General features: G+C 46.4%; 3 protein-coding genes and 1 long non-coding RNA gene across 6 annotated transcripts; 3 read left to right on the forward strand and 1 right to left on the reverse strand.

The window, feature by feature from the left end:
• The first annotated feature begins 887 nt into the window (after window positions 1–887).
• LOC129473223 (uncharacterized) lies at window positions 888–977 on the forward strand. Its single transcript, XM_055263498.1, has one exon. It carries the CDS (start codon window positions 888–890, stop codon window positions 975–977), a length of 90 nt encoding a protein of 29 aa, XP_055119473.1.
• A 31-nt stretch (window positions 978–1008) lies between these two features.
• On the forward strand, window positions 1009–30594 carry ATXN1 (ataxin 1). The gene is made up of 2 exons (XM_055263496.2): window positions 1009–2883; window positions 22838–30594. The coding sequence occupies exons 1-2, from the start codon at window positions 1009–1011 to the stop codon at window positions 23366–23368; spliced, it is 2406 nt and encodes an 801-aa protein (XP_055119471.1). The 3' UTR covers window positions 23369–30594.
• A 15628-nt stretch (window positions 30595–46222) lies between these two features.
• On the reverse strand, window positions 46223–101291 carry GMPR (guanosine monophosphate reductase). 3 transcript variants are annotated; one of them, XM_055263753.2, is made up of 9 exons: window positions 101165–101291; window positions 90743–90862; window positions 87348–87431; window positions 82995–83168; window positions 67788–67869; window positions 63233–63339; window positions 56287–56329; window positions 51143–51302; window positions 46223–46766 (listed from the first exon to the last, which is right to left on the reverse strand). In XM_055263753.2, exons 1-9 carry the CDS (start codon window positions 101174–101176, stop codon window positions 46586–46588), a joined length of 963 nt encoding a protein of 320 aa, XP_055119728.2. In that variant the 5' UTR covers window positions 101177–101291; the 3' UTR covers window positions 46223–46585. The 3 variants fall into 3 exon arrangements, with proteins under 3 accessions (XP_055119728.2, XP_055119727.2, XP_055119730.1); XM_055263752.2 differs by lacking the exon at window positions 101165–101291 and adding an exon at window positions 98973–99183; XM_055263755.2 differs by lacking the exons at window positions 87348–87431; window positions 101165–101291 and adding an exon at window positions 98973–99151.
• LOC129473345 (uncharacterized) lies at window positions 77553–90749 on the forward strand. Its single transcript, XR_008654244.2, has 3 exons — window positions 77553–78163; window positions 89251–89339; window positions 90526–90749. It is a non-coding gene; the product is annotated as an uncharacterized lncRNA (long non-coding RNA).
• Window positions 101292–143885: the final 42594 nt, after the last annotated feature.

Here is a 143885-nt window from a genome sequence, read left to right on the forward strand (position 1 = left end):
GCAGATGAGGATTCAGAAATCGAGTACAGGGACTGTTCTGGACTTTCACTGCTAACCTGCTTTTTCTCAGTGCCTGGCTCTGAGGGCAGGGTCCAGCTGGTGTCATGCTCTCCAAGGGTTTCATTTTATTTTCCAGCCAGGCAAAGGAGAGGTGAGAAATGGAACCAACATTTCTGAAAAGGAAATTTAAGAACTGCATCATCTACCCTCTAAGAAGAAAAGGAGAAAAAAAACAGGAGAGAGGGTATTGAGAACATCTTAGGGGAGTTGTTAACTGCATTAAAAAATATATGTGTTAGAGTGTTCACCTGCCCAGTGTCTTCATAATCTTCCTTTATGATGTGCAGCCGCCATGGCTAGTGTTTTTTGTTGTTGTTGTTGTTTTGTTTTGTTTTTGGAGACAGAGTCTCGCTCTGTCGCCCAGGCTGGAGTACAATGGTGCAATCTCGGCTCACTGCAACCTCCGCCTCCCGGGTTCAAGCAATTCTCCTGCCTTAGCCTCTCAACTAGCTGGGACTACAGGCGTGTGCCAGCTACTGTTACACCCAGCTAAATTTTTTTTTTGTATTTTTGGTAGAGATGGGGTTTCACCATGTTAGCCAGGATGGTCTCAATCTCCTAACCTCATGATCTGCCTGCCTCGGCCTCCCAAAGTGCTGGCTAGTGTTTTATCTGCTTTAGTGCTTGGGGTATGATTGGGTTTGGGGAGTTCACACTGAGTCCAGGGCCTAGTCTTAATCTTGCCAAAGATGTTCTTTCCCCGGTGCTCATGTTCTGATGTCCTTTCCCTCCTTCCCTTTCTCCTCCCTTTCCTTTTCCCTTTGTCACTGCCCTCTTCCCTTTCCCAGCATCCAGAGCTGCTGTTGGTGGATTGTACCCACGGGGAGATGATTCCTCATGAAGAGCCTGGATCCCCTACAGAAATCAAATGTGACTTTCCGTTTATCAGACTAAAATCAGAGCCAGCCAGACAGTGAAACAGTCACCGTGGAGGGGGGACGGCGAAAAATGAAATCCAACCAAGAGCGGAGCAACGAATGCCTGCCTCCCAAGAAGCGCGAGATCCCCGCCACCAGCCGGTCCTCCGAGGAGAAGGCTCCTGCCCTGCCCAGTGACAACCACCGGGTGGAGGGCACAGCATGGCTCCCGGGCAACCCTGGTGGCCGGGGCCACGGGGGCGGGAGGCATGGGCCGGCAGGGACCTCGGTGGAGCTTGGTTTACAACAGGGAATAGGTTTACACAAAGCATTGTCCACAGGGCTGGACTACTCCCCGCCCAGCGCTCCCAGGTCTGTCCCTGTGGCCACCACGCTGCCCGCCGCGTATGCCACCCCGCAGCCAGGGACCCCGGTGTCCCCCGTGCAGTACGCTCACCTGCCGCACACCTTCCAGTTCATCGGGTCCTCCCAATACAGCGGGACCTATGCCAGCTTCATCCCATCACAGCTGATCCCCCCAACCGCCAACCCCGTCACCAGTGCGGTGGCCTCGGCTGCAGGGGCCACCACTCCATCCCAGCGCTCCCAGCTGGAGGCCTATTCCACTCTGCTGGCCAACATGGGCAGTCTGAGCCAGACGCCGGGACACAAGGCTGAGCAGCAGCAGCAGCAGCAGCAGCAGCAACAGCAGCAGCAGCAGCAGCACCTCAGCAGGGCTCCGGGGCTCATCACCCCGGGGTCCCCCCCACCCGCCCAGCAGAACCAGTACGTCCACATTTCCAGTTCTCCGCAGAACACCGGCCGCGCCGCCTCTCCTCCGGCCATCCCCGTCCACCTCCACCCCCACCAGACGATGCTCCCACACACGCTCACCCTGGGGCCCCCCTCCCAGGTCGTCATGCAATACGCCGACTCCGGCAGCCACTTTGTCCCTCGGGAGGCCACCAAGAAAGCCGAGAGCAGCCGGCTGCAGCAGGCCATCCAGGCCAAGGAGGTCCTGAACGGTGAGATGGAGAAGAGCCGGCGGTACGGGGCCCCGTCCTCGGCCGACCTGGGCCTGGGCAAGGCAGGCGGCAAGTCGGTTCCTCACCCGTACGAGTCCAGGCACGTGGTGGTCCACCCGAGCCCCTCAGACTACAGCAGTCGTGATCCTTCAGGGGTCCGGGCCTCTGTGATGGTCCTGCCCAACAGCAACACGCCCGCAGCTGACCTGGAGGTGCAACAGGCCACTCATCGTGAGGCCTCCCCCTCCACCCTCAACGACAAAAGTGGCCTGCATTTAGGGAAGCCTGGCCACCGGTCCTACGCGCTCTCACCCCACACGGTCATTCAGACCACACACAGTGCTTCAGAGCCACTCCCGGTGGGACTGCCAGCCACAGCCTTCTACGCAGGGACTCAACCCCCTGTCATTGGCTACCTGAGCGGCCAGCAGCAAGCAATCACCTACGCCGGCAGCCTGCCCCAGCACCTGGTGATCCCCGGCACACAGCCCCTGCTCATCCCGGTCGGCAGCACTGACATGGAAGCATCGGGGGCAGCCCCGGCCATAGTCACGTCATCCCCCCAGTTTGCTGCAGTGCCTCACACGTTCGTCACCACCGCCCTTCCCAAGAGCGAGAACTTCAACCCCGAGGCCCTGGTCACCCAGGCCGCCTACCCAGCCATGGTGCAGGCCCAGATCCACCTGCCTGTGGTGCAGTCCGTGGCCTCCCCGGCGGCGGCTCCCCCTACGCTGCCTCCCTACTTCATGAAAGGCTCCATCATCCAGTTGGCCAACGGAGAGCTAAAGAAGGTGGAAGACTTAAAAACAGAAGATTTCATCCAGAGTGCAGAGATAAGCAATGACCTGAAGATCGACTCCAGCACCGTAGAGAGGATTGAAGACAGCCATAGCCCGGGCGTGGCCGTGATACAGTTCGCCGTCGGGGAGCACCGAGCCCAGGTAACGTTAGCCCGGGTGGCATAGGGATGGGACACCACACCGTGACGCCGTCATCATCTCCTGGCAAGACGAATTGCTTCTATGAGGCAGGATTAAGGGTTCTCAGGTACACCTAGACCTTAGACTCAGCCGTCCCCAACTGTGTTCTCTAGAAAAAATAAGCCCCATTTCCCCATGACCTCTGCTGTGTGTAATGAATTAACCTCCATGCATGGAGAGTGGGGCTAGTTATGGAGTCCTCGAGACAATCCAGAAACTCACCACTCTAGTTATTTTTTGAATTCTGTGGTTAAGATGAGGAACCCCGATTAGGAAAGGCTGCTGGACTTCAGGTCCTTCTAGTGGCCATTCGGCACTTTTTCCTACCAGGAAAAGACAGAGGATGCCGCTGGAGTGAGGGGATTAGATGCTGAAGCAATCACATCCCATTGCAACATCCATGTTTTAAAATATGTCTTCTTAGCTGGGTACAGCGGTATATGCCTTTGGTCCCAGCTACTCCAGAGGCTGAGGCAGGAGGATCACTTGAGCCCAGGAGTTCGAGGCTGTAGTGAGCTATGGCTGAACCTGTGACTATCACTGCACTCAAGCCTGGGCAACATAGCAAGACCCCGTCTCTAACATGTATATAATGTGTTACTATCATTTAGGTATGATAAGGCCAACAGATAGATCAGCAGACAACTCTCTTTGACGAGATAATTTGTTATACTCTCTGATCCCAAGAGGAAGGGGACACTCTACACCAAGAGGTGTAGAACACCATAAAGTGGGGGGCACCTGGGGAAGCCCCAGGTGGGTCAGGAGGTGGAGGGAGTGAGGGGAAATGTGGCAAACAACAGCCTTTATTGTGGTTTCATGGGAGGCAGGGTAAGCCATTTTAGGATTGGTTAGAGTGGATAATTCCAGTGTGTTCTGGGGCGTAGGGGCTCTCCCTAGTTGTCTGGCGGCTGGTGCTGGGGTGATCAATACAGGTGGAAGGGCCGGGCACTGTGGCTCACACCTATAATCCCAGCACTTTGGGAGGCTGAGGTAGGTGGATCACCAGAGGTCAGGAGTTCGAGACCAGCCTGGCCAACATGGTAAGACCCTGTCTCTACTAAAAATACAAAAATTAGCCGGGCGTGGTGGTGTGTGCCTATAATCCCAGCTACTCCAGAGGCTGAGGCAGGAGAATTGCATGAACCCGGGAGGCGGAGATTGCAGTGAGCCAACATCAGGCCACTGCACTCTAGCCTTGGCCACACAGCAAGACTCCGTCTCAGACAAAAAAAAAAAAAAAAAAAAAAAAACAGATGGAAGGCAGCCCTAAGTGTGATGGACCAAGATAGGAGGCTGCTGGGGAGTGGGCTCTGGGCTGGTTAGTTTGCATATGAAAGTCAGGCTCCTAGGAATTAGCTCTGGACTGGTTGGTTTGCATGTAAAAGTCAGGCCTCTAGGAATTAGCTAATCCTAGGAGAGACTATACCTCTGGTATCCACAAGACCCTAAAATATCAAAGCATCAGAAAATAAAAGCATGGTTAATACAATCTGAGAAGTCAGGGCTGTCCCAGGTGACCTGCTGGGCTTGGGGTAAAGTCAGCTGTAGCCAAGATGAGTCACTGGAAGTATGGTTAACGCTCTTAATTTCCACAGGCTCCTTCAATCCACCCTTTTCCAGGTTCTTAGATCGATTCCATGCATTTATTCCACAGCCCATTTCTTTCACTGCCCAAGTTGCTGGGAGTCCAGCAGGTTCAGCCTGCAGCTGAGAGCTTTCCTGGCTATCGAGCGCACTTTCTACAAGTGTTTCCATCTACTATTTGAAAACACTCAAATGGGACAGAGCCTCCTTCCAGCTTGAGTTGAAAATAGTCATGAAATAGCTGCTATTTGGGACATTCAGATAAAATAAAACAAGAAAAAAAAGATAAACTAATTAATGGTTTGAATTGTTTGGGGCATTTTTTTTTTTTTTTTTTTTTTTCATTTTTTGAGACAGTGTTTCTTGTCTCCTAGGCTGGAATGCAGTGGTGCAATCATAGCTGATTGTGGCCTTGACCTCGTAGGCTCCAGCGATCCTCCCACCCCAACCTCCCTAGTAGCTGGGACCACAGGTGCATACCACCATGCCCAGCTAATTTAAAAATAAAAAAACAATTTAGTAGAGATGGGGTCTTGCTGTGTTGCCTAGGCTGGTCTCAAACTCCTGGGCTCCAGGCAATCCTTCTACCTCCGCCTCTCAAAGCCCTGAGATTACACACACAAGTCCCCATGTCTGGCTTTTTTGAGCATTTCTTAAAAGCCCAAGTGAGGAAAGGACCAAATCAGTTTTCCAGAACCACTCGTGAATGACTGGATATGGGGGCTTGCACAAAGCCGGGGCCCTGTATTGCCAAGAGCTTTTAGCCCTGAATACTTTTCTTTGTATTATGAGATGTCACTGTAGGTTTACAGTCTTTGGAAGTGCCCAAGAAAGATTTCCCCAAAGATCTGATTAAAAAAAAAAATCAGGATTTTTTTAAATAAATGGCATAATAATACAGCTCACTACCCCTCTGTAGTGGCTGTTCACTTCCTGCATGAATTAGGGGTGGGTACTAGGAGAAAGAAAATGAACTGCCTTGAGCAAAGTTGAGTCTTCACAGACCCCAGGTGAAACATGCAAAATAAACATGAGGAAGAGTCATTGCTTTTCATGGTACTTAGAATCCTTAAAACATTTTTATGAACAGAGGCAGGTGTGAAAAGAGGTTTTGTTTAGAAATGCGACTGGTTCCTTGCCGGCCAGCATCTCCTTCAGCTTGAGAATGAAGGCAGTCACTTCAGTTGTGGGCCACACTTCCCAGGCCTGGCAGCCTCCGCAGAGCCCAGACTCTTCTATTTTTTTTTTTTTTTTTTGAAGACAGAGTCTTGCTCTGTCACCCAGGCTGGAGTGCAGTGGGGTGATCTTGGCTCACTGCAACCTCTGCCTCTTGGTTCAAGTGATTCTTCTGCCTCAGCCTCCCAAGTAGCTGAGACTACAGGCACACGCCATCACCCCCTGCTAATTTTTGTATTTTTAGTAGAGACAGGGTTTCACCATGTTGGCCAGGCTGGTCTCGAACTCCTGACCTCAGGTGATTCACCCACCTCAGTCTCCTAAAGTGCTGGGATTGCAGGCGTGAGCCACTGCACCCAGCCCCTTACAGCCCTTTTCTGTTCTTGGGGAGGAAGAATCTAGGTGTGTTTTTCCCTACTCCAAACTTTGCAAAATTAATGATTAAATGAAAGAGAAATTGGCTTCCCTGTGAAGTCAGAGCCCTGTTCTCATGTTTATTTTCCCATAGTGAGATCACTAAATCTCTCTACTGACAGCCAGGGTGCAGACAAGCAGGTAGAAGTGTTGTCAGGGCCTGTTTGCAGGTCTGTGAGGTTGGCCCCCGCGTGGCTGTGCTGCATGCAGGGAAGGGCTTCCGCAAAGAAAGGCAAGTGTGCTGAGACCTGCTGAAAAGGCAGCTAGGGCTTCTCGCTGTAAAAACAAAAGTGCAAGGCCTGACGCAACCAATGATTTGTCACTTTACCGAGGAGCCTATCAGAAATCGGCTGACATCATCACAGCTAAAATACTCCACCAGCTGTGTTTGCCACAAGTGACAGGTTCAGAGTCAGCGGAGACTCAGACAGAGAGCATGAGAGGGGGAGATGGGAGGGAGAGAGAGAACTCATATCTGGACTTAATTGAGGTTCCAAAGGCTACATCCTTCTCTGCCTCTGCAGTGCCTTCCTGAGGGGTTTTCTCCCCTCTCCTGAAGAATCTTCCTGGTCTTCTCAACTGGTTAGGCACTGCTGACACTGCACCCACAGAGAAATTCAGAAATGTGCAAATTGTTGAGCTTAATAAGCAAAATCACAAATTTGATTGGGGAAGTTGTGAAAGAAGAGATGGTTTTCTCCAAAACAGATGGCATTGTGACTCTAGGCAGAAATCCTGCATGAACAGACTCTTGAGGATGCCTGAACTCATAAGACCCCCCGCCAACATCACACCCCCAGGGAAAGCAGTGTGATATGGTATGGTGGTGACAGACCCAGGGGTGCGGCTTTGGGTCTCTGGCAAGACAACTTACTTCACCTCTCTGAGCTGCAGCTCTCTCCTCTCTAAACCAGGCAAATGAGTTTTGTTTTTCTGTGGGTTTTTGTGTTCGTTTGTTTGCTTGTTTTGAGACAGGGTCTTGCCCTGTCACCCAGGCTGAAGTGCAGTGATGGGATCATTGGCTCACTGCAGCCTCAACCTCACGGACTCAATTGATCCTCCCACCTCAGCCTCCCCAGTAGCTGGGACTATGGGTGCGTGCCACTACACCCAGCTAATTTTCTGTATATTTTTGTAGAGACAGGGTTTTGCTGTCTTGCCCATGCTGGTCTGGAACTCCTGGGCTCAAGCAATCCACCCACCTTGGTCTCCCAAAGTGCTGGGATTACAGGCGTGAGCCACGGTGCCCAGCCACATATGATTCTTCATAGGAGATAATCTCTTGAGAGGGCTCCGTTTTTTAATGCTTCACTTTTATACTTTCCAGAACAGCACAGCCCTTGTAAAAATTTATTAGCGTCAGTTAACCAAAAACCAAGAAGGGCATTAAGGTGAACATGTACTGACCTCATGCTAAGCGGCACACAGACCTCATGGGAACTAAAGCCATGGCATATAAAACTGAGGGGTGTTTAGTTTGAGGATGATTTTTTTTTTTTTTTTTTTTTTTTTTTTTGAGACAGAGTCTCGCTCTGTCGCCCAGGCTGGAGTGCAGTGGCGCAATCTCGGCTCACTGCAAGCTCCGCCTCGCGGGTTCACGCCATTCTCCTGCCTCAGCCTCTCCGAGTAGCTGGGACTACAGGTGCCCGCCACCACGCCCGGCTAATTTTTTTGTATTTTTAGTAGAGACGGGGTTTCACCGTGGTCTCGATCTCCTGACCTCGTGATCCGCCCGCCTCAGCCTCCCAAAGTGCTGGGATTACAAACGTGAGCCACCGCGCCTGGCCAGTTTGAGGATGATTTTTAAGGGGCTGAATTCCTCATTAAGACTGTGGAAAGATGCCCCCAGCGTTGTCCCAGCTGACGCTCCAGATGAGGCAATGGAGGAGAAAAATGCTTTTCCGTGTTTGTCACTATCCCTGTGGCATTGCCCTGCCCGGTACAGCATTTCTCAGCTCGAGCAAAGGGTCTATGCATCCCCCCAGGCTCCCACCTAGGTGCTGTGGGAGGAAAGGGGAATGCCAGGTGTTGTCCATTGTTAGTGCCTGCACCAAAGGAAGCCTCCTTCCTCTTCAGTGGAGGGTGATAGCACGTTCCCCACCCTGGAAGAGAGTTGCTGCTTTGCCATGCCTTGATTCTGGTTGAGAGTCCCAAAGGATGACAGAATCACTTCCCTTGGGCCTCACTGCCAAATATAATCCACTTAATATTCTCCAAGTTTGAGGCCATAAGTCTGTGGTGCATCCCAGATGGGACCCCCCAGGCGATAGCATCAACGTGGGAGCCAATGCGACTCAAAAGAAGGATGGGGCTTCTCACCTCCTCGTTGGGTAGGAAGTAGGTTAGCTGCTTGGAAAATGCAGGAACTGGCACTGAAGAGATCTGAGTCTGAACATATCCCTCACCCGTCAGTAGCACTGGGACCTTGTGCAATGTTAGTTTTCCCTTCCCTGCTTCAACTTAGATGGCTCGGGCCCTGAGAAAGTGATTCACAGCTAAAAAATAAATCAAAGTCCTCGTGTTCTAAAAAGGGTTTATGGAAGGAGAGGCAGCTGATGAAAGTCTAGAAAGAAGGCTGAACTTTTCCAAGGAGCACAATAAGCCATTTTTACCCTGCCTGTAATCCTCGGGGTAGAATCCCGCGAGTGGCTGAGGAGAGCACCCTTCCCGCCGTTCCTGTTTGTAAAGGCTAAATGATGTCATGCCAGCCTGCGTGAGCATATCAATCTGTATTTCTGAGTATGAACTGGACATGAGGGATGCATTGGTGCTCCAGCCCTCCAGATCAGTAAGACAACCAATGCAGAAACAAGCTCTCGGGCTCTCTCTTCTGCAAGAGGCTGTTAGCGACGTGCCCTCTGGGACAGCCTTGCCCAGGATGGCCCCAGCTGGGGAGCCTTTGGCTTCCATCTGGCGGCGTTCTATATTATCCCATCCTTCTGTCTCACCCTTCCTAGGTTCAGCTTTTCCGAAGAGTACACAGCATTTGCTTAGTGGAGTTGTAAAATGTATTGGTAAAGTGCTCTGGGCTGACACGTTCCTTTGCTTCTTTCCTAAATGCCAGGCTCTGCGTGTTATTAGGGCCGTCTGTCGCTTCCCAGCGCCTCCTGAGGTGACTGCTTCCCTGACTTGGTGGCTGCTTAATATTCAGTGCCATTTCCTCCTCCCGACTGTCCTGGCGTGGGTGTGAGTGTGCCTGTGTGTGTGCTTGTACAGCAGTTGTTATCATGATGTACTTACTGGGTGTCTACTGATGGCTTTCCTTTCATTCTACTATTTTTTGGTTGACTTCTGTGAGCTGTGAGTCATCGGTGGTAACATTATGCATTGAATGGATTGGCTGGTATCTAAAAATAGCCAAGGCCCTCATGCAGGCGGCACATGAGCCTGTAGAGTCAGTCCCTTTGCAGCCAAGGCAGACCCACTTGCCAACATTGAACATGCCGAGCTTGGTGGCAATGAATCCTAATGTATCAAAAAATAGATAGTTGGTGACTGCCCTGTGTGCAGAGCCCAGCCCTGGATTTGTGCCACAGTTGTTGGTAATACACACTTCCTGTCTGTTCTGACGCTGGAGGGCTCCAACAGAGAAACTATGTCAAACTACATTTTTGTCTGTGGGTCTTTGTATCTCTCTAAAAAAAAAAAAAAAGGAGAAAAATGCTCTCCTCTAAACTTTATGTGCTATACGTGCCCCCAACTGGGTCATGTTACATGTTTTGATTCTCTCAGACTGTTGTTGTTTATAGCATTTAAAAAAAAATTAAAGACTATTGTTTAAAGCAGTTTTAGGTGTACAGCAAGTAGAGAGAGTTCCCACACACATAACAGTTTTCCCTGTTATTAAATCTTGCCTTGGTATGATAGATTGGTTACAACTGATGAGCCAGTACTGATACCTTATTTTTAACTAAAGTCCATAGTTTATACTACAATTCACTCTGTGTTGTATATGCTGTTTTTGATGAATTTATGATGTCATGTATCCAGCATTACAGTATGATACAGAACAGCTGTACCACCCTAAAAATCCCTTATGCATCAACTGTTTGTCCCCCACACCCCACCTTAAACCTCTGGCATCCACTGATCATTTTACTTTCTCCATAGTTTTGCCTGTTCCAGAATGCCATGCAGTTGGAATCATCCAGTATGTCGCCTTTTCACATTGGCGTCTCTCACTTAGTGATATGCATTTCAGGTTCTTCCATGTCTTCTTGTTGCTCTGATAGCTCATTTCATTTTAGCACTGAATATTATGTTGTTCTTTAAGGCACACTTTTTTTTTTGAGATAGGGTCTTGCTCTGTTGCCCAGGCTGGAGTGCAGTGACACCATAATACCTCACTGCAGCCTCGACCTCCTAGGCTCAAGCAATCCTCCCACCTCAGCCTCCCTAGTAACTGCAACCACAGGCACACACCACCACCATGCCCAGCTAATTTTTGTATTTTTTCTAGAGACGAGGTCTTGCCATGTTGCCCAGGCTGCTCTTGAACTCCTGAGCTCATATGATCCTCCCACCTCAGGCCCCCAAAGTGCTGGGATTACAGGGATAAGCCACCCTGCCCTGCCTAAGGCACACACTTTAAGGCCCCAGAAAAGGAAGGCAAGTGAGCTAGAACCTGTGTGCCTAAGGGCTTCCATGTCACTACTGCTGTGGTCACTTACTGGACAGGGCTGAGCCTCCCCACAGGGCCTTCCCACAAGGGAGCTCTGTGAGCCACGCTACCAAGTGTAAGAAAACCCCAGCTTTTAATTTGGGATTTGTGTTAGGAGGCGTCCCGGTGCTAGGGTGTGGGTTTACTGAACAACCCTGAAACACTTCCACCAAGGACTGAGTCAGGCTTTGCGTGAACATGATTCAGTGTTTTAAATAGAACACTCACAGAGATTCTTACACTCAGCCAAAGAGTTTTGACTGTTTTCATTAATGATTTTTAAACATTGCAGTAAATGGGTCTCTCGCTTACCCCCTTCATCTTTGAGACGGGGTTTTCTGATTTTTTTCACGCTGAGAACGTAACCATGCAGATTAGCCTTCCAGGACAGCAGACCGGTCTTTCTCTACAGGTAAAAACAAGACCGAGAATTTCACTTGCAGACAAAGTTAAGAATGCCCAATTTAATAATTTCACCAAAAAACAAGACATACTTACTGAAACCTAGCTTATGAGAGATTTCATTGCTCCCAGCAACAGGCGAAATTTGTGTGTCTGGGATAGTGTCACGAAGAAAATGTTTTGTAAAACAGATGCCCTTCGCAATTTGTGAAAACAGGGACTCTTGTGAAGGAAAAGGGAGACATATTTAAACAACAGACGTTTTGTTTTCTTTCTATCTTGTTTTTGGTGATATGTACATATGTGTGTATATAGACATAGCACCAATCTAAGATTGAAATATACAATCAAACAGCTTAAATATGCGTGTATGTGCATAGTGTTTAGATACAGTAGTTATTGACTAAGTGGTGAAAGGAATTTTATGGAATTTTCATATAGAGGAGCTAAAATTTTTCTTAAAAGCCAGTCATTAGTCAGATTAGGAAGGTGACATTGAAAAAATCATTATGAGCCCAGAAGTGAGTCTGTGTTGTCTCCCTGTCTTGGTTCCTCCATCCAAAATGGGAGTTGGAGGTGACGGTTTTAGAGGAGTCGGTTTAGGGGGTTGGACGGAGGAAGGGGTAGGCAGACCCCTTATAACCACACTGATGAGCAAACGGGCTTGCTGGCAGCAGTGGGAGGAGGGAGGAAAAGAGTGGAGGAGGGTGGGAGGCGGTCCACCCCCAAAAGCAAGAGGTGCTAGCGACAGGGCATCCAGAGATGAAAGACAGAGGACCCTCAAGCTGACAAAAGTATAAAGGCCATCCCTGGGCGTGGTGGCTCACCCCTGTAATCCCAGCACTTTGGGAGGCCGAGGCCAGTGGATCATCTGAGGTCAAGAGTTCAAGACCAGCCTGACCAAAATGGTGAAAACCCGTCTCTACTAAATACAAAAAATTAGCCTGGTGTGGTGGCAGGTGCCTATAATCCCGGCTACTTGGGAGGCTGAGGCAGGAGAATTGCTTGAACCTGGGAGGCAGAGGTTGCCATGAGCCAAGATTGCACCATTGCACTCTAGCCTTGGTGACAGAGTGAGACTCCGTCTCAAAAAGAAAGAAAGAAAGAAAGAAAGAAAAGTTATAAAGGCTATCCTACTTACTGCTTAGGGTGTTTGAAACAGGATATATTTACTGGATGAAAAAATGGGCTACACTGAGCTGTCTGGCGTTATGTAACGTGCTTTGGTTATCTGTGGTACTGCTCCCATGAGTTTATTTTCATTGGGATTTCATCAGAAACCATTCTGGAAAATGTGCGGAACCCCAGCAAAATCATAAAATGACTTAATGATTACTAACACAGCTGCAGGAACAAGAGTGGAGAGAAAATAACTGAAGTATGATTCAATAAAATCATGACGACCTCAGCATCTGACAAGGTGAGGTGGCTATGGCTCTGCTGAGAAAGCTGCCTGTTAGGGGGTAAGCCACACCCTGGAGAAAGCACTGCTCCTCTCCCTGGGGGAGGTCATAGCCCACTTTAGTTCTGGCTGGTAAAAAAACAAAACAAAACAAAACACAGGCAGTCTCTCTATTGCCCCCTGTTGTCCAGTTTTACCATTGCAATGTTTTTCCATACAGAAGGCAAACAGAACTATTCTTTCAGATTTTTTTTTTTTTTTTTAAGACGGAGTCTTGCACTGTCGCCCGGGCTGGGGTGCAATGGCGTGATCTTGGCTCACTGCAACCTCCGCCTCCCAGGTTCAAGCAATTCTCCTGCCTCAGCCTCCAGAGTAGCTGAGATTACAGGCACCTGCTCCCATGCCTGGCTAATTTTTTTGTATTTTTAGTAGAGACAGGGTTTCACCATGTTGGTCAGGCTGGTCTCGAACTCCTGACCTCATGATCAGCCCACCTCCACCTCCCAAAGTGGTGGGATTACAGGTGTGAGCCACCGTGCCCGGCCTCTTCTTTCAGATTTTAGCTGAGCACCTATTACTTGCCAGGAAGTCTTTTAGACTCTGGAGATAGAATACTGAGTTTGGGGAAAGAGGCAAAACAGACAAATATACAAGTAAATAAAAAAGAATGCATAAGAAGATAACCAGTCCCTTTTGGCACCAGGGACTGGTTTCACGGAAGAAGATTTTTTGGCAGGATGGGAAGAGGGAGGGGGATTGTTTTGGGATGAAACTATTCCATCTCAGATCATCAGGCATTGGTTAGATTCTCATAAGGAGCGCAGAACCTGGATTTCTTGCATGCGCAGTTTACAATAGGGTTCATGCTCCTCTGAGAATCTGATGCTAGTGACTGATCTGACAGGAGGCGGAGCTCAGTTGGGAATGATCGCTCACCTCCAGCTCTGTGGCCCAGTACCTAACAGGCCAAGCCTGTGTGCCAGTCTTGCTCTGGCACACAGGCTGAAGTGGTGCAGTAGCTCGAGTGACCCTCCCACCTCTGTAACCGAACCTAGGTTTGGCTGCTCACTACTCAAAAGCCAAATATGAGAGATGAGGTTGGTGAGAGGAAAAGCAGGTTTATTGGGAAAGGCAGCGAAATTGAGAAGATGATGAGCAAGCTTTCTAAACGGTCTGTTGCCTGGGGGTTGGGGATCCCTGGCATAAAGAGGAGAAGGGGCCAGGCTAGGTGGCTCATGCTTGTAATCTCAGCACTTTGGGAGGCCGAGGCAAGAGGGCACTTGAGGCCAGGAGTTTTGAAACCAGCCAGGCCAACATAGCAAGGCTCCATCTCTACATAATAATCATTATCATCATCAACAAAACATTAGCTGGACATGGTGGTGCATGCATGTGGTCCCAATTACTCAGGCGGCTGAGTCAGGAGGATCTCTTGAGCCCGGGAGGTCAAGGTTGCAGTGAACCTTGATCATGCTACTGCACTCCAGCCTGGGCAACAGAACAAGACCCTATCTGAAAATAAAAAAAGAAGCTATGGAAACTAGAGGGTTGCTATTTTAAATAGAGCTGTCAGGAGAGTTCTCTCTGAAAAGGAGAGTGGGTGGCAACAGTACGTGAGGCAAAAAAGATTCCAAATGAATGGAGAGAGTAGCAGGTGCCCAGACAGAAGGCACAAGAGGGGTTAAAGGACCAGCAAGGAGACCACTGTTGCTACAGTGTAGGGAGTAAGGGGCACATGCAGACCACATCAGGCTTGCACGTGGTGACTGAGTGAGTGAGACGCAGTTTGGCCAGGACAAAGGTGGTGGAGGTAGTAAAAAATAGTCTCATTCTAGGTGTATTTGGAAAAGGAACCCATACAGTTTGCTTATAATTGGGATGTATGTGAGGTAAGAGAAAGAGCGGAAGAAAGTGTGATTCCCAGGTCCTTGATTGAACAGCCGGAAGAATGGGATACCATTTATGGAGATGAGGAAGAACATGGAATGGCCACCGGGCAGGGGCACATCGGGAGGTCTGGTGTGTTTTAGGTCACTTTGAGTTGCCCATTCGACATCTGAGTGGACATCATCGGATAGCGTGGTCACTGGTGTCCAAATGTACTCTTGTTTTGCATGTATGCTCTCTCTCCTCATGGGAGGCAAGAAATTAGGTCTTAACCAATAGGTACTCTTCTAAGGTTCCTAACACTTAGCAGGTGCTTGATGTGTATTTGTTGAACTTTTATTAAAACTGCAAAGCCTGAAATGTATCATTAGGAACACTCAATAATATTTTGAGGCCGGGCACAGTGGCTCACGCCTGTAATCCCAGCACTTTAGGAGGCCAAGGCAGGCGGATCACTTGAGGTCAGGAGTTCAAGACTAGCCTGGCCAACATGGTAGAACCCCCGTCTCTACTAAACATACAAAAATTAGCCAGGTGTGGTGGCTTATGCCTCCCAGCTACTCGGGAGGCTGAGGCAGGAGAATCGCTTGAACCCAGGAGGTGGAGGTTGCAGTGAGTCGAGATAGTGCCATTACATTCCAGCCTGGGCAACAGAGCAAGACTCCATCTCAAATAATAATAATACCAATATTTTGAAGCTCTCAGCATCATAGGGAACACCCACATGGGTCTTAAATTCAAGGAATTCACAGACTCATTCCAGTTGAAGATGACATCATCCTACAAAATCACACCATCTCTGTTTCACATCCAAACCAGTCCCCGCTGGCATTGACAGCATGTTTTGAGATGGAGAAGGCTCCTCTCCAAGGGAATTTCAAGCAACAGATTGATTATATATATTCTCACTGAAAAACCCCTCAGTGAAATTTCTTCATTAACTGTTGATGATCAGTTAACCTTTAAGAATGTTTATATCCTTATGGCAAACCTAATTATAAAATAAAAATAGATTTGCTATGAATACTTGAGTATTCATATTTGAGATGTGTGCAACAAGATTTAAACTTTCACCAAAGAAAGGGAAAAAAAACTTATTTTACTTCACATACATTCAGACCCCAAGGGGGGAAAAGTGCATTGTCTAGATAGTTCACACTAATTAGTGAGGAGAAAACCAGCATTGGGCTGGCAGGCTGTCCAATCTGTGCCTACAATGATCAAATTATCTGAATAATCTTCCGCTCCCGCCTCAGCTTTCATGGACCCAGCTGATACCTGGTTGTGGCATCTTTTCGCAGGGTGACACAGCTCCTTTGGTAGGAAGTAAAGGCAGAATTTAGGCAAAAAGAAACAAAGAGAAGCCTTTGAAGTGACTAAAGAGGAATCTCCCAAGCCTATCTAGGTTAACATAAATTCCATTAACAGGCCAGGTGGGCGTGGTGGCTCACGTCTGTAATCCTAGCATTTTGGGAGGCTGAGGCGCACGGATTGCCTGAGGTCAGGAGTTCAAGACCAGCCTGGCCAACATGGTGAATGAAACCCCGTGTCTACTAAAAATATAAAAAATTAGCCAGGGGTGGTGGTGGGCGCCTGTAATCCCTGCTACTCGGGAGGCTGAGGCAGGAGAATTGCTCGAATCCAGGAGGCAGAGATTGCAGTGAGCTGAGATGGTGCCACTGCACTCCAACCTGGGTGACAGAGCAAGACTCTGTCTCAAAAGAAAAAAAAAAAAAAATTCCATTAACATCATCTTATTTTAGTGTGCATCTCAAATATTCTCTCTCTCCACCGCTTTTCTCTCATGAATTTTTCGGCAGGCTATTCTAGCTATGGTTCACACCACAGCATTTAATTCTAAGGCCTGTCTTTGGAGATTTGGAGTTTGGTTTGGTTTGGTTTGGTTTTGAGAGACAGAGTCTTGCTCTGGCTCACAGGCTGGAGTGGTGCAGTAGCTGGAGTGACCCTCCCACCTCTGTAACCGAACTTAGGTTTAGCTGCTCACCACTCAAAAGCCAAATACGAGAGATGAGGTTGGTGAGAGGAAAAGCAGGTTTATTGGAAAAGCCAGCAAAATTGAGAAGATAATGAGCTAGCCTTCTAAAGTACCATCTCCAGGCCGGGCATGGTAGCTCACACCTGTAATCCCAGCACTTTGGGAGGCCAAGGCAGGCGGATCACCTAAGGTCAGGAGTTTAAGACCAGCCTGACCAACATGGTGAAGCACCATCTCTACTAAAAAATACAAAAATTAGCCAGGTGTGGTGGCACATGCCTGTAGTCCCAGCTACTCAGGAGGCCAGGGCAGGAAAATAGCTTGAACCCAGGAGGCAGAGGTTGCAGTGAGCTGAGACTGTACCACTGCACTCCAGCCTGGGCAGCAGAGTGAGAATCCATCTCAAGAAATAATAATAATAATTTCGTAAAAATTAAGTACCATCTCCAAGTTTTTAGGCTGGTTGGAGGGTTTTTATGGGAGGGGGGTATGGGGGAGACAAGGGGGTTGGTATCGAGGAGACTGAGGACCACAGACATTTGGGCACCAGTGAGGGTTCGAGAAGATTGAGAACTTCTTTGTCCTTGGTCAGGTCACAATGCTCCTTTAGTCTTTTGTGTTTTTAGTAGAGGGTTTCACCGTGTTGGCCAGACTAGTCTCTAACTCCTGACCTCAGGTGATCCTTTCGCCTCAGCCTCCCAAAGTGCCGAGATTACAGGCGTGAGCCACCGTGCCCAGCCACTCCTATCAGTCTTTAACAATATATAGTTAGTTGTTTGTATACTTCCCCTTTAATCCCAGAATTAGTTTCTAAAAGTACATGATTGTTTGTGTATATTATCTCAGTGCTGTAAAATTATCCTAGCCTACATGCAGGAAAGGGTAAAACCCTTTTAACAAAAATGGAGTTAGTTATGTTCGTTCTTTTGCTATTTCACAGTTACACCTCAGCCTCCCAAAGTGCTGGGATTACAAGAGTGGTGTCTTTGGAGTTTTGAGATGCGGAAATAATGAAAGGCTTTCAAAATGTCCAACAACATTATGAAGTCTTCAGTGGGAAACACGTGTATCTGTATCCTGGCTTTTGCAGTAATCAATTATAGTACCTGTTATAAAGGGCTTGTAGACATGTCTTAATGAGTCTACAGATACTTGGTAATGTGGAAATCCTCAGATAGGTTTATCTGTGAGCATACGGTAGATGTTATTTTCAGAAAATTAAATATTGCCTGCCCTGCGAAGTGTGTATAATGTGGCTCACACACCAGGGGCCCCTCCATGGGTAGATGTCCGACCATCTGCCAGCAAGGAGGCAGGGAATTATCCGGGAACATGCAGAACCAGAAAAGAGGCTGACATGTTTGGAAATAAGGCTTCTGGGCTTCTGAATGTCACATTACCTCTGCCTGGTGTTGGGCAAGAATAAGCAAACCGCAACTCTGGTAGAGAGTCTTACGAGACAGATATTAACACCTGAGAGTTTTATCATTATGACTTGGATTTGCAGCAAAACAATCTCCACTTGATGTGGGATTGGTTTCCTTCTGTTCAGTTTATGTTGTTAATGGCTCTAAGAGGTTTGCAAGAGGATCTATGGAGCCAGTTCCAGATTGGTCCTCCTACTTAGAATACAGTGGGTATTCCCATCTGATATGCTAACTTGTAAGTGTATTATTTGTCTATGTATATATGCACATATATGTTTGTGTGTGTGTGATGTAAATGTAGCTTTGAAACCAAATAGTGTCACACACTTGTACAGGGTAACTAGAATTGTAGGAGTGGCTATAAGGCAGACACTACATCACAATTATCTGTACCATGGAACAAGCCCATGAGCTCATGCCTTTGGATCCTACTTATTTCAGTCAACATTCACCACAGTTGGGGGGTAGCGGGAATGCTTAGTTCATCTCTTTTGGTGGCACTGTAATGTCTTTGCTCACAAGGATAGAGGTCAGGAGTCATAGAAAAAAGAAAATGGGTTTGGGGGCCAATGACTGGGATAAAATCCTAAACCCATTAGCTAATAGCTATGACATTAGGCAAGTGACTTAATCTCTCTGTGACTATTCGCAAAATTTATAAAATTGGAAGAGCAATACTATTCCATACTAATACTATTGTGAACTTTAAACAGAATACTTTTTGTAAAGTTTGTACCTGAGAGCTTGACAGAGAGTAGGCACTCAAAAACTTTTAGCTTGCTTCACATTATAAAAATAGCCCAGAACAATGAAACTTTCCTCCCAGTAATACACACAGGTGTATCGGTTCATGCTTACAGGCTGCCATATGAATGTATTCAAGTTGTCTCTTCTAAAAATATGCCTTGTATGGATCCAGTAAAGTCTGTCATTCTAGAAATGTATCAGAACTAGATCAATCAGAGTTAACAAAGGAAACGAAGACGAAGTAGAAAAGCCACAATCTGTGGAAATCTACTACTTTTAAAGTTTTTTTGGTACTTCAATTATGCATGTGTATTTTTGTGTGTGTGAATGTGTATAAAATCCAATGGAGGCCGGGCACGGTGGCTCACGCCTGTAATCCCAGCACTTTGGGAGGCAGAGGCGGGTGGATCATGAGGTCAGGATATCGAGACCATCCTGGCCAACATGGTGAAACCCCGTCTCCACTAAAAATACAAAAATTAGCCGGGCGTGATGGTGGTGGTGCATGCCTGTAGTCCCAGCTACTTGGGAGTCTGAGGCAGGAGACTCGCTTGAACCCGGGAGGTGGAGATTGCAGTGAGCTAAGATCGCGCCACTGCACTCCAGCATGGGCGACAGAGCAAGACTCCCTCTCACAAAAAGAAAAAAAAAAATCCAACAGAATATTTTAAATATTGTTACATATAGCCAATATTCATTTAGATTCACCACATACCAACCATTTTCATTCCTCTTCATTCCTCCCTGTACAAACTTCAATCTAGATTTGTTTTTTCTCTACCTAAAGAATACCTTTTAGTATTTTCGATAATGCAGATCTGTTGGTGGTGGATTCTTTTAATTACTGTTTGTCTGAACATGTCTCTATTTTGCCTTCATTCTGAAAGGATCTTTTTGCTCATATAGAATTGTCGATTGGCAATTCTTTTTCTTTAGCACTGTAAAGATATTCCATTATCTCCATTGTCTGCTGGCTTCCATTATTTCTGTTGAGATGTAAACTGTGAGTTCAATTGTTGCTTATTTGGAGGTAATATGTATTTTGTTCTAGAGGCTTTTTTTTTTTTTTAATGGAGTTTCTCTGTTGTTGTCCAGGCTGGAGTGTGATGGAATGATCTTGGCTTACTGCAACCTCCGCCTCCCGGGTTCAAGTGATTCTCCTGCCTCAGCCCCCCGAGTAGCTGGGATTACAGGCTCCTGCCACCATGCCCAGCTAATTTTTGTATTTTTAGTAGAGACGGGGTTTCACCATGTTGGCCAGGCTGGTCTCAAACTCCTGACCTCAGGTGATCCACCCACCTCGGCCTCCCAAAGTGCTGGGATTACAGGCAGGAGCCACCACGCCCAGCTGTTCTAGAGGCTTTTAATAATGTTTTTTTCCTGTTTAGTTTACAAGATGTCTTTGATTTATAGCAGTTTAATTCTCATCTGCCTCAGTGAGGATTTCTTTTTATTTTTCCTGTTTGGGGCTAGGCCTTCTTGAAACTGTCTTATTATCCGTCTTCAGTTTGGGAAAATTCTTCGCCATTACCTCCTCAAGTATTAACTTCTGCCCTATTACCTCCCTCTCTTCCTCCTCCTAGGATTCATATTATGTGTCTGTTAGCCCCTCTCAACGTATCCTGTCTGTCTGCTACCCTCTCCTCCATATTAACCATCCTTTTGTCTCTATGTTCACTCTGTGGAGTCTCTTCTAAAGCTCTAATTAGAGAATCTGGCTCCTGAATTATTTCTTAATCCGTGTCTATTCAACTGGAAAACTCATTGCATTCTTGATTTCAATGGGAGTATATTTTAATTCTACAATTCTCATAGATCTTTTTTTAATTAATTAATTATTTTTTTTTTTTGGAGACAGGGTCTCACTCTGTTGCCCATGCTGCAGTGCAGTCTCGTGATCATAGCTCACTGCAGCCTCTCATTCCTGGGGTCAAGATCCTCCTGCCTCAGCCTCCTGAGTAGTTGGGACTACAGGCGCGCATCACCACACTAGGCTATTCTTTAAAAAATTTCTGTAGAAATGGGGTCTCACTTTGTTGCCCGGACTGGTCTGAAACTCCTGGCCTCAAGTGATCTTCCCTGTCTCAGCCTCCCAAAGTGTTGGGATTACAGGCGTAAGCCACCATGCCTGGCTTCATGGATCTTTTAAAAACAGATTCTAGTTTCCTATCAAAATTCTCAAGCTGTCTTTAATCTTCTTAATTATTGTAAGCATAGTCATTGTAAAGTCTGTATGTATGACTCTATATGAGAAGCCCTGGTGCATCTGTTTTTAAGATCTGATATTTTACTAGTGCTTATACATGATATCTGGTCTCCTCATGACCACCACCCCCCTTTTTAAATTGAATGCTTTTATTTGCAAAATTGTGAAAATAATTCACAACCTTAATCCAGTTTTAGGAACTCAGATGAGTCAAATCTGAGCTTCAGACCTTGTAAGGCCTGTTGGCTTGTGGTTCACCGTCACCTCTAAGGGACAGTGCTTTGGGATCACAACGCAAAAGAATGGGGTTCACCAGAGAGCACCCTCCCTTGGTGTATCCCGAACTCCATTACCTGTTCCCTATGCTCTTAACACTATCAAAAGCCCACTTGGTTTCCAAACTGTTCCACTTTGGAACGTTCAAGTGTCTTCAGCAGAAAACAGGCCCCCAACACCAGCTTCACCTCTCTGGGCCATCATCTTTTCCTGATCCAACCCAGGAACTGTGTGTGTGTGTGTGTGTGTGTGTGTGTGTGTGTGTGTGTGTGACGGAGTTTCACTCTGTCGCCCAGGCTGGAGCGAAGTGGCGTGATCTCGGCTCACTGCAGCCTCTGCCTCCCGGGTTCAAGTGATTCTCCTGCCTCAGCCTCCTGAGTAGCTGGGATTATAGGCGCCTGCCACCACACCTAGCTAATTTTTGTATTTTTAGTAGAGACGGGGTTTCACCATGCTGGCCAGGCTGGTCTCAGAGTAAAGTGGCACGATCTTGGCTCACTGCAACCTCCGTCCCCAGATTCGAGTGATTCCCCTGCCTCAGCCTCCTGAGTAGCTGGGATTATAGGGGCCCACCACCACACCTGGCTAAGTTTTGTATTTTAAGTAGAGATGGGGTTTCGCCATGGTAGCCAGGCTGGTCTCAAACTCCTGACCTCAGGCGATCCACATGCCTTGGCCTCCCAAAGTGCTGGGATTACAGGCATCAGCCACCGCGCCTGGCCTTTTTAACTATCTTATTTGCTGTCCAGTACTATAAGAAAAAAATTTAAACATTTTGTCCAGAGTTTTTAAATTTGTTTGCTTATATTTTTGTTCAGCGTTTTTAGTTGTCCTCAGAAGGAGGGTTGGTTCAAATTACCTAGTCTACTACATCTAGAAAAGACATTGAAAATTGACTTTTTTTTTTTTTTTTTTTGAGACGGGGTCTCACTCTGTGGCCCAGGCTGGATCGCCCAGTGTCACGATCTCGGCTCGCTGCAACATCTGCCTCCTGGGTTCAAGCGATTCTCGTGTCTCAGCCTCCCAAGTAGCTGGGATTACAGGTGCCCGCCACCACATATGGCTAATTTTGTTTTTATTTTTAGTGGAGACGGGGTTTCGCCATGTTGGCCAGGCTGGTCTTGAACTCCTGACCTCAAATGATCCACCCACCTTGGCCTCCCAAAGTGCTGGGATTACAGGCATGAGCCACTGTGTCCAGCCACCCAGCATCCTTTTAGGGGCTGGGGACTCAGTGATAAACACACCGTGCCTGCTTCTTGGAACTCACTTACAGTCTCACTCTGATCCGTGTTTGGTCCTGTCCTGTATGATAATAGCAGTTGTCCATTGAGCTCATAAAATCTAAGACCGCACTGGGCTTCTAAGCCACCCGCAGAGCCTAGCTTGGCGCTGAAAGCTAAGTGGGTGCTCTGTCATTGCTGGGGTTAGATTGACTGGTTCTAACAGAGACCAGCTATAGAGCTAACACTTGATGGAATATTTTGAATATTGATGGCCTTTTCACTGGCTTCTGCCTATGGTAAGTACAGGTACAACCCAAAGCGAAGAGCCTCATTTATAGTGTGTGGCTGGGGGAGAGGGAGGTTTGCGAACTGAGTCATTTTTCCCCCATTCAGCCTGTGTGTGTCTGTGTGAGTTCATACCTGTATGTGTGCATAAAATCAAACAAGAATAAAATGTTTTCCTTTGTTCCCTTCCTTCTTCCTCTCTCTGTCTCTCCCTGTTTCCACAGGTCAGCGTTGAAGTTTTGGTAGAGTATCCTTTTTTTGTGTTTGGACAGGGCTGGTCATCCTGCTGTCCGGAGAGAACCAGCCAGCTCTTTGATTTGCCGTGTTCCAAACTCTCAGTTGGGGATGTCTGCATCTCGCTTACCCTCAAAAACCTGAAGAATGGCTCTGTTAAAAAGGGCCAGCCGGTGGATCCCGCCAGCGTCCTGCTGAAGCACTCAAAGGCCGACGGCCTGGCGGGCAGCAGACACAGGTATGCCGAGCAGGAAAACGGAATCAACCAGGGGAGTGCCCAGATGCTCTCTGAGAATGGCGAACTGAAGTTTCCAGAGAAAATGGGATTGCCTGCAGCGCCCTTCCTCACCAAAATAGAACCCAGCAAGCCTGCGGCAACGAGGAAGAGGAGGTGGTCGGCGCCGGAGAGCCGCAAACTGGAGAAGTCAGAAGACGAACCACCTTTGACTCTTCCTAAGCCTTCTCTAATTCCTCAGGAGGTTAAGATTTGCATTGAAGGCCGGTCTAATGTAGGCAAGTAGAGGCAGCGTGGGGGAAAGGAAACGTGGCTCTCCCTTATCATTTGTATCCAGATTACTGTACTGTAGGCTAAAATAACACAGTATTTACATGTTATCCTCTTAATTTTAGGTTTCTGTTCTAACCTTGTCATTAGAGTTACAGCAGGTGTGTCACAGGAGACTGGTGCATATGCTTTTTCCACGAGTGTCTGTCAGTGAGCGGACGGGAGGAAGGGCACAGCAGGAGCGGTCAGGGCTCCAGGCATCCCCGGGGAAGAAAGGAACGGGGCTTCACAGCGCCTGCCTTCTCTAGCGGCACAGAAGCAGCCAGGGGCGCTGACTCCCGCTAGTGTCAGGAGAAAAGTCCCGTGGGAAGGGTCCTGCAGGGGTGCAGGGGTGCACGCATGTGCGGGTGCACAGGCGCTGTGGCGGCGAGTGAGGGTCTCTTTTTCTCTGCCTCCCTCTGCCTCACTCTCTTGCTATCGGCATGGGCCGGGGGGATTCAGAGCAGTGTCCTCCTGGGGTTCCCACGTGCAAAATCAACATCAGGAACCCAGCTTCAGGGCATCGCGGAGACGCGTCAGATGGCAGATTTGGAAAGTTAACCATTTAAGAGAACATTTTTCTCTCCAACATATTTTACAATAAAAGCAACTTTTAATCGTATAGATATATATTTCCCCCTATGGGGCCTGACTGCACTGATATATTTTTTTTTTAAAGAGCAACTGCCACATGCGGGATTTCATTTCTGCTTTTTACTAGTGCAGCGATGTCACCAGGGTGTTGCGGTGGACAGGGAAGCCCCTGCTGTCATGGCCCCACATAGGGTAAGGGGGGGTTGGGGGTAGGGGCGAGGGAGAGAGCGAACACCCACGCTGGTTTCTGTGCAGTGTTAGGAAAACCAATCAGGTTATTGCATTGACTTCACTCCCAAGAGGTAGATGCAAACTGCCCTTCAGTGAGAGCAACAGAAGCTCTTCATGTTGAGTTTGCAAAATCTTTTTGTCTTTGAACTCTAGTACTGTTTATAGTTCATGACTATGGACAACTCGGGTGCCACTTTTTTTTTCAGTTTCCAGTGTGACATGAGGAATTAGATTTTGAAGATGAGCATATATTACTATCTTTAAGCATTTAAAAATACTGTTCACACTTTATTACCAAGCATCTTGGTCTTTCATTCAACAAGTACTGTATCTCACTTTAAACTCTTTGGGAAAAAAAAAAAAAAACAAAAGTAAGTTGCTTTCTTTTTTTCAACACTGTAACTACATTTCAGCTCTGCAGAATTGCTGAAGAGCAAGATATTGAAAGTTTCAATGTGGTTTAAAGGGATGAATGTGAATTATGAACTAGTATGTGACAATAAATGACCACCAAGTACTACCTGACGGGAGGCACTTTTCACTTTGATGTCTGAGAATCAGTTCAAGGCATATGCAGAGTTGGCAGAGAAACTGAGAGAAAAGGGATGGAGAAGAGAATACTCATTTTTGTCCAGTGTTTTTCTTTTTAAGATGAACTTTTAAAGAACCTTGCGATTTGCACATATTGAGTTTATAATTTGTGTGATATTCCTGCAGTTTTTATCCAATAACATTGTGGGAAAGGTTTGGGGGACTGAACGAGCATAAATAAATGTAGCAAAATTTCTTTCTAACCTGCCTAAACTCTAGGCCATTTTATAAGGTTATGTTCCTTTGAAAATTCATTTTGGTCTTTTTACCACATCTGTCACAAAAAGCCAGGTCTTAGCGGGCTCTTAGAAACTCTGAGAATTTTCTTCAGATTCATTGAGAGAGTTTTCCATAAAGACATTTATATATGTGAGCAAGATTTTTTTTAAACAATTATTACTTTATTATTGTTGTTATTAATGTTATTTTCAGAATGGCTTTTTTTTTCTATTCAAAATCAAATCGAGATTTAATGTTTGGTACAAACCCAGAAAGGGTATTTCATAGTTTTTAAACCTTTCATTCCCAGAGATCTGAAATATCATTTGTGGGTTTTGAATGCATCTTTAAAGTGCTTTAAAAAAAAGTTTTATAAGTAGGGAGAAATTTTTAAATATTCTTACTTGGATGGCTGCAACTAACCTGAACAAATACCTGATTTTTCTTTTACCCATTGAAAATAGTACTTCCTTCATTTCACAAATTAAAAAAAAAAAAATCTGATATCAACCCACATTTTGGCTGTCTAGTATTCATTTATATTTAGGGCTCACCAGGACTAATGATTTTTATAAACCGTTTTCTGGGGTGTACCAAAAACATTTGAATAGGTTTAGAATAGCTAGAATAGTTCCTTGACTTTCCTCGAATTTCATTACCCTCTCAGCATGCTTGCAGAGAGCTGGGTGGGCTCATTCTTGCAGTCATACTGCTTATTTAGTGCTGTATTTTTTAAATGTTTCTGTTCAGAGAACTTGCTTAATCTTCCATATATTCTGCTCAGGGCACTTGCAATGATTAGGTTTTGTTTTTCTTTTTGTTTTTTAACCTTTGATGGTGAGAGGAACACGGGCTGCCACATAGACTTTGTTCTCATTAGTATCACTATTTACAACTCATGTGGACTCAGAAAAACACACACCACCTTTTGGCTTACTTCGAGTATTGAACTGACTGGATCCACTAAACCAACACTAAGATGGGAAAACACACATGGTTTGGAGCAATAGGAACATCATCATCATTTTTGTGGTTCTATTTCAGGTATAGGAATTATAAAATAATTGGTTCTTTCTAAACACTTGTCCCATTTCATTCTCTTGCTTTTTTAGCATGTGCAATACTTTCTGTGCCAATAGAGTCTGACCAGTGTGCTATATAGTTAAAGCTCATTCCCTTTTGGCTTTTTCCTTGTTTGGTTGATTTTCCCCATTCTGGCCAGAGCAGGGCTGGAGGGAAGGAGCCAGGAGGGAGAGAGCCTCCCACCTTTCCCCTGCTGCGGATGCTGAGTGCTGGGGCGGGGAGCCTTCAGGAGCCCCGCGCGTCTGCCGCCACGTTGCAGAAAGAGCCAGCCAAGGAGACCTGGGGGAGGAGCCGCAGTGTCCCCTGTCACCACACGGAATAGTGAATGTGGAGTGTGGAGAGGAAGGAGGCAGATTCATTTCTAAGACATACTCTGGAGCCATGTAGCCTGGAGTCAACCCATTTTCCACGGTCTTTTCTGCAAGTGGGCAGGCCCCTCCTCGGGGTCTGTGTCCTTGAGACTTGGAGCCCTGCCTCTGAGCCTGGACGGGAAGTGCGGCCTGTTGTGTGTGTGCGTTCTGAGCGTGCTGGCCAGTGGCTGTGGAGGGGACCACCTGCCACCCACGGTCACCACTTCCTTGTGGCAGCTTTCTCTTCAAATAGGAAGAACGCACAGAGGGCAGGAGCCTCCTGTTTGCAGACGTTGGCGGGCCCCGAGGTTCCCAGAGCAGCCTCTGTCACCGCTTCTGTGTAGCAAACATTAACGATGACAGGGGTAGAAATTCTTCGGTGCCGTTCAGCTTACAAGGATCAGCCATGTGCCTCTGTACTATGTCCACTTTGCAATATTTACCGACAGCCGTCTTTTGTTCTTTCTTGTTTTCCATTTTTAAACTAACAACAGCAGGCCTTTTGCGTTTACAATGGAACACAATCACCAAGAAATTAGTCAGGGCGAAAAGAAAAAAATATAATATTAATAAGAAACCAACAAACAAGAACCTCTCTAGGGATTTCTAAATATATAAAATGACTGTTCCTTAGAATGTTTAACTTAAGAATTATTTCGGTTTGCCTGGGCCACACTGGGGCAGAGGGGGGAGGGAGGGATACAGAGATGGATGCCACTTACCTCAGATCTTTTAAAGTGGAAATCCAAATTGCATTTTCATTTGGACTTTCAGGATAATTTTCTATGTCGGTCAATTTTTCATTTTCCCTAACTCACCCAGTTTAGTTTGAGATGATTTGATTTCTGTTGTTGTTGATCCCATTTCTAACTCGGAATTGTGAGCCTCTATGTTTTCTGTTAGGTGAGTGTGTTGGGTTTTTTCCCCCCACCAGGAAGTGGCAGCATCCCTCCTTCTCCCCTAAAGGGACTCTGCGGAACCTTTCACACCTCTTTCTCAGGGACGGGGCTGGTGTGTGTGGTACACTGATGTGTCCAGAAGCAGCACTTTGACTGCTCTGGAGTAGGGTTGTACAATTTCAAGGAATGTTTGGATTTCCTGCATCTTGTGGATTACTCCTTAGATACCGCATAGATTGCAATATAATGCTGCATGTTCAAGATGAACAGTAGCTCCTAGTAATCATAAAATCCACTCTTTGCACATAGTTTGATCTTTACTGAAATATGTTGCCAAAATTTATTTTTGTTGTAGCTCTGGATTTTGTTTTGTTTTGTTTTTTTAAGGAAACGATTGACAATACCCTTTAACATCTGTGACTACTAAGGAAACCTATTTCTTTCATAGAGAGAAAAATCTCCAATGCTTTTGAAGACACTAATGCCATGCTATTTCAGATATGGGTGAGGAAGCAGAGCTCTCGGGACCGAAGGCCAGGCTTCTTGAGCTGTGTTGGTTGTCATGGCTACTGTTTCATGAACCACAAGCTGCTCAACAGACTGGTCTGTTGCCTTCTGAAACCCTTTGCACTTCAATTTGCACCAGGTGAAAACAGGGCCGGCAGACTCCGTGGCCCAATTCGGTTTCTTCAGTGGTGATATGAAAGGAAAGAGAATTACACTTTTTTTTTTTTTTTAAAGTGGCGTGGAGGCCTTTGCTTCCACATTTGTTTTTAACCCAGAATTTCTGAAATAGAGAATTTAAGAACACATCAAGTAATAAATATACAGAGAATATACTTTTTTATAAAGCACATGCATCTGCTATTGTGTTGGGTTGGTTTCCTCTCTTTTCCACGGACAGTGTTGTGTTTCTGGCATAGGGAAACTCCAAACAACTTGCACACCTCTACTCCGGAGCTGAGATTTCTTTTACATAGATGACCTCGCTTCAAATATGTTACCTTACTGATTGATAGGATCTTTTCTTGTAGCACTATACCTTGTGGGAATCTTTTTTTTTAATGTACACCTAATTTGAGAAGCTGAAGAAAACAAAATTTTGAAGCACTCACTTTGAGGAGTACAGGTAATGTTTTAAAAAATTGCACAAAAGAAAAATGAATGTCGAAATGATTCATTCAGTGTTTGAAAGATATGGATCTGTTGAAACAACGAGTTTCATACTTTGTTTGTAAAAAAAAAAATAAAGCAGAGAAGGGTTGAAAGTTACATGTTTTTTTGTATATAGAAATTTGTCATGTCTAAATGATCAGATTTGTATGGTTATGGCCTGGAAGAATTACTACGTAAAAGGCTCTTAAACTATACCTATGCTTATTGTTCTTTTTGTTACACATAGCCCTCGTCTGAGGGAGGGGAACTCGGTATTCTGCGATTTGAGAATACTGTTCATTCCTATGCTGAAAGTACTTCTCTGAGCTCCCTTCTTAGTCTAAACTCTTAAGCCATTGCAACTTCTTTTTCTTCAGAGATGATATTTGACATTTTCAGCACTTCCTGTTCCTATAAACCCAAAGAATATAATCTTGAACATGAAGTGTTTGTAACAAGGGATCCAGGCTACCAATCAAACAGGATTCATTATGGGGACAAAAAAAAAAATTATTTCACCTTCTTTCCCCCCACACCTCATTTAAATAGGGGGGGGTGAAAACATGATTTCAATGTAAATGCCTCATTTTACTTTAGTTTTATTTTGATTTTTATTTAATATAAAGAGGCCAAAATAAATGCGGAGCAACTTCTCAGAATAGTATTCCTGTCCAAAAATCAAGCCGGACAGTGGAAACTGGACAGCTGTGGGGATATTAAGCACCCCCACTTACAATTCTTAAATTCAGAATCTCGTCCCCTCCCTTCTCGTTGAAGGCAATTGTTCTGGTAGCTAACTTTCTCCTGTGTAATGGCGGGAGGGAACACCGGCTTCAGTTTTTCATGTCCCCATGACTTGCATACAAATGGTTCAACTGTATTAAAATTAAGTGCATTTGGCCAATAGGTAGTATCTATACAGTAACAATCTCTAAGAATTTCCATAACTTTTCTTATCTGAAAGGACTCAAGTCTTCCACTGCGGATACATTGGAGGCTTCACCCACGTTTTCTTTCCCTTTAGTTTGTTTGCTGTCTGGATGGCCAATGAGCCTGTCTCCTTTTCTGTGGCCAATCTGAAGGCCTTCGTTGGAAGTGTTGTTTACAGTAATCCTTACCAAGATAACATACTGTCCTCCAGAATACCAAGTATTAGGTGACACTAGCTCAAGCTGTTGTCTTCAGAGCAGTTACCAAGAAGCTCGGTGCACAGGTTTTGTCTGGTTCTTACAGGAACCACCTACTCTTTCAGTTTTCTGGTCCAGGAGTGGGGTAAATCCTTTAGTTAGTGCATTTGAACTTGATACCTGTGCATTCAGTTCTGTGAATACTGCCCTTTTTGGCGGGGTTTCTTCATCTCCCCAGCCTGAACTGCTCAACTCTAAACCCAAATTAGTGTCAGCCGAAAGGAGGTTTCAAGATAGTCCTGTCAGTATTTGTGGTGACCTTCAGATTAGACAGTCTTCATTTCCAGCCAGTGGAGTCCTGGCTCCAGAGCCATCTCTGAGACTCGTACCACTGGATGTTTTAATATCAGATCATTACCCACCAAACTTCCAATCGTATGCCTCCCACAGGCCAAGGGAGAACAGACACCAGAACTTGGGTTGAGGGCACTACCAGACTGACATGGCCAGTACAGAGGAGAACTAGGGAAGGAATGATGTTTTGCACCTTATTGAAAAGAAAATTTTAAGTGCATACATAATAGTTAAGAGCTTTTATTGTGACAGGAGAACTTTTTTCCATATGCGTGCATACTCTCTGTAATTCCAGTGTAAAATATTGTACTTGCACTAGCTTTTTTAAAACAAATATTAAAAAATGGAAGAATTCATATTCTATTTTCTAATCGTGGTGTGTCTATTTGTAGGATACACTCGAGTCTGTTTATTGAATTTTATGGTCCCTTTCTTTGATGGTGCTTGCAGGTTTTCTAGGTAGAAATTATTTCATTATTATAATAAAACAATGTTTGATTCAAAATTTGAACAAAATTGTTTTAAATAAATTGTCTGTATACCAGTACAAGTTTATTGTTTCAGTATACTCGTACTAATAAAATAACAGTGCCAATTGCAGATGTGTGTCTTTGCCTTCTGTTGGGTCCTCAAAGAAGAGGCTAGGAAAAGAGTGCTAATTCCTCCTCCTTATTGACCCCCGCTCACGAGTTCTCCCTGGGTAGGTCAGAGGTGGGGAGGTGTGACATGACGCATTGCCTTCACTGCCAGTGTTTGGGGGGGAAGAGTATGTGTGAGATGAGGTTCTAATAAAAGGCACACAGCCACACCTGATGTCTTGGTTTCTTCAGTTCATGTTTATGCCTCCTAGCTGAACGCTGCTGTTCACAAGAGGTATATTTGTCTTTAAACGTGGTAGCTTCGTGGACTCCTGTGGCATAATCTATACACTCTTTACAGATTTGCTCTCAACTGATTAGTGGTCTGAAAGTGGAAAATTTATTTTTATTTCCTGTAATTCAAGCTCATTAGAAATTCAGGGAGCAGGCTGGGCACAGTGGCTCACACCCGTAATCCCAACAGTTGGAGAGGCCGAGGCAGGAGGCCTGCTTGAGCCCAGGAGTTCGAGACCAGCCTGGGCAACATAGTAAGACCTCATCTCTACAAAAAATGAAATTAGCCGGGTGTGGTGGCACATGCCTGTGGTCCCAGCTACTTGGGAGACTGAGGTGGGAGGATCGCGTGGGGCCAGTGTTAGGGTAACTAGAGCACCCTAATGGCGCTGGTTCCGGGTTCTTCTTCCTCAATGCAAACCCGCCAAAGGAAAAACCAATCAGAGAGAGGTGTTTTTCCCACCTCGCTCTAAGCCCCACCCCAACCAATCACAAACATCCACGCAGCCCTCCTGGGCATAAAAGAAGCAAACCCCCCACCGCTCTCTCTCTCTCTGCCTCCTGCCCAGCCCAGCCTGCTGCCTCCAATAAAGATCTCTTGGCCAAGCCGGTGTGCCGTGGTCTTAAGTCTGAGCGTCACTCTTTCATTGGTGCTGTGACTCAGATTGGGACTCCCCGCCTCCGGCGGGACCCCAGTCCCCCTCAGACTCAGACCAGGCCCCGGCCGGCCTTCGCCCAAATTCCCGTCCGCCGAACAGCGCATCCACCACTGGCTCCTGTTTGGTAAGTCCCCTTCCGTAGTCTGCCGCCTAGTCCTATACTGTGGCAACAGACTCCTGCTTCCCCTCCTCGACCCGCAGGGAACGGAGTTTTCTCCCTCTCCTCCTCGCCCCTCTGGCCTGAGCCTCCACCCCGAGCCTCCGCCCCGCACCATACTGTTGGCTACATACAAAAATCTTGGTACCAAGTGGCTCACGGTCCCTCGGCCATGCTGTTGGCCCTTCAGTCCCTTCGCCTTGGTGATGACCAACCGAAGGCCCTGAACCTGATTACAGTGTTCGGCTAACTAGGGGACGCCCTCTTAGCCCTCACTGCCTCTCCGTCCATGGGAGGCTCCGCATCCCTGCTGGCTGACTCCCCCCTAAAATGCCTTCTAGACAATCTGGCTACCCTAGGCCTTGCTGCCGACCTCAAACCTAAACGCTTCTGACCTACCCCTTAGACAACCAAAATGAATGGCCCCTTATGGGACCCAAGACCCTGAAATTTCCCAGGGCCCTTACAATGACTGTGCGCACGGGAGATTGGGCAGAGATCCCCCGTGTTCCTAACTTCTCCTATTAGACGATAAGCCTCACCTCTTTCTGTCCCTGTTAACCCTAACCACAACAAGTGTCATGGCTGGCCTCCACTCCAAAAGCCCTTCCCAACCCTCTCCCCTTCCTACTTCCGATTTGAACCCTGCTGACAAACCGCCGCCATATCACCATCCCCAACCTCGCCCCTCCGCCACCGCGCCGCCGCCAACAACCCCAGCCCTACCCATCGGAGCGCAGGCAGTCCCCGACCACAATCCTGGCTGCAATTATAACTCCCAAGACGGTGTCACAGCCTGAGACCACTTTGCCACCTGTTTAATAACAGGTCTCCGGAAGGCAGCTCAAAAGGCAGTCAATTTTGATAAACTCCACAAAATCATCCAAGAAAAACACGAAAACCCGTCCGCCTTCCTCGCCCGCCTTACACAGGCACTCCAACAATACACCAACATGGACCCTAAAGCCCCCGACAGCAGACAACTTCTCATGTTCCATTTCTTCGCACAAAGCTTCCCAGACATTCCGGCCAAACTAAAAAGGCTAGACAGAGGTCCCTTTACCCCGCAGACTGAGATCCTCGCTACCGCGTTCAAGGTCTACCACAACCGTGACAAGCAGGCAAGGAGGCAAAAGTGCCAAATGTTGGCTCAGGCCTTCAAGGCCCCAACCCACCCTGTCAGACGCCCTGCCTCTATGTCCACTCACTGCCAACCCCCTTGACCCTGCTTTAAGTGTGGGAACAAAGGTCACTGGGCTCGTGAGTGTCCTAATCCCAGGCCACCCAAAAGACCGTGCCCCAAGTGCCAACAATCTGGCCACTGGGCGACCGACAGCCCCAGCTCCCTTGGGGGAGATGGGCCAGACCCCGTCCTAAAGCCGATGTCATTAAGTTGGCAGCCTACGACTGACAGGGCCCTAGGACCTCTTCCCGACACACACCATCACCACGCAGGAGCCCAGGGTGCCTCTTGCGGTGAGTAGGTGTCTCGTTAAGTTGGCAGCCTACGACTGATGGGGCCCTAGGACCTCTTCCCGACACACACCATCACCACGCAGGAGCCCAGGGTGCCTCTTGCGCTTCTCATCAGGCACTACCAACTCCTAGCAACCGAAGAAGACGACCAGGACTCACCTACCCATGGCCTCCACCTCCAGGACCTGTAATTTCTTAGATTTCCTCCAGGCCCTCCAAGAAGATACGTGGCTCATAGCAGATCCTTCCCTGCCATACGGATGGCTCGCGTCCATAAATGACCGCTACTTACAAGGGACATCTTTAGACTTCACACCCCAGGAAGTGTTCACCTTCAGCGCTGTCTTCCTTGGCTTCCTGCTATTGCTCTGCCCCTACAGTCCTCCAATATCCCTTCCCACGACGCCCCCGTTCAGCAGGAAGTAGCCAGACAAACAGCGACGCCCACCTCCCCACTTCTTAAAAAACAAAACAGGGAGGAATGTTAGGTAACTAGAGCACCCTAATGGCGCTGGTTCCGGGTTCTTCTTCCTCAATGCAAACCCGCCAAAGGAAAAACCAATCAGAGAGAGGTGTTTTTCCCACCTCGCTCTAAGCCCCACCCCAACCAATCACAAACATCCATGCAGCCCTCCTGGGCATAAAAGAAGCAAACCCCCCACCGCTCTCTCTCTCTCTGCCTCCTGCCCAGCAGAGCCTGCTGTCTCCAATAAAGATCTCTTGGCCGAGCCGGTGTGCCGTGGTCTTAAGTCTGAGCATCACTCTTTCAGCCAGGAGGTCGAGGCTGCAGTGAGCCATAATCATACCGCTGCACTCCAGCCTGGGCGACAGAGCAAAACTCTGCCTCAAAAACAAAGAAAACCCAACTCCGGGGGGTGGAGCCAAGATGGCCGAATAGGAACAGCTCCGGTCTCCAGCTCCCAGCCTGAGCGACACAGAAGACGGGTGATTTCTGCATTTCTGCTTGAGGTACCGGTTTCATCTCACTAGGGAGTGCCAAACAGTGGGTGCAGGACAGTCGGTGATGCGCACTGTGCGCGAGCCGAAGCAGGGCGAGGCATTGCCTCGCTCGGGAAGCACAAGGGGTCAGGGAGTTCCCTTTCCTAGTCAAAGAAAGGGGTAACAGATGGCACCTGGAATATCGGGCCAGTCCCACCCTAATACTGCGCTTTTCCAACGGGCCTGGAAAACGGCACACTAGGAGATTGTGTCCCGCACCTGGCTCGGAGAGTCCTATGCCCAAGGAGTCTCGCTGTTTGCTAGCACAGCAGTCTGAGATCAAGCTGCAAGGCGGCAGCGAGGCTGGGGGAGGGGCGCCCGCCATTGCCCAGGCTTGCTTAGGTAAACAAAGCAGCCAGGAAGCTCGAACTGGGTGGAGCCCACCACAGCTCAAGGAGGCCTGCCTGCCTCTGTAGGCTCCACCTCTGGGGGCAGGGCACAAACAAAAAGTCAGCAGGAACCTCCACAGACTTAAATGTCCCTGTCTGACTGACAGCTTTGAAGAGAGTAGTGGTTCTCCCAGCACGCAGCTGGAGATCTGAGAACGGACAGACTGCCTCCTAAAGTGGGTCCCTCACCCCTGAGCAGCCTAACTGGGAGGCACCCTGCCAGTAGGGACAGACTGACACCTCACTCGGCCAGGTACTCCTCTGAGACAAAACTTCCAGAGGAACTATCAGACAACTGAATTTGTGGTCTCACGAAAATCCGCTGTTCTGCAGCCACCGCTGCTGACACCCAGCCAAACAGGGTCTGGAGTGGACCTCTAGTAAAAACTCCAACAGACCTGCAGCTGAGGGTCCTGTCTGGTAGAAGGAAAACTAACAAACAGAAAGGACATCCACACCAAAAACCCATCTGTACATCACCATCATCGAAGACCAAAAGTAGATAAAACCACAAAGATGGGGAAAAAACAGAGCAGAAAAACTGGAAACTCTAAAAAGCAGAGCACCTCTCCTCCTCCAAAGGAACGCAGTTCCTCACCAGCAACGGAACAAAGCTGGGTGGAGGATGACTTTGATGAATTGAGAGAAGAAGGCTTCAGACGATCAAACTACTCTGAGCTACGGGAGGAAATTCAAAACAATAGCAAAGAAGTTAAAAACTTTGAAAAAAAATTAGAAGAATGGATAACTAGAATAACCAATGGAGAGAAGGGCTTAAAGGAGCTGATGGAGCTGAAAGCCAAGTTTTGAGAACTACGCAAAGATTGCAGAAGCCTCAGTAGCAGATGCGATCAACTGGAAGAAAGGGTATCGCTGATGGAAGATGAAATGAATGAAATGAAGCGAGAAGGGAAGTTTAGAGAAAAAAGAATAAAAAGAAATGAACAAAGCCTCCAAGAAATTTGGGACTATGTGAAAAGACCAAACCTACATCTGATTGGTGTACCTGAAAATGATGGGGAGAATGGAACCAAGTTGGAAAACACTCTGCAAGATATTATCCAGGAGAACTTCCCCAATCTAGCAAGGCAGGCCAACATTCAGATTCAGGAAATACAGAGAACGCCACAAAGATACTCCTCGAGAAGAGCAACTCCAAGACACATAATTGTCAGATTCACCAAAGTTGAAATGAAGGAAAAAATGTTAAGGGCAGCCAGAGAGAAAGGTCGGGTTACCCACAAAGGGAAGCCCATAAGACTTACAGCTGATCTCTCGGCAGAAACTCTACAAGCCAGAAGAGAGTGGGGGCCGATATTCAACATTCTTAAAGAAAAGAATTTTCAACCCAGAATTTCATATCCAGCCAAACTAAGCTTCATAAGTGAAGCAGAAATAAAATACTTTACAGATAAGCAAACGCTGAGTGATTTTGTCACCACCAGGCCTGCCCTACAAGAGCTCCTGAAGGAAGCACTAAACATGGAAAGGAACAACTGGTACCAGCCACTGCAAAAACATGCCAAATTGTAAAGACCATCAAGGCTAGGAAGAAACTGCATCAACTAACAAGCAAAATAACCAACTAACATCATAATGACAGGATCAGATTCACACATAACAATATTAACATTAAATGTAAATGGGCTAAATGCTCCAATTAAAAGACACAGACTGGCAAACTGGATAAGGAATCAGGACCCATCAGTGTGCTGTATTCAGGAAACCCATCTCACATGCAGAGACACACATAGACTCAAAATAAAGGGATGGAGGAAGATCTATCAAGCAAATGGAAAACAAAAAAAGGCAGGGGTTGCAATCCTAGTCTCTGATAAAATAGACTTTAAACCAACAAGGATCAAAAGAGACAAAGAAGGCCATTACATAATGGTAAAGGGATCAATTCAACAAGAAGAGCTAACTATCCTAAATATATATGCACCCAACACAGGAGCACCCAGATTCATAAAGCAAGTCCTGAGTGACCTACAAAGGGACTTAAACTCCCACACAATAATAATGGGAGATTTTAACACCCCACTGTCAACATTAGACAGATCAACGAGACAGAAAGTTAACAAGGATATCCAGGAATTGAACTCAGCTCTACATAAAGTGGACCTAATAGACATCTACAGAACTCTCCACCCCAAGTCAACAGAATATACATTTTTTTCAGCACCACACCACACCTATTCCAAAATTGACCACATAGTTGGAAGTAAAGCTCTCCTCAGCAAATGTAAAAGAACAGAAATTATAACAAACTGTCTCTCAGACCACAGTGCAATCAAACTAGAACTCAGGATTAAGAAACTCAGTCAAAACTGCGCAACTACATGGAAACTGAACAACCTACTCCTGAATGACTATTGGGTACATAATGAAATGAAGGCAGAAATAAAGATGTTCTTTGAAACCAACGAGAACAAAGACAACATACCAGAATCTCTGGGACACGTTCAAAGCAGTCTGTATAGGGAAATTTATAGGACTAAATGCCCACAAGAGAAAGCAGGAAAGATCCAAAATTGACACCCTAACATCACAATTAAAAGAACTAGAAAAGCAAGAGCAAACACATTGAAAAGCTAGCAGAAGGCTAGAAATAACTAAAATCAGAGCAGAACTGAAGGAAATAGAGACACAAAAAACCCTTCAAAAAATTAATGAATCCAGGAGCTGGTTTTTTGAAAAGATCAACAAAATTGATAGACCGCTAGCAAGACTAATAAAGAAGAAAAGAGAGAAGAATCAAATAGATGCAATAAAAAATGAAAAAGGGGATATCACCACCGATCCCACAGAAATACAATCTACCATCAGAGAATACTACAAACACCTCTATGCAAATAAACTAGAAAATCTAGAAGAAATGGATAAATTCCTCAACAAATACACCCTCCCAAGACTAAACCAGGAAGAAGTTGAATCTCTGAATAGACCAATAACAGGTTCTGAAATTGTGGCAATAATCAACAGCTTACCAACCAAAAAGAGTCCAGGACCTGATGGATTCACAGCCGAATTCTACCAGAGGTACAAGGAGGAACTGGTACCATTCCTTCTGAAACTATTCCAATCGATAGAAAAAGAGGGAATCCTCCCTAACACGTTTTATGAAGCCAGCATCGTCCTGATACCAAAGCCTGGCAGAGACATAACCAAAAAAGAGAATTTCAGACCAATATCCTTGATGAACATTGATGCAAAAATCCTCAATAAAATACTGGCAAACCGAATCCAGCAGCACATCAAAAAGCTTATCCACCATAATCAAGTGGGCTTCATCCCTGGGATGCAAGGCTGGTTCAACATACGCAAATCAATCAATGTAATCCAGCATATAAACAGAACCAAAGACAAAAACCACATGATTATCTCAATAGATGCAGAAAAGGCCTTTGACAAAATTCAACAACCCTTCATGCTAAAAACTCTCAATAAATTAGGTATTGATGGGACGTATCTCAAAATAATAAGAGCTATCTATGACAAACCCACAGCCAATATCATACTGAATGGGCAAAAACTGGAAGCATTCCCTCTGAAAACTGGCACAAGACAGGGATGCCCTCTCTCACCACTCCTATTCAACATAGTGCTGGAAGTTCTGGCCAGAGCAATCAGGCAGGAGAAGGAAATAAAGGGTATTCAATTAGGAAAAGAGGAAGTCAAATTGTCCCTGTTTGCAGATGACATGATTGTATATCTAGAAAACCCCATTGTCTCAGCCCAAAATCTCCTTAAGCTGATTAGCAACTTCAGCAAAGTCTCAGGATACAAAATCAATGTACAAAAATCACAAGCATTCTTGTACACCAATCACAGACAAACAGAGAGCCAAATCATGAGTGAACTCCCATTCACAATTGCTTCAAAGAGAATAAAATACCTAGGAATCCAACTTACAAGGGATGTGGAGGACCTCTTCAAGGAGAACTACAAACCACTGCTCAATGAAATAAAAGAGGATACAAACAAATGGAAGAACATTCCATGCTCATGGGTTGGAAGAATCAATATCGTGAAAATGGCCATACTGCCCAAGGTAATTTATAGATTCAATGCCATCCCCATCAAGCTACCAATGACTTTCTTCACAGAATTGGAAAAAACTGCTTTAAAGTTCATATGGAACCAAAAAAGAGCCTGCATCGCCAAGTCAATCCTAAGCCAAAAGAACAAAGCTGGAGGCATCACGCTACCTGACTTCGAACTATACTACAAGGCTACAGTAACCAAAACAGCATGGTACTGGTACCACAACAGAGACATAGATCAATGGAACAGAACAGAGCCGTCAGAAATGATGCCGCATATCTACAACTATCTGATCTTTGACAAACCTGACAAAAACAAGAAATGGGGAAAGGATTCTCTATTTAATAAATGGTGCTGGGAAAACTGGCTAGCCATATGTAGAAAGCTGAAACTGGATCCCTTCCTTACACCTTATACAAAAATTAATTCAAGATGGATTAAAGACTTAAATGTTAGACCTAAAACCATTAAAATCCTACAAGAAAACCTAGGCAATACCATTCAGGTCATAGGCGTGGGCAAGGACTTCATGTCTAAAACACCAAAAGCAATGGCAACAAAAGCCAAAATGGACAAATGGGATCTAATTAAACTAAAGAGCTTCTGCACAGCGAAAGAAACTACCATCAGAGTCAACAGGCAACCTACAGAATGGGAGAAAATTTTTGCAACCTACTCATCTGACAAAGGGCTAATATCCAGAATCTACAATGAACTCAAACAAATTTACAAGAAAAAAACAAACAACCCCATCAAAAAGTGGGCAAAAGACATGAACAGACACTTCTCAAAAGAAGACATTTATACAGCCAAAAAACACATGAAGAAATGCTCATCATCACTGGCTATCAGAGAAATGCAAATCAAAACCACAGTGAGATACCATCTCACACCAGTTAGAATGGCCATCATTAAAAAGTCAGGAAACAACAGGTGCTGGACAGGATGTGGAGAAATAGGAACACTTTTACACTGTTGGTGGGACCGTAAACTAGTTCAACCATTGTGGAAGTCAGTGTGGCGATTCCTCAGGGATCTAGAACTAGAAATACCATTTGACCCAGCCATCCCATTACTGGGTATATACCCAAAGGACTATAAATCATGCTGCTATAAAGACACATGCACACGTATGTTTATTGCGGCAGTATTCACAATAGCAAAGAGTTGGAACCAACCCAAATGTCCAACAACGATAGACTGGATTAAGAAAATGTGGCACATATACACCATGGAATACTATGCAGCCATAAAAAAGGATGAGTTCATGTCCTTTGTAGGGACATGGATGAAACTGGAAAACATCATTCTCAGTAAACTATCGCAAGGACAAAAAACCAAACACCACATGTTCTCACTCATAGGTGGGAATTGAACAATGAGAACACATGGACACAGAAAGGGGAACATCACACTCTGGGGACTGTTGTGGGGTTGCGGGAGGGGGGAGGGACAGCATTAGGAGATATACCTAATGCTAAATGACGAGTTAATGGGTGCAGGAAATCAACATGGCACATGGATACATATGTAACAAACCTGCACATTGTGCACATGTACCCTAAAACCTAAAGTATAATAAAAAAATAAAATAAAATAAAATAAAAAAAAAGAAAAAGGGGATATCACCACCGATCTCACAGAAATACAATCTACCATCAGAGAATACTACAAACACCTCTATGCAAATAAACTAGAAAATCTAGAAGAAATGGATAAATTCCTCAACAAATACACCCTCCCAAGACTAAACCAGGAAGAAGTTGAATCTCTGAATAGACCAATAACAGGTTCTGAAATTGTGGCAATAATCAATAGCTTACCAACCAAAAAGAGTCCAGGACCTGATGGATTCACAGCCGAATTCTACCAGAGGTACAAGGAGGAACTGGTACCATTCCTTCTGAAACTATTCCAATCGATAGAAAAAGAGGGAATCCTCCCTAACACGTTTTATGAAGCCAGCATCGTCCTGATACCAAAGCCTGGCAGAGACATAACCAAAAAAGAGAATTTCAGACCAATATCCTTGATGAACATTGATGCAAAAATCCTCAATAAAATACTGGCAAACCGAATCCAGCAGCACATCAAAAAGCTTATCCACCATAATCAAGTGGGCTTCATCCCTGGGATGCAAGGCTGGTTCAACATACGCAAATCAATCAATGTAATCCAGCATATAAACAGAACCAAAGACAAAAACCACATGATTATCTCAATAGATGCAGAAAAGGCCTTTGACAAAATTCAACAACCCTTCATGCTAAAAACTCTCAATAAATTAGGTATTGATGGGACATATATCAAAATAATAAGAGCTATCTATGACAAACCCACAGCCAATATCATACTGAATGGGCAAAAACTGGAAGCATTCCCTCTGAAAACTGGCACAGGACAGGGATGCCCTCTCTCACCACTCCTATTCAACATAGTGCTGGAAGTTCTGGCCAGAGCAATCAGGCAGGAGAAGGAAATAAAGGGTATTCAATTAGGAAAAGAGGAAGTCAAATTGTCCCTGTTTGCAGATGACATGATTGTATATCTAGAAAACCCCATTGTCTCAGCCCAAAATCTCCTTAAGCTGATTAGCAACTTCAGCAAAGTCTCAGGATATAAAATCAATGTACAAAAATCACAAGCATTCTTGTACACCAATCACAGACAAACAGAGAGCCAAATCATGAGTGAAATCCCATTCACAATTGCTTCAAAGAGAATAAAATACCTAGGAATCCAACTTACAAGGGATGTGAAGGACCTCTTCAAGGAGAACTACAAACCACTGCTCAATGAAATAAAAGAGGATACAAACAAATGGAAGAACATTCCATGCTCATGGGTTGGAAGAATCAATATCATGAAAATGGCCATACTGCCCAAGGTAATTTATAGATTCAATGCCATCCCCATCAAGCTACCAATGACTTTCTTCACAGAATTGGAAAAAACTGCTTTAAAGTTCATATGGAACCAAAAAAGAGCCCGCATCGCCAAGTCAATCCTAAGCCAAAAGAACAAAGCTGGAGGCATCACGCTACCTGACTTCAAACTATACTACAAAGCTACAGTAACCAAAACAGCATGGTACTGGTACCACAACAGAGACATAGATCAATGGAACAGAACAGAGCCGTCAGAAATGATGCCGCATATCTACAACTATCTGATCTTTGACAAACCTGACAAAAACAAGAAATGAGGAAAGGATTCTCTATTTAATAAATGGTGCTGGGAAAACTGGCTAGCCAATGTAGAAAGCTGAAACTGGATCCCTTCCTTACACCTTATACAAAAATTAATTCAAGATGGATTAAAGACTTAAATGTTAGACCTAAAACCATTAAAATCCTACAAGAAAACCTAGGCAATACCATTCAGGACATAGGCATGGGCAAGGACTTCATGTCTAAAACACCAAAAGCAATGGCAACAAAAGCCAAAATGGACAAATGGGATCTAATTAACTAAAGAGCCTCTGCACAGCGAAAGAAACTACCATCAGAGTGAACAAGCAACCTACAGAATGGGAGAAAATTTTTGCAACCTACTCATCTGACAAAGGGCTAATATCCAGAATCTACAATGAACTCAAACAAATTTACAAGAAAAAAACAAACAACCCCATCAAAAAGTGGGCAAAGGACATGAACAGACACTTCTCAAAAGAAGACATTTATGCAGCCAAAAAACACATGAAGAAATGCTCATCATCACTGGCTATCAGAGAAATGCAAATCAAAACCACAGTGAGATACCATCTCACACCAGTTAGAATGGCCATCATTAAAAAATCAGGAAACAACAGGTGCTGGACAGGATGTGGAGAAATAGGAACACTTTTACACTGTTGGTGGGACTGTAAACTAGTTCAACCATTGTGGAAGTCAGTGTGGCGATTCCTCAGGGATCTAGAGCTAGAAATACCATTTGACCCAGCCATCCCATTACTGGGTATATACCCAAAGGACTATAAATCATGCTGCTATAAAGACACATGCACACGTATGTTTATTGCAGCACTATTCACAATAGCAAAGAGTTGGAACCAACCCAAATGTCCAACAACGATAGACTGGATTAAGAAAATGTGGCACATATACACCATGGAATACTATGCAGCCATGAAAAATGATGAGTTCATGTCCTTTGTAGGGACATGGATGAAACTGGAAAACATCATTCTCAGTAAACTATCACAAGGACAAAAAACCAAACACTGCATGTTCTCACTCATAGGTGGGAATTGAACAATGAGAACTCATGGACACAGGAAGGGGAACATCACACTCCGGGGACTGTTGTGGGGTTGGGGGAGGGGGGAGGGACAGCATTAGGAGATATACCTAATGCTAAATGATGAGTTAATGAGTGCAGGAAATCAACATGGCACATGGATACATACGTAACAAACCTGCACATTGTGCACATGTACCCTAAAACCTAAAGTATAATAATAAAAAAAAAAAAAAAAACCAACTCCTTGAGCAGGTCTCTCAGCATGTGGAGGAACCCTCCCATTTACCTCAAGAGTACCACACTACAGCTTTGCACTGGGCCCAGTCTTGGAAAGACGTGGCTTAGCAGTTGTGCCAGAAAGTAACTCCTCAAGAACCCATGGCTTCCAGGTGGAACCCCCTGCACTCACCTCAAGTCCTTCCAGCCTCAAGGTTAAACAGAGGTGGGAGAACGCTTGGGGTTAAATTCATTTTCACTTAGCCAAGGAGGAACTATCTTATTGGGAAGGTGTTTTGGATTCTCCTCTGATTACTTAATAGTTGAGGTCCTGATACATTATGTAGTAAATATGTGAAAGAACGCACAGCAAACCAGAGCTGTGTAGGTGCAGCTCAGGCTACAAGGGCTGCCCCAGGTCCTCTGGAGCAGCCCGGGCAAATGTGCCCTTGTGTTGTGGGCAAACCTGGCAAAGCAGTCTGCATCTCTGCCTTCCCTTTTTGTGTGAGATGCTGATTGTTCTGACAAATTTGGGGTCCAGTGGCTGTGCTACTTAACTCAGCTGGTGAAATCAATTAGGGGGAACCACAGCTTCAGGTGCTGCAGTGGGGCAGGCCTTGAAACCATCAAAAGCATTGCCAGAGCCCTCAGATGGAGCGGCCAGAGCAGCCCAAAATGAATGGCATCGAGTTCACTGGCTCTCCTCCTCCTCCCACAGCTCTGGCACAGGAAGCCCAGTGGGTCAGCAGCAAGGCTGCATGCTTCATCTCCAGGTCCTGTAGGACACCTGGTTCAAAGGACACTCTGGTGTGGACTCCCCCAGCCCCACTCCTATCAGAGGCAGAGATGAACCTGCTAAGGCAAGCGGTGACGGAGCCTTACAAGTTCTCTTTAAGGGCGGGGTGCGGTGGCTCACACCTGTAATCCCAGCACTTTGGGAGGCTCAGGTGGGTGAATCACCTGAGCCCAGGAGTTTGAGACCAGCCTGGGTAACATGGCAAAAACCTGTCTCTACTAAAAACACAAAAATTAGCCAGACATGGTGGTGGGCACCTGTAATCCTGGCTACTCTGGAGGCTGAGGCACGAGAATCGCTTGAACCTGGGAGGCAGAGGTTGCAGTGAGCCGAGACTGTGCCACGGCACTCTGCCTGGGTGACAGAGCAAGACTTGGTCTCAAAAAAAAAAAAAAAAAAAAAAAAAAGACATTCGTTTTCTGAAGCCTCTGCTTCAAAATGGTCCTAACGAGTTTTTTGATTTTGTAACTACTCAGTCTCCATGTCCCTAAAAACTGGATTGCTAAGAACCTGCCTTTGGTTTCTGGAAACAAAGAGCCAGTCTGCAAAATTTTTACAGAAGATGGGTAAAGCAGCACGCGTCCCTGCAAGGGACACAGCCCTCGGGGTGCCGTAAGTGGACAGACGGGTATCATCCTCCCTGACCACTCTATTCCGAAAGAAGCTCCCTTACTACTGCTGGCCCATTTTTAATAGATTTCTTTAAGATGTCCTTTCCTTCCCCTCTCTCCCTTATTTTGCAACAGTCTCTTAAAAACTAACATTTGAAGATGAGTGTAAAACATACCTTCCACAGGACCAGCGTGAGAGCCTTGCACTTCACACAGACAGGACCACAGAGAGCGAGGTGGAGAGCCTGCAGCCAAGCCCCACGTCTTGCTCCATGTTAAACAGCCTCTTGGCCCTCCCGTCTCCAAAGTGGAGCCCTCGTGTTTCTACAGGTGCAAGAATTATTCTTAATGGGCCAGGCACAGTGGCTCACACCTGTAATCCTAGCACGTTGGGGAGGTTGACGCAGGTGGATGGCTTGAGCCCTGAGGTTGAGACCAGTCTGGGCAACATGGTGAAACCCTGTCTCTACAAAAAATACAAAAATTAGCTGGGCATGGTGGCAGGTGTCTGTAGTCCCACCTACTTGGGAGACTGAGGTCGGAGGATCACCTGAGCCTGGGAGGTCGAGGTTATGGGGAGCTGTGATCCTGCCACTGCACTCCAGCCTGGGCAACAGAGTGAGATCTTGTCTCAAATTAAAAAAAAAAAATTCTTAATGGATTTAGTAGGGTAAAGTATTGCACTGGAATCAACGCTGCTGGCTGGATCTCTAAACGTATTCTTAAAGGACCAACAGTGGGCCTGTGTTATCCCAGAGTGTGAATTATCCCAGAGTGTGACAATTCTGGTTGGACCCTTCTCACGCCATCAGTCACTGTGGACAATCAGGCCATTCATTCACCCTGGCACAGCAGAACCCTGTGGATCTTCTCTACTCCAGGGTCATCGCTTGGCTTTCCAAAGAAAACTGACTTGTGTACCTGCTCTCCAGCCGTATTAAAAAGTAAAGTAAAACATCCTGATCTGCATACGCTTTCCAGGCCTGGAACTCAATACTTCAAAGTTTAGCGGCCGGTCATCACTTCTTCTGTGTTCACTGTTTAAACAAGCATCCTGGTGGACTGCTGATCTCCAAGACAATGTCATTGTTCCCAACCCGTTAACTGACCCTTATACAGTAGTGCCATGTGGTCCATCCAGGAAAGGATTCACTGGCACACTGAGGGAATGGCTCTAACTCATGTCTCAAATCAATGCCTTTTAGGATGCCACTGATCAAAGCTTTGGCTCTTTTTCAGTGTGACTCCACCTGCTAATTTCTTGGGAGACAACCTTCCCATAAAACATCCTGTGGAATTTCAAATTAAGACAAGTTGGGACTGAGAAGGGGAAAAAAAAAGATGGAGGAAAACAAAACAAAATGAGAAGCCAGGACAGGGACAGCTTCCTAGAGGCAACAGCAAACTGGTAGCGACAGATGACTTGTCCCTGAAAAGCACATGTAATGAAACTTTTGGGGAAAACACATTGGCTCAACTTTGTGAGTATCAGCTTGGAAAACAATTCACGTTCATCTGTCCAGTTAATTGCTTTTGTTCTTTTGCAGCAACCAAAAGCTAGAGGTGAGGGATGCCAGTTACTCTGACTCCAGCCTGTCCACCCTTGGCCCCCGCACTGTTCTCCTCTCCTTGCCCCTCCTAAGGTGACTTGTCTGCTAATCGCCAGGACAGGCTTGCCATCAGCCTGTCTAGGAAGGCAGCAAAACAAATCCCAGACCATTCAACTTGACTCCTGGAAATACAAACTCCAGCAACTCCAACAAGTCTTAAGATAATAGCATTATATTAAAGTGAAACCATCTTCTTTTAAAAAAGAAAGAAAAACAAAGAAAGGGAGAGGAAAAGAGAAAAAGAGAAAGGTGCAAGTGTTGGTTTGAACAATGAGGTTATGAGTTCTGGGCAGCAGGGCTCTGATGTCGGCCCAATCGGTGCCTTGCATCTGGGCCCTGAGAAGGCAGGCGGGAAAGCCCGAAGCCTCCAGGCAGCAGGAGAGAGGAGAGAGGACACAGCATTCCACCATTCGGGAGCAGCCAAAAGCTCTGACAGAACAGACTAAGGGGGGGGGGGGGATGGGAAAAGCAGGTTTGGACGCTTCCACTGGAGCCAGAAGCCGCTTCACCCCTGGGGTTAGCTGAACACAGTGTTGTGCTGCTGGGTCACCCGGATGAACGTTGCCCTCCTGCTGAGCTCCTTGAGTTTGGCGGCCCCCACGTAGGTGCATGTGGACCTCAGTCCCCCGAGAATATCCAGGATAGTGTTTTCCACATCTCCTTTGTAAGGCACTTCCACAGTCTTACCCTCAGAAGCTCTGGAAGACAAAAGAAGTTTTCTTTTTATCTAGTTTCCCGCCCCACCTTAAGAGCCCAATTAGAATTACTCCCAGCTCCAGCACTTTCTGCAGCCCCCAAGGCACTCAGAAAACCAGACCCCACCCTCTGACCCCATCCCCACATTTCTACCAAGTGCCAAGATGATCACCAGCATCTCATCACCTCCCACCCAAAGGGCACGGGCTCATTGCTGGCTGCCCTGCATTCTGCGGAGAGGAAAGTCCTGGTGAGTAGCACTTGAAGGAGTCGGGGACCCATACCACCCTGCTTGGTGCCATTCTCTCCAGCAACGTGCTCCCCTCTGCCCCTGACAGAAACCACCTTTACCTTTCTATTCTACCTCAACACGCACACCAACTTCCTAACAACCAGGAGCTCAAAATGCCCCCAGAATGGCCCTGGCCGATTCCCCCTGGAAACAGCCTGCTGTCCTCCTACATCAACAACAGGAAAAGTCCAGAGTTTCACCTCCTGCCTGCCTGCTCTAAGATCAGAAACCAAGTGTCTTCAAGGGGGATGACCAGGACGAGGAGGACACAAAATGGATAGCTGAGGTCCTACCAGCTTACTTGGAAATCACCAGCAAGGTGATTTCATTGAAGTGGCTCCGTTTTGATAGCCTGCCTGTCTTTCTGCTTTGCTGGGTACACTGGCCACCCCCAGTTCGACTCCCTGTTCTCTTACAGGTCACTACACCTATCACCCTGCACATCTGTGGGCCCAAGCAAGGTGGAATCAGAGGAGAACCAAGACCTGTCTTAGCATCGGAGGCTTTCAGGCTTTGGATAGCATTGTTCACATTTTCAGAGGAGTATTTAGAAATTCAGAAGGTCTGGCCTATGGCATGAACACTAAGCAACATTTCACTGTCCCCACTGAGCCCACGTCCCTCTCTTCACAAAGCCACCAGGTAACACTGCTTGATTGTTACTTGGGTAACACAGGTCATGTCCCCTCACTGCAAAATGGGGATGTGGTCCAGACACATGTATATATTACCAGAATGTGTATATATTACACATGTGTGTATTACCAGATTTGTGCATTACCAGAAGGAAATCTGAAATCTAGGCAAAACTCTAGCTCTCATCTAAGGGCCGTGCAAGTTCTAACAAGTACCCAAATTCTGGAACTTTCTGTAGCCATTCTTTTCAGCCGGAAAAAGAGCATCTTTTTTTTTTTTTTTTTTTTTTTTTTTGAGATGGAGTTTTGCCTTTGTTGCCCAGACTGGAGTGCAATGGTGCAATCTCAGCTCACTGCAACCTCTGCCTCCTGGGTTCAAGCAATTCTCCTGCCTCAGCCTCCTGAGCAGCTGGGACTACAGGTGCCTGCCACCACTCCCAGCCAATTTTAGTATTTTTAGTAGAGACAGGGTTTCACCATGTTGGCCAGGCTGGTCTCAAACTCCTAGCCTTAGGTGATCCACCTGCCTTGAAGAGCATCTCTTGACCAGACATTCATTACCTAGAATTTCAAAAGGGCTTAACTCTTGGTCGCTGAACAGGCAGGACTACCCTTGAGTAAAATCTAACTACTTAAACCATCAGCCGGTTTAGAGCCCTAAGCTCAGGAAGCCAAAGTCATTGGCCATACCCAGGATGGTTCAGGGCTCAGCACTCCGTGACCCCAGACAGGCGTCTGTACACATGTGCCTGCAATCACTGACATTTCATTTTCGTAAGATATTTCCATGGCCTTCCCGGGGCTTCTTGGAAATTTCTAGATTCTCACTGTTGCTTCTCTGCTAAGTGGTGGTGTCACCTTTTACAGGCTTCTTTTTTGCTGATGCTTAAGTCTGCTCATCTGTAAAATGAAGGTACTTTGCTTCCCGGGGACAGCGTGAGAATGAAATAGTTAATGATTGGGAAAGAACCAGCAATGTGTACATAACTGTGCCATAAGTAATTTGTTAAAGTCAGGAAGCATTCTCATGACAAGATCATGGTCATGAGGCTGAAAACTGAGAGAGAGAGAGAGAGAGGGACTCAGAAACAGACAGAGGCAAGACAGGTGCAGCCGCAAGGCTCAGGCTGAAGCCTTTGGATTAAGGTTCTAATTTCCTCAGCAATTTCCTTTCCTGTTAAAGATTTGAATCCACTTCCAGAACTGAGTCTTGCTACCGCGGAATCTTTTTTTTTCTATTATACCTAAACCCTGCTGAAATTACAGGAGACAGTTTTTCTTTCAGCTCTTTGGCTTCTGTTTGTGCCATAGCCTGCTCTTAAAGAACCCAAAACAGATGCAACCACGAGGGTGAAAAAGGTACTCCAGGCAAAGCACCTAGCTGCTGCTCACCCATGAAAGCTCCACTTACATTCTGGCGCAGAGGACACATGTGCAGGCCCTCGGATGATGACAACGGTTGCTGGTAAAGCACGAAGCTTCTTGACCATAGGTCCAGCCTAGTGCCTCCTCCTTACCCAACCGTGCAACCTCCTCCTCTATCAGGGACTGCACAGGGGAAAGAGGGCCTCGGGGGCTACCTGGAAGGAGTGCATCCCTGGTTTCTGATTGGTGCAGTCCTCATCGATCTTTCCCATCCTGCTTTTCCCATACTATAATATCTTTATTGGGGTTCACCACCAAGAGAAAGAGACTGAGGAGAATGAGAACTGAAGTAAGTCCGCTAGAACCCCACAGAAGAACAGAACTCTGGTAGAATACACCCCACTCCCCCCAATCCCCCCACCTATCTCAGTGGAGTTCTGAGATTTTGCTGCTAGCTTGGTATGAACCTTATATAATACATCTAAATCCCAGGTCCTCAAAATGACCCTCTGGGTGTGGAATGAGTGGTAGGAAATAAAGGGTGTCAGTCAGGAAGGGCTTAGGTTTCCACTCCAACATGGGATAGAGTCTGAAAACTGGAGGGAGAAGCCTGAAGTCTCCTGGAAAAAGGCAACCAGCCAATTCACAGCCAATTTCCCTCTGCGCATGGAGAACCTTTGCTCCTGCCCCCATTTTGTATAGCTTGTCGTCGGCACTAACCCTGATGAGAGTAACAGTAGGCTCTACGGAGCAGGGTGAGGCAGTGAGTATACTGTCATCAGGTTCTTTTTTTTTTTTTTGGCAGGGTACCACTCTGTTGTCCAGGCTGGAGCACAGTGGCACGATCATAGCTCAGTGCAGCCTCCAGCTCCTGGGCTTAAGCCATCTTCCTGCCTCAGTCTCCTGAGCTGCTGGGAGTACAGTCATGTGACACCACACCCAGCTAATTTTTAATTTTTTTGTAGACACAGGGTCTTTCTATGTTGCCTAGGCTCATCTGGAACTCCCGGGCTCAAGCAGTCCTCCAACTTTGGCTTCTGGAAGCACTGGGATTACAAGCATGAGCCACTGTGCCTGGCCCCATCATCGGGCTCTTAAAACACACATGCAGACAGTTAAAGTGGAAGTCAATCAGGAAAAGACCCAGGTATCTTTGGAGACCATGGATTAAAAACACACATCAGGAGCCGGGCGCGGTGGCTCATGCCTATAATCCCAGCACTTTGGAGGCTGAGGTGGGTGGATCACTGGAAGTCAGGAGTTCGAGACCAGCCTGGCCAACATGACAAAACTCCATCTTTACTAAAAATACAAAAATTAGCTGGGCATGATGGCGGGCACCTGTAATCCCAGCTACTCGGGAGGCTGAGGCAGGAGAATCACTTGAACCCGGGAGGCAGAGGTTACAGTGAGCTGAGATCACACCATTGCACCACAGCCTGGGCAACAGAGCACGACTCCACCACAAAAAAATAAAAAAACAAAATACAAAATAAACACACATCAGCAGAAGCAAGCCCCACTTCTACAGTGGATGACACAACTGAATGGCTGAAAATGCTGCTGTGTCGACTCTCAGAGCCTGGAGGCAGGTGAGAAGCGGTATGAGCTATATGCAGCATTCTTCAGGAAACACCTGGCCACCGTGCAGTGGTCTAGACCACACCTATGGCTTTCTGTGCAAGAGGAGAGCCATTCTTCAACTCAATCCTTTCAGCCTGAACTCTTCTCAAGCCAGAGATCTAAGCTTACAGGGATAGCTCAGCACAGGCTCTACTGGAAGGACAAGACAGTAATTCCACCCACCCCCAGAGGTCTGAAGTATTCCTTTCAGGACTGGCACCCACTCACATATACCTCTGGTCACACTTCCAACCCATCCCCAAACACTGCTGCTCTGTACTTGCTTTTGGGAACCCCAAACACTGCAAATGCTAACTGGATACAAATTAGGGCTCTTTAAAAAGAACCCCTTCCCACGGTGCTGTATTATACACAGAGCTGCTATTCAGACCTGCTTCCATCCCATCTCCATAAGAAGAGCAAGGCCAGGCCTCAAGGGTGCGCCCCGGGGCCGCCTCCTCACCTGTACTCAGCAACTCCTCCAGCGTGCTTCTTCATGGCGGTGTCAGAGCTCATCCCATAGAAGAGCTTGAGCTTCCGTCCGTTCCTCTCAATCACTTCTCCAGCACACTCCGTATGACCTGAAAACATTCCTCCCAGCATGACAAAATCTGCTCCAGCTCCTAAATGCCAACGGTGGGGATGAAAGGGAGTAGCAGAGAAAACAGCTCAGGGGAAACAGGCTCTCAAAAAATCCCAGTGCTTGCCCAGTTCACCTCCCTCCCAGCCCAGCTATAGTCAAGAGGAAGGCTGGACCTCTCTCGTCTGTCTCCTCCTGGAAAAAAGGAGAAGGCTTCCATGCAGGGAGACGGGGCCATGGGACACTGGGAGAAACAAATGTAGCCTACTGAAGGCTAGTGTCCCATATACTGGACCATGCTGAATGGCTTTTAATGGCTAACTACGACCACCTTCCTCAGATCCAACTCTTTTAGAATCAGAGAAACATTAAGAATTGGGGAGTAGGGCCGGGCGCGGTGGCTCACGCTTGTAATCCCAGCACTTTGAGAAGCCGAGGGGGGCGGATCACGAGGTCAGGAGCTCGAGACCACGGTGAAACCCCGTCTCTACTAAAAATACAAAAAAAGTTAGCCGGGCATGGTGGCAGGCGCCTGTAGTCCCAGCTACTTGGAGAGGCTGAGGCAGAAGAATGGCGTGAACCTGGGAGGCAGAGCTTGCAGTGAGTCGAGATCGCGCCACTGCACTCCAGCCTGGGTGACAGAGCCAGACTCCGTCTCAAAAAAAAAAAAAAAAAAAGAATTGGGGAGTAATCTGCCAAGCACGGTGGCTCAGGCCTGTAATCCTAGCACTTTGGGAGGCCGAGGCAGGTGAATCACTTTTGAGATCAGGAGTTCAAGACCAACCTGGCCAACATAAAACCCCATTTCTACTAAAAATACAAAAATTAGCCGGAAATCGCTTGAACCCAGGAGGCGGAGGTCACAGTGAGCCGAGATTATGCCACTGCACTCCAGCCTGGGCAACAGAGGAAGACTCCATCTCAAAAAAAAAAAAAAAAAAAAAATTGGGCAGTATCTTAGAGAGCAAGTTATCTAATCTTGTACTTAATGCTATGACTCCTCTATGATACCCCCCTCAGGTGTCTGGTCTGTACTTGAAGCTCTCCACTCTGACACTCCCTGTGCTTATACATCAGGAAAGGGCCTCAGAACAGACTGAAGCTCCTACACTAGAGGACAGCTTCAAGGAAGGAAGGCCCTGTGTTGTGGAAGTCGTGTGAAACTCCACCTGCACTACAATGCTGCACATTAGACTTCCAGAGTAAATACTCTGCCAGACTAACCCCCGAATGACAGCACATTTCCAGGACAGGCACAGGAGACTGAGGTACTGAAGCTGCCTGTCTTTGTGGGCTATGCTGGAACAGGCCCAGGGCTGGTCCTATGTTTATCCCAAGTGCATTGCACATGATAGACACTGAACGATTAGCTGTCAAAGTAAAAACATGTGGGAGAAAAAAAGTAATCATTTCCCATTTTGCTCATGGGTCACCGTGCAGTACGATTCTTCATTGACTATTAAATAAGGAACTGCTAGTGTCCAGCATTGGCGGGTTGTTTGTCTCACTGACTTCAAGAATGAAGCCGCAGACCCTTGCCCTGAGTATTACAGCTCTTAATGTGGTGCATCTGGAGTTTGTTCCTTCTGATGTTCGGATGTGTTCAGTTTTTTCCTTCTGGTGGGTTCGTGGTCTTGCTGGCTCAGAAGGGAAGCTACAGACCTTCCCAATCACCGTTACAGCTAATAGAGGCAGTGTGGACCCAAAGAGTAAGCAGCAGCAATATTTATTGCAAAGAGCCAAAAAACGAAGGTTCCATGCTAAGGAAGGAGACCCAAGCGGGTGGCTACTGCTGCCTCTGGCAGCCTGCTTTTATTCTCTTCTCTGGCCCCATCCACATCCTGCTGATTGGGAGAGCAGAGTGGTCTGTTTTGACAGGGCGCTGACTGGTGCGTTTGCAATCCCTGAGCTAGACACAAAGGTTCTCCACCTCCCCAACAAATTAGCTAGATAGTGTTGACACAAAGGTTCCCCCAAGTCTCCACCAGAGTAGCTAGATACAGAGTGTCGATTGGTGCATTCACAAACCCTGAGCTAGACACAGGGTGCTGATTGGTGTGTTTACAAACCTTGAGCTAGATACAGAGTGCCAATTGGTGTATTTACAATCCCTGAGCTAGACATAAAGGTTCTCCACGTCCCCACCAGACTGGCTTCACCCAGTGGATCCGATCTGGGGCTGCAGGTGGAGCTGCCTGCCAGTCCCGCGCCGTGCGCCCGTGCTCCTCGGCCCTTGGGTGGTCGATGGGATTGGGCGCCGGGGAGCAGGGGGCGGCGCTCATCGGGGAGGCTCGGGCCGCACAGGAGCTCATGGAGGGGGCGGGGAAGCTCAGGCACGGCGGGCTGCAGCTCCCGAGCCTTGCTCCGCGGGGAGGCAGCTAAGGCCCGGAGAGAAATCCAGCGCAGCGCCAGTGGGCTGGCCCTGCTGGGGGACCCAGCGCACCCTCCGCAGCCGCTGGCCCGGGTGCTAAGCCCCTCATTGCCCGGGCCGGCAGGGCCGGCCGGCCGTTCCGAGTGCAGGGCCCGCCAAGCCCAGCCCACCCGGAACTCCGGCTGACCCGCAAGTGCGGCGCGCGTCCCCGGCTGCCACTCGCGCCTCTCCCTCCACACCTCCCTGTAAGCTGAGGGAGCCGGCTCCGGCCTTGACCAGCCCGGAAAGGGGCTCCCCACAGGGCAGCGGCGGGCTGAAGGGCTCCTCAAGTGCCGCCAAAGTGGGAGCCCAGGCAGAGGAGGCGCTGAGAGCAAGCGAGGGCTGTGAGGACCGTTAGCATGTTTGTCACCTCTCACTACAACCTCCCCTGAGTAAGCCCTACTGAGGGTTTATATTTAGAACAGAATAAGACAGTAGCAGGGCGCAGATGTATTAAGTAATAAGATGAAGGAGGAGGGGAGCCTGGCAAATCCTAATTAGGAGGAAGAAACATAGGAACTCCTGAAAGTGGCCCTAATGCCTTCGATTTGGTCATTTAAACATTGGCAGAGCACTCTGGGGTTTGCGTTGGCGTTACGGTGCCTTCCGTTCACCATGACAGGCGAGCTTTTCTAGCACTCAGGGAAGCAAAGCACAGCGCAACCTTCGTAAGTGGCAGCAACCTCTGAAGACCCTCCCCTTTCAGGGTTCCTAACACGAATGCTGACTCCCTGGTCCTCCTGCCATGATTTTAAGGAGGCAGAGGATAACTGGTGTCCAGCCAGGATTCTTGCTGACCACAATTCAGGAGCACAGCACCTCTGCGGCAGCTGCAAAGGAGCAGATGTCAACAGCAGGAACGCGGAGCACAAACCCACTAAAGAACACTTTGAGGGGGTTCCCAACCATTTTCATTTCGGGACACTCTTGCATCCTTCCCTGACAAGGTCCCTCTCGCTCCACTGAGTCTTGGCACAGGTACGGCCGCACTGACTGAGAGACAGTGGAGGAGGGAATGGCACCCAACGGAGACTGAGCTGAGTGTGGTCCAAAGGCCAGGAACTGTGATCTACAAGGCACTTATCAACGACCAGTCACTTTAAAGTGTGTTTGGCTCTCTCTGTACAGAGAGCATGTGTGAGGCAACACAAAAGAGTCCAAGATGGACCACCACCTGTATTAAGTAGATTCAGCTCGAAAACCAATCATAAAAATGCCCTTGGCCGATGATCCTTACAGTAAAGGGTAAGTGACAGCACTAGCTAGCAGCGGCACTGTATTCTCCCTGTTCTGCCCCTGATTGTAGGGCTGTGACCTTGTCATTCCCTCCTAGAGCCTCAGTCCCCTCAACTATAAAATAGGAAGCTGGAATCAGTGGAGGGTCTATAGACTCCCTTCCACAGATAAGATCTATGATTAGGAGGAGGTTAAATGCCATTTTTTGTGACATTCTTTGGGTTGCTATGAAACCTTGTTGCTAAGAACACTGCCCTGTGTTTTCCTTTGTCACTATCAGGGTTGTCTGATCATTTATTTTTTAATTTTTATTTTTTATACTTTTTGAGACAGGGTCACTCTGTCGCCCAGGCTGGAGTGCAGTGGCGTGATCTCGGTTCACTGCAACTTCTGGCTCCCAGGTTCAAGCAATTCTCCCACCTTGGCCTCCTGAGTAGCTGCGATTACAGGCGTGCACCACCACACCCAGGTAATTTTTTTGGTATTTTTAGTAGAGATGGGGTATTGTCCAGGCTGGTCTCAAACTCCTGGTTTCAAGTGATCCGCCCACCTCGGCCTCCCAAAGTGCTGGGATTATAGGTGTGAGCCACCGTACCCAGCCTGAAAATTAAAAACAAAAAACAAAAGAACAGAATTCCTATGACAGAAAGTTTCCTGCCACCATTTTTTTTTCTGGCATCAGCAAAGGGCGGAGGCATGGGAGCTTCGTTTCTGCCTCCCGCCGGCACCCACAACCCCCATTTCACATTCTGGAGCCTGCAGCCACACGGCCAGCTCTGACTTCCGAATGCCATTTGCAGTTTCTGTGGCCAACACGTGGCTCGGCAGTCGTACTTTACTGCTTGTGGTGTTGAGAGGCTAGAGCGTCTAGTGCTTTCCCGAGAAAAGCTCAGGACCTGCTGCCCTCCCACCACCGCTCCCCATCCTCAATCCCACGGGCTCACAGCAGGCACTGTTGCCCCCTAGTGGGAGGCAGGCTCCAGCCTCCAGTGAGAAACCGCTGCGGGATTCCTCCTGTCCCTTCCACGGGACTTCTCCAAGCTGGGTCCAAAAAACCCCCTCTGTAGTTCCTACACATCACACCTGGCACCTCCCCTTGGACAGGTTCCCTGAGCTTTCTCTTCCCTGGGATGAAAAGGCCGTGACTTCACCCACTCCCGGCTTGCAGGACGTCACCCCTAGATCTATCTCCTGGGGCATCTGTGGCCTGCTCTGCCACGGTCCAGGATTTGGGCCAATTGGGGCTGAAATCCAGGGAGAGGAACCTCCAGGCGGCCCAGAACTTTCCCACCAGGTCCCCCTCCTCAGTTGCCACCTGGAGAGGTGCAGGGAGCTCCCTCCCTCCTTCCTTCCCTCCCTCTGCACCAGGGCCCGGCCTTACCAAAGGCTTTGGCGACATCCCCTGGACACGTGCAGCCTCCATCCTTCACAGAGGAAAAAGCAAGGACAGGATATCATCAGCGGGAGCTCAGCCAGGCTGTCCTCTCCCCCCAGATGACCTAGTGACTGGGGGTTCAGACCCACCACAGCCCCCAGCAAGCCCAAGGGCCCAAGTCCCCCCACCACGGCTGTTGTTGTCTGATCGAGTGTACTCTCCTCAATATTGCACCTTTCACTCCCCAGGCCCATCCAGGCTTCCTCTGTGGGTCAGAAGCTGGCACCACCCACTGCCTACCTGCCTGCCTGGGCTCAGGCACTTCTGTTGCAGAGCAGGAGGCAGCAGGGGCTGTGAGTGGCAGAGGGGAAGGGCTCTCATCCCATGCCAGCCCCCTATGTAACACACCTAGCCATTCCACTGTCCACGCTCATTCTCACTCAGGAGTCACCTTTCCCTCTCTGCCTGGTGTGAGGTGAGATTTATTTAGTACAAGGGTTGAATTCTTGTAAGAGCCAAGAAAAGGACATTAAGTTAATCCTTTTATCTTTCCAGATATCTCCATGTCTCCTATTCCTCATGTATGGTACAAAGTTACCTTAAAATCAAACATCTGTTTTTCCACCCACACTGCCCATGCAGACCACACTTGGGCTGGTTTAATGTGTAGCAGGGCCAATCTGTTATCTTGGGCTGCCCAGCAAGGTTCAGCTCTTGCGGGTAATGTTTAAACACCAGCCACACAGTACAAGTCTTCTAGGATGCAGAGCTAGCTGCATTTTCTTTTCTTTTTCTTTTTTCTTTTTCTTTTTTTTTTTTTTTTTTTTTGAGACAGAGTCTCACTCTTGTTGCCCAGGCTAGAGTGTAGTGGCGTGATCTCAGCTCACTGCACCCTCTGCCTCCTCCTGGGTTCAAGCAATTCTCCTGCCTCAGCCGCCTGAGTAGCTGGATTACAGGTGCCTACCACCAAGCCCAGCTACTTTTTGTACTTTTAGTAGAGACAGGGTTTCACCACATTGGCCAGGCTGGTCTTGACCTCCTGACCTCAGGCCTCCCAAAGTGCTGGGATTACAGGCATGAGCCAGCGCACCCAGCCGCTAGCTGCATTTTCTTACAAACACAAGACACCAAATGCCCAGGCTGTTACCTGCTATTCCTAATGTAGCCTGGGTGCAATTCAAGGGGCAAAAGGATGGCAACAGTACGCTGGAGCAGCAGCCAGACACACAGGGACAGTCACGAAAGCCATGGCACAAGGGGAGACAGCAATAGTGTCAGGGCTCACGTGACGGTGACACAGCCCAAAGCTAAGTGTGGGTCTAGGAGAAACAGCAGGGCCTCAGAGGGAAGCACCTGTCCGCAGAAGGTGGGACCCACTTTGGGAAGGAATAGAGAAAAGACAGGGTACCCAGGCTACCCCGTGTTACAACCTGCAGGAAGGTGCATGCACCTCTGGAGTTGGAGAGCAGGGAAATGGGATGAACCACCTTGTGAAGAACATCTCATACTGAGAACATAGGGTCTCTGTGACTCAGTCCCCTTTCTCTATCTACCAATGAGGCCTGTCACTCCAGGAGCTAGAACTCCAATACTGTTTCACTACTTCTTTGCAGCTCTGATCAAAAGGTTAAGTGTGAAGGCTGGATCTTTTCTTTACAAACATTTACTGACCATGGTTATTTCCTGAATCAAATGTGTTATTCATACATGGCTTCTCTGACCCCCAGAGGGCCACAGAGCACTGAGGAATAATTACTCCAGAGGTGGTCCTGCCATATGTTATCTGGCCCAAATCCACTGTGTAAAGACAGGGACAGGGCTTGTGGCTCTATACCCCTTGTTAATGCTTCAAAATCCTGGCATATTTATTTACTTTACCTTTCAAAGGTACAACCTCAAAATGCCCTTCGCTTGCCCTGCCAATTAATTTTAAAGTGCTTTATCTCTTTATCAAAACCAGCTCTACACAGTGTTTCACACTTCTGGCCTCAAACACATTAAATAAACTCATGCTCGCATTAAAATAAGTCCTACACGTGTATGACTTTAAAAAAAAATCACTCTTTTGTTCACTCATTTGTGTCTCCTGTGGTGTCCTGAAAATTTCGTATTATTGTGGTCAGTGATAAGGCCTGAATCAGGAGCCCTGTGCCACTGGGACCCCAGGAAAATCAGCCTTTCTCTTCCCAGGATGGGCCAAGAGATCAACAGTTAATACAACTGTATGGCGTGTTGCAAAGAGGAAATCATATTTACGGCATCATCTGCTCACAGGGTGCTTTTGTATGTGCACTTGTGAAATGGACAGCGTAGACCAAACAACCATATGTGGTTAATGGTTGCACATTTAACCAAGAGCAATCCAACGTCACATGATGCCTTAGGACAGACAGGGCAGTCTAATTCCTGCCACTGTTTATATTTCCAGAAATGTTCAAAGTGTCCTTTCATGTTCTCAGGAAGCAGAGTAGCACCAGCAATCTAAGACATACGTATGTCTTCACACATAAACATTCATAGCTGCTGAAAGGTTGTTAAAAACAACAACATTTGGGCTAGTATTCTGTTCTGTGCAAGTATTCAAAGCAGTAATGTACAAGGAGTCCTTTTTTTGTTTTTCCAAAAGAGTTAACATTATATTTAAGTACAAACGGCATCACAGGACATGAATGATAACTTGTGAATTGTCAGCCTGCCTCTTTTGCTTAAAAATACTTGCTCAGGCCAGGCACGGTGGCTCACACCTGTAATCCCAGCACTTTGGGAGGCTGAGGCAGGCAGATCGCCTAGGGTCAGGAGTTCAAGACCAGCCTGGCCAACATGGTAAAACCCCGTCTCTACTAAAACTACAAAAAATAGCTGGGTGTGGTGGCGTGTGCCTGTAATCCCAGCTACTCGGGAGGCTGAGGCAGGAGTATCACTTAAACCTGGGAGACAGAGGTTGCAGTGAGCCGAGATCATGCCACTGCACTCTAGCATGGGTGACAACGCAAGACTCTGTCTCAAAAAAAAAAAAAAAAAGAAAAAGAAAAAAAACATACTTGCTCACATTATGTTGAATACTGACAATGAAAAAACAAAAAAAAGAAAAATACTTGCTCATTCCTAAAACAAAGGAAGGATGGTGATGGCAAACATGGAGTAGGCAGAGAAAGGAGTTCAAGTCAGTCACCTAATAAGAACCAGCAACTATTATGAACTTAAAAGTCATTTTTCCATTCAAACTCATGAACTTGAAGGAGATATTGTGTAGACAGCGGGGGAGGGGTAGGGTGGGGGCAGCGGGCAGTGGTTAGAGGCTCAGAAAGGTTAAGCAACTCTAAGGTCACACAGCTATAAAAATGGAAAAACAAGTTTAGAACCAGGGGTTATCTTAAGATGATAGCATTACTGCTAATACTTATTTTCCTTTTTATGTTTATTTGCATTTCTAACTTTTCCTAGGTTAAACATATTTTGTTGGGAAAATTTTCCTGACTCAAAAAAAAGATTAATTATTTGAATGAATTTGTTTAGGTATTTCTAAATAATGGTGTGACAACAAAAAATTAACTGGTCCCACCTTAATCTTCACCTGTGCAGGAAGTATCCTGAATTTCTCCTCTCTCTGCCTCTCTGAAGCCCATGTGGGCCACAACAGAAACATGACTGAAGCCCAGCCTCTTGGGTATCAGCACATGCTGAACAGACACCATGTTGTGGCTTCCTTTGAACTTCAATGGCACCAATGTGCTAACTCAGCAAATGAAGGGTAAAATGGGACAGCTGGAAGGAAATTGGACCAAGTGGCAGGATCCAAAACATCTGGTGGGTTTCCAGCAGGTTCAGGGCTACTGGCAAGTGAGAGAAATGTGCCCGTGCCCTGTTAGACAAAGGGAGTGTAGGGGCAATGGCTGCTCTGAACCCCAGACACTCAGCTGCTTACAGCTGAGCTGAGGGCAAGGGTCCCAATTCTACTAAGTCCATTCATTTGCTTTTCTGGCTAAATGGAACTCCTAACTCCATCTAGGAGACCTCTCAGTATTGATGTAAAAGGAACCTCGGAGGCCGGGCGTGGTGGCTTACGCCTGTAATCCCAGCACTTTGGGAGGCTGAGGCAGGTGGATCATGAGGTCAGGGGTTCGACACCAGCCTGGCCAGCATGGTGAAACCCTACCTCTACTAAAAATACAAAGAAAAATTAGCTGAGCATGGTGGCACGTGCCTGTAATCCCAGCTACTCGGGAGGCTGAGGCAGGAGAATCGCTTGAAGCCGGGAGGCGTTCTAGCAGTGAGCTGAGATCGTGCCACTGCACTCTAGCCTGGGCGATACAGCAAGACTCCATCTCAAAAAAATAAAAAATAAATTAAAAAGTAAAAAATAAAAAGAAAAAACCTCAGAGAACACAGGCAAGATCAGAAGTGCTACCTTCCGATTGCACCAGTGCCCCAGGCTTGGGATGTCATTGTCCCTAACTGTTAAATTCAGAGAAGTTGCTGCCTTGGGCACCAGCAGATGAGACCTGGTTCAGGAACACTCACCCCGCCAGTGTATGCTGAGCCTCTACTCTATAAGCCAGTGGGTTTCACACTTGAGAGGACATCAGAACTACCTGGAGGGCTTGTGTTAAAACAGGTTCCTGGGCCTCACCTGCAGAGTTCTGATTCTGTAGGTCACCTCGATGGTGGGGCCCAAGAATTTCTAACAAGTTCTCAGTTGATACTGTTGCTGCTGGTCTGGGCACCACACTTAAGAGAACTGCTGAGATACACTATAAATTAGGTGGTACTGAGTAAAGAGATGCTAAGTTGATTTCCAATCAGATTCACCTCTGGGGCACACAGAGCCTCCACCCCACCCTACCTACCATCAATCTTTGGCCAAACAGCCCTGTAAACTAAGCAAGTTTGAAGTTTCTAGAAAGACATAAGGATCTCAGAATACGTTCAGAGTAAAACTTTATTAATCAGAACTCCACTACTTTGGAAATACTGGTCATTCAACACTTACGATATAGGGTCCAAGTTTTGACTTGATGGAGATGCTCAGTGGTTAACATTATTAGGTAATGGAGACAGGACTAATTACATATGGGGATTTTGGGGACCAACCTCTGAAAGGGCCAGTTCACTAGGACGGGGTCCCGGAATGTTGATTTGTAAAAGCCTCTCTGGTGATCCTCATGCAGCCAGCCTCAGACAAGGCTGCACTCAGGATTTGAGAACCACTGACATATTGCAGAATGGTACTACTGCCTGGCCGCTCCCGTGAGTTGAATAACCTCTTAGCAAATGTAGACCGACAGTTCTATGTCAGCCTTTTACACACTAGTTGCTCAATAAATGGATATTAATTTGTTCACTGGGGCAAAGGGTATTGAGTGGAGGGTCTTAGAACTCTGTCATTAACCAATAAACCTTTGACCATTTATTTTACATACTATCATAGTAGATGCTTAATAGATACTTGCTGGATGAATGGATGGGTGGGTGAAAAACTTGGATGAGGCATTAGAAGGAGCCCAGGCAATTTGCACTGGACAGCGAGTGAAAGACCTTGATCTTAGCTTCAGTTGTTACCTGAGCACCACTCCCAAGACTCTCATCATCTATGGGCTAAAAGCTGCCAAGTCTCCAACCATGAACACAATGCCTCATGTGCAATTTCCCTTCTGATGCCCCTCAAGCACCTCAAAATCAACAGACACGTGCCATAGTGAACACCACACCAGCCCCGAACCTCTTCCTTTGCAGCCATCTTCCAGGTAAGCCAGCACGTGAGCCAGCCACAACCTTGCTCCTCCTTCTCCTTCTCCAGTGCCCCCCAAGCACCTACTCCATTGCCGACACTTGTTTAATTCTGCCTCCCAAATGTCAGTCAATTCTGGAGATGGCTTTCAAGCCTGCTGCAGGGCACAGTCACCTCCCCCCTGAATTACTAACACTGTCTCAGCTGGGCTCTTTTTTATTTTGCCCCTTTCAATCTGCCCCAAGGCAGTGAGTTGGGCACTCTCCTGCTCAGACCTCTGCAATAGCTCCCTAGTGCTCTTGGAGAAGTCCCATCCTTAAAGCTGGATCCCACAGCTCTTGTCCATACTTGCCCTCAAGCTTATCTCCTGCTGCTCCTCACGCCTGCCTCTCTCAGCTCACTCGCCCCAGATGCAGTGACTGAGATTTGGTTCCCCAGTGCTTTTCTGTTCCCTTTTTTCTTCTCATCTGAAAAATTCCTTTTCAACCATTGGGTCTCTCTATTACACTCCAGGAAACCTTCCCTGACCCTGAATATGGGATTTGTGGCCTGTTATGGGTTGAACTGGGTCCCCCCCACAAAAACTCGCATGTTGCCATCCTAACCCCTAGCATCTCAGAATGTGACCTTATTTGGAAACAGGGACAATGGACATGTCATCAGTTAAGATGAGGACATCCTGGAGGAGGGTGGCCCCTGATCCAAAAGGACTAGTATCCTCAGGAAAAGGGAATGTTTGCACACAGAGACGCACACAGAGAGGATGTCACAAGCTAAGGAACCAGCAGAAGGTCACAGAGCGGCCTGGAACAGATCTTTCCCTGGGGCCCTGAGAGGGAGCGTGGCCCCCCCCAACACCTTGATGTTGGGCTTCTCGTCTCCAGAACGGTGAGACACTGAAATTTAAGCCCCCAGTCTGTGGGGCTTTATTACAACTGTTCCAGCAAGCTGTGGCCTGGCCTACCCTGTGCTCTGAAAGCTGCCTGCACATCCCTCATTGGATAGACCACCCACCTGCTTGTATGGCTTCTGCCTACTGGGCCTGCCACCCTCACTGTGGAATCCGTGGGCAGCAGGGTCTCTGTTTCTGCTGAATGTCAGTGCTGTGACCGCAGTGCCCAGCTCCCTCCCATGCCCACAGAATGCCCAGCCAGTGGAAGAAGAGCAGCGAGGGAGCAGGGGCCTCACAAGACACCCCAGCCCCAGCCCTGGGTGGAGACTCACAGAGATGATGTGGCCCTTCAGGCCATGGGCAGAGTCAGCGCATTCAATGACGGCACTCAGCTGGGGGTACCCCACTCCTGTCTTGGTGCGGGTGGTGCACACAGAACCTGCACAGAGAAAGAAGTTGCCCCCAAATAGACGGTTATACATGAGAAGACTGTGAAATGAAATGTGCCCCCATCACCTTCACAGCCCTGCTCTAGTGACCAGGGTGAACCTCTGTGGCAGAGGAGATGTGGGGAACAGGCTGCCCCATCTGCACAATGGAGGTCGCTGAAAACCACACCGCCTGGCCATGCACCCCTTCCGGTCTTCATCACTGTCACTGGCTGATGTCCCAGACATCGCCTTCCCCTCCACCATGCACCTGTCAGGGCCACTCCTCCCTGTGGCATCAGCTTCCATGCAATAGCCAGGCACTGACCTTTCCACACTTAAACACCCACTCCTTTCCACCTTTCTACAAATCTACACTCTGCTTTCAAGGACCTCTCAGAATCCTCCCACAGCCTCATAGCTTCTTTACCTTCAACCTTTGTCAAATGACTCACCCCTCTTAAGCCTCACTGCCTGGCCTGTAAAATGCAAAGAGAAACACAACCTCCTGGGGTTGTGGCAGAGAACAAATGGCACAGGGAGGGATACTGCTTGGCCCAGGGCCTGGCCTGCAGCACCACACCCTCCACACCCTCACCTGCTCTCACTCAGCTCTGTGCTCCACGGGGCGCAGCTGTTTGTCCATCTCCCTCCTGGCTGCCCCACCTCAAGTCCCTTGCAACCCAGCCCAAGGTTCACTTCCAGGGCAGGGCTCACACCAGCACCCTCCTGCCTGCCTGTCCCACGGTCAGCCCCAGTCCTGGTTATTCTCCCAGTTAAGTCCAGACCAAGTCGCACTCTGACCTCTTTATCATACCTCCCCTTATTCAAGCTTCCCGGTGCGGCCACAGCACCCCACTTTACCCAGATCAGCAGAATCAAGCTCCATCTGCTCCCCTCCCTCCCCACTGCTTCTCCAATGGGGCAAGTTTCTTCCCACCTTAGGGACTCTGTACACCATGTTCTCTCTCTTGGACACTCCCCTCTGTACCAGCCCGCCTAGCCAAACCCTTCTCATCTTTCCAGCTTCTTCTTAAATGTCACTGCCCCAGGGGAGTTGTTCATCACAGTTTCAAAAAGAGGCATTTCAATCAGGATCTGTGTGAGAATGTTAAGGGTCTGTCTTCTCTGCTGGGTGGTCAGCTCCATGGACATTCACTGTTGCTATCAGGTGCTGAGAACAGAGCCTTATATATAATAAGGCACTATAAATAGTCACTGAAAGAATGTGTGGACTCAAGAATGAATGAGTCACCCACATCCCTGTCTCCACTGCCACTCACTCAGCCCCTCCCGGAGGTCTTGTGGTGTGCACGAGAGGGCGCTCCGGGGACAGGGTAAAGGTAGAAGTGAACTCCTCCCTCCCACCAGACTCGGGGGTGGGATGCTTTGAGGCCCAGGCTCCTCTCCGGCTCCTGGCCGGCACCACCTTGTAGGATGCTAATTTCTGCCAGGGGTCTTAAGGGACAAGATCAGACGGAGAAGTGTGTCTGTGTTCCCCAGGCCTGGATTTAGCAGAGAAACCAGGAGAGACAGGGCAAGCCCCTCTCCTGCATCAGCTGTGGGGCAGAGTCCACAGAAGTCCTGTAGCTCCCTGTGTCCTGCTATGTGTCACTCACAGTCCCGGAGCCAACAAGTCTCATTCCCACAAAGGCGCCTTCCCCCCGCCCTGCAACGGGACGTTGTGCACGGCAGAATAAAAGGTTTAACCTCCGGTTCAGCCTCGGCTTTTTTCCTCCTCTCCCATTCAATTGCTAGATCCAGGGGTGGGGGCCTCAGCTGCAGTAGGCCTGGGGTTCTGATCATGGTGAGGGCTCTATAAAGGGTAGGCCAATTGCCTTTCTTGGAAACAGCCAAGGAAGAAGCTTCAAATAACACACAGTCATGTTTGATTAGCACCCAGGTGAAAGAAGAAGTTGGTGCATATTTTCTCCTGACTAGAGGGGCAGGGAATCCATTTCTGATGCTTTCTCCCAGTTCCCAGGAGTTGCTCAATAATGAATGAAATCTATCAATCAATAGACATCCAATAATGCTATCATTTAGATACGTAATACGCAATGTTTTTACCATAAAGAATGTGTGAGACTTAAATATGGTCTCCAAACAATTTAAAGAAGTAGCTCCCATGCATCGGACTCAGAGAAAGCCCCTTATTCTCTTTTTTTTTTTTTTTTTTTTTTTTTGAGACGGAGTCTCGCTCTGTCGCCCAGGCTGGAGTGCAGTGGCGCAATCTCGGCTCACTGCAAGCTCCGCCTCCCGGGTTCACGCCATTCTCCTGCCTCAGCCTCTCTGAGTAGCTGGGACTACACCCTTATTCTCTTTAGTCACATCCGTTCTACACAGACAGCCAGAGGGGTGGGGAGAGACAGTGAGAGCAGAAGGACAGTACAGCTTCTGGGGAAATAGAATGCAGACACAGAGATGTGCAAGAAGAAAACAAGTGTAGTAAATGTTCGAGATCACATCTAGAAAAGCTTTGAGAGGGCCAGGCGTGGTGGCTCACACCTGGAATCCCAGCACGTTGGGAGGCCAAGGCAGGCGGATCACCTGAGGCCAGGTGTTCGAGACCAGCCTGGCCAACATGGTGAAACCCCGTCTCTACTAAAAGTACAAAAAATTAGCCGGGCGTGGTGGCGCATGCCTGTAATCCCACTTAGTCGGGAGGCTGAGGCAGAAGAATCACTTGAACCTGGGAGGCGGAGGTTGCGGTGAGCTGAGGTCGCACCACTGCACTCCAGCCTGGGCAACAGAACAAGACTGTCTTAAAAAAAAAAAAAGCTTCGAAAGCCAAGAAGCTTCTCACACACCTTTACATCCTGTACAGCACCCGCCCAACACAATGATAGCTAGTGAACATTCAATACATATTTCCTTTTTTTTTTCTTGAGACAGGGTCTTGTTCTATCACCAAGACTGGGATGCAGTGGCACGATCTCAGCTTACTGCAACCTTCACCTCCCAGGATCAGGTGATCCTCCCACTCTAGCCTCCCAAGTAGCTGAAACTGCAGGTGCATGCCACTGTGCCTGACTACTTTTTAATTGTTATCTTCTATTTTTAGTAGAGACAGAGTTTCACCATGTTGCCCAGGCTGGTCTCAAACTCCTGGGCTCAAGCGATCCACCCACCTTGGCCTCCCAAAGTGCTGGGATTACAGGCGTGAGCCACCGCATCAGGCCTATATTTCTGATTAAACAGGTGACTAGTGAGTGTCCCTGCCTTTGGGACTAAAAAGAGTCTTCCTAGTCTATTAGCCTATTTTGTTCTATTATCAGTCTGCCTATTACAGCCTGCCCTAAGAGGAGGCAGCCTGGCAAGGAAGAACGAGGCCTTATCTTTTCTTTGCCTTTTCAATAATGGTAGACACTCAGTAAAGACCTCTTCCCACTTGCTCAGAATACATTATTAGCTGGCTTAAATGAGTGGCAATATGAAAAACTTAACCTTGAAGATCTCCCTGTATGTTAAAAGCTTGGGTATTTTTATGAATCTAGGGCTCTTCTTCCTAATATTCTCTTCATACACATCCAGTTCCCTCAGGCTGATCACAGAGCCAAGTCACAGCTCAACAGCGTCTCCTGTGCCTCCCAGCTGTGCGTTTTCCCACAGATTCCTCTCATGGGTTTAGGTTTGCTTCCTTTTTTGGTAGTGTCATTTGGGTGTGAGATTCTTTTGAAAAATCTTTGCTGTTTTTTAGTCCCAAGTGAAAATGTGTATCTTCTTTCTTGCTCCTCAATTTTAGTGCCTGGTTAATACTGGATGTGCATGGATGAATTTAAAACATGGCAGCTCATCTTCAAGCAGGGCAAAGAAGGAAAGCGAACAGTAACTCTGCCCCATGAAAAAATGGCGCCACCCATGACAAGGGCAGAAGGCTCTACCTCGTTCTTCTGCTTAAGATGCCAATGGGTGTTCCTAAGAAAGCATGCCTGGGAGAAGAACATGGGCAAAATCTACATCTAATACGTATCAGGTGAGGAGCCAAAGGTGCTCATTACCTAGGCGATGGGTCAAGTTTGAATGTGGCCTCATCACTGCAAGCTTATTTGCAATGTTTGGGGTCCCTCAAACATTCACATAAACTGGAGTCATTCATGTTTATTAACTGTCTGTATGGATTCTTCACCTATCACCTTCCTCTTCAAGGTGTATGGGGTCATTAGTGAAATGTACATTCTTCCACATTGGTTCTGAAAACAAGCCCTCGTATTCTGACCACATCCATATATTCTAACCATAATTTAGAAGGTCCCTGGGGGCATCAAAAAGCAGCTCAAGAATACTTTTCATCAGGGGCTTCCCCGAGAAGCTCAATTATGCTTCCAGAAAAAGCGTGCTTTAAATATCTGTGAATGAGTCATTCATGCATCCCCTTCCAGTGATCTCCAGTCCCTGCAAGCCCCAGATCCCATTCTTCCCCACACACGCCCTCTGCTGTGCTCCTAACAAGTCTTACCTGGTCCAACTCCCACTTTGATGATATCTGCTCCAGAAAGAATAAGCTCTTCTACCATTTCTCCTGTCACCACGTTCCCTGCCTGAGACAGAAAGAATACAGCTCATGATCATGAACTACTACTGCTGGCATAAAGGTGAGGAACCCCACACCTGAACACATGGATGTGCAGGTCCTAAAGCCACCAGGCAGCTGGGGGACAAAAAAGGAACACAGAATTTCATACCTGGAGACCACTTTTGGGAAAGGCCCCTTGGGTGAGCTGTTGGCATGAGAAGATACAGCATTATATGATTTAAGAACTAGAAGAGATCTTAGAGTGTCCAGGTCACGGCTTTTCAGACATCTCAGCAATCAACAACAACAACAACAATCTTAGAGGGGCCTGGGCTTGGTGGCTCATGCATGTAATCCCAGTACTTTGGGAGGCTGAAGCAGGCAGATCATGAGGTCAAGAGATCGAGACCATCCTGGCCAACATGGTGAAACCCCGTCTCTACTAAAAATACAAAAATTAGCTGGGCCTGGCGGCGCATGCCTGTAGTCCCAGCTACTCAGGAGGCTGAGGCAGGGCAATCGCTTGAACCTGGGAGGCAGAGGTTGCAGTGAGCCAAGACGGCACCACTGTACTCCAGCCTGGACGACAGAGCGAGACTGTCTAAAAAAAAAAAAAAAAGTCTTAGAGGGACCCCAATACAAAAAGTCAGCAATGAAACACTCTCTTGGTAATTAAAATCTTTAGTGTTGGGCAAAAAAATGTTTCACAGTTTGCAAAACCCCTGAAGAATCTCTATAGAACCCCAGAGAGTCAGAATTAGAAAACACAGTTAAGAAAATAGCAGTGTGCCCCACTCTCTAGGGCTGGGATTCCCATCTAGACAGGAAGAGGCAGATGAGCCCTCATGGACCACATAGCATCAGCACGTGCTCAGTTTACAGAATATGAAGCTTTGGCCTAAGAACACACAACCCTCCAGGAAGTGGCAGAATCTATCAACTAGAAGGATGTGTCTGGTTTGGAAATAGTACAAGTTCTTTCACTGCAGGAGTGTAGGAGTGCAAAAATAGCCCTTTTTATTACAACTCACTGCCCTGTGGATTCTTCAGCCGGTATATAGGATACTTGGCAAGATGCCCTGGCTGAGTTTTCACAACTGTGCAAAGTCATATTTTGCAAAATGAATTCTTACTCATTCCACTCATGTTTTTTACACTGAAGTCCAAGTGTCTTCTCTCTGAATTGCTTCCCAGCGGGAATTTTTCTTTTTTAACGTAGACAAAATGACTTTTAACTTCATATAAAAGGATGTGGGGAAAAGGTGATGAGGAGGGCTCAAAGCTTTAATCCAAACAGTAGCTGACAGTGGAAAAATCACAGATGGCCCAGAAAGAGGACTAGAGGTAGATTAAAGAATTAAAATTAAAGTTATACTCCCCAAATTCAGAAGGAAACCTTGAATACTTTCAATAAGCATAAAAGTGAAAAAACATGACAGAGCTGTCTACATAAAAACTAAAAACTTGGCCAAGTGCAGTGGCTCACGCCTATAATCACAACACTTGGGAGGCTGCGGTAAGTGGATTGCTTGAGCCCAGGAGTTCGAGACCAGCCTGGGCAACATGGCAAAGTCCCGTCTCTATGTAAAAAAAAGAAAAAAAAAAACTTAAATACATGTAAACACAGATATTCATACAATCAACAAATACCCAGGTAGAGAAAAATATCTACAATTTTGACAAAGGGTTATTATCCTTAACATAATAAGAGCGCTTACAAACCTGTAAGAAAAACGCTAACACCTCATAGAGTAAGTGCGAAAGGACATGAATACACTACTGAAATAAAAGTGGCTAAGAAAAATGGAAAAAGTGTTCAACCTCCCGAATAACCAAATGTAAACTAAGGTATCTATGAGGTACTACTTTTCACTTAACAAATTATCAATAGTTGTAAACAGTAAATACTAAAGAGAAAACATCAGACAGAATCTCTCTTTCTTCTGGGAAAATTTATTGTAGTATGAGTTTTCCCAGAAAGCAACTTGTCTGTATAAAAGAAATAGGCGCTTCCTTGTATTCAATAATTCTTCTAAGATTCTCTCCCAAGGAAATAATCATAGTGTGGACAAACATTTAACTACAAAGATGTATTATCTGTAACAGTGCAGAACTGTAAATATATTCCCCAAAATGAAATGATCCAACAATTTATGACCCATCCATGTGGTGTTTTTAAGAGTGGCTTTTTGTTTTGTTTTGCTTTTGAGATGGAGTCTTGCTCTGTCACCCAGACTGGAGTGCAGTGGCATGATCTCACTGCAACCTCTGCCTCCCGGGTTCAAGACTCTCCTGCCTCAGACTCCCTAGTAGCTGGTATTACAGGCACACACACCCCTGCCCAGTTAATTTTTGTATTTTCAGTAGAGACGGGGTTTTGCCAAGTTGGCTAGGCTGGTCTCGAACTCCTTACCTCAGGTGATCTGCCCACTTTGGCCTCCCAAAGTGCTGCAATTACAGGTGTGAGGCACCACAACCAGCCTAAGAGTGGTTTAACAGCGTGGGAAAAACGCTTAAATGCTTTTAGTATAATATTGGGAGAAATAGAAATCTCAATTTTGTTATTAAAAAAATTGTATGTGTATATGAAAAAATACACCAAAATGCTAACAGATGATGTCTAGGTGAAGAGATGATCAAACTTTTATTGTTTCCTCTTTAATCTTTTCTAGATTTTATACTAGAAAGTGTGTTACTTTTATAATTAAATGGGGGCAGGAGTGTTTAGTTTTGTTTTTTACAGTGCGAGGAACAGCATGATGAGCTCTGTCCCTGACAGAGAACCTCACAGGAGCCTAAGAAGCAGGGCACGAGCTCCAGTTCTTCCCCAGTGGCTGACTTGCTAAACCACCAAACAAAACTACAAAAACTTTAGAGAAGCTACGCTAAGCCCACCACACATTTTCTTTTCTTTTCTTTTTCTTTTTGAGATAGGGTCTCACTCTTCTCTCTCAGGCTGGAGTGCAGTGGCACAAACGGCTCACTGCAGGCTGAACCTCCCAGTCTCAAGCGGTTCTCCTGCCTCAACCTCCCAAGTAGCTGGGATTACAGGTATATGCCACCACGCCTGGCTAATTTTTGTATTTTCTGTAGAGACAGAGTTTCGCCTTGTTGCCTAGGCTGGTCTCAAGCTCCTGAGCTCAAGCAATCTGCCTGCCTCAGCCTCCCAAAGTGCTGGGATTACAGGCATGAGCCACTGTGCCTGGCCACAATTTCATTTTCGATGTGGATTTCTTTTCCCCAATCTGGCGCCACCTACTAACCGTTTTATTTTTAAGGGGCTACTTTAGACAAAATAAATTAATTCAAGTCAGCTTACCATAGACGTACCAGGTACAACCAGGTAGAGTCAAAGTAAGTTCTACTTACTTATTTGATTATTTTTAAAACAGAGATAAGGTCCTGCTATGTTGCCCAGGCTGGTGTCTAACTCCTGGCCTCAAGTAATCCCCCCACCTCTGCCTCTCAAAGTGCTGGGATTACAGGTATTAGCCACCTCAACTAGCCAAAGTCAGCTTAAAAACATCAAGAAGGCTGACACCGCTTTAGTAACCCAGAAGCTTGTGCAAATGTCTCTCCATCCCATCAGCTACCTGTGTGGTTGCTGAATCCATCCATAGTCCAAATGTGGTCACTGACACTGTCTGGAAAAACCCAAAGTGATTATGAAATGTCTGAACCATGAGGGACTGCAAAGAAAGAATGCTTCCAGGAGGATGAGGGAGTTTCCACTGGCAGGAACAAAGAGCTGTCAATTCAAGTTTGAAATCAAGAAGGGCAAAATAGGGGAAAAGAGGAAAAGACCAAATCAGAAATGAGAATATGACAGGAGTGTGGTCAGGCTTTAGTGAAGTCCCCGGTGTGCCGTCGAGCAGCCTCTGGGAATGGGGTGTGATAATAGGGGCCAGGAAGCAGCTGGTCAGAGTGATTAAGTGAGGAGTCTACTTTATCTTGTCATGAAGCACCTTGGGTGTGGAGCGGATACAGGGGTGTCAGAATGGGACTGTGCGTAGCAGCACAGCAGGCTCAGTCACCCAGGCAGTTCATGCAGGTTCATTTCTTGGGCAGCCACGACAACATGGAAGCAATGAACCCTTGTCCAGAGCACTGAGGCAGGCAGATGGAGGTTTCTGATAGGCAACCCCTCTTCCTAGGGAAGCCAAGCATGTTTTGGGCTCCCCCATGTTCTGGAAGGCAACAATTGCTCCTCTGTGTCAAGAAGAGGTTGAAGGTCATGGAAAAGACATAAAAAGTGGCCAAGCCAAGACTTCAGGAACTTTTGTACCATTTTTTAAAAAGTTGGTATGGTCTGAATGTTTACGTGCCTCCAAAATTAAAGTGCTGAAATCTTTACTCCCAAGGTGGTGGTGATACTAGCAGGTGAGATTTTGGGGAGGTGAATTAGGTAGGTCACGAGGGCATAGCCCCCAACAATGGGATTAGTGGCCTTCTAAGAAAGGACTGAGAGAGCTCCACATGAGGTGACAATGAAAAAATGGCCATCTATCTGAGCCAGGAAGCCGGCCCTCACCAGATACCGAATCTGCCTTGATATTGGCCTTCTCAGCTTTCAGAACTGTGAAAATAAACTTCTGATTTGTATTATTTTTGAGACAGGGTCTCACTTTGTCACCCAGGCTGGAGTGCAGTGGCACAATCACAGCTCACTGTAACCTCAACTTTCCAAGCTCAGGTGATCCTCCCATCTCAGCCTCCTGAGTAGCTGGGACTACAGGCATGTGACACCACGCCCAGCTAATTTTTTGTATTTTTAGTAGAGATGGGGTTTCTCCATGTTGACCTGGCTGGTCTCAAACTCCTGGGCTCAAGCAATCTGCCTGTCTTGGCCTCCCAAAGTGGTAGGATTACAGGTATGAGCCACCACACCAGGCCAACTTCTGATTTTTATAATATAAGTTATTCAGTTTATGGTACCTTGTTACTGCAGCCTGAACAGAACTAATGACAAAAGGTCTCTGGGCAAAAATAAAAACAAAAACTGCTTTGCCCCAATTTTTCCAGCTTTCCTTTAGGCCTCAACATCTATGGCAAAATAAGTTCAGAAAGATCTGGGGTTCAATGCTAGACCTCCCTCATTACTGGGTACTTTTGAGCAAATCACTTCAACCAATCTCCATTTATCCTGTTATAAAATGGGGGTGGATGTACCCACTTTTATTCCTTAAAAGGTTTACAAAGAAAGTTCCCTCAAATTCTTAGCACAGGGCCCAGCTCTTGGTGGTGCTTTATAAATGTTACTCCCTCCATTTAAGAGTACTTTCTGTATATTGCTCCTTTACCCATTCTTTTTAGTTTTTTTTGTAAGTGTGGTCAAATACACATAAAATTTACTAGGTGTAAATTCTACACATGGAAAATAAAAAAATTTGTTTTTTAAATATTTTTTATTTATATGTGAAGGGACTTAGTGCCACTGAACTGTACACCTAAAAATAAATAAAAAACTTATTTAAAATTTTTAATTTAAAATAAAATTCATTTTATTTTAAATTTATTTAATATAAAATTTGTTACTAAATAAGTTTTTTACAAAGTACAGTTCAGTGGCATTCAGTACATTCACACTGTTGTACAACCATCACCATTATCCATCTCTGGAACTTTTTAATCATCTCAAACTGAAATTCCGTACCCATTAAACAGTAACTTCTTCACCCACTTTTCACTGGTTTTTCTGGGGTCCTCTTGCAAGAAAAATCCTTTCCATAGGATGATAAAAGGCAAGGGTTGGCAAACAGGCAGCTAGATTTGGCCCACAGGCTGTGATGTGCCAACCCCTAAAATAAAAAGAAAAATATCGCCAGGCGCGGTGGCTCACGCCTGTAATCTCAACACTTTGGGAGGCTTAGACAGGTGTATCACCTGAGATCAGGAGTTCGAGACCAGCCTGGCCAATATGACAAAACCTCGTCTCTAAGATACAAAAATTAACTAGGTGTGCTACTCAGGAGAATCACTTGAACCTCGGAGGCAGAGACTCCAGTGAGCCGAGATCGCACCACCACACTCCAGCCTGGGCAACAGAGTGAGACTCCATCTCAACAAAGGAGGAGTATAAACCCCAGTGACTGTTCCCAAGCACGTGGAAAATGTCCCACTACCTGCCCAGGGAAAAATAGTCGCTATCCAGGCAACAGCCACCTTAAACTGAGTTTATTACGTGACTCTTGAGAGAACATCACCCTCGTAGCTTTCAGCTATGGTTCCACAAAGTGGGTGAAAACAGAAAATCCAGGGAACACAGCCTGAGAGGTGCTCTCAGCCACACACACCCCTTGTACCTCAGGGGAGGCACACTCTACTGGTGAGGCCCCATGCCTGCCCCAAGCCTTCAAAGAATATTCAATGTGTCTACCTGCTGTGAAGAGGCATAGAACGGAAATGTCTGTGTGGCTCAGAGCCTTAAGAATGTGGGCAGGCCATCGAGCCATCAGTCATGCACGGAGATGTCAGGGTCCTGCCCTGCAGATCCAGCCCCTGGCTCCCGGCGATCTACCCGCAGCACCTGACACAGCATTACCCCAGAGGAGTAGAGCTTTGCCTCTATCTAATCTGAACAGATTAGATCTCAGGTACCTATTTCCTCCAGACTGGTCAGAAAGAGCCACCAGCACAAAAGCATCTCCCAGAGCCAACCCACAGACCTCCAAGTCCCAGTGTGTCTGGAACTGGTTCCTTCTGGTGGGTTCTTGGTTTCGCTGGAGCCGCAAACCTTTGCGGTGAGTGTTACAATTCTTAAAAGATGGCGTGTCGGGGGTTTGTTCATTCTAGTGGGTTCATGCTCTTGCCGACTTCAGGAGTGAAGCCCCAGACCTTTGCAGCCAGTGCTACAGCTCTTAAAGGTGGCACCTCCAGAGTTGTTTGTTCCTCCTGGAGGGTTTGTGGTCTCGCTGACTTCTGGAGTGAAGTCACAGACCTTCGTAATGAGTGTTACAGCTCGTTTTTGAGACGGAGTCTCACTCTCACCCAGGCTGGACTGCAGTGGCGCAATCTCGGCTCACTGCAAGCTCCACCTCCCGAGTTCACGCAATTCTCCTGCCTCAGCCTCCCGCGTAGCTGGGACTACAGGCGCCTGCCACCGCGCCCGGCTAAAATTTTTCTTTTTTTTGTACGATTTAGTAGATAGAGATGGGGTTTCACTGTTAGCCAGGATGCTCATCTCCTGACCTCTCATGATCCACCCACCTCGGCCTCCCAAAGCGCTAGGATTACAGGCGTGAGCTACCACACCCAGCCGTGTTACAGCTCTTCTAGGTGGCACGTCCGACATGCCACTTATGACAGGAAGTGTTACAGCTCTTTTAGGTGGCACGTCCAACATGCCACTTATGAGTGTTACAGCTCTTTTAGGTGGCACATCCGACATGCCACTTTTCAGTGTTACAGCTTTTAGGTGGCACAGCCCACATGCCACTTTTCAGAGGAAGTGCTACAGCTCCTGTAGGTGGCACACCCAGAGTTTTTCATTCCTCATGGGTTCTTTCAGTGTTACAGCTCTTTTAGGTGGCACACCCAGAGTTTTTCATTCCTCATGGGTTCATGGTTCAGACTTCACCAATGGAAGTCGCAAACCCTTCTCAGTGTTAAAGGTGGTGCACCCGCCATAGTTTTCTTCGTTGAGTGTTACAGCTCTTAAAGATGGCAAGCGTTACAGCTGTTAAAGTAACCCATATGGGAGCTGCTCAGTCCTCCCAGTGGGTTTGTGGTCTACACTTACTTCAGCAGCGAAGCCAGACCTTCACGGTGAGCATTAACAGCTCTTAAAAGCGGCGCAGCAACAATTGTTCCTTCCTCCCAGCAGGGGGGTTCTCGGTCTGTGTCTTCAGAAAGCAAACCACACACCTTTGTAATAAGCATTAACAGCTCATAAACGTGGCGTGTTCCAAACAACAAGCAGCACCGACAGAACAAACGAAGAAAACTCCTACAGCACGGAAGATGACCGGAGCAGGCTATTGGGGTTGGCGCTAGCAGCCAGCTTTTATTCCCTTATTTGGCCCTGCCCTCATCCTGCTGATTGGTCCATTTTACAGAGCACTGATTGGCCCATTTTACAGATTGCTGATTGGTGCGTTTTTACAGAGTGCTAATTGGTGCTTTTATAAACCTTTAGCTAGACACAGCACTGCTTGCTGCGTTTTTACAGAGTGCTGATTGGAGCATTTACCATCCTTTAGCTAGACACAGAGTGCTGACTGCTGCATGTACAAACCTTTAGGTAGACACAGAGCACTGACTGATGCATTTACAATCCTCTAGCTAGACAGAAATGTTCTCCAAGTCCCCACTCGACCCAGAAAGTCAAGCTGGCTTCACCTCTCACCAGCAAGCCTGAACTGGTGACATGTGGGGGACAATAGCAAAAATTTGCAGGCTCAGACAAGCCACCTGGCCCTGAATACCAGGTCCAGCTCTCACTGGTGGTGTAACCCTCAGAAGGCTTCCTGAGCTCTCTAGGACTAAGTTTCACATCAACAAAAGTAGGTGCTATTACCTCTACCCAAAGATTTGTTACTAGAAAAGAAGTTCTGGCCAGGTATGGTGATTCATGCCTGTAATTTCAACACTTTAGGAGGCAGAGGTAGGAGGATTGCTTGAAGTCGGGAGTTTGAGATCAGCCTGGTCAACACTGCAATATTCTGTTTCTACAAACATTTTTTTAAAAAAGTGCCTAGTCTGTGCTAGTGCCTTTTTCCACAGTACTGGTACCCGAGAACACATTATTCTCTTTCCTCCCTGAAAGCCACCAGGCAAATGGCCACAGGACTTGGTATACTCTTCAATCAGCCAGCCCCTTAATAGGACCTTTTCTGCCAAAGGTGTTCTCTAAAAATCCCTGCTTCTCCTACCCCTATGTGGCAAGGCCTCTCTCAGGTGAAAGGTGTCAGGCCTCTGAGCCCAAGCTAAGCCATCATATCCCCTGTGACCTGCACGTACACATCCAGATGGCCGGTTCCTGCCTTAACTGATGACATTCCACCACAAAAGAAGTGAAAATGGCCTGTTCCTGCCTTAACTGATGACATTGCCTTGTGAAATTCCTTCTCCTGGCTCATCCTGGCTCAAAAGCTCCCCTACTGAGCACCTTGTGGCCCCCACTCTGCCCGCCAGAGAACAACCCAACCCCCTCTTTGCTGTAATTTTCCTTTACCTACCCAAATCCTATAAAATGGCCCCACCCCTATCTCCCTTCGCTGACTCTCTTTTTGGACTCAGCCCGCCTGCACCCAGGTGAAATAAACAGCCACGTTGCTCACACAAAGCCTGTTTGGTGGTCTCTTCACACGGACGCGCATGAAAAAAGGCAAGAAAAAAAAAACCAGGAGAAAGCGGGCGCAGGGAGCGACAAGCCCTCACTCCTGGTGCAGAGGCCGGGAACTGCCAGCTTCTTCCCGGAACATTTGCGAGCATCCTTTCTGTTCACTGTATGGTAACGATCGTAATAACACTCCATTCCATAACACTCAGCCCCCATATTACATCATTCAGTTCCAAAACACTGGATAAATGTGAATGCGTCTTCACAATGCCTCCAAAAGCCGTAAGAAATTATGTTTCAAAAACACCAAAAATCAAGGACATAAAAGTATTGGAGGTTTCCAAATGAATCACAGATTTCAAGGGTCAGTGCAGGCACAGAACAGCTTAAGAATAAACACCTACCTTGCCAAAGTCTCCTGTTCATTGCTGGGGAAACCAACAAGAACAATGAAAACATACCCCTAGGCCAGCCAGCCAGCAGATGCTGGAGAGGGCCTCACTGTTGGTGGCTTCCCAGACAGCTGTGGGAACTCTGAACCGATCTCCTCCCTCCCAGTAAACTCCCCCATAGCAACTCCTAAGTTCTGCACTGGCAACAACACCTTTTCCCTCGTCTTACCCAGCCCCCTCCTTCCTGCACTTCCCTCCTCCCTGATCTTTGTCCTTCAGAGGTGACATGCAGGCTCTCTAGGCTGTCCAACAGGCAGCTCGCAGTACTCAGCAGGCCCAGCTGTGAACTACACCCCACAGCCGCTCCAGTTTGGAGAATGTAACGGACAGCTTGGGAGCACTAATGCATTTCTGCTATCACTTGTCATTTTAAAGAGTAACACATTTTCTCTCTCTTCTTAAAACAAACCCCACATTACCCTCCATCTTTCTTCTCCATCTCTGACTCAGTTCTCAGAGCATGTGCCCTTGACGACACTCACCAGAGACGAGCAAATGCCAGTGAAGGTGGCGCTGTTACAAAACAGCATCCCATCTGAGCCCGAGTCATTCTCCAGCCACGAGGATCCTCAATCTCCTCTTCACAGGTGAGGAAAGTGAGATTGAGAAAGAATGCGACTTCCCCAGTGTGACTCAGCTCACGTGCCCACGCTGACTTCTGGGATGTTATGGGCTGAATGTTTGTGTCCCCCACAAATTCCTATGCTGAAACTGAATCTTCAAGCCAATGGCATTAGGAGGCAGGGCCTTTGGGAGGTGATTAGGTCATAAGGGTGCAGCCTTCATGAATGGGATTAGTACCCTCACAAGAGAGGTTCCAAGGAGCCTGTATGCCTCTTCCACTATATGAAGATGCAGCAAGAAGGCACCACCTATGAGGAACGGTGAAACTAGACACTAAATCAGCCAACACCTTGATTTTGGAATTCCAGCCTCCAGAACTGTGAGCAATTTTCTGTTGTTTATACACCAGTCAGTTTATGGTATTTTATGATAGCAGACCAAACAGACTCAGACAAACAGCATTAAGGAGTGACTTTAACAGCAATACAACCAGCTGGAAAGTAAAGAGAAGGAAAAAGAGCAAGTGAGGTATCTAGGAAATGATATTAAAGATGAGCTCCAGGAACCAAGGAATATATATATATACAGCTGACATAAAGCAACGTGGTGAATCTCAAATATACTATCAAGAAAAAGAAAATCGAAAGACATAAAGGATTACCACTTATGGAATGTTTACCAGTTTATCATATTAATAAAGGCTATGATGGATACAGATGAACAGCCTGATGAAGCGAGACATAGGGTGAGGTCTGGAAGAGTCCAGAGTGCAGGAGCTGCTGTCCCCACAGAGATGGGGTCTGCCATCCTCCAGGCATGTAGACATGTTACCAGCCACGAAGCTTTCAAAACCCCATACTTGTGAAGGCCTCGTCAAGGAGGCATAATGAATTATTAACTCTACTTCCAGCCCTCTCCCCTCTCTGGAAAATGGAGGATGGGGCCAGAAGCTCCAAGCTTCTAAACATGGCTTGGTCTATCTGGTGACCAACCCCCACGCAGGAGCCCATTAAGGGTAGCCTTGTTAGTGAGAGGTCAGCCCTCGCTCGCTCTCGGCGCCTCCTCTGCCTGGGCTCCCACTTTGGCGGCACTTGAGGAGGCCTTCAGCCCACCACTGCACTGTGGGAGTCCCTTTCTGGGCTGGCCAAGGCCGGAGCCGGCTCCCTCAGCTTGCAGGGAGGTGCGGAGGGAGAGGCGCGAGTGGGAACCGGGGCTGCACACGGCGCTTGCGGGCCAGCTGGAGTTCCGGGTGGGTGTGGGCTTGACGGGCCCCACACTCGGAGCAGCCGCCGGCCCCAGACAATGAGGGGCTTAGCATCCGGGCCAGCGGCTGCAGAGGGTGTACTGGGTCTCCCACCAGTGCCGGCCCACTGGCACTGCGCTTGATTTCTCGCCGGGCCTTAGCTGCCTCCCTGCGGGGCAGGGCTCAGGACCTGCAGCCCGCCATGCCTGAGCCTCCCAACCCATCCGTGGGCTCCTGTGTGGCCCGAGCCCCCGAAGAGTGTCGCCCCCTGCTCCACGGCGCCCAGTCCCATCGACCACCCAAGGGCTGAAGAGTGCGGGAGCAAGGCACGGGACTAGTAGGTAGCTCCACCTGCAGCCCCAGTGCGGTATCCCCTAGGTGAAGCCAGCTGGGCTCCTGAGTCTGGTGGGGATGTGGAGAATCTTTACGTCTAGCTCAGGGATTGTAAATACACCAATCAGCACTCTGTATCTAGCTCAAGGTTTGTAAACACACCAATTAGCACCCTTTGTCTAGCTCAGGGTTTGTGAATGCATCAGTTGACACTCTGTATCTAGCTAATCTGGTGGGGAGGTGGAGAACCTTTATGTCTAGCTAAGGGATTGTAAATACACCAATCAGCAGGATGTCGGTGGGGCCAGATAAGAGAATAAAAGCAGGCTGCCCGAGCCAATAGTAGCAACCTGCTTGGGTATGCTTCCACACTGTGGAAGCTTTGTTTTTTCACTCTTTGCAATAAATCTTGCTACTGCTCACTCTTTGGGTCCACATTGCTTTTATGAGCTATGACACTCATCACGAAGGTCTGCAGCTTCATTCCTGAAGTCAGTGAGACCATGAGCCCACCAGGAGGAATGAATAACTCCAGAAGTACCGCCTTAAGAGCTGTAACACTCACTGTGAAGGTCTGCAGCTTCACTCCTGAGCCAGCCAGACCAGGAACCCACCAGAAGGAAGAAACTCCGAACACAGCCAAACATCAGAAGGAACAAACTCCAGCACGCGTCACCTTAAGAGCTGTAACCCACCGCGATGGGTCTGCGGCTTCATTCTTGAAGTCAGGGAGACCAAGAACCCACCATTTCTAGACACATTAGGACAAGAACAGCTGTGCTGCTATCACTCCAGGAAATCCCAAGAGATTTCGAAGTGGAGTGATGTGTCAGGAACCAGGGTCAAAGATTAAATAGAACAAAAGCTACTCCTACCACCCAGGAAGTCCCAAGGGCTTCAGAAGCTCTGTACCAGGTGCTGTCATCACTGAAAATTACAAAAGTTCTAAAAGCTCTGTGTCAGCAATCAGGATCAATGACCAAATATTAGAATAAAAAGATTCTTAGTACCCTTCTCAAGAACCAGGGGCTGAGACCAATAAACACATACATTTCTTATTATTTAACAGTATTCAACAAGCATCATCAAAAACAAGTTGGCTGCTCTATTACAGAGAACAAAGTGAATTTTTCTATTTCCCAACCCACTCCTAACACTGGTACAGCTGGTTGACCTTGGAACAATTTTGTTGTTGTTGTTGAGACAGAGTCTCACTCTATCTCCCAGGCTAGAGTGCAATGGTGAGATCTCGGCTCACTGCCACCTTTGCCTCCCAGGTTCAAGCAATTCTCTGCCTCAGCCTCCCAAGTAGCTGGGATTACAGTTGCCTGCCACTACGCCTGGCTAATTTTTTTTTTTTTTTTAAGTAGAGACAGGGTTTCACCATCTTGGCCAGGCTGGTCTTGAACTCTTGACCTCATGATCCACCCACCTCGGCCTCCCAAAGTGCCAGGATTACAGGCACGAGCCACTGCGCCTGGCCAATTCTTTTTTTTTTTTGAGACAGTCTCCCTCTGTTGCCCAGGCTGGAGTGCAGTGGCGTGATCTCAGCTCACTGCAACCTTCACCCCCTGGGTTCAAGAGATTCTCCTGCCTCAGCCTCCTGAGTAGCTGGGATTACAGGCGCCCGCCATCACGGCCGGCTAATTTTTGTATTTTTAGTAGAGACAGCATTTCGCCATGTTGGCCAGGCTGGTCTCAAATTCCTGACCTCAGGTGATCCACCCGCCTCGGCCTCCCAAAGTGCTGGGGTTACAGTTGTGGGCCACTGCGCCCAGCTGGAACAATTCTTGATCCTTTCTTGTTATGTGTTTGAAAAGCATACAAATACTTAACAATACTTGGAAGTCCTTTAACAGAAGACTTTACTCCATAACAATTCCTTCCTCCCAACTTTCCTACAATGATGACATACATGAGAAGAAACGAAGTTCCAAATTCAAAAAAGGAAGGGTTAGGTAAATTATCTAGTGGTCGATCAGTATGTGCCATCATAATTAGAATTAGCAAAGACTTGCATAATTACAATACAGGTTTTTGCAAAAGCCCAAGTTGTACTCTAGAACTGCTAAATCCCTTTTTCTGCCAATCCATCTTTCCCAAAAGTCACAAATCTACATTCTAACTAGGTAAGGTGCAAATAATTAGGAAAATACAGGAAAAGTCAAGAAACAAAGCTCCTACATAAAAGACACCACCGATCGATTCACCATCGATAGTAGATGGTCGTGAAATGTTCATAACGTGGACTCCGAACTCCTACAGCGGAGTTTCCTGCTGGCAGTAGGGGTGGGACATGGAGGACCTACATATGTGACACTCCAACCCAGTCACGTTTTCAATCTTAAAATACACTCTCTTAAGAAGTAATACAAACCCCTTTTAAAGGTATCATATGGGGCCGAGTGTGGTGGCTCACACCTGTAATCTCAGCACTTTGGGAGATCAAGGTGGGCGGATCACCTGAGGTCAGGAGTTCAAGACCAGCCTGGCCAACATGGTGCAACCCCGTCTCTACTAAAAATACAAAAAATTAGCCGGGCATGGTGGCGGGCACCCATAATCCCAGCTACTTGTGAGGCTGAGGTACAAGAATTGCTTGAACCTGTAAGGCATAGGTTGCAGTGAGCCAAGATCGCCCCACTGCACTCCAGCCTGGGTGACAAAGTGAGACTCCTTCAAAAAAAAAAAAAAAAAGTATCAGATATTAAGAAACGTGATGATACTTAGGAAAAATTGGAGCCAACATCCTATGAAGTTGATGGGGATTTTATTTATTTTTTTATTTTTATTTTTTCTTGAGACGGAGTCTCGCTCTGTCGCCCAGGCTGGAGTGCAGTGGCGTAATCTCGGCTCACTGCAAGCTCCACCTCCCGGGTTCATGCCATTCTCCTGCCTCAGCCTCTCCGAGTAGCTGGGACTACAGGCGCCCGCCACCACGCCCGGCTAATTTTTTTGTATTTTTTAGTAGAGACGAGGTTTCACCGCTGTCTCGATCTCCTGACCTCGTGATCCGCCCGCCTCGGCCTCCCAAAGTGCTGGGATTACAAGCGTGAGCCACCGCGCCCAGCCGGGATTTTATTTTTTTATACAGGAAAGCTAGTTTTCAGATCTTCCACAGCGGCTACCTATCCTTTCCCAAATGATCCTCAATTAATCTTTGATTAAAGAGGCACCAAAAGCCCTGAAGAGAATATAGCTCCCCCGACACACTGAACAACTCCCTCATGGCTTCCCCATCTTGAGAATGTTCTACCGTAATGTTCTACTGTACTTACCATAATGGTGTGTTCAGGAAATTTGGCACGGACGAGTTTCACGAATTCCACAAAATGTTCTGAATACCCATTGGCCACATCCAGGCAAATAAATTTAACCTGTGGCACAGCTTCCAGGATGCTGGTCATCTTTTCCAGATCGTTCTGCCCACTGCCTGAACTCACGGCTACATGCTGCACCAAAATAAACCAAGAAGACAGGCATAAACAGTAGCATTCAGACATCAGACCCTGCCCCCATTTATGCACCTATTCTGGGACAGTAAAACAACCCTTTTTGGTCTACCCTAATCAAATGCACAGTGCACCTGCTCAAGACACATGCAACAGCAGAGGTAAAGGGAATTCATTCATTAAATTATCTAAACTTTGGCCAGGCACGGTGGCTTATGCTGTAATCCTAGCACTTTGGGAGGCCAAGGCGGGCAGATCACCTGAGGTAGGAGTTTGAGACCAGCCTGGCCAACATGGTGAAACCCCGTGTCTACTAAGAATACAAAAATTAGCCAAGTGTGGTGGCTCATGCCTGTAATCCCAGCACTTTGAGAGGCCGAGGCAGGTGGATCACCTGAGGTCAGGAGTTCAAGACCAGCCTGGCCAACATGTTGAAACTCTATCTCTACTAAAAATACAAAAATTAGCCAGGCGTGGTGGCAGGTGCCTGTAATCCCAGCTCCTTGGGAGGCTGAGGCAGGAGAATAGCTTGAACCTGGGGGGCAGAGGTTGCAGTGAGCCGAGATGGCGCCATTGCACTCCAGTCTGGGCAATATAGCGAGATTCCATCCGCCACCACCCCCCGCCAAAAATAAAATAATAACTACCGGCATGATGGTATCATATCAGGGAAACTCAAGGGAGGACAATGAGCAAGAACTAGGAAGTTTCCAGGAAGGAGAAATGGCCAATCAACTCAGGTTTCCCCACATGAGAGCTGTGGCCTTCACCCTGAGCGCCTTGCTTGGGGAGCAAGAGAGGGGAAGAGATCTGAAATGCCTCTTAAAAACTCTTTACTATTTTTATTTTCACTCCCAATAAAATAATAGTGCAGCATATGACATAGTTTGGATATTGTCCTCACCCAAATCTCATGTTGAAATATGATCCCGAGTGCTGGAGGTGGGGTCTGGTGGGAGGTGTATGGGTCATGGGGGTGGATCCCTTATGAATGGCTTGGGCCATTCCCTTGGTGATCTCTCGGTCTGAGTTCACAGGAGATCTGGTGATTAAAAGTGTGTGACCTCCCACCCTCTCTTTCTCTCTCCCACTTCGCCTTCCACCATGATTGGAAGCTTCCCAAGGCCTTCCCAAAAGCAGATGGGTGGCACTATGCTTCCTGTACAGCCTGCAGAACCATTAGCCAATCAGAACTCTTTTCTTTATAAATTACCCAGTTTCAGGCATTTATCTAAAGCAATGCAAGAACAGCCTAATACAGCATGCAAATCTCAACCTATACACAGAACTGCAAATCTGTTTTCCTATTAAAGGGATAAAATTTCCCAAGGTGTGAAAAGAAGCCTGACATGATCTTTCACAACTACACTTGTACATGTTTAAATCTGAAGCCACCACATCCTCTCCTAGTAACACCCTTGTCCCTTAACTTCCACCAGTGCCCTTGAACCTCATACCTCTCCCTTCTCTGAACATCTGCCCCTTGGGAAAGGACTTGTTTTCACTAATTTGTGTCTTAGTGAAACTAAGACATGGATTGTTTATATTTTAACTCTATAAACCCTGGGCCATATGAGTGACCTATCTTAATATCCTTTATGTTATTCCCCCAAATCATAACAATGTAGCTACAGCACAGACTGAGTGTGAGCTCATGGTTAACATGACACATATTTACTCCAGCCTTCTCTGTGCATTCACGCCTGGGCCTCGTGGCTCACAGCTCTGCCCTGTGCCAGCCCAATCCACACAAGCCCACTCTCCCACCCACTAGAGCTCTGTGCTCTGCTTTTTTTTATCTTACTTCATTTCTGCTTAAGTACACTATATGGAGCTTGAGACCGGTTGCCTTCTCTCACTGCTACTAAGTTTTTAACATTATCCCTTTTGAATTTGCCTTTTATTTGGCGGCGGGCTGTGTAGTAAGTCGATGTATCACACTTGGTAATGAAAGCCACAGTTCCAATTAACAATACATTGCCAAAAACTCCCTTAAAGAAGGTGGAGGGAGGCCGGGCGTGGTGGCTCATGCCTATAATCCCAGCACTTCAGGAGGCCGAGGTGAGTGGATCATTTGAGGCCAACATGGTGAAACCTTGTCTCTACTAAAAATACAAAAATTTAGCCAGGCTAGGTGGTGCGCACCTGTAATCCCAGCTACTCAGGGAGGCTGAGGCAGGAAAATCACTTGAACCCGGGAGATGGGGTTGCAGTGAGCAGAGATCACGCCACTGCACTCCAGTCTGGGTGACAAGAGCAAAACTCTGCCTCAAACAAAAAAAAAAATAAAAGAAGTTTGGAGGGAGGTCTGAGAAAAAGAAAAAAAGAAAATCATTATTCCCAAACTTATTACAGGGAAAAACAGAAGAAAGCGAAAACAAGCACAATTCACTTGAACACAATATGGCAAAAATGAAGGACTTACTATTGAGTCAGAATTATTTTATCTCCAAAACCACTTTTTCACTAATCAAAATCCACACATAATTAAAGCACAGTGACAACAACCACAGAAAGCCAGTGAGACCTTGAAAATGGTACGATCTGAAGTCATTTTCCAATCATAAATGATCTGACCAGCAGGGAACACCTCTAACCCAGGGAGACCTGTCTGTGGCTTCAGCTCAGAACCACCTGAATGTGGCAGGAGCAAGTGCAGGCATGTTGCAGCAAGGCTTTCTGTTGTTTCTTTTTTAACAGCTTTTTGAAATATAATGACATACCATACAATTCACCCATTCAACATGCACAATTCAATGATTTTTAGTATATTTAGAGTTCTGTAACCATCATGATCGATTTTAGAACATTTTCATAATCCTCCCAAAGAAAGTCTCATACCCCTTAACCACACTCCCTCCCACACTTCCTCAGCCCCTCAGGCCACTAATCTATTTTATGACTTAGATTTGCCTATTCTGGACATTTCCTAGAAATAGGATCATAGATGCTCTGGCCTCTGCGTGTGGCCTTTTCTTTTCTGAGACAGAGTTTCGCTCTCATTGCCCAGGCTGGAGTGCAATGGCACAATCGTGGCTAACCGCAACCTCCGCCTCCGGGGTTAAAGCAATGTTCCTGCCTCAGCTTCCTGAGTAGCTGGGATTAAAGGCATGCGCCACCACACACGGCTAATTTTGTATTTCTAGTAAAGACAGGGTTTCTCCATGTTGGAGAGGTTGGACTCGAACTCCCAACCTCAGGTGATCCACCCAACTAGGCCTCCCAAAGTTCTGGGATTACAGGCATAAGCCACCGTGCCGGGCTGCATCTGGCCTTTTCACTTAGTGAAATGTCCTCAAGGTTCGTCCATGCTGTAGCCTGTATCAGACCTTGACTCCTTCTTACGGCTGAACAATATTTCACTGTATGGATATACCTTATATTGTTTGTCCTTTCACCCACTGATAAACATTTGGGTTGTGTCTACTTTTGGGCTATTATGAATAACGCTGCTATGAACATTCATGTACAACTTTTTCTGTGGAAATATGTTAATTTCTGTTGAGTCTACACCTAGAAATGGAATTGCTGGGTCACATGGCAACTCTAATGTTTAACATTCCAGGAACTGACAACTGTTTTCCAAAGCAGCTGTACCATTTTCCATTCTCAGCAGTGAATAAGGGTTCCAGTTCCTCCACATCCTCAACATTTATTGTCTTTTTTTTTAATAGAAATGGGGGTCTCACTATGTTGACCAGGCTGGCCTTGAACTCCTGGGTTCAAGCAATCCTCCCACCTCAGCCTCCCAAAGTGCTGGGATTACAGGCATGACCCACGGTGCCTGGCTATTATCTGTCTTTTTGATGACAGCCATCCTGGTGGGAATAATGTTTACTCAACTCTAAAACACCTTGTTATACTCAGAAGTTTTTTCTACAGCCAAAAGACTGGATCTACCTTGAATTACCCGGTAGGAAACACAGGTCTTCCCCAAGCTCTTGGGATATAACACTTCATCTTTCAAGGGAAAACAGACATTTCTTACAGATAAATCCTAGTATTTTAATAATACAATATGGAAACAAGTTTTCTCAGCAAATCCCTGGCAATGGCACAGGGCTAGAGAAACACCGAACTCTCAATGTCTCTCTGCTACTGACTGAAATCCTCTTGACAGCTCTGAAGATTTTGTTCCCCCTGCAACACTAGTAATTGATAACCAGGCTGTAGTCGTACCTGCAGGCATTCTGGGTGATTTGTGGCAAAGAGCTTCCAGTCATCCAGGGAGTAATGCTTATGAATTGCTGTAAACATGGAGTGCTAGGAAACAAAACAACACCATTAGGATGGGAAGCCAAGTGAGAGCCCCCCTCCCTCCTCCATCTGGAAGTGGTGATCCAACAAGACAAAGGCATCAGTGTTCCTGCCATCCATGCTTAATTTGCTTTGAATATGCTCCTAGCAGCCAAAGCCAGACAAAGGTACAACCATTGAAATCATAATACCCTGTTTCCCATTCTAATCTGGTTAGACAATACCGCATTCAGGACTAGGGAGGCTCTGCCACAAGGCAGGAGAAGGATAAAAGAGAATTCTCAGAGCCCTGCCCAGTCTACCCAGGCTCCCACCCACACCTGTACTATTAGGCCAAAAGCAGCACAGATGGTCCAAAGAGAAAACCAGGCAGCAGGTCCCCTCCCCAGGAGAAGGACCATCCTAACACAAACTTCTGCTTAGCCAGCCCTGAAGAACCCCACCTTAAACCTGAAAGCTTTCTCTTGTGTTCACAACCGGAACACTTCTTGCTAAAAGGTAAGTCCATTAAATCTTGATGGTGGGAATTATATAAAGTATAACCCTAAATCTATGACTACTGCCCCAGCATTTATGACCTGCTTTGTGTCAGTCTTTTCATTTAATTTTTGGAACAACTTTGAACAGCATTATTAGCTTCGTGGGCATAAATGGAGCTTAAGAAGTTTAAATTGCCCAGGCATGGTGGCTTACGCCTGTAATCCCAGCACTTTAGGGGGCCGAGGCAGGAGGATCACTTAAGCCCAGGAGTTCGAGACCAGCCTGGCAACATGGCAAGACCCCATGTCTATTTAAAAAACAAAAAACAAATCAAATGTATAAAATTTGCTGAGTGTGGTGGCACATTCCTGTAATCCCAGCATTTGGGGAGGCTGAGGTGGGTGGATCACCTGAGGTCAGGAGTTCAAAACCAGCCTAACATGGTGAAACCCCATCTCCACTAAATACAAAAAATTAGCCAGGCATGGTGGAGCACCTGTAATCCCATCTACTCAGGAGGCTGAGGCAGGAGAATCACTTGAACCTGGGAGGTGGAGGTTGCAGTGAGCCAAGATGGCGCCATTGCACTCCAGCCTGGGCAACAAGAGTGAAACTCCATCTCAAAAACAAAACAAAAAAAAATTACAAAATGTAACAACTGCATGGCGAGGAAGAGGCGAAGACCTCTTCCAAACTTGGATCTGACTATGGAGATTGGACACCTTGCCCTTTAACAGAAGCCTCCCACCTAACTTCTCTGGGGCTACCTATGTCTCCATCTACAACTTCTCATTCTAAACTTCTATGACTTCAGTAACTTGCGCTAGTTCTATGGATCCTAGAAACGGGAAATTCACAGTAGTCGCCCATGGTTAGCTACACCAGTCTATGCTATTCTGTTAGCAGGGAGACTTCCTAGGAAAACGGTAAGAGCACAGCAAGTTCTAGGTTTTTCCTGGACTATAATCTATTATGTGAATAAATCGGACTTGATTGCTCCCTGGTTCCCCTCACTTTTATACTAACATATAATTCATTAACAGCAATGGTTGATGACACAGCAGAGCAGGGAAAGAGTGAGGAGAAAAAAATACCAGTTCCTTAGCAATTAATTTATTAGCCTCTGCCCCAATACTCAGTAGGGGCTGAGGTCTGACAGACAATGCAGGTGATCATGGAATCTGGCAGACCACCCCTACTCCATTTTGGGAGCTCATAATTTATTTGAGAATCTTTTCTGTCGAATCACTGGCTAATAATGAATCTCAGTGTCTCCTGTGGTTAGACTTGCTGCCCACAGTGAGAAGCTCTCTCAACTAATTGGATTTATCTTTTCACTTGGCAGGCATTATCCACAGGAAAGACAGAACCCCTGAGTGCAGCAGACATTCCACATCTAGGATGCAGAAGACGCTCTGCACCTCACCCATAAAGGTCCTGCCCACAAACGGGTTTTCGTTTATTTTTCCAAAAGCCAGGATACTATTTTTAATTTTTTTAAATTTTATTTTAACAAACAGTACTTCTCAGATTGATTTATACAATGAATTTTTTTTTTTTTTTTTTGAGACAGGGTCTTCTTGCTGTGTCACCCAGGCTGGAGTGCAGTGGCGCAATCTTGGCTCACTGCAACCTCCGCCTCCCATCTCAAGTGATCTTCCCACCTCAGCCTCCTGAGTAGCTGGGACTACAGGCTCACACCACCACACCCGGCCAATTTTCGTACTTTTTTGTAGAAATGAGGCTTTGCCATGTTGTCCACTCTGGTCTTGAACTCCTGAGCTCAAGCAATCTGCTTGCCCCCACCTCCCCAAATCCTGGGATTACAGGTGTGAGCCACTATGCCCAGCCAAAGCAAGGATATTAGCTACCATCTTTATAGAAAATTAGGCTGGTGTAGTTGGCTAAAAGAGACTTTGAGCTTGTAATGTGATCGTCCATTTAAGTTCAGGGGTAAATTCCTTAGATTCTAGAGTCAGTTTGGGTTGGAATCCTGATTCTCTCTCTGTGTACATCTGGCTGAGGGCCTAGGGTAAGTGACCTACCCCTCCCCTCTCTGCCTCAGTTTCCTCTTCTGTAAAAGGAACCTATCTTGTTGAGTTGTATCAAGAATTAAGAGATACAGGCCGGGCACAGTAACTCATGCCTGTAATCCCAGCACTTGGGGAGGCCAAGGCAGGCGGATCACCTGAGGTCAGGAGTTCAAGGCCAGCTTGGCCAACACGGTGAAACCCCATCTCTACTAAAAATACAAAAATTAGCCGGGTGTGGTGGCATGTGCCTGTAATCCTAGCTACTTGGGAGGCTGAGGCAGGAGAATTGTTTGAACCAGGGAGGTGGATGTTGCAGTGAGCCAAGATCACGTTACTGTACTCCAGACTGGGCGACACAGTGAGACTCTGTCTTAAAAAAAAAAAAAAAGAAATACATTATCTGCAGTGTTTCACACATAAGCGCTCAATACATGTATTCAACATAATTATACAGTAAATGCTGCAGCACAGACTGCATACAAAGCAGCTCTGTCTTAATTTTAAAGGGGTTGTCACTTTTCTGCAATATGGCACTCTTCATGTTGTTTAGCTTCTTTCTGTATCTCTAATTTCCAAAACCATCACAGCCATTTTCACGGAAGCAATGGATGCAGATCTAGACCATCTCATTGAACCCAAAGTCCAGACACCGTCCACTTTCTGATTGAAGGGAAAGACAGAGGATGACCCAAAGCATCTCACATTTCTACTCTTCCCTGTGTCTGAATAAAGCCAGGGTCGGCTCCTGATAAGCTGTCCACAGTGTGAGCAGCAAAGGAAAAAAACAAAAGCCTACCGCCTCACCTGTGACATCACGGCTGCCATCTCAAACGTGCCCACAGTGTCCATGTTGGCCACGATGATGGGAATCCCTGAGTAGGTCTGCTTTGAATTTCGAAAAGTGAAGGTGCGTTCAAGATCCACCTGTTGGCAAAACAGAAAAAAAAAAAAAAGGGAAAGAAATGAGTGCTTTGCTCTTATTTGAAATGTGCAGAATTTCTGGAGTTTGGAGTGAGTAGGAACAACATAAAGGTCCCTGGATTCTCTTAGGGGTCAAAGACAGGTATTCCAAGACACCAGAGCCCCCAAAGAAACCCGGTAAGGCACTGGATCCAGGTGCAAAAGCTGAAATGGGCTCCTCACTTTCCTTGATCAAGCACCAGCAGAAGGCACTGGAAATTCCACCGTCGAGACGAGCCTCGGAATAGGAAGCTCTCTCCTACTCTCCCAGCCTCTCCAGCCCCACTGCTGCCTTCTATCGGCTTCCCTGAAGACCCACATACATGTTGTCTTTGCCCCACCTCCAAGCCCTATAGAAACCATTCCCCTCCTGGGAGCATCTGCTCCACTCTTCCTTGCCAACCATGGCCCTCCTCCTGGAACAATCCCTTCACTTCTTACCTTTCACCTAGAGCCACACTCCAAATTCACCCTGCAGTGAGCACCACACCATTAATCCCACCTTTTACCCTCCATGGCTGCTTTAATTATGAGGATCTTTCAAAAAGCTGGTGGAAAGTACATTGCAACCATATGTTCCCACATATCAACACTTGTTCCTTTGACTTGCAAGCAGCTGGGTGGGGAGGTGGGGGGGTTCCAATTCTCCTGTAACTTCAAGATCAGGGCATGTAGGACTAACCTTGCTATCCGCAATCCAGAACAACACAGCCACAAGGGTGGGCTTGACAGAAGCCACGTGCTAGATAAAGCCAGGAACTCACCAAGAGCTAGAAGAGTCCGAATTACTTCTCTGACCCAGGGCAGATGCAAGCCTGTCTGCTCACCCACCATCCTCAGCCTGCTCTTATCCCAGGAAGGCTACCTGCTACAGGCTCCATTTCTCAAGTTCATTTCTGGCTGGGATTGGCCAATGGAGGACACTGGGTGGGAAACTGGAGGACAGTGGCAGGCAGAGGTAGGGGGATGTCCGGGTAGTTCTCCCAGAACCCCTCTGCCTTAGGCAGCTTCACCAGAGCAGCTGCGTTGCCTCCAGGCCTGGATCCTCTGACCAGAGAGGCCTGTGTATTCCTTGTTCCAGCTTTCCCTAAGTGAACCCAGTCCCTTCCTGGGCTCCAGAGCACCGTCTTCTCCCTCTGACCCTCACCCTAAGGTAAGGGTGGCTTCTTGCTGTTGCTGATCTCTGGGGTACCTTAATATCCTCAGTTGTGTCAGGATACCCCCCATTCAATTCCATGTTTTAAACAGTCAGCATCGTTTGTTTCTCTGGCTGGACTCTGATAGACACGAACCACATTAGAAGTGGGTGCTTCCCCAAGGGGAACTGGCCAGAGGAGCACAGGTATGAATCTTATCCTTCTGCAGTAACTTAGACCTACATTAACCCTGGCTTCATGAATTACACCAGCAAGAGTCATTTTCTGCCAGTGTTTACCTAGATACTCCTCTTATTTTTTTCACTTGAGGCAACTTTCACTTTGCGATCAGCATTAAGTCAGAAAACACCATGGGACGGCTCTGGCCCTTTAGCCTTTACATTTCTCTTGCTTCTCAACACAGGGTTCTGTGTCCAGAAGGCATCCTGGGTGAATGATGTCATAAACATGACTGCACAGGCTTCACACAGCCATCAATGAGGAGAAATGAGATGCTGGAAGTGCACGAACCTACGCAGTGGCGCGTCCCTTTCTCCACTTCCTTCCTGATGACTCTGGGTTCTACTTCAGTGGAGCAGTTATAGTGACATTCTGAAAGAGAAATGAAGGGACCTACCCATAGCAACCCTGTGTGTGGCTAATGGCTCTCTAACATTTGGCTTGGCAGGCTTGAAACAATCAGAATTCCTTGGTCTCAAATTAGTCTTCTATCCTCCAACAGGCATGGGGCTAGCTGCTACACTCTGCACCCGGCTGAGATCACAATGGGTTTTTCTTGGCACTCCAAAACCTATCAGCAGGACACAAAACGCAGAGCTCTTCATGGAAAAGGGCAGCCTTAACAGTAAATGCTTCCCCTCATTTCCAGTCCATTTTATGAGCTAGCTCTTTGCCATTGTTAATTCTAAGAATGAGAAATAAAATGATCTTCCCCAACTTTATCCACCCAGACACACACACACAAACTAGGACAGTTGTTCATTAGCAGAGATAAATATTTTAAATATTTCAGCCTCCCAGGAACAACACTTGGCGCTTAGTCTGGCACAGCCGGCCAATACGCCAAATATAGATTTGATTCCCTGTCTAAGCCTGACCTGAAAGGGAACATAAAGTAACAAAGTCCCCTCCCCCACCCGCAAACACACATCTCTGCTGCTCTCTAACAGGCCTTCATTAAAGCCAGTCCTGCCACCCAACATGTCAGGGGCTCAAAAGTGCAAATGGGCTGGCGTGGTAGCTCACACCTGTAATCCCAGTACCGTGGGAGGCTGAGGCAGGCAGATCGCTTAAGCTCAGTTCAAGACCAACCTGGGCAACATGGTGAAACCCCATCTCTACACAAAATACAAAAAACTAGCCAGGCTTGGGGGGCGCGAGCCTGTAGTCCTAGCTACTCAGGAGGCTGAGGTGGGAGGATTGATTGAACACGGGAGGCTGAGGCTGCAGTGAGCCATGATCATGCTACTGCATGCCAGCCTGAGTGACAGAGCGAGACCTTGTCTCAAAAAAAAAAAAAGTACAAATAGAGGCCCACCTACCACATTCCTAAATAATTCAATGTGATAAGTCCAATGAACAAACTGCTACATAAAATAGGTTCTAACCTCCTATCCAAAAAACAAATTTTATTCACAACCAGAAAGGCACCAGAACATGGTAGCAGGGAGCTGGCCCTGGCCCCCCGTCCACCCCCTTCCCTTCTCACCCAGATCCTTATGTGTGTACAGAGGATCAGCCCCCACCTTCAGTATGCACATGAAGCTCTGTGCATACCCACATACTTTTCCATAAACAACTGCCACTTGCCCACTCTGAGTTGGAGGTGAGCACACCAGCATCACGGGTGGCCCTTGGAAACACACCAGGGCAAGAGGTCCATGCAGGCCTTAGAATCAGCTCAAAGTCACTTGGGGAAGGATATGCAGGATCCTGAGTAATTGGAGCATGGCCTAAGGAACAGCGTAGCCCACAGGCCCTGCCTAGTGAGGGATGCAATTAGGGGGGCACACATGGGACCCAGGACAGAGGCTCCTTTTCCTAGATCTACAGATGGTACCCAGTAAAGCAATTCTCTTATATATTGTGTTTATTACATAATCTGTTATATAGACTGCTCGTTATCTGTAACACCTGTCTGAGTACAGTCTTCCAACTTTGTAGTCCTAGTGGCTCAAAACGCGTGGGATAAACTAATGCCTGGCTAAAAGGTAAGAATACTGTGTTCTGGCCCCCAGCCTTTTGCAGTGTTTGGTGGCCCCAGCCCAGACCTCCGAATGTGGATCCAAGCCCTGAAAGCCTCACCATCAGTTATCAGGCTCGTGAGACACTCATGCCCAGCTGCAGTGCTACCAGCAAGCCGCAGGGTTCCACAAATTGAAAGGGCTTCAGAGGCTGGTCCAGCACACCCGGGTACACATCAGAATCCTCTTAGAAGTGGTTCCAAAATACTCGTGCTCCAGCTGCCTCAAACTTCATGAATCACCACCTTTGTGCTGGACACACTATGTGTATTTTGGAGTGTTTCCCTAGGCGATTCTAACGCATTCATGACTCAGAACAGCGCCAAACTCTTTAATTTTCCAAAGCAAAATGTGCAAAGGCTGTTATGGGTTGAATTATGTCTCCCCCCAAAAAATGTTGAAGCCCTAACCTCCACTACCTGTAAATGTGACCTTACTTAGTTAATAGGGTCATTGTAGATGATCAAGCTAAGGTGAAATCAAGAGGGTGAGCCCTAGTCCAATATGACTGATGTTCTTATAAAAAGGATAAATTTCCGGGCACGTAATCCCAGCACTTTAGGAGGCCGAGGCGGGCGAATCACCTGAGGTCGAGAGTTTGAGACCAGCCTGACCAACATGGAGAAACCCTGTCTCTACTAAAAATACAAAATTAGTCGGGCGTGATGGTGCATGCCTACAATCCCAGCTACTCGGGAGGCTGAGGCAGGAGAATCGCTTGGACTTGGGAGGCGGAGGTTGCAGCGAGACGCCATTGTACTCCAGTCTGGACAACAAGAGCGAAACTGCTTCTCGAAAAAAATAAAAAAAATAAAAAATAAAAAGGAGAAATTTGGAGACAGATGCACACATAGGGAGAACCTCATGTGGAGATGAAGGCAGAGATTGGGGACAACTGTCAGCAAACCAGCAGAAGCTGGGAGAAGGGCAAGAAACAGATTCTCCCTCCCAGCCCTCAGAAGGAATCAACCCTGCCAACATCTTGGACTGGGACTGCTACCTTCCAGAACTGTAAGATAATAAATTCTTGTTACTTAAGCCACCAAGTATGTGGTCCTCAGTTACAGCAGCCCCAGGAAACCAGCATACAGGCAAAGGTTAAAAAAAAAAAAAAGTAATTAGTGACAGAGCTTGGACTAAAACACAGATATCCTTCCTCCCAGCCACTGTGCCATGTTCTCATCCCCCTCAGGCCAACCAGTAGCAGACGGTGAAAGCTAGACCAGAACTCTTCTCACTGGACTGCTGGGAAAAAAACTGCTATGAAGTTTTAAGCAGACTGAACATCTGTTGTGTCTTCTCTGTCCTAAAACAAAATGAGTAATTTGCTGCAATTCTCTTCAATGCCTGACACTTTATTAGTAAGTTTTTTGGGGGTTTATTTTTTGTTTTTTTTTTTAATTCTTATCCGCTGGGTGCGGTGGCTCACACCTGTAATCCCAGCACTTTGGGAGTCTGAGGCAGGCGGATCACCTGAAGGCAAGAGTTCAAGACCAGCCTGGCCAATACGGTGAAACCCCATCTCTACTAAAAATACAAAAATTAGCCCAGTGTGGTGGGTGCCTGTAATCCCAGCTTCTCGGGAGCCTGAGGAAGGAGAATCGCTTGAACCCAGGAGGCGGAGGTTGCAGCGAGCCGAGATCACGCCACTGCACTCCAGCCTGGGTGACAGAGTGAGACTCCGTCTCTAAATAAATAAATAAGTACATTCTTACTAGCTTAAGGACTAGAGTAGAATGTTAGAGCCAGAAATGGGTTCTAAGGAAGAAAACACTCAGGGAGAATGCAGGCTCTCCAGCATATCAGATGAAAGCAAAGGTCTTGTCTCAATCCACAAACTCGTCACTTCTCAGAAAAAGATTATCCAAATGTCCCCACGTGACCCTGTGGCGCTTTATTCTTCCATGCCAGGGGCTGGACATTTGAGAGATGAACGCCTCCCTGGAGAATCTGGGCAAAGGCCACCTGGGCCACTGCTACCTGTATTCTTTGCCTCTCAGAGGTGACCTCAGATTCATCTCATTCATGTTCATTTATGGGAGGCTGGTGGAAATGTCCTTGCAGGAGTCCTGAAGCTTCTGAGGGGGAGATCACTCTTACTGTCCGTTTCCTGCTTATAGCCTGATGATCCATTGCTGGGCCTGGCTCTTAGCAAAACTGTCACGAGGATAAGCCCATCATCAGCTGTCAAAACCCTCCTCCCCCAGCCAGACTCTACTCCCAGGGTGTACGTTCTCTTTCCTGGCTCCACACAAATCTGCTGTTAGGCTCAATGTCGGTCATCTACCGTTCAGTTTCCAATTTGCCTCCAGATATTACTTCTGCCAGGATGCACATATTTTAAGCTTCTGATTGTGCAAGTTAAAGTTTTTATCTGCCTATGAAAAATTTCAGGCATCAACAAGCAAACTGAGAAAACATTGAGAGGGGATTAGGGAGGCCTAACTAGATCCCTCAACGCCACTGAGGCAAGTAAAGTCAGATCATGGGGGTGGCCAGCCAGGCAGCAGCCTCACGCATCAGGGAGCTAAACCATCACGGCAACCGATTAGAAAGGCAATGCTGGTTACCTTGAGTCTCCAGGCCTGTGGCTGGCAAACTCCCACGAACATAAAAATACAAAAGAGACTTCTCAAGGGCACTGAGTTGTCACTGCAATGTGTACATAAAGATTGCAAAGGTGCCATCCCAAACCGGAACATTAGTAGTTAACAATCTGCCCAAATTGTGAAGCCAAGTGTTGCATGACATTGTCGCATGATGTGATAGTATTCCCTGAGAAGGAGTAATTCATTCTATTACATAAAGTTCATTTTAGCTTTAGAGACAGGGTTGTCCAGGCTGAAGTGCAGTGGCACCATCATAGCTCACTGTAACCTCCGGCTCCTGGGCTCAAGCCATCCTCCTGCCTCAGCCTTCCAAGTAGCTGGGACTACAGGTGAGCACCACTGCCCTAATTATTTAAAATTGTTGTAATCTCCAACTCGTGGGCTCAAGCCATCCTCCCGCCTCAGCCTTCCAAATAGCTGGGACTAGAGGTGTGCACAACTGCCCTGGCTGATTTTTTAAATTTTTGTAGAGCTGAGGTCTTCCTATATTGCCTAGGCTGGTCTCGAACTCCTGGCCTCAAGCAATCCTTCCACCTCAGCCTCCTAAAGTGCTGGGATTACAGGTGTGAGCTACTGTGCCTGGCCCTATTACATTAATGTTCAATATTTTACCTTCTCAACATGTTTTCTGGTTCAGAAAATAGGTATATCTTTCTTTTGAACATCCAATTTTCTGAAAAATAAGTTTCTCTCTTCTAAATACATTTTGAATATTTAAAGAATATTGAGGCCACCAAATTATTAGCACATCCAGAATCCCCCTACTTCATCTCGGTCTTGCCTTAGGAATTGGCTACAGCTCATGCTTCCAGAGGCCCAGGCCTGCCCTCCAAACTGTTTTTGTTCCAAGAGTGACCCCCTCTTTAGCACTTGAAAGGTCATGAGGGACAGGCACAGGGTCACCCAATCTGGGGCGATAAGCTTTAATCATTCCTCCCCCACCTCCTCCAGTCCTGCCCGGCTCCAAACCAGCCAATGCTGCTGCTTACAGAAAGCCACTTGGTTTAGTCATTGGCTAACGCGGAGGCTTCCCCAATCTGAGCAAGCCCTCGGCTGGCAGCCCCAGGCACTGCAGTTAGGCCTGGCACCGGAGTGGGCAGCGGACTTCTTTGCTGAGGGGATTTATTTATGGTCTTGTTTGTGGAGCTGGGTCGACGGAGCTGTGCAGGTTGGCCCAGCCTCCTCGTGTTTACTCCTTCAGCCCCAGCCTTCAGCCGTGTCCAGTTTCCTCACCTTCCTCTCCAGCTCTCAGCAAAGCCACAGTCACTAGCGCACACTACCCCGGGGCACTCTGCCTTTCAGGGCAACTAGTTTATCCTTCAGGGGCTGGCCTCCCTTCCCCCAGCCTCTGGCTATTTCCAGTCCGGTCTACACCCGTTCCTCAGGATTCGAGTACAACCAGGCAGAACCAGGGAAATGCCCGAGGCTTCCAATTCGCCCCCACCTCTCCCACCCCAAAGCTTTCGAAACGCTTCTCCAGGGCTAGGCTGGGACCGCGGGCTGTCCAGTACCGCAGAGTCCCCAAGCTCCACTGCCAGCAAGGCCGCCAAACTCAGAAAGGAAACCCTGAACTTGTGCCCTGGGTTCTCCTGGATTTTCAGACGCGTTCACGAAGTTCCACCGCTGGACCCGAAGCGAAAGCAGCAGCAATTCTCAGCACTAGGAGACGCTGCCAAAAATCACCGGGATCTGCAGTTGTTTTTCTCGTCCTCTCTCCCCTAGCTCCAGTTTCCTTTTCTTGCTATAAGCGCCCTCGTACCCCCATTCCTTCTAAACCAACTGGCCACTGGATCTCTGCTCATCTGTGGTCGAGTTTCACTGTGAACTTCCCCTAGGCCACCCAACGGGACCGACGTGTAGACAATTTCAATGGGCCCCCGTATCACCGCCGTTAAAGACACCTCACGTCCTGGCAGGTGCTGGGGCGGGGGAACGGGGGCGCAGCGCCCCAACCTCAAACACCGAAGCAGGCAGGGTAACCCGGTGCCACCCCCTTCCATCCACTTGCCCCGCGCCACCCGGAAAAAAAAATCCCACCCCACTGCGACTTCCGAACGGCCCCCACCTCGGCTCGGCTCTTGAGGCTGCTCCGCTTAGGTCGGAGCAGGACATCCTTGAAGTCGAGCTTGAGGTCCGCATCTATGCGGGGCATGGTGCGGCGGCTCCTGGCTGCGGCGGCGACGGCGGGGCGGGGGCGCCTGCGCGGGGCGGCGCAGGGGGCGCCGGGGCTGCTGTGCCGCGGCCGGGAGCTGGCGCGGGCTGGGCGCGCACGCCGCGCTCTTAAACACGCCCAGCCGACCCGCGGTCACGCTTGGCCCGCCCGGGGCACCGCCTCGTCTCGGGCAGGGGCTGAAAGGCAGACTGGTTAGGGACAGACTGGCGGCGAAGCCCTTCCTCCTCGCGCCCCCGCCCTCGTCCTTCTCCCGCCGGTGTACAGCCCGTGGCAGTGACCGAATGGGGACGGGGGAGGGAAATGCGCACCATTCTGTTTGTCCCCAAGGTCCCCGATGGAGAGGGGACTTAGCGTGTGCCTGCCTTATCCAAGGGAAAAGTCGCTCCCTGAGAGCTTTTACTTTTTTTTTTTTGAGACAGTCTCACTGTCGCTCAGGCTGGAGTGCAGTGGCGCTATCGCCCCTCATCGCAGCCTCGACTTCCTGGGCTCAAACGATTCTCATGCCACAGCCTCCTCGAGTACAGGCGCACGCCTCCACACCCGGCTTATTTTAAAAATTATTTCCTAGAGACGGGGTTTCACCATATTGCCCAAGCTGGTGTCCAGCTCCTGACCTCAAGTGATCCGCCTGCCTCGGCCTCCCAAAGTGCTGGGATTACAGGCGTGAGCCACCGTGCCCGGCGGATTCTCCTTTTTTAAAATTCAAGCCCAGTGTGCTCACCCAGTGCTGTGGGGCACGGCTCTCACTTGCCAAAGAACCAGAAACCCCAGGGAGGTTGTACAGAATTAAGGAAAAGAGCGTGGGCAATTAACTATTTAGCTGTACTGGGATTGTGGAGGCCATGATTCCCTTTGGACTTGTTGTTAAGAGACAAGGTCTCACTGTGTTGTCCAGGCTGGTTTTGAACTACTGGGTTCAAGCAATCCTCTCGCCTCAGTTTCCCAGTGTTGGGACTACTGGCGTGAGCCACTGCGCCAAGCCTGGATTTCAGGATTTTTGTTTAAGAAAAACAGTGAGGTCTGCAGTCAACGCAGATTCTGAGATTTGAGGAGACTGAGTCCCGTCTGAGGGTTACCAGTGATGTGAGTTCAAGGGGTTACCAGTGATGTGAGTTCATTGATTCACTTACTGACCTTACCGAGCTTTTATTATACACTTGGAATGTGCTGCCCGGCTTCATGCATCATCTCATTCACTCTCAGAACAACCCAATGAAGAAAGAGCCATTTCACAGATAAGGAAAAACGAGTCTCCTATAAATGAAATAAATTGCTCAAGGCCGCAGAAAAATTCAATATAAAGTTCTCAATCCTTAAAACTTGCTACAACTATTCACTGAAGCTGCTTTTGTCCTGGAACATCTCTGCCTGAGTTCAAAACCTGGTTCCATCACTGTCTAGCTAGGTGAGTCAATTTCTCTAAGTCTCAGTTTTCTCATAAAAGGGGTGGAGGCAGGAGTGGGGGTTAACCGTATCTCCTCCCTGGTTTTTGTGAGAATTAAAGCGTGTGTGTTTATGTAAGCACAATGCGTGTCCCATAGTAGTTGCTCAATGCATGGTAGTTACAGATTTGCAGTCACATGTTACATTATGTGCATTATGTTTGTATTTTCAAACTAGAATGCTAACTGCACAAAGGCAAGAATCATCTTTCATTCTCTTCCATTTTTCTGCAGCCTCGAAATGAGCTAGCAACTGTCCTCCTTGAGCTAGCATATGATAAGGCTGACCATAAAAGATACATCACAATATTCAATTTAACACAAATGTCTGAAGATGATAAAGGTCTCAGCCCATCCCACATGCTCTCATTAGCTATACCCCAAAGGAAGTTCATGAAGTTTCAGGGAAGGAAATGAAACTTATCAGAGAGAGAATGAAAGTAGCCACAATTAGTCCAGCCCATGCAATGTTTATGACACCCTTGACAAATTCTTGGGAGCTGGCCAGATGTGCTGCTTATTTGCGAAGTACAGAAAGGAAACCTAATTCTGATCTTTTAAAGATAAAATAGAGGTAAAATATAATTACTAGATGATATGATTATTTTTAAATTATTATCCTTAAAGGGAAGAAAAACTGACCTTGTTAATCATCTGCCAGCGTGGGTGAGGGCTTCATTGTTTCATACACGGTCTTAAAGCAGAAGCTTCTGTAGATTGTCCTTGCTCATTCCCTCTGGTCCTCCTTCTTTCTGGCCAGCCCTCCTTCTATTAGAACAGACAGAGAAGTTCATTTTACACATTCCATTCCCTCTCCCTCTGGAACATTCCTCTATAACTACCCTCTTCTCTGACACAAAATCATACTCCTGTTAGAGTCAGCCTGAGTCCCTGATTCTTCTAAAACCGGCTTTGCAAAAATTATGACAGTGAGAAAAATCTGACATAGGAAAATGACAACAGTGAAAGAAATCTGACCTAACCGACTCCATCTTGCTTTTAACCTCCAAGGTGTCCTTGTGCATTCCTGGGTGTAGGCTGAGCTAACTATGGGAGGAATTGAGTTTATGGTTTAACTTTGAAACAAAGATGAGAACAGCACATTCCCAAAACAAACCCCCTCCTGGCTTGGGGACCAGCGCACCTTTGTAAAACTAACAAAGTAGCTACAAGATTACAAATCATGGCTCAGGCATCATGTAGCCAGAGGCCATAAGATTCTTAACCTCCCCAGTTGCTCCTATGAATAACATCACTATTGAAAACCTAAGAATGGTGTTAGAGATATGTTTCAGTCAGTCCCCCCATTCTGATGGACCAGTTGGCACCACCCTGACCAGTAAACTGGCTCAGCTAGTTCTGTGATCCCACTCAGAAACGGAAGACAGCAAGAAAAACCCACTTCAACAGCCTATTATTTCATCCCTCACCTGACCAATCAGCATTCCCCACTCCCTAGTTCCTGCCCACCAAATTATCCTTAAAAGAGCCTGGTCTCTGAATTTTCGGGGAGACTGATTTGAGTAATAAAACTCCAGTCTCCTGTTAGCTGGCTCTGCGTTTATTCAACTCTGTATTGCAGTAATGCTGTCTCAGTAAATTGGCTCTATCTATGCAGCAGGCAAGAAGAAGGCATAGGGCAGTTCCACTCCCACACCAACTGAGACTCCTCTCAACATCCTCTGCTTCTCATTACTCTAATACTAACAATAATAGTTTCCCATCAGTACAATGACTTTATATTAAAGTTTTCACTGTCTAGACAAAGCCATAAGTGATATCCAGAGTTCAATTTGTTAACATATTATGGGAGGGGAAGGTTATCCCCAAAATTACATGGGAAGATAACCTCCAAAATTATGTGGGATAAATTCCACTTGGTCACATGCATAATCCTTTTTTGTATCGATGGATCCTATTTGCTAACATTTTGTTAAGGATTCGTGCATCTGAGCTCATAAGGGACATCAGTCTGTAGTTTTCTTTTGATGCCTTTATCAGGGTAATAGTGGCCTCATAGAATTAGTTGGGAAATGTTCCATGTTCTGTTTTCTGAAAGAGCTTGTGTAGGCTTGGGATTAGTTCTTTAAATATTTAATAGAATTAACCAGTGAACTAAAATTATGTGAAGTGATAAAATGGTTTATTTTTAGTAAATAAGTATCTCTCAAAACCCAGAAATAAAGTTAAGTATTAAAGGCTTTTTGATAATTCAGAATTATAGTATTTAATATTAAGGGATAAGAGCAAATCTCGAGGCATCACATTACCTGATTTCAAACTATACTATAAAGCCATAGTCACCAAAACAGCATGATGCTGGTACTGGTATAAAAATGGGCACATAGACCAGCGGAAAACAATAAATAACCCAGAAATAAACCTACATACCTACAGCCAGTTGATCTTCAACAAAGCAAACTAAAACATGAAGTGGAAAAAGACACCCTTTTCAACAAACGGTGCTGGGATAATTGGCCAGTCACATGTAGGAGAATGAAACTGGATCCTCATCTCTCACCTTATACAAAAATCAACTCAACATGGATCAAGGGGCCAGGTGAGGTGGCTCATACCTGTAATCCCAACACTTAGGGAGGCTGAGGCGGGCAGATCACCTGAGGTCAGGAGTTTGAGACTAGCCTGGCCAACATGGTGAAACCCTGTCTCCACTAAAAATACAAAAATTAGCTGGGCATGGTGACACCAGTCTGTAGTCCCAGGTACTTGGGAAGCTGAGGTGGGAGAATTGCTTGAATCCGGGAGATGGAGTTTGCAGTGAGCCGAGATTGGGCCACTACACTCCAGCCTGGGCGACAGCGTGAGACTCCATCTCAGAAAAAGAAGAAGAAGGTGGATTAAGAACTTAAACCTAAGACCTGAAAGTATAAAAATTATAGAAGATAACATTGGAAAAACCCTTCTAGACATTGGCAAGGATTTCGTGACCAAGAACCCAAAGCAAATGCAATAAAAAACAAAGATAAATAGCTGGGACCTAATTAAACTAAAGAGCATGGCAAAGGGAACAGTCAGCAGAGTAAACCGACAGCCCACAGAGTGGGAGAAAATCCACAATCTATACATCTGACAATGGACTAATATCCAGAATCTACAACAAACTCAAACAAATCAGTAAGCAAAAGACAATCACATCAAAAAGTGGGCTAAGGGCATGAATAGACAATTCTCAAAAGAAGATATACAAATGGACAACAAACACACGAAAAAATGCTTAACATCACTAATGATGGGGGAAATGCAAATCAAAACCACAATGCGATACCACCTTATTCCTGCAAGAATGGCCATAATCAAAAAATCAGAAAACATTAGGTGTTGGTGGCCAGGCACGGTGGCTCACACCTGTAATCCCAGCACTTTGGAAGGCCAAGGCGGGTGGATCACGAAGTCAGGAGATCCAGACCGTCCTGGCTAACACGTTGAAACCCCATCTCTACTAAAAATAGAAAAATTAGCCGGGCGTGGTGGCACGTGCCTATAGTCTCAGCTACTCCGGAAGCTGAGGCAGGAGAATTGCTTGAACCCGGAAGGCAGAGGTTACAGTGAGCAGAGATCGCGTCACTGCACTCCAGCCTGGGTGACAGAGTCAGACTCCATCTTAAAAAAAAAAACAAGATGTTGGTGTGGATGCGGTGAACATGAAACACTTCTACACTGCTGGTGGGAATATAAACTAGTACAACCACTATGGAAAACAGTGTGGAGATTCCTTAAATAATTAAAAGCAGAACTACTATTTGATGCAGGAATCCCACTACTGGATATCTACCCAGAGGAAAATAAGTCATTATTCAAAAAAGATATTTGCACACATATGTTTATAGCAGCACAAGTCACAATTGCAAAAAGTGGGCTAAGGGCATGAATAGACAACCTACACTACAACCTCCACCTCTTGGGCTCAAACGATTTTCCTGCCTCAGTCTCTAGAGTAGCTGGGACTACAGGTACGCTCCACCATGCCCGGCTAATTTTTGTATTTTTAGTAGAGACGGGGTTTCACCATGTTGGCCAGGATGGTCTTGATCTCTTGACCTCGTGATCCGCCTGCCTCGGCCTCCCAAAGTGCTGGGATTACAGGTGTGAGCCTCCGCACCTGGCCAGCCAGCTTACTTTTAAAAACTGGAAGGCCTAGCCGGGTGTTCATCCCGTCAGAGGTCTGCCATCTGCTACAGTGAATTAATGTTGTCTCTTTAGATGGGGTGGGTGGGTGATCTCTAATGCATAAACCTGACTCGACCCTCCTGGCACATAAACAGTTGTTTAAATTTGCCATCCCTGATGGACAATACACACTGAGAATAATGCCTTGCTTTTCCAGCTCAATTTCTGCAGAGAAAGTAGATATAAATTCAATTTGCTTCTCTTGGGGCAGGAAAATGCGTGTGTGTCTGTGTATATGTTTGTTTAACTTACTGAAATAGAGAAGTGAGTATCATCATAATGGAATTTAGACTACTAAATCTAACACCAAAATGAGGGGGTTTGCCTTTAGGATATGATTCTATTTTTAAAATAACGTTAGAGATTAAAACCTGTGATGGTATTATTATGAAGGTTGTTGTTATTACGATGAGTCAAAATTAGTCTGGCATAATCATCTCATTACCATCCCGGTGATCTCCTTTCTTTTAATTAAAATCTTCTGTGTCAGAAATAAGGCAGAAGGGAAGAAAATAATACCCACATTAAAATTCCCGTAGAGTCTTCCCTTAATCCAGTTAATCTGGTGTTGGGTAGTTTATTAAAAATGCTGTTTTCCACATTTTTCACTGAGATGGAGCCTCCACTTCTTAATTCAATTGTGTTTCCAGCCCAGACATTGAGTTTTAACTGACAGAAGAATGTGACATGGCTTTTTCTTGCAGTGGTGTTTACAACTAATTTATCACAGCCAGTTACAGATTTCTTTGTTCCTTCTCCAGTACCGCTCCTTCACTTGACCAGCCTTAAAAAAAAAAAAAAAAAAAAAAAAAAAAAAGAAAGCTTTTTCTTGATTTTCTCATAATCCCTCCTGTGAAGAACACTTTTTTTGTTTGTTTGTTTTCTTTGTTTTTGTTTTGTTTTGAGACAGAGTCTTGCTCTGTCACCCAGGCTGGAGTGCAGTGGCGTGATCTAGGCTCACTGCAACCTCTGCCTCCTGGGTTCAAGCGATTCTTCGCCTCAGCCTCCCGAGTAGCTGGAACTACAGGCGTGCACCACCACACCCGGCTAATTTTTGTATTTTTAGTAGAGACAGGGTTTCACCACGTTGACCAGACTGGTCTTGAACTCTAGATCTCAGGTGATCCACCCACCTTGGCCTCCCAAAGTGCTGTGATTATAGGCAAGTGCCACTGTGCCTGGCCTTGTTTTTGTTTGAGACAGTGTTGGAAACTGAGGACCGGAGAGACTGATATGGAGAACTGGAGGATTGTTTATTTTAGGTACGCACTGGCTCAGTGGACTTATATCCAAAAAGCTGAGCCAGTGCATACCTAAAATAAGCAATCCTCCTGTTTTCCATATCAGTCTCTCCGTTCCTCAGTTTCCTGCAACATTTTTGGCGACCATGAAGGGACGGGAGACGGCAGGCTTACTGTCTCCTTTGCCTCTAGGGGTTGGAGCCCTGGGCCTCGGAAAACCTGTGACCTCAGGCGCCACTGGGAGAACTTCAGCCCAGAGGGATGATTAGCTCTCCCGTGACCCAGTGCCCCTACCCAGCAGCACAACGAAACCTAAAGAAGGGCCACAGGACGATTTCAGAAATAGCGTGCTTCAGAAACTGCAGTAAGGTTTTAGGGCCCAAGGCAGGACCCGTCCCAATGGGATGGAATGGGAGCCTGATCACCCCCCGGGGTGGGCTGAATAGTCCGACTCAGAGGGGCTGGGGGCACCTGGAGTGGCTCATCAATTTGGATGAAACTCACACGCCAGCTGACACAGCACACGGGAGTGGCTCGCTAAGTCGGCTAGAAAACTGGAGGTGGTGAGAGTGGCTTCCCACCCCAACTAGGAAACTGGAGGTGGCGAGAGTGGCTCACTAAGTCAGCTAGGAAACTGGAGGTGGCGAGAGTGGCTCACCATCCCAAATGGGAAACTAGAGGGGGCAAGAGTGGTGCACCATCCCAGTTATGAACACGAGAAATGGGAGTGGGAAAGTGTGTGAAAATGTGTGAATGGAGGAGCCTAATTAGACTCATCAGCCACAAAGTTGGGAGTCACAGATCTCTTAGCATGGACTATATGCTCTGAGAAAGTGTAGGGTCAACTAAGACTAGTGGCGATCTGCATATGGCTAATAGGAGCTGCCCTACAGCTCAGAGCTGTAGCAGAAATAAAGAACTCTCCAAAGCCAAGCAGCATCTGAAAACTCCCATAATAGGAGACAGTATAGTCGGCCGAAACGAGAGGAAGAGTATGCGAGAGTGATTGTGCTGTACTGTAAAGGGAGGAATGGGAGGAAAGTCATCAAAACTTACTCCATTGGAGTGCATGTTACAAAACTTTAAGAAAGGTTTTGCAAGGGATTATGGAGTTAAGCTAACCCCCTAAAGGTTGGGAACTCTGTGTGAATTAAAATGGCCTTTTAGTGTGGGATGACTGACCCAAAGAACTATAGATAGGAATAATTGTCCATGCATTTAAGGTGGTGACGGGGTTGGAGGACAGCCAGGGTACCCAGACAAATTTCCTTAAATTGATTCATGGTTAAATATAGCACAGACAAGATCGGCCTGGATCCAGCCCTATTTAGCAGCTTCGCTGGCAGACACAGAGTTAAAGGGAAGTCCCAGAGAAAGCAAGAGAAGCCAGTTTTGCAGGAGCCGCCAGAGGGAACAGAGATTCTTCCTCCGTATGTCCCAGCCTACCCCCCTTTACCGAGGCTAACAGCCCTCCAGGAATCAGATTCAGGAGCTAGCACGCCCCAAGTTTCACCCCAAAGGGGAGAATCGGAGCCTCGAGAGGTCAGGGAAGGAAGTCAAGATAGTCAAGCAGGCCATCTCAGATCTGGCCATGCTTGAGCTATGCCAATCCCTCCTAGGGAGACGCGAGAACCCATTTCTTATGATGACCAAGACCAGGTCCAGGGGGCCGACGGACTTTTGTCTACCAGCCTTTTCAACCACTGATCTTTTAAACTGGAAACACCATACTCCCTCCTACACGGAGAAGCCCCAAGCTCTTATAGATCTGATGCAATCCATCTTTCTGACACACAATCCAACCTGGCCAGACTGCAGGCAGCTCCTCCTCACATTATTTAACACTGAGGAGTGCAGGAGAGTAACACAGGCAGCTCTCCGCTGGCTAGAAGCCCAGGCACCAGAAGACACAGTGAATGCTCAGGCATATGCTCAGGGTCGGTTCCCAGACCAAGACCCCAACTGGGACCCGGAGGATGCAACTCAGCTTCAGTGTTTGCAGAAGTACCGAAAGGTCGCTTTTGCAGGGGAGAAGAGCTAATAAAAATAAAGCAATTAATATAAGGAAGATTTCAGAAGTGCTTCAGGGAGCTGACAAGAGCCTAAGTCACTTTTATCAGAGACTTTGTGAAGCATCCTGGTTTTACACCCCATGTGACCCTGAGGCTGCTGAAAATCAGCGCATGGTAAACACAGCATTTGTAGGGCAAGCCCAGGGTGACATCAAGCGGAAGCTGCAGGCATGAATGCCACCAGGCTTATAAAAGTGGCCACCAAGGTGTATGTTAACCGTGACCAGGGAACAAATGGGAAAGAGCAAAAGCAACAAGCACAGCACCAGGCAAGCTAGGCACGCTAAGGGTTAAGTCCCTTTCCCCAGCCCGGCTCTATCTGGAAAAAGAGGGAGGCAGGGACCGGCACCGGCACCAGGAGAAGAGCAAAGGAGAAGGAAGGGAGAAAGTAAGAGTAAGTGTGAAAAAGGAAAGAAGAAAGTAAAAAGGAAAATTGGAAAGAAACAGAAAAGACCGATGGCAGTGCGTGTGTGGGGGCAGAGCCCGTGTGCCTGGCCCTGCCGGCCGTAGGAGCACAACTCAGGAAGGAAAAAGAAAGCAGAGCAAAGACTTAAGAAAAATGCCGATCTGTTGGCAGCAGTCTTTATAAAAAAAGAGATTAGCAGTGTGAGAGGACGTGGACACGGACGTGGACATGGAAGGGGTCAAGTTAGGCAGGGATTTGAGAGCCCGACAAGGCTAGAAAGAGATCAATGTGCGAGACGCAAAAAGAAAGGACCCTGGAAGGATAAATGTCCAGAAGGTAATAAAGAGAGTGGTAAAAGCTGTGGTAATAAAGAAGTTATCGGCCAAGGGCTGACGCACCTTAGAAAAACCAGATGCTCATCTGATCAGGCTGGCAGGAGCTGAAGGATGTGAGGACTAGGACAGACCAGGCTCCTATTCATTAGGTCTCCAGGAGCCCATGGTCACATTAGAAGTCTGCCGTATCTGGATTCCAAATTTCTCACTGATGGCTATGCCACTATATAAAGTTACCAAGGTGGGGAGAAAAAGAATTCCTCCTCTGGGAAACTGAACAGGAGAAGGAACCATGACTTCATTCCTTGTGAGACTTGCTTATAAACTTTACCTAAATGCCTCATGCCAGAGGGTATTGGTATATGCTAGTGTTTATTTGCACCTTTTCCAGGATGGACAGGCCTCCCCGACCAGGACAGAAAAAGCACGAGAAGTGACTAAAGTACTGTTAAGAGACACTACCCTCAGGTTTGGACTGCCTCTAACTTTAAAGTCAGACAATGGGTCGGCATTTGTAGCTGAAATAGTGCAAGATTTAACAAAACTGTTAAAAATAAAATGGAAGCTACACACAAGCCTTCGGCCGCAAAGTTCAGGAAAAGTGGAACGCATGAACTGGGCACTCAAGCGGCTACTGAAGAAATATTGCCAGGAAACTCATCTGAGATAGGATCAGGTTTTGCCTGTGGTCCTCCTCTGAGTCAGGTGCACCCCCACCAAACAAACTGGGTATTTGCCTTATAAGATTTTGTCCAAATCATAGGTCAAATCAAAGGTGATCTCTAGGAATTAGGGGATTAACTTTAAGAAAACAAATGCAGGCTTTAGAAATAGCCATGCAAAGTGTTCATAATTCGGTACATGAAAAAATGCCTGTAAACCTGACACCCCTTTAAACCTAGAGATTCAGTTGTTTAAGTTAAAAAGTAGAACCCAACTTCCCTAAGACCCATGTGGGATGGGCTCCATACGGTAATCTTGTCCACTCCCACTGCTATTAAAAGTTGTAGGTGTTATGCCTTGGATCCACCATAGTTGGCTGAAACTGGCAGCTCAGGTACAAGTAAACCAGTCAGCAGAACCCAGACCATTTGACCTGGCTGATCCTGCGACAAGATCGAGTTGCTGCTGAGGACGACAGCCCTGCTCTGGTCACTCCGGAGGCTGACCAGTCTATGCACGGCCGAAGCTTCAGAAACAACAAGCCTTGCTCTAGTCACACACCACAAGCTGAAGTCTATGCAGGGCTGAAGCTTGAAAACTCATCAAGCAAGTAAACGTAGTTAGAAACCTTAGGACTAGTAGTTTTCCTGTAATACTGTTTTACTATTGTTTTGTTGCTGTGCTCAACCTCCTTCCCCAAGTAAGGACCTCTTTTGTCTGCTGGATATGAATATGCTGTGCATTGTTTTGCTGTTGTTACCCCCCTTAACCACGCTAGAAGTGAGAGGTGACAGCGTTCTGGCAGCTGTGGTACTGGCAGCCGTCACTCGCTATCGGCGCCTCCTCTACCTGGGCTCCCACTTTGGCAGCACTTGACGAGCCCTTCAGCCTGCTGCTGCACTGCAGGACCCCTTCCTGGGCTGGCCGAGGCCGGAGCCGGCTCCCTCAGCTTGCTGGGAGGTGTGGAGGGAGAGGCGCGGGGGGGAACCGGGGCCGCGCGCCGTGCTTGCTGGCCAGCGCGAGTTCCGGGTGGGTGTGGGCTTAGCGGGCCCCGCACTCAGAGCGCCCGGCCGGCCCTGCCGGCCCGGGGCAATGAGGGGCTTAGCACCCGGGCCAGCGGCTGCGGAGAGTGTGCTGGGTCCCCCAGCAGTGCCGGCCGACCTGCGCTGCAGTCGATTTCTTGCCAGGTCTTAGCTGCCTTCCCGCGGGGCAGGGCTCGGGACCTGCAGCCAGTCATGCCTGAGCTTCCCCACCACCCTCTGTCGGCTCCTGCGCAGCGAGCCTCCCCTACGAGCACCACCCCCTGCTCCACGGCGCCCAGTTCCATCGACCACCCAAGGACCGAGGGAGCACGGCACGGGACTCGCAGGCAACTCCACCTGCCCCGGTGCGGGATCCACTCGGTGAAGCCAAATGGGCTTCTGACTGGTAGGGACTTGGAGAACCTTTATGTCTAGCTAAGGGATTGTAAATACACCAATCAGCACTCTGTATCTAGCTCAAGATTTGTAAACACACCAATCAGCACCCTGTGTCTAGCTCAGGGTTTGTGAATGCCCCAGTCGACACTCGGTATCTAGCTAATCTAGTGGCGACGTGGAGAACCTTTATGTCTAGCTCAAGGATTGTAAACGCACCACTCAGCACCCTGCAAAAACAGACCACTCGGCTCTCCGTAAAATGGACCAATCAGCAGGATGTGGATGGGGTCAGATAAGAGAATAAAAGCAGGCTGCTCGAGCTAGCAGTAGCAACCAGTTCCAGTCCATTTCTGTGGTGCTAAAGGTTTGCTTTTTTGTTCTTTGTAGTAATATTATCACTGCTCACTTTTTAGGCTTCCACTGCCCTTATGAGCTGTAACATTCATTGTAAAGGTCTGCAGTTTCATTCCTGAATCAACAAAGCTATGAACCTCACCAGAAGGAAATCTGAACATCCAAATATCAGAAAGAAAAAACTGCAGATACACCAATTTTAAAAACTGTAACGCTCGCCACGAGATTCCGCGGCTTCGTTCAGACCAAGAAAAACGCACTAATTCCGGACACGAGCACCCACAGAAGGGTGTTCCTCTGTACACATACTACTTAGTCTGGAAACAGTATAACCAGAACTCTGTTGTACAGTAATTATTAGTGTACAGAGACTCGCTTAGGAACTTGTACTCAAATCAGACCACCTACTCAATTTGAGACCCAGGAATTACCAACCTTAGTATGTTATGACCCTAAGTTTTTTCTTTTATTATTATGCTTTAAGTTCTAGGGTACACCTGCAACGTGCAAGTTTGTCACATATGTATATATGTGCCATGTTGGTTTGCTGTACCCATTAGCTCATCATTTACGTTAGGTCTTTACCTTAATGCTATCCCTTCTCCCTGCCTCTCACCCCACGACAGGCCCTGGTCTGTGGTGTTCCCTGCCCTGTGTCCAAGTTTTCTCATTCAATTCCCACCTGTGAGTGAGAACATGCAGTGTTTGGTTTTCTGTCTTTAAAAGTTTGCTCAGAATGATGGTTTCCAGTTTCATCCATGTTGCTACAAAGGAGATGAACTCATCCTTTTTTATGGCTGCATAGTATTCCATGGTGTATATGTGCCACATTTTCTTAATCCAGTGTATCACTGATGGACATTTGGGTTGGTTCCAAGTCTTTGCTATTGCGAATAGTGCCGCAATAGACATACGTGTGCATGTGTCTTTATACTAGCATGATTTATAATCCTTTGGGTATATACCCAGTAATGGGATTGCTGGGTCAAATGGTATTTCTAGTTCTAGATCCTTGAGGAATCGCCACTCTATCTTCCACAATGGTTGAACTAGTTTACACTCCCACCAACAATGTAAAAGCGTTCCTATTTCTCCACATCCTCTCCAGCACCTGTTGTTTCCTGACTTAATGATTGCCATTCTAACTGGTGTGAGATGGTATCTCATTGTGGTTTTGATTTGCATTTTTCTGATGACCAGTGATGATGAGCATGTTTTTCATGTGTCTGTTGGCTGCATAAATGAATGACCCCAAGTTTTCAACTGGTGAATGGTTTGAAATTCGTGCAGGGTCAAAAGAAGGGCCCCTCTTAAACCAAACCAGGGTGCCTCCCTTTACTGAGGGCCTATTTCTCTGTATTTTGATGCTTGTCAGGTAGCATACCAAGACTCACCCATCTGTGGAAACTTACCTTTGGAAAGATACTATAGAAATAACTACAAATAAGTATGCATGCCAAGAGTAACTCCACCTTGTTCCCCTGGGACCCCAGAGAGAGATTGTCGGTATTGCTTATCATGGCACCCTAGCACACAACAAAGGTCAATTATACTTACCAAAATGCCGATGAAACCAGATTGTGAAGCAAAAACCTGTAATCCTGTAAATTTCACTATTCTAAAGCCAGACTTACCTATGTGGACTGCAGGTTACCCCATACATGTCTACGTACACACATACCTAGCAACCTTTGTATACGTTATCAAAAAGAGAACCCGGACCCATCTGGCCCAGCAAGCCACAAAAATGAGGAACACTATTTATCAGAACAGATTAGCTTTAGACTACCTCCTAGCCTGGGAAGGAGGAGCATGTGGAAAGTTCAATCTAACAAATTGCTGCCTGGAAATCGATGACAATGCAAAGGCAATTATGGAAATAACTGCAAGAATGAGAAAATTAGCCCATGTTCCAGTTCAAACTTGGAAAGGGTGGTCTCCAGATTCTCTCTTTGGAGGCCGGTTTTCATTTTTTTGGAGGGTTCAAGACTTTTAATAGGAGTGGTTCTGGCCATACTAGGAATTGCTTAATACTCCTTTGTCTCTTACCTCTCCTTGTTAGAAGCACTCAATCAACTATAGAGGCAATAATAGCTAGGCAAACTACCAGTCAGCTAATGGCTCTGCGTAAATATCAACCTTTGTCTAAAGAAGAAAACTCGTCTCTACAGGCAGAACTAAGTAATAGTAATGCCTTCTATTAAACTTATTTTATAAAAGGCATCAAAGGGGGGAAACCGAGGCAGACATTTAAAAATAAATATGCATTCATTCACTCTAAGAAAAGTAACAGGCAAGGCAAGGGTTAGAAAGAAAAGAACAAGTGTTCCTCTGCCTAGCAGGGGAAAGTGCAGCAAGCTCACTTCAAGGACATTTATAAAATAACACTGTTTAAGAAGCCAAGGCCAAAGGAATGGGCTCCAGACACCCCCTCTCCAGAGCAAGGTTGAAGGGAAAAAAAAGGAGAAAGACAAATTCTTTTACTGTTACTCCTTTCCTAGGCTTCTTAAGCATGATTCTGTTTTACAAATGTCTGTATTTAGCCAGTTCTTGTTTTTCTTTCAATGCAACTACAAAGCCACTGGCTATGCAAGGCCACAAGTTATGCTGTGCTATGGATTATGTGACCTATCGTATGATTAACTGCTTTTGTTTTATTTATTGTAAGTCCGCTTATAAAAACCCCACTCTGTCTTTGTTTAATGCTCAGCTTTTTGGATATGAATCTACTGAGCTGATGCATACTTAAAAATAAACAATCCTCCTGTTTCTCTCATATTGGTCTCTCCTTTCCTCAGTTTACCTCAACAACAGGGTCTTGCTCTACCACCAAGGCTGGTGGAGTGCAGTGGTGCTCATTGCAGCCTCAAACTCCTGGGCTCAAGCAATCTTCCTGCCTCCGCCTTCCAAAGCATTGGGATTTCAGGTGTGAGTCACCGTGCCTGGCCTTGAAGGCCGCTTTGAAGAAAAGTTAAGCACCTTGAAATATTTAATAATGCTTAGGCCAAAATAATTCAATTTCCAGGTAACTATACCCACCTGCTATGGGTAATAATTTCTCTTTCCTTCCCATCCCCATTTAGCAAGTCTCCGTCCTTTCGTTTTGCTGTGTGGTCCTTACAACTCTCAGCTCACAAACTCCATACGTAGGAAAGCTGTCCTTTACTTTCTTTCAGATATCTTATACTTGGTTTCTAGCCCCTCATCTTGCTGAGATGGGGGCCCAGGATTCATTTTCAGTCATTGCTGGAGCTTTCCCCACACCAAATGTGCCCAGGTCTCACAGTGACAAAGGACGAGTTTCTGACTCAGTTTTAATCATCTGCCACACCAGAAGTCCCCATTGTCCTGGCCCACAAGGTCCCTTCAAGTCCTGTGGTTCTGATGCTTCTTTGTCACTTGTGGGTGAGGGAATCTTGGCTGGGACTGGGAGCCCTGCCTCTGGAGTCCTTTCCGTTGTCTCTGGGGCATATCCTCCTGGTGCTGATTTGAAGTGGGGTGAGGGACAGGTTTGCAGAAAACACTTTCTCCCATTCAGGATCCAGAAGAATATTTCCCCTTCCTCACCCCACTGTGTTCTCTCTAAGGTGCTGCTCCTCTCTCCTGTTCCTGACACTCAACATCATCTCCTCATGGGTTTAGACTTTTACAAAAGGCAGTGAGAGCTGTGGACTTCTGCTCTTTGCTTAAAATGGAAGAATTTAAATACACAGAGAATAACTTTGTAGCTTGAGAAAGGTACCTTTGGCCGGGCGAGGTGGCTTATACCTGTAATCCCTGTATTTTGGTAGGCCAAGGCAAGTGGATCAACTGAGGTCAGGAGTTCAAGATCAGCCTGACCAACATGGAGAAACCCCCATCTCTACTAAAAATACAAAATTAGCTGGGCGTGGTAGCACATGCTTGTAGTCCCAGCTACTAGGGAGGCTGAGGCAAGAGAATCACTTGAACATTTGAGGTGGAGGTTGCAGTGAGCCGAGATTGTGCCATTGCACTCTAGTCTGGGCAACAAGAGCAAAACTCCCTCTTAAGAAAAAAAAAAAAAAAAAGAGAAAGCTATCTTGCTGTAAGGTATCTGATTACCAAATAAAGCAAATAGAGGTCACATTGAAGTATGTATTCCCTGAAAGAATAAAGCAAATAAGAAAAGACACAAAGCTGGGTGTGGTGGCTCACACCTGTAATCCTGTAATCCTAGCATTTTGGGAGGCCAAGGTGGGTGGATCACCTGAGGTCAGGCGTTCGAGACCAGCCTGGTCATTGTGGTGAAACCCTGTCTCTACTAAAAATAAAAAGAATTATCTGGGCATGGTGGTGGGCACCTGTAATCCCAGCTACTCGGGATGATGAGGCAGGACAATTGCTTGAACCAGGGAGGCAGAGGTTGCGGTAAGCCGAGATTGCACCACTGCATTCCAGCCTGGGCAACAAGAGTGAAATTACATCTCAAAAAAAAAAAAAACAAAAGAAAAAAGAAAAAGACACAAAGAAGGAGAGATAGAAAGCTGTAGGACTTCAGCACTGAGTTTGGGGCCATTTTAAACAGCAAAATTTCCAATAAAAAGCACAGCTATGTGAAAAACAACACACTAGATCAACTGTAAAAAAGAAACTCAGCCATGGTTCACACCTGTAATCCCAGCACTTTGGGAAGCTGAGGCAAGAGGGTCCCTTGAACCCAGCAGTTCGTGACCAGCTGGGGCAACATAGTGGAGACCTCGTCTCTACAAATTAAAAAGATTTGCCAGGCGTGCTGGTACACGCCTGTAGTCCTAGCTACTTGGGAAGCTGAGGTGGGAGGATTTCGTGAACCCTGGTCTCACCACTGTACTCCAGCCTGGGGAACACAGCAAGGCCTTGTCTCAAAAAAAAAAAAAAAAAAAAAGACACTTATTTACAGTATGAGAGCTGAAACAAGAAGGTAAAGCATTGTTTTGTTCCACTTGAGCTGAATGTGCATCTCAGGTGACTTAGGGAAGACTTCAGGAAGCTCTTTGACCAATATTGGGCCTGTTGCCTGTTTTATTTACCCTATTTGAACAAATCAAAGCAAATCAGCACATAGGGTTTTCTTTAGAAGAATTATTATTTACAAAGTTCTTCAAACATGAACAGCTGTTGTACACGTGCAGATCATCATATTATTGAATGCAAAAGTCAATGACAGCTATAAAGATATATAATAGTATTAGCATTTGTTGAACAATTACTGTATTATATTCTAGGCACCCTATTAAGTGCTTGGAACACATGATTTCAATCCTCAAATTTGTGCATTAAATACTATTACGGTACTCAGATTACAAATGTGAAAACTGAGGCAGATAAATTAGTTATGTAACTTGCCTAAAGCTGAACAGCAGGGCTGAGCGCGGTGGCTCACACCTGTAATCCCAGCACTTTGGGAGGCCAAGGTGGGTGGATCACCTGGGGTCGGGAGTTTGAGACCAGCCTGACCAACATGGTGAAACCCTGTCTCTACTAAAAATACAAAATTAGCCAGGCGTGGTCCTATAGTCCTGTAGTCTGTACTCCCAGCTACTCGGGAAGCTGGGGCAGGAGAATCGCTTTGAACTCGGGAAGTGGAGGTTGCAGTGAGCTGAGATCACGCCACTGCACTCCAGCCTAGGCAACAAGAACGAAACTCTGTCTAAAAACAAAACAAAACAAAAAAGCAGAACAGCAAAGATCTTTCTGCTCTGGAATCCAACTCTTAACCACAGTGCCATACCGCCTCTTGGCTGCAGAGATGTCTTATTAAAATGAGATTGAGGTAAAAGGAAAAATAGAGGGACAGTAGTACTTTCAGGTTATCAGGATTTCCTGAGAACCCACTGTGGGCTGTGCCCGTGGTTTTACCCAGAATGTTAAAGTAGACAAATTTTTTTTTTTTTTTTTTTTTGATATGGAGTCTCGCTCTGTCACCCAGGCTGGAGTGCAGTGGCGAGATCTCGGCTCACTGCAAGCCCCGCCTCCCAGGTTCACGTCATTCTCCTGCCTCAGCCTCCGGAGTAGCTGGGACTACAGGCGCTCGCCACCATGCCCGGCTAATTTTTTGTATTTTTAGTAGAGATGGGGTTTCACTATGTTAGCCAGGATGGTCTCGATATCCTGACCTCGTGATCTGCCTGCCTCGGCCTCTCAAAGTGCTGGGATTACAGGCGTGAGCCACCGCACCCAGCCTTATTATAATTTTTAAAGAGGGTGTCTCTGAAAAGCAGGGCACAGTAGAAACCAAATACTGAAGTATTCCGAACTCCCCAAGCAGATTTTCCCCCTAGTACCGGAAGGCACAAACCCAAATCAAATCTAGTCTCCCGCCTCTTTGCATAACTGAGCACCTGAATTATTAGTTTCTCCAGACTTTCAAAACCAAGAGCTTAATTTCTTTTCTGTGTTCTCCTTCTTGCCCCTGTTGGGCTGTGGTTGTTAAATAAGGCTGCAAGAAAAACAGCCCCTAACTCAGACAGCTAAATAGCCACATAGCATCTGGCTTCGCAAACATTTAATGAGCCTATGATGTTCCCCCGTCCTGTGTTTAACTGAATGAAGACTTCACTGCTCAGTTCATACTGATTTACCCGCAAAATATGCAAAGGTTTCTACTTTTCTCCTTGGCCCACTGATCCTTTGCCTATTTCCTTAGTAAGCTGCCTTTATCTTTGCCTCTGTTGACTCAAATTCTTTTTATCCTTATTACTCCTTAACCACTAAAAATATCCCGTTGTTCAGATCGGTAAATCTAATCTTTATTAAGTCTACATACTAACAGATATAGATTATCGTGTATGTCCACATAGCTAAAATTGGACATCAAGTAGTTAGCAAATTAAAAGTAATGTGTACAGAAATGGTGGGTCCTGGGTCTGATTTCAAGAACTAAGTTATGAGCCCCGGCAGCGAGTGTTACAGTTCTAAAAGCAGCATGTCGAGTTTATTCCTTCTGACATTCATATGTGTTTGCAGTTTCTTTCTTTTGGTGCGTTCTTGGTTTACCTTGGCCCAGGAGTGAAGGTACTAGGCCTTTGTAATAACTGATACAGCTCTATAACAAACTGTGCGCCTGGAGTCAGCACAGCATCTAGGAGTTGTTCGCTCCTCCCCGTACGTTCCTGGTCTACACTGCCTTTCATAAGAAAAGCTGCAAGACCTTCACCACAAAAATACTGCAGGCCATAAAAAAACTGTGAATACAAACAGGCAGCAATAACAAAACTTATTGCAAAGAAAGAACAAACACACTAAACTACCAAAAAGAACCCAAGCGAGTTATCACTGCAAGCTCGGGCAGCCTGCTTTTATTCTCTTATCTGGCCCCACCCACATCCTGCTGATTGGTCCGTTTTACAGAGAGCCAAGTTCTCTGTTTTGACAGGGTACTGATTGGTGCGTTTACAATCCCTGAGCTAGACACAAAGGTTCTGAGAGGTGACAGCGTCCTGGCAGTCCTCACAGCCCTCGCTCTCGTCACCTTCTCTGCCTGAGCTCCCACTTTGGCGGTACTTGAGAAGCCTTTTAGCCCACCACTGCACTGTGGGAGTGCCTTTCTGGGCTGGCCAAGGCCGGAGCCGGCTTCTTCAGCTTGCACGGAGGTGTGGAGCGAGAGGTGCGGAGCGAGAGGTGCAAGCGGGAACCGGGTCTGCGCGCCGCGCTTGCGAGCCAGCTGGAGTTCCTGGTGGGTGTGGGCTCGGCGGGCCCCTCACTCGGAGCGGCCGCCCGGCCCTGCCAGCCCCGGGCCATGAGGGGCTTAGCAGCCGGTCCAGCGGCTGTGGAGGGTGTACTAGGTCCCCCAGCAGTGCCAGCCTACTGGCGCTGCTCTGGATTTCTTTCCGAGTCTTAGCTGCCTTCTCGCCGGGCAGGGTTCAGGACCTGCAGCCCGCCATGCCTGAGTTTCCCACTCCCTCCGTTGGCTCCTGTGTGGCCCGAGCCTCCCGATGAGCGCTGCCCCCTGCTCTACGGCGCCCAGTCCCATCGACCACCCAAGGGCTGAGGAGTGCGGGAGCACGGTGCAGGACTGGCAGGCAGCTCCACCTGCAGCCCCAGTGCGGGATCCACTGGCTGAAACCAGCTGGGCTCCTGAGTCTGTTGGGGACGTGGAGAACGTTTATGTCTAACTCAGGGATTGTAAATACACCAGTAGGCACTCTATCTAGCTCAAGGTTTGTAAACACACCAATCAGCACCCTGTGTCTAGCTCAGGGTTTGTGAATTCACCAATCGACACTGTATCTAGCTACTTTGGTGGGACCTTGAAGAACCTTTATGTCTCAATGGGCATTCTGTATCTAGCTCAAGGTTTGTAAACACACCAATCAGCGCCCTGTGTCTACCTCAGGGTTTGTGAATGCACCAATTGACACTGTATCTAGCTACTCTGGTGAGGCCTTGGAGAACCTTTGTGTTGACACTGTATCTAGCTAATCTGGTGGGGACGTGCAGAACCTTTGTGTCTAGCTCAGGGATTGTAAAAGCACCAATCAGCGCCCTGTCCAAACAGACCACTCGGCTCTACCAATCAGCAGGACGTGGGTGGGGCCAGATAAGAGGATAAAAGCAGGCTGCCCGAGCTAGCAGGGGCAACTCGCATCACATTCATTTCTGTGCTGTGGTGTGGTTGTTCTTTTGTTATTTGTAATAACTAAGACTACAGCTCACTTCTCTGGTCCATCTTTGTCTCACTAGCTGTAATACTTACTGAAAAGGCTTGTAGTGTTAGTCTTTAAGTTGGAGAAGACCACGAGCCAATGAGAGGAAGAAATAACTCTAGCAAGCTCTACTTTAGGAGCTGTATCACCTCGGAGGTCTGCGGCTTCACTCGGGAGCAAGAGTACCAAGATGAATCAAACTCCAGGCGCCCCACTTTAACAGTTGTAACACTTACCTGGAGGGTTTGTGGCTTCATTTTTTAAGTCTGCAGACCAAGAATCTACCAACTCCAGACAGTTCTCCACGTTCCCACTAGAATAGCTAGATAACAGCGTATTGGTGCACTCACAACCCTTAGCTAAAGGTAGTGTGCTGATTGGCGTGTTTATAAACTTCAAGCTGGGCACAGTGCTGATTGGTGTAGTTACTAAACCCCTAACTAGACGTAAAGGTTTTCCAAGTTCCCGACCAGGGTCAGGAGCTCAGCTGGCTACACCCAGTGGATTCTGTGCCGGTGCTGCAGTTGGAGCTACCTACCAGTATCGTGCTGCGCGCCCCCACTCCTCAGCCCTTGGGTGGTCGATGGGATTGATGCCGTGGAGCAGGGGGCGGCGCTTGTCCCGGAGGCTCCGGCTGCATAGGAGCCAACGGAGTGGGTTGGGGAGACTCAGGCACGGCGGGCTGCAGATCCCCAGCCCTGCCCCGCGGGTAGGCATCTAAGGCCCGGAGAGAAATCCAGTGCAGCACCAGTGGGCCGATACTGCTGGGGGACCCAGTACACCCTCTGCGGCCGTTGGCCGGGGTGCTAAGCCCATCGTTGCCCGGGGCCAGCAGGTCCGGCCGGCCGCTCCGAGTGAGGGGTTCGTCGAGCCGACACCCACCCGGAACTCGCGCTGGCCCGCAAGCACCGCTCTCAGCCCTGTTTTCCGCCCGCCCCTTTCTCTCCATACTTCCCTGCAAGCTGAGGGAACCGGCTCCGGCCTTGGCCAGCACAGGAAGGGGCTCCCTTAGTGCAGCGGGGGGGCTGAAGGGCTCCTCAAGTGCCCCCAAGGTGGGAGCCCAGGTAGAGGAGGCGCCGAGAGCGAGTGAGGACTGCCAGCAGGCTGTCACCTCTCAAAAGGGTACTAGAGTCTGGGAAAGGTAGGAGTTTTCTTTGCCTGCTGCCCAGGTGGAGCAGGTTTATCAAGACGGGAACTGCAATAGAAAAAGTTTAATTCACGCAGAGCTGGCTGACTAGGAGACTGGAGTTTTATTACTCAAATCACTCTCCCTGAAGTTTCAGAGTCTAGGGTTTTCCAAGAATAGTTTGGCAGGCAGGGGAATGGGTGATTGGTGGGGGATGCAGTCACAGGTGTGGAAAACGGTCCTTGTGCGCTGAGCCCGCTTTTAGGTGGGGGACACAGGACAGCTGAGTCAAGAGTCGGAGGCCCCCCTGGGAGGAGTCATTAGGTCGTCAGAAGTGTGAAAGCCTGAAAAGACATCTGAAAAGTGCAGCTGCTGTAGAAAACGGGATGGAGGTTCCTCAGAAAACTAAAAGCAGAATTACCATGTGATGCAGCAATTCCACTTCTGGGTATATACTCAAAAGAATTAAAAACAAGATATCTGGAGGTCGGGCGGGGTGTCTCACGCCTGTAATCCCAACACTTTAGGAGGCTGAGGCAGGTGGATCACCTGAGGTCAGGAGTTCGAGACCAGCCTGGCCAACGTGGTGAAACCCCATCTCTACTAAAAATACACAAATTAGCCAGACGCGGTGTTGCGCACCTGTAATCCCAGCTACTTGGGAGGCTGAGGCAGGAGAATCGCTTGAACCTGGGAGGTGGAGGTTGCAGTGGGCTGAGGTTGCACTACTATACTCCAGCTTAGGCAGCAGAGTGAGACTCCGTCTCAAAAAAAAAAAAAAAAAAAAAAGTAGGTAAACAAGAAACAGTCCTGAGTAGTGCTAAACTCAAGTTTCCCATTCTTCAGGAGAACTGAACTCCCTTTCAGTTTGTACCAGAAGTCACACACTTCCATGCTTATCAGGGGCAGGCAGGAAAAATGCATGAGTCAGCTGACTTATACCAGTTGGTTTTGGTATAAGTCATCCTTTCCTGGCCACTTCTGTTAAGCTTGGAGGAAAATAGACTATAGGGTTGAGGGGATTTCAGAGTCACTGTCAGTATTTTCTGGACAATTTATGACTTTGAAGACAGTTGTGGCCAGTAGACAAGAAAAGCATTTTTGGCATAGATATTTACTCACAGGTCAGTGTTTTTCAACTCTTTATTGCTCCTCCAGGGAACATTTAGTAATGTCTAGAGACATTTGCGGTTGTCACGACTGGACAGGGGACGGGGGTCGATAGTGGCTTCCGGTTGATAGAAGCCACGGATGCTGCTGAACAGTCCACAGTGCACAGCACAGCCCCACAACAAAGAATTACATAACCCAAACGTGTGCCAAGGCTGAGGAACCCTGCCGTAGGTAGATGAGACTGTCATCTTCAAATTTTTGGTTCAAGTATACCTTCAAAATTTTATAAAAGTATTTATTCTTCTACATACTTTCAATCGACATCAAAAATTTTTAATCATAAGTTTGTTAATTTTAAAAGATGTAATTTCAGCCGGGCACAGTGGCTCACACCTGTAATCCCAGCACTTTGGGAGGCCAAGTCGGGTGGATCACCAGGCCACGAGATCAAGACCATCCTGGCCAACATGGTGAAACCCCATCTCTACTAAAATTAAAAAAAAAAAAAAAAAAAAATTAGCTGGGCGTGGTGGTGGGCGCCTATAGTGCCAGCTACTCGGGAGGCTGAGGCAGGAGAATTGCTTAAACACGGGAGGCGGAGGTTGCAGTGAGCCGAGATCACGCCACTGCACTCCAGCCTAGTGACAGAGCAAGACTCCATCTCAAAACAAAACAAAACCCGTGTAATTTACAGCTGATTTCAAGCCAAATTGTTTTGAAAACTAATACCATGACTCCTTGGGGTCCACCCCCATTTGCTTAAAAAACACGTGAAAAAATTCTACTTTTATAGTTGAAATGTATTGTTCATTTTCGTCCTTGACCTTCTATTTTCACATCCTGAAACCAGCTTTGCAAAAATTATAACAGACAATCACGACAGTGAAAGAGATCTGACCTAACCGACTCCATGTTGCTTCTAACCTCCAAGCTGTCCTTGTTCATTCCTGGGCAGAGGATGAACTAACTTTGGGAGGAGCTCAGTTTATAGTTTAACTTTGAAACAAAGATGATAACAGGCTGGGCACGGTGGCTCAGGCTTGTAATCTCAGCACTGTGTGAGGCTGAGGTGGATGGAGTACTTGAGGTCATGAGTTCAAGACTGGCCTGGCCAATATGGTGAAACACTGTCTTTACTAAAAATACAAAAATTAGCCGGGCGTGGTGGCGGGTGACTGTAATCCCAGCTACTCAGGAGACTAAGGGAAGAGAATCACTGGAACCTGGGAGGTGGAGGTTGCAGTGAGCTGAGATCCTGCCACTGCACTCCAGCCTGGGTGACAGAGTGACTCTGTCTCAAAAAAACAAAAATAAAAACAAAAATGAAAAACAAAGATAATGACAGCCATTTCCAGAAACAAACCGCCTTCCCACCCAGATCAATAAACTGCCTTATAATAATAAAACTCCAGTAATATTAAAACTCCAATCTCCCATTCAGCTGGTCTGCATGAATTGGACTCTTTATTGCAATTCCTCTGCCTTGATAGATCGGCTCTATCTGGGCATCAGGCAAAATGAACCCATCGGGTGGTTACAATCCCCCTCAGGAATTTATCCTGGGGTGGTTCATTTCCAGCTTTATGAAATAAATTGCAATAGGATAAGAGATTTTTCCTGATCATCCTATCACACTTCTCTGCCATAAAAATCCTATAAATTGGCAGGGCGCCGTGGCTCATGCCTGCAATCCCAGCACTTTGGGAGACTAAGGCAGGTAGATCACCTGAGGTCAGGAGTTTGAGACCAGCCTGACCAATATGGTAAAACCCCATCTTTACTAAAAATACACAAATTAGCTGGGCATGGTGGTGGACGCCTGTAATCCCAGCTACTTGGGAGGCTGAGGCAGGAGAATTACCTGAACCCAGGAGGTGGAGGTTGCAGGGAGCCACGATTGCGCCACTGCACTCCAGCCTGGGCAACAGAGAGAGACTACATCGCAAAAAAAAAAAAAAAGAATCCTATAAATTGAAATTAATGTTTCATTATTTCCTGTGACTATAATGACCTAATTGTTAAAAACTTTTTTTGGGGGGTCGATAATAGTTGCAATTTTTATTAGACACAACTGATCAAAACGACTTAAGTAAATTACAGATATACATAATTATTAAACATCAGAAGTAAAATTTCTTGAAGAGGCACCTTTTATTGGGTGCACCTTGGGCTGGATTATACTTGGGTGCTTGATGCAGAACAAGTGCATTTCTTGCTCACACTACTGTTCCACCCAACAAGATGCTTTGCTCATCAGGGTTACTCTGAGACCCAGGCTTCTGCAGGCTTCCTTTCAATGTCTGCACCGATGATCACTGAGGCAGGAGAAAGGGAATGTGGCTGCCTGGAAATGATACATGTCGCCTCCATTTGTACCTCATTAGCCCATGCCAGTCCCAGGGCCAAATCTAACTTCAAAGAGAGTTGGGGAAGTGCAAACCTTCCATATGGTCAGAAGGGAAGAACTGGAATTCAGGTGAAGCCCTGCATAGATAAATGGGGCTTCCCTCCCACTTCCCTTCTAATTCATGTATTCATGAATGAATGTATATACTTTTTGAGGCAGGGTCTCACTCCACTATTCTGGCTGGAGTGCAGTGGCACAATCACAGTGCACTGCAGCCTTAACTGAGCCCCTGGCTCAAGTCATCCTCCCACCTCAGCCCCTTGAGTAGCTGGGACTACAGGCGCTCGCCACCATGCCTGGCTAATTTTTGTATATTTTTTGTAGAGATGGTGTTTTGCCATGTTGCCCAGGCTTGTTTCAAACTCCTGGGCTCAAGTGATCTGCCTGCCTCAGCCTCCCAAAGTGCTGGGATTATAGGTGTGAGCCATTGCACCCCACCTGAATGAGTATTATTTATTGCTAGGATGACACAGATTTCAGAAGTGATTTTATTCCTATTATTGTGTTTGTCTTTATAGATAAAAGTTATGAGAAACTTCGGTCACAAAGAGAAATGTCACTCAAGGGCCAGGCATGATGGCTCATGAGTAATCCCAGAACTTTGGAAGACCAAGTGCTGGAAGATTGCTGAAGTCCAGGAGTTTGAGACTAGCTTGGGCAACATAACAAGAACCCATATATACAAAAAATTTTTAAAATTAGCCAGGTGTGGTTGTGTGCAACTGTAGCCCCAGCTACCCAGGAGTCTGAGGCTGAAGGATCTATCCCTTGAATCCAAAAGTCCAAGGCTGCAGTTAACTATGATTGCGCCACTATGTTCCAGCCTGGTCAACAAAGTGAGACCATGTCTCTAAACAAACAAACAAACCAACCAACCCCAGAGAAATGTTCCTCAATTCTTTGAACTCTTTCTGAATTATATGTTAAAAGTCTAATGGTGATCTGTCTATAACAAGCATTAACTTACAATGATCTACCAGCTAGCACCTTGATCATGTCCTTCCTTTTCATTGAAAGCAAAAATTTAGAATTCCAAGTTGCTAAATGATTTGTACCCAACGGTAAGAAGCATCTCTTTTCCTGATACCCACATGAATATTTCAAAGAGCATCCAGAGATTCTATGTGCCAGGGCAATGCAACACCATGAAGATAGGTTGGGCACGAGGCATACCTTTCTTTTGGGAAGCCAGGAACCTTATCTGTGCACTGATAAGAGGGCATGGGTGAAAAAAAATTGACTTTCCATCACTGGTATTCTCAGGCCAGTTTCAGAAAAGAGAGTGGATGCAAACTGAACATATTGATGGAAATGGACTCCCTTTTATTATTTATTTATTTATTTATTGAGATGGAGTCTTGCTGTCATCCAGGCTGGAATGCAGTGGCGCAATCTCGACTCACTGCCAACCTCTGCCGCTGGGTTCAAGCATTTCTCATGCCTCAGCCTCCAGAGTATCTGGAATTATAAGCACACAAAACCACGCCTGGCTAATTTTTTTTTGTATTTTTAGTAGAGACAGGGGTTTCTCTATGTTGTCCAGGCTGGTCTCAAACTCCTGACCTCAGGTGATCTGCCTGCCTTGGCCTCCCAAAGTGCTGAGATTACAGGCGTGAGCCACTGCGCCCAGCCATGGATTCCCTTTTAAAACACTCTATGCCTGCGTATCCCTTGGAATGCCTTTGCTTAGCCCAGGGGTGCATACACCCCATTGTGAAGCCTGCAGTATTAAAATTTGCTACCTGAGCCCGTGAGATGACAGATTTCAGAAATTTGTCTCTCATAGTTCTGGAGAGTAGGAAGTCTGAGATCAAGGGTCCAGCTGATTTGATTTCTGGAGAGGGCTCTCTTCCTGGATTCCAGACAGATGCCTTCTTGCTGTGTCCTCACAGAGTAGAGAGAGAGGGAGAAGAAGGAGAGTTAGAGAAACAGAGAGAGAGATAGATAGAGAGAGGGAGATAGAGAAGGAGACACAGAGAGAGAGAGCTCATGCTAGCTCTCTGGTGTCTCTTAAAAGGGCTAGGCTGGGCATGGTGGCTCACACCTGTAATCCCAGCACTTTGAGAGGCCAAGGAGGGCTGATCACTTGAGGTTAGGAGTTCGAGACCAGCCTGGCCTACATGCTGAAACCCCATCTCTACTAAAAATACAAAAATTAGCTGGGTGTGGTGGCACATGTCTGTAATCCCAGCTACTCGCAAGGCTGAGGCAGGAGACTCACTTGAACCTGTGAGGTGGAGGTTGCAGTGAGCTGAGATGATGCCACTGCACTCCAGCCTGGGTGACAGAGCAAGACTCCGTCTCAAAAACAAAACAAAAAACAAACAAACAAACAAAAAACAAGAAAAACGAAAAAACAAGAAGATTAAACAAGATAATGGATGTATATCGGGGTCCCCAATCCCCAGGCTGTGGACTGGTACCTGTCCATGGCCTGTTAGGAACTGGGCCACATAGCAGGAAGTAAGTGGATGAAGGAGCATTACTACCTGAACTCAGCCTTCTGTCAGGTCAGTGGCAGCATTAGATTCTCATAAGGAGCACAAACCCTATTGTGAACTAGGTTTTGTGCTCCTTATGAGAAGCTAATGCCTGATGATCTGTCACTGTCTCCCATCACCCCTAAATGGGACCCTCTAATTGCAGGAAAACAAGCTCAGGGATCCCACTGATTCTACATTATGATCAGTTGTCTAGTTATTTCATTATTTATTACAATATAATAATAACAGAAATAAAGTGCACAATAAATATAATGTTCTTGAGTCATCCCCAAACCATCCCCCGTTCCTGTTCATGGAAAAGTTGTCTTCCGTGAAACTGGTCCCTGGTGCCAAAAAGGTTGGGGGCCACTAATGTCATAGTCTTCATGACTATGCCCAGCACATAGCATTTAATAAATAGAAGCTGTAATATAATAATATGCCCTTGTTATTATTTTATATGAAAATAAACTCAGAAGTACGAATGAGTATTGTGAAAACGCGCATATGTGTTAAAGATACAACACGGACTTCATTCAGATTCCACGGTCCCCATCTTGGGCTTCTTCCACCGAGACCCCTGGAAGAAGCAGCATTTGTCATCCTTGGGGAAGCTCTAGTATAAGCCTTTTCCTTATGTTGAAATGCCAAAGCCTCTGTGAAAAGTAAGGATATTTATTTAGTGTGTCTCTGATCTTTACCTGAGCTGAAATTTTGTCGGACATAGAAGAGAGAAAGCAAGCATGCAGGTTCTGTGAGCTGGGGCAGGGATTGGGGAACCCACGGGTAGAGAAGGAAATTTGCAGCATGAAATAGAGAAACTCCAAGACTTACACCCCACTTCTCCCATTTCTCAGTTTGATCAAGGGTCTTGTCTCTACCTCTATGTTCTCTCACCTCTTTTGTTGCATTAGTTAAATGCTGTGTCCTTTAAATCCACGGCATTTCTTCCTGCCTTGTTGCCCTGAAAACGGCTCCTGTTACCCAGTCAGAGAGTTTTATTGATTTCTCTGCCTTCTTTCAACCCCTCCTTAAAAACAAGCACAATGTCATCAAATGAAATTCTTGTGTTTTAAGAAGTCTTCCCTGAAAAACTTGAACACTTACAAATAAGCATAATTACTCGCTTTCCCTTTAGTAATACAACTCTTTTTTTGTTGCACATTGCTTCCTCTATCTATAATCAAATTTAAGACTGCTTTTACTTTTTTTGTAGCATCTAGTACTATATTTGATTGAATGTATTTGTTTAATACATTTACGTTAATGTTAAAACACATTCTGGCATCTGTCCTGCCTCTGGTGGATAGTTTCATATAGAGATTTTTTTTTTTTGAGACAAGGTGTTGCTCTGTTGTCCAGGCTGGAGCACAGTAGTGTAATCACAGATCACTGCAGCCTTGGACTCCTGGGCTCAAGGGATCCTCCCAAGTTAGCCCCTTGAGTACCTGGAACTACCGGTGCATGCCACCATGCCCAGCTAATTTTTTAATTTTTGAGGGGTTGGAGGGAAAGGATCTCACTCCATTGCCCAGGCTGGAGTGCAGTGCACAATTACAGCTCACTGCAACCTCAAACTTCCAGACTTAAATGGTCCTCCTGCCTCAGCCTCCCTAGTAGCTGGGACTATAGGCAGATGCCCCCTGCCTGGCAATTTTTTGTACTTTTTGTAGAGACAAGGTTTTGCCATGTAGCAGCCTAGGCTGGTCTTGAACTCCTGGGCTCAAGCAATCCTCCCACTTCAGCACCTCCCAAAGTGCTGGGATTACAGGCATGAGCCAGCACGGGTGGCCTGAGAGATGTAATGCAAAACCCTGACTACACAGCGCTGCCATATCAAAGAAGGAATTCCATGTTTTAGGTGGCGAGTTACTCATTTAATGTTTCACATAATAGAATTCTGGTACAGTGAAGCCTAACATTAGACCCAACATACAATAACCTGTGCTTTGAAATGTCTTAGAATAACTATATTTCACATTTGGAAGAATTCTCAGAGATCACTGAAGCCTTCAGTTCTTAGGGATAATTAATTTAATCAAGAGAGGAAACAATTTCAACAACCAAAAGCTACTTCCTATCTTAGAAAGGAAATAGCGATTTATGCTAACACCTGATTGATTGATAAAAATGGATGTGCACATATCTCTGTTCCTAATATTAGTACTACTAAGTCTACCTGCACACTAAAGTTCTGGGATCTGTGGGTAGCAGTGGCAGTGCCCTGCCCTCCCTGTCGTGGAGATGCTCCCAACTTGTTCTCTTTAGTGCTTCTGTAATCAGTGGAAAGGGGGTAAAATAAATGCTTCTTCATGTCCCCACCCTCCAGGAGGCATGTACGTCCTCCCCTCTATTCAGGAGAAATACTTGTCCCCAGGGCTGGGCTGGAGCAGTGAGCTGGTGTGTGGACACACATGGAACCTTGTCCTTTTGAGGCTCTTCTTTCCTACTTCTCTCTGAGACCTCCTACCTCTACCTATCCCGGCCCTTTTTCTTATTTGAGTAATTCAACTCTCTATCTCCTCTTTCTCCTTTCCTCAGCCCTGGTATTTCCTAGATTCATTGACGGCAAAAGCATGTTCCATGGGCTGATTCTCATCTTTCTCACCCTTAGTTCAACTAGTTCTTTGACTTTTTTTTTTTTTTTTTAGACAGAGTCTCGCTCTGTTGCCCAGGCTGGAGTGCATCCAGTGGCACGATCTCAGCTCACTGCAACCTCTGCCTCCAGGGTTCAAGAGATTCTCGTGCCTCAGCCTCCCAACAGGGGTGCGTCACCACATCCAGCTATTTTTTTTTTTTTGTATTTTTAGTAGAGATGGGGTTTGACATGTTGGCCAGGCTAATCTTGGACTCCCGGCCCAAGCAACCCACCAGCCTCGGCCTCTCAAAGTGCTGGGATTGAGCCACTGCGCCCGTCCTGAATCTTGGTTTTTATTTAGGAGTGGGCTAAGGGAGGGTACCCTGGGGTTAATTAAGGAAATACACACAAATCCCCAAAAGATATTATTTCAAAATATAACTCTCCTAAAAGAGTTTTTATAAGTTAGATCATTTAATTTATTATTTATTTATTTATTTATTTGAGATGAAGTCTCGCTCTGTTGCCAGGCTGGAATGCAGTGGTGCAATCTTGGCTCACTGCAGCCTCTGCCTCCCGGGTTCAAGCGATTCTCCTGCCTCAGCCTCGCGAGTAGCTGGGACTGCAGGTGCACGCCACCACACCTGGCTAATTTTTGTATTTTTAGTAGAGATGGAGTTTCACCAAGTTGACCAGGCTGGTCTCAAAGTCCTGACCTCAGGTGATCTGTCTGCATTGGCCTCCCAAAGTGCTGGGATTATAGGCGTGAGCCACCGCGCCTGGCCAAATTAGATCATTTTAGAGCTGAAAAAGCTTAGAAATTATTGGTCCAATTCTTTCATTTGTTAATGGGAAAACTGAGGTCAGAGATGTTAAAGGACTTGCCTGAAGTCACCTAGTTAGTGGCAGAGGCCGTGTCACGGAGACCATATCTCCAAGCTTTCAGGCCAGTATGATTTCCTGAGCATTGCACTGTCTCTTATGTCAGGACTCAATTATTACATTAAAAGTTCCCAATCAACTGTAATTTATACAAGCTTTTAGAATACTTATAAAAACTGTATAGTCTTAATATATATGTCAAAAGAACTTGAATAGTCTAAATTAAGCCCCACATTTTTCAAGGAATTCAGAAGGGAATATTTCTTGCTCATTCCAGACAGTTGGTTACGTGTCACCAAATTGAAGAAGTGGCTTAGCAGAGATGGTTGCTCTAGGTTACCATGTAATAAAGCAATAAATCATTAACCAATCAAATTGTGTCACTTCTGGATGAAAAATTGCTACCAGAACTCAATTTTAGGGGGGCAGACTGGCAAGAAATGTGAAGGATTCTTATCCATAGCACTCAATGAAAGTGGATCTGTACTCATTATTTCTTCCTGGCCTTAGATGTCAGCAGCCTATTTTAATTGACTTAAACCTTCACGTGTCTCATCCTGTCTGGACCTCAGGGTTTCCGGAAGAAACAGAAAACAGGATTCAAATAGCCAGGCTTCATGCAGGCCAGTCATTATCTTTGGAATTTGCTCCTCTGCTCTGGAATAAGGATGCTGTGGTGTAGTGTGCTGTGTTTACCACTAGAGGGCACCCTTTTCCCTTGCTTTGGAATCAAGTTTTTCAGACAAGAGTTTGCAGTCCTCTGTAACTGTCCCTGTGTCCACACGTGAGTAAATTTTTGGTGGCTCAAGTGAAATGCTCTTCCCGTACAACAATGGCATTCTGCAAAACTTAACAGATGTGATTGCTGATGGGGATAGTCACAATTCATTCTAGTCAATTAAGAGGAAATTGATGAGGGTGTTACTGGCCAGGGGTGAGCAGAAAGAAGTCTAAATGTTTGGATTGGAAAAGGACTAAGAAGAGCTAGTACCCTATGTTTGGTTGTCTGCCTTAGAAGGAAAGTATTCAGAATAATATGATTTAACAAGACAAATAGTGCAGACATATAGGATAAGCCTCATCCTACACAGGTGTGTAGCTAGCAGCCACCTGGTACATTCAAATTCTACTGAGGAAGAAAGGTAGACAAATACTGGGTTTAAAATATCTACCTGGCCAAATGCAGTAACTCAGACGTGTAATTCCAACACTTTGGGAGGCCAAGGTGGGCGGATCACTTGAGCCCAGGAGTTCAAGGCCAGCCTCGACAACATGGCAGGACTTCATCTCTACAAAAAGTACTGTAGTGGCACACACCTGTAGTCTGCATTCTTTGGGAGGCCGAAGCAGGAGGATTGCTGGAGCGTGGGAGGTGGAGGCTGCAGTGGGATGTGTCACATCACTGCACTCCTGAGGCACTGGGTGGGGCTCAGCAGCTTGTTACAATGTTTATTTTAATTAGATTCTAGCAATTGCAGCCTATGCAGTGTAGATGTCCTAGGGCTGCCATTGTCTGCCATTCAGGGAACTTGGAATTCGAGCTCTTTGCAGAGATCCTGTGGGCATTAGGGAGAGGAGAAGAGGGGATGGAGTTATGTTTGAAAGTATGAGGAGCCAGTGGAAAAGCTAGGTTCCTGACTATGCCTGATTGGCCAATGACATGGCCACAGTTTGGTAACTGGCTGTGCAGATCAGGATTCTGGGTAGCAACAGTCCTGTACATCTGGCAACACTATGGCGTGTCTCTGTGGCAGCTTATTTTGAGCGTCACGGCTATTACCCAGAGTCAGGAGTAATGTCTTTCATTCTGAGACATCTAAACCCCCAACTACAGGCATGTTTTCTTCCAGGGCAGAGGGCAAATGCAATTACATCTGTGACCAATTTGCACAGCTGGGAGCTCAGCCTCCTGACAGAAACATTTATTTGAGATTCAAGTCTCTAGGGAGCTGGGTCACCAGACAGGAAGTAAGGTCCAGCAAGCATGTGTTGTCTACTATGTGAATGCTTGTTAGGCTGGGCCAGGAGAACAAAACAAAACAACACAAAATGTCAACTTAAGCTTTTAGAAGCAAAAATCAGCCTTTTCTGTCTACAAACCAGGTTTCTCAGGGCATAGAAGAAAATAAGAATATCCAAATAAGACAGTTGCCATTGACCCCAGTACAAACATAGCATGCACATGGGACATGGAACTCATGGAAGGGGCAGCTGCCTGGAAGTCAAAGTCCTGGTTTCCAGTTTTTTACCACTGTGGTTTTACCACTGTGAGCTGTGGTATCCTGGGCAAGTCACTTTGCTCAGGCTTTTTTGTTTGTTTGGTTTTTAGAATTTTTGTGTTGTTCTTGCTCAGAGGCCATGGCAGTCTCCTCTGTATCACTCCAATTTTAGTATATGTATGTGCTGCTGAAGCAAGCGCTTTTTGCTTGCTTGCTTGCTTGCTTTTTTTTTTTTTATTTGAGACAGGGTCTCACTCTGTCACCCAGGCTGGAGCGCAGTGATGCAATCACGGCTCACTGCAGCTTTTGACCTCCCGGGCTCATGCAATCCTTCCATCAGCCTCCCCAGTAGCTGGAACTACAGGCCTTTTCCGGAGCTGGAAGATAAAGAAAACCAACACGAAAGCATTGAATAGACAAATCCAGAGCCCGGCCTAATGACTCTATTTAGTGTTTACCCATAGGACAATGTCTCTGGATTTTATTTATTTATTTTGTCTCCCAATGGCTTTATTGAGACATAATTCACATATCATAAAATTCACCAATTTCGAATGTACAAGTCAGTGGCTTTTAGTATATTCATAGAGTTGTGCAGCCATCATCACACCAATTTTAAAACATTGTTATAACCCAAAAAAGAAACCTGCCACACTCCTTATTTATTAGCCATCACTCCTCAGGGCCTTCCCTGATTCCTTCCAGCCTTAGGCAACCAATGATCTACTCTCTGTTTCTACAGATTTTCCTATTCTGGACATTTCTTATAAATGGAATAATACAACATGTTGTCTTTAGTGATTGGCTTGCTTCACTTAGTGACTGATTTCCTTCACTTAGCATAATCTTTTCAAAGTTCATCCATACCGTAGCATGTATCAGTACTTCATTTCTTTTTACTTCCAAAAAGTATACAATTATAAGGAAATACCATACTGTGTTTATTCATTTGTCCATTGATGGACATTTGGGCCGTTTCTACCTTTTAGCTCTTACGAACAATATTCTGTGAACACTGGTGGACAAGTTTATGTGTGAACATATGTTTTCATTCCTTTTGGGTATATACCTAAGAATAGAGTTGCTGGCTCATACAGTAGCTTTGTGTTTAACCTTTCGTGTAACTGCCAGACTGCTTTCCAAGGCAGCTGCACCACTTTATTTTATTTAAAAAAATATTTTTATTTTAGATTCAGGGAGAACATGTACAGGTTTGTTACATGTATATATTGCATGATGCTGATTTGGGTTTCTATGGAACCCATCGCCTAAATACTGAACATAGTACCTAACAGGTAGTTTTTCAACCCTTGCCTCCCATCCTCATTCACCACTTTGGAGTTCCCAGTGCCTATTGTTCCCATCTTTATGTCCATGTGTACCCAATGTTTAGCTCTGACTTATAAGTGAGAACATGTAGTATTTTGTTTTCTGTTTCTGTGTTTAATTCACTTAGAATAATAGCCTCCAGCTGCATCCATATTGCTGCAAAGGACATGATCTCATTCTTTTTTATGGCTATATAGTATTCCACGGAGGCGCACAATCAATTATGCATTCCAATGAGCAGTGTATGAGAGTTCTAATTTGGCCACTTCCTTGTCAATACTTGTTATTTTCTGTTTTATAAAAATTTTTGCCATCCTAATGGGTGTGAGATGACATTTAATTACGGTTTTGATTTGCATTCCCTGATGACTAATGATGTTGAGCATCTTTTCATGCACTTATTGGCCATGCATTTATCTTCCTTAGAGAAATATCTATTTAGATTTTTGTCCATTTTTTAGTTATTTGGTGTTTTGGTGTTGAGCTGTGATACGTGTAATATTATTTGCACATTTTTTCTCTTATTCATTGTAGGCTTGTCTCTTCATTTTCTTGATGGTGTCTTTGGAAGGACAAAAGTTTTTCAGCTGAATTATGTGCAATTAATCTATTTTTTTCTTTAATTGCTAATGCTTTTGGTGTCATATGCAAGAAACCATTGTCAAATCCAAGGTCATGAAAATTTACACCCCTGTTTTCTTCTAAGAGTTTTATTGGATTAACTCTTACGTTTTGGTCTTTTCTCTATTCTGAATTTGTACACAGTGTGAGACGGGTCCAACTTCATTTTTTTTTTACATGTGTATATCCAGTTGTCCCAGGATCATTTGTTGAAAAGACTATTCTTTCCCCACTGAATGGTCTTGACTCCCTTGTTGAAAGTCAATTAACTGTAAATGTGCAAGTTTGTTTCTGGACTCTCAATTCTACTACACTGATCTATACGTCTACCCTATGCCAGGACCACACTATTTTGATTACTATGGCTTTGTACACATGTTGAAGTTGGGAAGTGTGACTCCTCCAATTTTGTTCTTTGTTGAAGATTATTTTGTTTTTTCTGGGTTTCTTCAATTTTGATATAAATTTTACAATTAACTTGTCAATTTCTGCAAAGAAATCAGCTGGGATTTTGATAAGAATTGCATTGAATCTATTGAATAACTTGAGGGTATATTGCCATTTTAACAACAATAAGTCTTTTTTTTTGTTTTTTTGATTCAGAGTCTTGCTCTGTCATCCAGGCTGGAGTGCAGTGGCACAATCTTGGCTCACAGCAACCTCAGCCTCCTGGGTTCAAGCAATTCTCCTGCCTCAGCCTCCTGAGTAGCTGGGATTACAGGCACCAGCCACCACACCCAGCTAATTTTTTGTATTTTTAGTAGAGATGGGGTTTCACCATGTTGGCCAGCGTGGTCTCGAACTCCTGACCTCAGGTGATCCACCCGCCTCGGCCTCCCAGAGTCTTGGGATTACAGGCATGAGCACTGAGCCTGTGTATCAATCTCTTATCCTAAAACCTTGCTTAAAAATTTATTCATTTGAGCAGTTTTTTAAATGAATTCTTTAAGTTTTATTTTTTCTTGTTAATTTTTTCTTTTTAAAATGAGATGAGGTCTTGTTATGTTGCCCAGGCTGGTCTTGAACTCCTGAGCTCAAGCAATCCATCCGCCTTGGTGCTGGGATTATAGGAGTGACCCACCTCACCCGGCCCCCTTAGGGTTTTTTAATATCCAAGATTACGTCATCTGAAAGTAGAGATAGTTTAACTTCTTCCTTTCCAATATAGATTCCTTTTTATTTCATTCTTGCCTAATTGTCCTGGGGAAGGCCTAGATTTGTATCTCAGCTGTCTATGGAACTGAATATCTGTTATCAGCCCTCACTGAAGTTTGAATTAGGTGCTTCAGCTCCTTTAACCAGGCAGTTAATGTTTAACATTCAGCCCCCAGTGTACATCGAGGGAAACATACTACCCAGTGTGTATTTCCATAGAGCAATACAGCTGTTAGGCACTGGGGACGAATCAGGAGTGTGCTTGGGTAGGTCACAGCACTGTTTCCAGATAGAGCGTTAGGATGGCAGGAAAGGATGAGAAGCAGCAGAGGTTTAGACAAGGAATCTTTTCTGCTAGAATTAATGCCTTTCAGGGCCTCTGCCACAGATAAGGATGAAAGAGTTCAACAAGGAAGATGGAGAATCACGTACAGACAGAACTGCAGCTGTGACCTGGACAAACCACCCAGCTCCCTCCACCCTCCACACTGCCCACTGCAGAGTGAGATGGAAAAGAAGAGAAAGTCGGGGCCGGGTGCCGTGGCTCATGCCTATAATCCCAGCACTTTGGGAGGCCGAGGCAGGCGGATCACGAGGTCAGGAGTTCGAGACCAGCCTGACTAATATGGTGAAACCACGTCTCTAATACAAATACAAAAAGTTAGCTGGGCGTGGTGGTGCGTGCCTGTAATCCCAGCTACTTGGGAGGCTGAGGCAGGATAATTGCCTGAACCCGGAGGTGGGGGTTGCAGTCAGGCGAGATGGCACCACTGCACTCCAGCCTGGGCTACAGAGCAAGACTCTGTCTCACAAAAAAAAAAAAAAAAAAAAAAGAGACAAGAGAAAGTCGGCCAGTTTTTCAGTCTACCAATGAAGTAAGCTGTTTTATTTTCAGACTTGGAGTGAGCAAATTCTGTAAGCACCCTAATTAATGAGGAAAGCTCCAAGTCAGGCGTCTTTTCTTGGTGCTTTCAAGCACTCTGTGCCTGTAGCCCTTCTCTGACCAGCCTGGATAGGCAAGACATCCAACGTGATTTCTGAGTTTGTACATATTTGTGGTGGCTATTTGCTGTGAGGTGGAAACAGATCCTGCTCCCGCTTTGGGAGCAACGTCAAGACACCCATGACTTCAGAAACAAGATGAAATAAATATCTTGGTTCATGGGCAAACTGCGCAGAGCAGGCTTTGTGTGGGAGCCCTCAAAGGTGGAAGAGCTATTCAAAGGTTGCCAGAGCCTGAGAATAAACTGGCCCTGATGAGACTTATGGACACGATCCAGTTCCGAGCAAAATCTGTGCCCAACCTCCCTGAAGTGCACCATTGAGAAAACGGCTTGAAAATAGATTGAATGACATGAGGAGCAACATCGGCAGAATGGCTTTAATGAGCCAAAAAATGTGGTTTCAAATGCCCCTGTCTCCGAGTGCCACTGCCTGCCTTTGCCAGCAGTTATAAAATCTGTTCACTGAAGCAAACTTAGAGACATGAAGCGCAGCTTATGCAAATTCCAGGTCAGCATGTCGCATTCGCATTCAAGTCCAGAAAATTCACTCCACGTGAGGAAAGATATGTCAGAGCTGAAGGGGAATTGTTTGTGGTCTTGAATGCAGGGCAGGATTGGGGGCGTTGCCGGCAGAAGGAAAACTCTTGCATCTCCAGCGGGGAGAGTTTATGGCTGGGCCTGCTGTTGACTCCCAGGGAGGGGGGTGTTGTTTACTGTACAGTCTGGGCCTAATTATTCAGGGGCCGATTATCCAATTCATGGATTCACTGGCCTAGTGCCTCTCCTCTTTTTAGAGATTTCCAGACTTTTGGTGATGTTACTGCTCTGCTGATGCCAAATGGTTGAAAGAAAGAATGAAAAGAGGATAAAAATAATCTTGCCCCATGTTAGCAATTCCTGTAAACTAGCTGATCAGGGAAAAGGAGCAAACTGCTTGGTTAAAATAGAATCTAGGAATTGTTGGGGATAAGGGGTTTCTTTCTTGGTACTCTATACACGGTGTCCTGGGCCCCTATTGCCACAGGGACTCCCATGGCAGATTTGCTGGTGACGGCTCCATAAGGCAATGCTCACTAAGTGCAGACAGTGCAGCAGAGCAGCCAGCTGGGCTCACAGTGAGGCTGCTGACTGCACAGAGTCAAGCACAGGAGCGGACTCCGAAGAAACCTCTGGGCTCTGAGTAGGCTTGGCCTATAGCTGCTTGTGTGTTGTGCAAAAGGATACAAGCTCCATCCAGCTCCTAGACCACCAAAACTCATCACACACTTTTCAGTGATGATTTGAGGGGGTCGGTAATAAATGCCCAGAGGAAAGAAGCCAAAATACAGAGCTGTGAGAACATTTGGTGAAGCCAGACCTCAAGGATCCATGAAAATGGGAAATGAACATATTACGGCACGAAAAGGTGTATTTAGCTTTGGGGAGGAAAGTGAGGTGACCTCTTAGAAAGTTAGTGGCAGGAGGATCTTGTGACTTAAAAAAATGTTCCTTTAATGAACATTCCTCCAAATGAATTCGTTCGTATTAATATATCGAAGGCTTAGGACTGATTAATATCATTACTTTGAAGTATAATCTCTTCATTAACTTCTCACTTTCCATTATTAGTGAACATTTAATTTTTAACTCTAGAATGCACGTTAATAAAATGATTGTGCAATAATACTTTAAATTTGAAATTAGCATTTTTAACTAGCTTGATCTGAGCTTTCCAAAAATAAGCCTTCCCTACCCCATTGTACTTGTTCTTTCCTCTAACACCACCACTTAATTCAAAATCAAGGAGTTTCTTATTGCAATTGAAACAACAGGAATTATATTTCAGTCTTAAGTCTTCAACCTTGCTCTTGGTATTTTTTCCTTGCTATTAAATTTACAAAAGTTCAAGGCTTTTGGTTTAAATATCCAGTTGAGTTTGACAGAAACACTCGCCAAAGACAAGGCATGATCTAAATTAGGACTGGTCCTAAAAGCCTTCTCCATCCCAAACTTTTAGGATGCTGCAGAAAAACAAATGAACAAACACATACACACCTAGTTTGACCACAATAATAGTTTTTAAATTTATTTGGTACCAAATGACTTGTAGAATCTAACAAAACGTATGAAACTTCTTCCCAGAAAAATGTATACAAACACACCAGCACAGATTCCCTAAAGCCATCCTACCCTGATTATTGTCCCTTAAAGCAAAAACTGATCTGGCCCGGTGCAGTGGCTCATGCTTATAATCCCGGCACTTTGGGAGGCTGAAGAAGGTGGATCGCTTGAGCTCAGTTCAAGACCAGCTTGGGCAACATGGAAAAACCCCGTCTTTATAAAACATGCAAAAATTAGACTGGTGTGGCGGCATGCGCTTGCTGTCCCAGCTACTTGGTAGGCTGAGGTGGGAGAATGGCTTGACCCCAGAAGACAGAGGTTGTAGTGAGGTGAGATGGTACTGAGAGGTGACAGCAAGCTGGCAGCCTTCACTCGCTCTTGGCGCCTCCTCGGCCTCGGCGCCCACTCTGGCCGCGCTTGAGGAGCCCTTCAGCCCGCCGGTGCGCTGTAGAAACCCCTTCCTGAGATGGCCGAGGCCAGAGCCGGCTCTCTCAGCCTGTGGGTTGGTATGGGGATAAAGGCAAGAGTGGGAACCGGGGCTGCGCACCGCGCTTGCGGGCCAGCTAGAGTTCCGGGTGGGCGTGGGCTTGGCGGGCTCGCACTGGGAGCGGCCGGCCCGCCCCGCCAGCCCCGAGCAGTGAGAGGCTTAGCACCCGGGCCAGCAGCTGCGGAGTGCGCCGGGTTCCCAAGCAGTGCTGGCCCACCGGCTCTGCACTCGATTTCTCGCCGGGACTTAGCTGCCTCCCCGTAAGACAAGGTTCCGGACCTGCACCCCGCCATGCCTGTCTCTGACCCCCGCCTTGGGCTCCTGCGCGGCCTGAGCCTCCCCGACGAGCGCCGCCACCTGCTCTATGACGCCCGGTACCATCGACCGCCCAAGAGCTCATATGTGCGGGCCCACGGCGCGGGACTGGCAGGTAGCTCCACGGGGAATCCCGGTGGGAAATCCACTGGGTGAAGCCAACTGGGCTCTTGAGTCTGGTGGAGACTTGGAGAACCTTTATGTCTACTTAAGGGATCATAAATACACCAATCAGCACTCTGTATCTAGCTCAAGGTTTGTAAACACACCAATCAGCACCCTGTGTCTAGCTCAGGGTTTATGGATGCACCAATTGGCACTCTGTATCTAATTAAACTGGCAGAGACTTGGAGAATCTTTATGTCTAGCTAAGAGATTGTGAATACACTAATCAGTACCCTGTATCTAGCTAATCTAGTGGGGATGTGGAGAACTTTTGTCTAGATCAGGGATTGTAAACTCACCAATCAGCACCCTGTTAAAACGGACCAATCAGCTCTCTGAAAAACAGACCAATCGGCTCTCTGTAAAGTGGACCAATCAGCAGGATGTGGGTGAGGCCAGATGAGAATAAAAGCAGACTGCCAGAACCAGGAGCGGTAATCTGCTTGGGTTTCTTCCCGAGCAGTGGGAGCTGTGCTTATTCACTCTTTGCAATAAATCTTGTTGCTCACTTTTTTTAATCCGGAGTATGTTTATGAACAGCACCACTTGCTGTAAAGGTCTGCAGCTTGTTTGTTGAAACTAGTAATACCACAAACCTATGGGGAGAAATTAATTTCAGCTGTGCCATTTTAGGGGTTGTAACACCGCAAAAGTCTGCAGGTTTGCTTCTGAGTCAGTGTTACTTAGAACCTCCTCACTTCTGAAGTTTACACACATCCGAGCATCAGAAGGAACAAACTGTAGACACACCACAGCTCGGTGGCTCACGCTTGTAATCCCAACACTTTGGGAGACTTAGTCAGGTGGATTACGAGGTCAGGAGATTGAGACCATGGTGAAACCCTGTGTCTACTAAAAATACAAAAAAAAAAAAAATTAGCCAGGTGTGGTGGCAGGTGCCTGTACTCCCAGCTACTCGGAGAGGCTGAGGCAGGAGAATGGCGTGAACCTGGGAGGCGGAGCTTGCAGTGAGCCGAGATTGTGTCACTGCACTCCAGCCTGGGTGACAGAGCAAGACTCCGTCTCAAAAAAAAAAAGAATTGTAGCACTCATGCCGGTGGTCCGCGGCTTCGTTCTAGGAGTCAGACCAAAAGCCCCCCAAGTCTGGACACATCAGAACTCAATTATCAATTGCTGGGAGGGGTGTGTCTGATTTCTCTTTGGCTAGGGGTGGTCTAAATGCTTCTGTGGAGTGGCCTCAGCTTGGTTCACCCCGCTTTTTTCTACTGTCATAGGGCAGCATTGAGTGTAATGCGAAGTGTAACAATCACTGTGCTCTCCCTCTTCCCAGATTCTCTCCATGAGCTACACCACTACTAGGGTATGAGGGAGGGGTATCAGCAATTCAAGACTTCTCTTCAGTAGATCTTTCATAAGTTAAAAGCACGTATTGGGGGTGGGTGCTTTTCTGATTTTTGGTTCTTATGAAGGTTTTTTTTGTGTAGTTACTAAGTTTGATGTTCTTGTGCGGAGACAATTGGTGAAATTTTTTTTGAGATGGAGTTTCCGTTGCCCAGGCTGGAGGGCAATGGCGCAATCTCGGCTCACCGCAACCTCCACCTCCAGGGTTCAAGCTATTCTCCTGCCTCAGCCTACCAAGTAGCTGGGATTACAGGCATGCACCACCACGCCTGGCTAATTTTGTACTTTTAGTAGAGATGGGGTTTCTCCGTGTTGGTCGGTCTGGTCTCAAACTCCCAATCTCAGGTGATCTGCCTGCCTCGGCTTCCCAAAGTGTTGGGATTACAGGTGTGAGCCAGTGCGCCTGGCCCAGAACCTTGTACTCACCCGTTTTTCTGCCAAATTCAGCATTTTCTAATCTAATCTCAGAACCTATTATATGAAGGAAATCTATTAATGGGAACCAGTCTATTATTTGGAACTAATGTTCCAAAGAATGTATTTTAAGAAACATTGCATTATATCATACAGCCACAAATAAACTTGCATTTCTGGATGTGTGAACCATATTAAAACATTTTTTATATGGAATATTACAAATATATGTGAAAGTGGAGAGAATAATATAATGAACTCCACATACTTATCCAGCTCAATAACGGTTGTTAGTTATTTTTTTCTTTATATCCCCATGCATTTCCCCAATCACTCCCAATTATTTTTATTTATTTATTTATTTTTTTAGAGGCAGGGTTTCACTAAGTTGCCTAGGCTGTACTTAAACTCCTGGGCTCAAGCAATCTCCCCTGCTTCAGCCTCATGAGTAGTTGAAACTTCAAGCCTGGGCCACTGTACCTGGCTTCTCCCAATTATTTTGAAGCAACTCCTAGACATCATATAATTTATTTGAAATATTTTAGTATTTCTGAAGACTCTATTTTAAATACAATTACATCATCATCTTATCTCCCAAATTGTAATTCTAATTCTTTAATATCAATGTTCCTATTTTCCTGATTATCTATAAATGTTCTGGTTCTAATTTGCTTTGTTGTTTTTTGTTTTAAAGTGCATTGGAAATAGGATCCACAAAGCTCTATATATTACTGTTGGCTAATAATAAGTTCTTAAGCTTCTCTCTCTTTTTAAAATATTTAAATAGGGTCATGCTATGTTCCCCAGGCTGGTCTTGAACTCCTGGGCTCAAGAGATCCTCCCACCTCAGCCTCCCAAAGTGTTAGGATTACAGGTGTGAGCCATCATGCCCAATCCTCAAGTCGCTTTTAATGTAAATATTCTCCCTCCTTACATTTGTCTTTCATTCTTGTTATTGTTGTTGTATAGAAGAAATAGACCCTTTGTCCTGAGTTTCTCATAGTGTGGATTTTTCTGATTTCATCCCCACAGTGTTGCTTAACATGCTCCTCTGTCCTCTGTATTTTCTGTTAGATACAGGTGCTTGAACAGATTTTTTTTTTTTTGCAAGACTATTATATAGGTAGTGTGGAATACTTCCATCAAGAGTCATAAAATGTCACTTTCTAAATGTTACCAGCCATTGTCGATCATTGCGGAGAAACATTAATTCCTTAATGATTCAAATAGTGATATTTTAACTATTTCTTCTTCATTTGTTGGGTAGATTACTTATGTAAAAAGAAGCTTGCCCTTCTTAAATATTTGGTTACACTGAGATACAGTTCATATAAAAAATGAAAGAAAAAAATGCTTGATTCTTTCTCCCTATTCATCAGTTATAAAATAGTGCACTGGTTCCCTAGAGCCTCTGAAGAATACCAAATGTGTTTCTGTTTCAGTGTTACTATAAACCAATGGATTTAAATACAGTCCATGTGCTTCAACAAATATTTTCTATTTGTTTACATCCATTTTAATTCTTCTCTTTATTTATGCTCAAATTTGTTCCTCTTTGCTCAATAAGTGCTCTTCAGCCTTAAAAAACAATCCCAGTCATTTTCCTGCCATGTGGTATGAGAAGATGTTCTATGCTCATCTTGTACATTTCCAGCTCCAGGTATCAAATCAGCCATTTCTCCAAAGTGCCCTGGTTTCTTTTAGTGGGAAATGGTATTTAGAAACCACAATCTAAATATGACATTTCTGAGTTTAATATAGACAAAATCTCCTCAGGCGTCAATTATTTCATATGAGAAAAAGCAAAAACCAAAACACTTTATTTGAACTTGGTCAATTTATTTTCTTACTTTCAATTTTCTCATCTGTAAAATGCAGATGATAATAATCCTTGCTTATAGGTTTTGGTGCAGATTAAACAAGTCAATACATGTAAAGCATTTAGAATAGCACCTGTGCAAGGGAGCACTTAATAAATGTTGATGATGGTGATTGAACACAGCATTAGCTTTATAATCAGATCTCGATATATGGTGATTTATTTTAAGATCAAAATATTCTTCTTTGACAACTAACAACTCTCCTTGATTATCCATCCAGACATCCCAAATTCACTTGACCTGCTTTCAGCATTCATATTATTGCAGCGGAGATCAATGGAAGAAGTCAAGGAGAAAGAGCAACCAACTTCAAAGTTATTTTTTGCTTCTTGGAAGACCATCTGCTGTCATGACCCATTTCACGACATGCAAATTCATCAGCTGAGCTCAATTTCCCT

This window comes from Symphalangus syndactylus, chromosome 23 (assembly GCF_028878055.3).
Source record: "Symphalangus syndactylus isolate Jambi chromosome 23, NHGRI_mSymSyn1-v2.1_pri, whole genome shotgun sequence".
Classification (NCBI taxonomy): domain Eukaryota; kingdom Metazoa; phylum Chordata; class Mammalia; order Primates; family Hylobatidae; genus Symphalangus; species Symphalangus syndactylus.

Bases quoted from the DNA above. Each gene is read 5' to 3' on its own strand.
- LOC129473223 (XM_055263498.1), top strand. From the start codon at position 888: ATGATTCCTCATGAAGAGCCTGGATCCCCTACAGAAATCAAATGTGAC.
- ATXN1 (XM_055263496.2), top strand. From the start codon at position 1,009: ATGAAATCCAACCAAGAGCGGAGCAACGAATGCCTGCCTCCCAAGAAG. The intron at 2,884-22,837 runs GTAACGTTAGCC...CTGTTTCCACAG, and splicing joins TCGGGGAGCACCGAGCCCAG to GTCAGCGTTGAAGTTTTGGT.
- GMPR (XM_055263752.2), bottom strand. From the start codon at position 99,059: ATGCCCCGCATAGATGCGGACCTCAAGCTCGACTTCAAGGATGTCCTG. The intron at 67,870-82,994 runs GTAAGTACAGTA...TTTCTGTCTCAG, and splicing joins TTCCTGAACACACCATTATG to GCAGGGAACGTGGTGACAGG. The intron at 51,303-56,286 runs GTAAGGCCGGGC...GTTGGCATTTAG, and splicing joins GGATGTCGCCAAAGCCTTTG to GAGCTGGAGCAGATTTTGTC.